This window comes from Carassius auratus, chromosome 5 (assembly GCF_003368295.1).
Source record: "Carassius auratus strain Wakin chromosome 5, ASM336829v1, whole genome shotgun sequence".
In the NCBI taxonomy this organism is placed as follows: Eukaryota; Metazoa; Chordata; class Actinopteri; order Cypriniformes; family Cyprinidae; genus Carassius; species Carassius auratus.
In genome coordinates, this window is record NC_039247.1 from 15,945,800 (window position 1) to 16,078,013 (window position 132,214).

A 132,214-nucleotide genomic window follows, 5' to 3' on the forward strand; every position below is an offset into this window, starting at 1 on the left:
ATGTGGAAGCTGTGACACAGATCCAGAGGCTGAAATTTAACAAGAGCAGCATCAGCAAAGGCGGTATGCTATGTGGTATGTACTGAAACTGTATATATTTGCTTAGCGGTTTTGGAAAATGACTAAGTTCCATTTTATGTCGTCTTTTTTTTTTTTTAAGCTGTAAGTTACATGTGGAAAGTGCAGTTTGATGACAACATCTCATGTTGTTTACTTGATGTGCTTAAGCGCTGATAGCTAAGTTAACAACACAGAGATATTTGAAGCAGTTTTACTCACTGCATGTGGTTCCAACACACAATCGTGACCCTTTTCCGTTGGGACTGCATTATCCTTAAGAAATAAACGATGTGCAATCCGAAATGCAGGGAACAAACAAAAACACTTGCACAACTCCATGATGCTCTGTAAAAATAAACTCCATCCACTGGTCCCTTAATGCTGTTTCTCTTTTGGTAATCTGTGCAGGGTTGTCTTGCCCTGGCAACCAAAAACACACTCCTTTTGTGACATTTCGCGATGCTCTCGCTCTGATCAGTGAAGTCTTTTGTGCTCTCAGTGCTCTGCTATACGGGAGCGCGCGCTCTTCCGGCAGACGTGCCTTAGGACCCATATAAGGAAATTCCACTCCATCTAACATCACACAGACCCATACTCGAAAAAAACTTTCCGAAACTTGTGACAAACCGGAAGAGGTTTTTTTGGAACAAAAATACTCCTTCAAACGTACAACTTAATTTTTGAAACTTTGTCCATGTTTAGCATGGGAATCCAACTCTTTAACAGTGTAAAAAACTCAGTATGCATGAAATAGCATTCCACCCCCCCTTTAAAACAGTTTAAACATTTCAAATTATTTACTGTACCTTCAGAATTGTCATGTCTTGAACGTCTTCACAACCAAAGGCCTTTAAACTCAAGTGTACAAATTGTTCACATTCTCGGTCTGTTTCAATAATAAAAGCATTAAAGAAATATTTTGTTGCATTCATTTATCAGCACTTTTATTCAAGCTTTGTTAGTGGTATTTCACAAAAGATCTGTTAAGATTTCACGAGAGAAACAGTGCATTTTAAGGAATTAAAAAATGTTTGTTCTCGTCGTGGATTGGGTGTGTATTACACAATAAGAGTAGAACACTTAACACTATTTTCACAGCCACTTACAATTGTCAGGTTTAACATACATTCCAAAAGTTATAATATATTTACCAAAAGCCATGTCAGGTTGGGGTTTTTAAAAGAATGTTAGATTTCACAGAGCCGTCAAGGTTTCAAGCCGCGCGCTTCAGTTTGAATCTGAATAGCGCGTTCAGCGCGGGGGCGTGGTCACATTAGATATAATGAAGGGAGACTTGAAAGATTGGACATCACGTTGTTTTCATATGGATTACTTTATCACAGAATATCTGTTTTCGGCAGCACTTGTTTAGTTTTAAAGTAGACATGTCAAGCTTTCTATAGATATCTCTCTCATGTCTCTTTGTTGAGTATTCACGGAGTTACTCTTAATTTTAATGACGTGTTTGTAAATGAAGATCAGCGCCGACTTTTTCGGGGTTATCAGGGGAAAATGACTCATAACGCGTATCCGCATTAATCGAATCCAGAGGGTTTTAACATATAACTGTTACTGCTAGCGCGACATACTGATAAGATGCTCGGGAGAAAACAAACACATAACTTCATAATCATACTTCGCGTTGTGATTCAGAGATGCTTGTTGGTCTAAATAAAGTTGGTAATGAACCCTCTTTTATGGCCAAACGCTTTAAAAATCCCGCCTTGAACTCACCAAGATTAGAAAAGCAGTCATCAGTGAAATGCCATTGGTTCTTCTGATCTTCATTCTTTGGCAGTGAAAATAAAACAAACTTGCCTTTACAATTAAAAACACACTGTCTCCTCGACATGATGCTCTCACACCAACCAGAGAGTCTGTGTGGGGGGGGCAGGGCAGGTCAGAGTTCCGTTTCTCTCAAGACGGTAGGCGGAGATTATGATGCAAAGTGTTCCTAGTGACGTACATAGAGATGGGCAAAAGATTTGAAATCTATAACGACTCGTTTCAGCGATTCAGAGTCGACTCCTTACTTTAGAAGCCAATAACTTTATAAATCGTGTACTTTTTGGTTTAATTACTTTGCACATTGTTTACACTGATGGACAGCTACATCATACACTGTAATACAGGTCATTTTTGATTTTCCATCTGTGTGGCTCTTTAACAATGAACTTGTTTCTTACAAACACAACACCCATTCGTGAGCAAATTATGTAATGCAAAATTTCTCCAAATCTGTTCTGACAAAGCAACAAGCTCATTTACATTTTGAATAGCCTGATGTCGAGTACAGTGTTGGCAAATAATCATTTTTGTGTGAAGTATTCCCTCCTACTACAACAGCTGTAACGGCTGAGGCACTGAATAATGGATTCCACTTGAAAACATTTGAACACCAGATTACAGAAAAATGCATTCCATCGACGTTTGTTGAAAATAGATCTTTTTTGCTTTGTGTTAAGACTAGGACAATGCAGGGAAAAGCACGTTGGCATTTCATATTGAGATTTTCAACTGTAGTCTGTATGAATGTATACAGGTACATTTTCTTCTGTTTAAGGGCATTTGGTTCTGCCTCATAGTCTGTAGTCTTCTGTTCAAGAAGAATTTGAGGAATTTTTCCATGTGGTTTTCTGTTGCCAGATGTGAGGTCAAAGAATGACTTTGTATCAGCTGTCTTTGAAGTGCGTTTGAACTCATACTGTGTTTCAATAGGCATGTCATGCCTTTGAGCCGTTGGTTCATCATTTTGATGGTAATTTGAAGAGTGTCTGGCATGTTGAACATTTAGGAGGACTTTAAAGGGATAGTTCACCCAAAAAAATAAATGCACCTTTTTTGGTTCCACAGACAAAAGAAATGCATAGAGGTTTGGAATGACATGATCTTTAAAGCATTAAGCCTCAGAATTAAAATGTGTTCTGGAGGAGATGTATACAGTAGAAGGAATAAAAGAGAAACACATTTGTGTGTGAGACACCTGTTGTGATGAGCAGCAGAGGAAGTGAGTTGTGTTTGCTTTGGCTACATGGCCTGTGTTCACAGTGTCACTGCAGTCTGGGATCATTTGCACTCACCCTCTTGGAGATCTATGAGGAATTTCAGACCACAGCTATGACAGTCCACTGAATGAACACACATCCACACTGTTGGCTCTGTAGTTCAGAAGTTACATTACAAGAGCAAGATGCGCTGCTCTTAAAGGTCCCATGACATGGATTATTTCCTTTTCTTTAAATGCCTTTTAATGTTCCCTTAGGTGTACTTATATTGTTAGTATGATTTTTACATTTAAAATTTAGAAATAAAAAGCATTTTTAGATCCTGATATTAGCCCTCTGGCTTGAATGCTCTGTTTGAAGGGGCGTGTCTGCTGTGAGACTCCGAGTAAACCACAACTGTTGTGATTGGCTGACATCTTTGCATTCGAAATGCATACATGTGGAACCCCTCTCAAATATATATATATATATATATATATATATATATATATATATATATATATATATATTTTAATATTACAGCTGTCTAAATTAACGAATCGTGGAAGTGTTGATTATAAAATTATTTTTTCGACCTTTTCCCCATCACATGAAAGGCTGCAGTGATGAGCATCGAGTAGACAGAGTCTGTTTATCGCGTGAATGCAGTGATCTCGTCATTATTGCAACATGTTTTCTCTCACAAAATGCTTTCACCACAGCTAACAGCAAACACATGAATAGAGTAAGAGCTCCGTTGTGTAGCATAACAGCGTCATTCATTGTAACGGCAGTTTGGGCAAGTGTGCAGATATACTCGCGATGTGTAACAGCTCCGGAAAAAAGCGAGCGTTCTTTGACCGCTCTCTGTAGTTAAATCACAATTTAAATAACAGATTTGTTTCATGCTACTAAGAGAAACAACGTGAAGTTGATCGTTTAGTCACTGGCTTGATTCACTGATGCATAAACAGTATTAAACAATTTAGAAAGAAAGTCTGTGTGAACTTGAATGATTAGCTTCACATCAGAAATCACAGATCAGGCATTAATGAACACTGTTACTCACTGTTTGTGCCGGTGCTGTCGAATCCATATCATAAAAGTCTCTAACGCCTGTGCTGACATTGCGACTGAATTATATGTAAATATTTGGGCGGGCAAAGCAGAGAAAGGGGAGGTAACAATTCTCGTTGCAACGTCACAACGAGGAGATTCAAGATCAGCCCGTTTGAGCTTCCATTTTCTCAAAGGCAGAGAAAGATAGAAAAATCGCAATTTACACCGATTCAAATTTCTAGAAACTTGGGGACCATATACAGGTTAGGGGAACTCATATTAAACTTAAAAAACCTCAGAAAGTGAAATTTTCATGTCATAGGACCTTTAAGGTCGGCTTATGCAGAATGGAGACCTTACCATTTGTAAGCTATAAGAGCAGTGTAAAGGAGTAAACACGCAGAGACTATTTAATTTCATAAATGTTCTTTTTAATTAGTCAATATGTAACAATCTAAATAAGTTACACTTCTTCCGAGAGTTTACAAAGCCTTGTAAATATACTTATCAGGTAAAATTTGCTCTGACAAGGCAGATATACTGTTACAAAAAGAATTCTGTATATTTCACACAAGAAACAATGTTAAAATCAACACTAAGAAAAATGAAACCTCTACAAAAATATCAATAAATAACATCACATCTTATGTTGATACATTTACTTACATCAGTATACAATTGCCATCATACCAAGCCTGAATAAAACCCTAGAATTTTTTTGTTTGTTGTTTTTTTTTTTTTGGACGCACAAACCGTAGAGATGGTTTTAAATGTGACATCTCACATTTACATCTCATCATCATTACTGAATCATCACAAATGTTAAAAATATACTTTCTATGCTATTAAACTGATAGATTATTGATAACCACCTCCTGACAAAGACAAAGTTCAAAAATGTACATGTGCAATATAAATTGAACATAGCTTTTCAAAATCTTTTGCTGATAAGCAGACTGGCTTCTGTTGTGTATAAAATCATTTTGTGACTTATCTCAACAGCTATTACATAACTTCCTGACAACCTCCAATCTTCTTAAATCAAAGAAATTGCTTTCTTCTGCAGTTTACCTTCACAGATGCAACAAAGTGCAAGATGAGCGATGAAGAATCAGGCATGATTTGAGCAGAATCATCTTTTCTTTAAATCTCTATTAAGCATTCAAAAAGCATCAAGTTTAACAATAAAGAGCGGGCTGTACAAGAAGACGGACATCAAAAGGTAATGCTAGTGGAGGCCCATTTCCTGCTATTTAAACATAAGTTTAAAAATCTTTTTCAAGCATCATGACAAGAATGGACGCTTTTAAAAGTGGGTTTTATCAATTGAATCTTGAAGCCATAGCTGTGAACACCAGTCGGACAACATTTGGTCATGAGGCACCCAGCAGCGCGTTCAAAACTGTACATGGCAGTGTAAATCAAAAGAGCTGAAATTATTTTGGATTTTTATAATTAGTGGGACTAATTGATCAGAGTGTATAATAATAAATAAAAAAATGTCAGTGTTTCAGCATGCAGCCAAATTTGATACATCAAGGCTTGCCGATACGTTGTAGACAGAGAGGAACATTATTTTGCATTCACCAGTGCCACCTGACAAAGTCTACAAAGAAGAAAGAACAGATGTGTATCAGTGTGTTCTACTGGACACTCTCTCCAGGAAGATGAGGAAGCTAACATGAGTGAGAGTGTTGCATTTAAAGTAAGCACAGGTTCTGAGTATCACTCTTACTGTCCTCAATATCTCATAACCACTTCTCCCCATCGACCCAGCAGCTGTCCGGACTCAAGTCAGCTGACCATTTTCAACAAAACTGACAGGCTTCTACAGAGTTTTCCTCAAGATGAGTTTGGCAGGGGAAAAAATTCTGTAGCTAAATAAAAAAAGAGCCTTTTTCTTTACAGAGAGTCCAGAAGCCTTGCAAGCACTTCTCCAATAGTTCAACTTTCCTGAGTTTACGAATTGAAGAGAAAGAGACATTTACAAGGAAGAAAACACTACAGCATGTCTATAAATATTTCAGGGTTCCTGGGATGGTGTCTGATGAGCTCCCAGACCCATTTGAGATGCACCTTCCCCCAATTCGAACCCCTGTGACCTGTGACTGCAGACTACGCTGCTGAGAAGTTGGATCTGATAGAGTCTTCCCGCAACTGACGGTGCTTCCCGATGTCACACTCTTCCCGAGGGGTTCTCCGTTCAATGGTTATCCTGTAATTTTTCCTGAGGAGCGAGGAAGATCAATATCATGAATGTAGATGATATTGTACGAGCAGCAATAATAATAATCTATAATATCTCAACAAATACAAGGGCACTTTAGGCAGAGCTGACATTTAAATGCCAGACACTTCATATCATTATAATTAGTACAACACGTTAGGCTGTTTCATGAAAAAAAGAACTGTTTTCAGTGTATACCTAAAAAAGTAGAATGCCATAAGGAGAGCCGTTCCCAGAATTCCCCCTACTATTATCCCAGTCACTGCCGATACACCTAGTCCACCTGCTTAGGAAAGAAAAAGAGAGCATTTCTAAGGAAAGCAGAACATCTTTATAATTTAGAGGTTCACCTACTGCAAGTTTACCACTGGTTTTCAAACTGGGGTCTGTAAGAAGGTGCTGTTATTACTATTATAAATAATAATAATCTAAATTGTTACTTATCCAAAACAACATAAAAATAATTGTGTCCTTTGCCATCTGTTGTCTTTATTTTGACTCATGTGCATATCGTGCTGTTACAAATAAGTGTCAGTCTTAAAGCAGCAGAGGTAATTTACATGATGGGTCACTGTGTTTTGGGTGTTGGGGCTCTGGTGCTGTTCGCAAGGAGAACCATTCCCTCTTAAAGCCTGGCATGATCTGGAAACTTCCATTGGTGCCAAAGTAGCTCATGACAGTCTGAAGGCATAAAACACATTTATCATGGTGATTACTTAGCATTTCTTTATTTTGGCACAAATATTAACTAAATCCTACAACTAAATGTCTGAAATTCAGCTATTGTCCTGATCTGATTTGTGTGTGTGTGTGTGTGTGTGTGTGTAATAAAGCAGAGATGATTACATGCACACACCTCGTGCGTTCCTGCCTCTGGGTCTGTCATCCTAACGACAGAGAAATCCCCATTCCGGTCACCATTGGCATCTAGAGACACCTGGCCAGCAATGCCTGTATAACGAAATGTGAGGAATGAGAAATTAATTAGTTTGAAGAGTCAAACATTCCAAGGAAAACACCAGCAAGGGTCGGCAAATTCCAGGTGGGCAATGCAACAGGAAATCTCATCCGCCATCCTGCCGTTTTCATTGGCTTTGACTGCAGAAATGGTAACTTCATCTGTACATCTGTGTTCCTGAATTCTTGAGATTTGTAAAATATTATTTCATTTAACAGGAAAACATGACCCTGTTCCTGATTATTCTGGCTGAGCGAAACATTGTTATTTCACGTTTCGTTGGCCATTGAGACGGGATTGGACTGCAGACTTGTCTGAGCACTTATTTTGGAAGGGAACTTTAATGAATTACAGTGGCAAGAATACTGGCGAGCCCTCTGTTCACGACTATAATAATGGGAATTAAATGTGGCGAGTAATAATGGGAATCAAATGTGGCGAGTAATAATGGGAATCAAATGTGGCGAGTAATAATGGGAATCAAATGGGACTTGGTCAGTGTTAGGATTCCAGTGCTCTCTTTGCACAAAATATGTATTATTATTATCCTAATAATGTGTGGTGTATCATTTAAAGGCCCCATTAAATGCATTTTTTACAAATTATTTTATAATGTTTCCTGAGGTGCACTTAATTATATATAATAAAAATAATCATCATACAATAAGCACTTAATAAGAATAATCTTAAGTGTTTTTTTAAATCAAAGATTTCACGATTTAGATATAAATGGTCATATTTCGATCCTGAATTTAGCCCTCTGATTTAAACGCTCAGTTGAAAGGGGCGTGTCTGATGTGAGATTTCAATGTAAATGCCCACTGCTATAATTGGTTTACATCTTTGCATATATAATTAGTATTACATGTGGAACTCTCTTGAAAGCTTTTGCTGTGTTTTTAGGACAACAGCTGCCACTAGTTGTGAAAAGGGTTGATTATAGCATTATGTTCAGAAGTGCTCCCGTAGCATCAAAGGTTGCAGCGCTGCACTATAGCCAAACACAGCCATCTCTACGGAGCACCATACAATGATCTCCTTATTGCAACACATTTTCTGCAATCTAACACTTTTACTATAATTAACACAGTGAAAACACTATGCTCGTTGAGACTCGTTGAGCAGTATAAACTGTGTCATTGATTATATCAGAATTGGTTTACATGCTTTTAACAGGAACAGTGTGAAATTGATCATTTAGTCACTCGCTTGATTCACTTACGCATGAAAAGCAGTAAGGTAAATTTATACAATTTACATTTCTTTCTTTTCCTAGAAGTAGTAATGCTCTTGTGACTGATTAACAGACGTCCTTGATTACAAACAATGTTAAGGGGCATGTCGAGGAGAAATCATGATCATCTTGATTCTCCTGATTTAAAATCCTGGCATTTCAGAAGGGTAGAAAGAATAATTCATGTTTTAAACTGAGAAGTTAGAGTTGAGTTTTGAAACTTGCAGTAGGATTTTATTGTGAAGTAACCTCTACATATTTTCTTAAAAATAAAAATGATTCTCCCAATCAATTTTACTTGTTTCCCTAACCATTTCTATATTAACAAAAAAGAAAAAAAGAGCTTGGCAAGGTTTTTTATGTTTCTGAAAGAAGTCTCTGTGTAATATTATTCCAATGGAAAATAATGGTTTTCTATCTGAATACATTCTTAAATGTATATTGTTCTTGTGATGGCAAGCTACATTTTCAGCATCATTCCTCCAGTCTTCAGAAATCACTCTAATAAGCTGATTATTAATATTGAGAACAGTTCTGCTACTGTTTTTTTTGTTTTTGTTTTGTGGAAACTGTAATAAATTTTTTCAGGATTTGTTGATGAATAGAACATTCTTGAAAAATATAAATGTTACATGTTAAAAGCCTTTACTGTCACTTTTGATCAATTACTGTGTGCTTTAGACAGCTCTTGAATCATACTACAAACTGAGTTTGCATATTTCATGCAGATATCTCTCTCTTTTACACAGTGAACACATTCAGGGCCTTGTATTAATTTAATGCTTCACCCTTACCCAAGATGCAGACATGCAAAATCAGCGTGATTAACACAAGTGCAATGTTTGTTTTCTCATGCAATCATCCTATTCTGACACCGTCTGGCTGGTGCATCATGCAGACATGCTAATTAGTTTACTGACGAGATTGCTGCCACTGTTTACTTTCTCAGTCGCTGAACTTTAATCCAAAATTGAACCAGTCAACCCTCACATTTCTCTGAGTATATATTTGCATTTCAGAATTAAAGCTGCAGATTTATTTTTGCTATAAAATGCTAGTCCCGTCCAAGCACAGACCAGTGTCAATAGCACTTCCGCGACCTGATTTCAAAACATTAAGTAAAGGGAAAAGCAGAATTTGTGTGTGTCTGAATTACCTTCAAATGTTCTGTTCCACATGCTATGCGTTATTTCCAGTCCATCCTTTTTCGTCAGACCATTGCTCTTCACTTCATGCAAGGCAAATGCATATAGAATCAAAGCATCATGGAACCCCTCCATAAACATATTGACCTGCAATGTAAAAAAGAGGGGGTGGGGGTCAAAATAATGTGTCAGTAACACCTCTCTTCATCAGTGGAAAAAAAATAATATTACAATATATTATTAGAAAACTGTAAGTAAAGTTTACTGTGAGAGAATCCAGAAGCAGTTCATCTATTGATATACTTAAGCTAAACTGCAAATGAATGAACAACTGCATAAAGTGTTTTTTTAACATCAAGAGTGAATAAGGTGGAGAGGATCCATAAACAGCACTACACTGTTCAATGAAATGTTAAGTACTTAAAAAATAATACGGGCTACCCAGCTGCCATGAGTACTGAAAAGCACATACTAATAGATGGTCGTTATGCAAGGGATTAATGGTCCGTTCCTGCCGCAGAGCTGTATGCTGCATGTGCACAGCCCAAGGCAAACAATAGTAAAACCTGGGGCTTAGTCAGTCTGCGACCCAGGGGAGATTCGATAACCAGCTGCCAAGATTACTGTATATTTACATTCACCCTCAAATGCCTAATAAGAGTGAAACAACAGGAAAAGCTGATAAAGTCATATGACTGTTTATATGCATATTCCTTTTTGGACGCGTCAACAGAGGTGAAATCTCCAAGCATTCAGAGCATAACAAACCCTGTTGTGTTTTCAGAGCAGAGCCTGCGAATCAGCAACATCCAAACATTCCTCATGCAAAAAAAATATAATGTTTTCTCATGGTAAAACAAATCCTGCTGACATTTAAGATCAGTCACTATTAGTAACAGTTTGTGTAAAACTGATTCCATCTCAGTTCAAGAATGTGATAGGAAAGGGATTTAGAGGAGATTTTGATTACATTTCTATTATTTTAACTCAGTAACTTACTGTAAGGTTTTCTTAACTTCTTTTTAGTGCCTGTTTAGCCTGCCCACTTCAGTTTTTGTTAATTGAAAAATAACCTATACTTTGACCAAAATCAGTCTTATTTATGAAGCTTATTCCATGTCCATTTAGTAGGCTATAATTTATATTACTTTTCATTATTAGGGGTGGCACGGATCAACTTTTTCATGGTTCGGTTTGTTTCACGGTTTTATAGTCACGGTTTTCGGTACAGTACGGTATGTGCTATGTTTATGGAAAAACTATACTTTCTTTTCAAAAAAAGAAGAAGAAGAATATTCTATACAACTACAAACAACAGCACAAATAAATACAACAGAGTAAAGATACAAACAATAAACAGTGATATTCAGGTTTTTTCTTTTTTTAGGCATTATTTTATAGGTACAGAAATTGAATAAAGTAATCAAAATAAAACAGCATAATGGACTGTATAAATTAAAGATTATTCTTTATTAAAGTTATAAAAGCTCTTTAATCAAGAGCAGTGAGTGATTTCTTTGTTGTTGCTGTTCGATTAATATAAAGACTGTCACTTTAAGAGACTGCACTGATCCAGCAGGCCTACGTTCAGCCAGCTATGTCTGCTGTAGGATTCTTACCAAAACGGGCATTTTGACATACTTTTTGTGTGAATTTGTACATTTAAATGCAATATTAATATATAAATTATATCTCAAATGTTTTTAGTTTTTAATTCTTCCATAGTTTTTAATACCATTAAACAGCAGTGATTAAACCAAAACAAGCCCTGCATGATTAGAGTGAATGTAACTCACTGGACTGTTTCTACCAATAAGCCTGTTTCTGTTTATTTGAGCTGATTCATTTCAGGCTCTGGCATGAAAAGGTGCAACTGCATGTAAGTTTCCTCTCCCCGGTGAAGAATTAACCAGTGGAGACTTACTGTCACTACTAACTGTACAGCAATGACAGAAATCTTACGATGCCATCTACAGTATAGAGAAACACATATGAAATATGAAAAATAAAGTAATAAATGATCTACTTGGGCATAATCTTTTCTTTCTGACCAAACATTGCATTATTTACGATGAATTAAAAGATTAGACAGAGAAACGCGATAAAGGTTTACATGAGAGAATTTCATTGGTTGTTAACTTGTGTCTGAAAACAGCAACAACCTTCATTGTTGATCAAATGGAGAAGATTGAAGCAGAACGAACTGTCGGTCATAAGTCTGTGACTTCCTTTGTTTGTCTCAGTTTAGTCATTCGGCAACAGTGTGTTTAGATCCCGTGAGAAGGTTTTAGGGGCCCTTATTGATCAGCAAAGCGGTTGACTTCATATCTTGTTCTAGATAAGGGTTTTTAAGAAGGAAAGGAAAGAAGCAACCACGGGTGGCCTTAAATTCATATGCAGTCTACTGCATTTAGTTTGATCATGAATGTTCCTAGTTCCTTCACTGATGCTTCTTTTCAGGTTGAATAGTTTTTTTTATAACTTTAATAACCTCTGCTCAAGTACAGTATATATACACACCTTCATTAGTTGAAAGCTGACCCTGAATTGACTCGACTTAAGCTGTGATTAGATAATACACACCTGAGAAGACACCTGGTATTTTGGAAATGCTAAATCTGTGTGAATAGAATTTGTGGGGATTAATTGAACCTCAGTGGTTCTGTCATGCTGGAACTTGATAACCTGCAGTGACGCACAATGAAGGGCGAGCCGAAGAGGAAAATAAGTAACAGATCAACCTGAGGGCCAACAGATGACAACTATTAGTAAGTAAGATAAAATACATGTCAGTCTGACTCAATTCATACTTTGGTTCTTTTGAAGAGATTTGTCTTAGCTAGAAAAAGGAGTTAATGATTCTGAGGAATGTTGCCTGTTTTTAGGATCATTTCAAAACCTTTTCTTCCGAGAGCATTTTGAAATGGAAAATACAGAATAAACTTTGGAGAAATTGAATCAATCACATAAAACATGAAATACATTATACTGTAAAACATAAAACATGTTCATAATGACTGTGGTAATCCAACACACCCACCTACTGGTCATCAGTGCATAAAAATGCTTAACATTTTGAGTCGCTAAGGACCTATGATTGACAGCACCTTTGGATCTAAAACAGCAGTTTTTAAATACCCATATTTTACAAATCTTTTAAAGGTCTTACTTTGTAGCTGGATTTTCCTGTACAGTCGACCTTCTAGAATGCTAACAGTGGAAACTATCATTTCTCCAGCAGATTTATGTTCTGCATATGGGGGGCTCTTTGCAAATGAGTATGGCTGCATTTCCTGGCAGCTAGTATGAATCGCTAAAATGTGTGTGGATGCTCATAAGAACGCCACTCACTGGAAGCCAATTCCAAAAAATGTATCACCTTCCTTAATAAATAAAGTGAGCATTCTTCCTTCAGCTCATTAATTCAGCATGAACACCGCTGTCAGAAAAACACAGCGCAGGTTCAAGCGGGAGCTAGTTGTATTCGGCACACTGAAGTCCTGACATTCATATTTGGAATAAAAACAGTCTTTGTCTAAATACTTTTCTGTATATATGATGGTGCTCCCCTGCAAAGGTCCAGCTCAAGACTTTTGTGGCTCCTGCTGATACAGCAATCGAGTCAGTCAAAAGTGGCAGGGCCCCCACTGAGGTTGTTAACCTTGGCACTGCGATTCGTCCACAGTTGTTTGTTTCAGAAAGACAGTTCCCGCTGTCTTCCTTAGAAAAGCTTTGATAGTTTTTCAAAGGAAGCTGACATGATGGGAAAGAGCCAGACCAAAATATAGGGCCTGTATGGAATGCCAAGTCACCCCATTCATAAAGTGTGAACGCACCATATTCTGACTTTTAACTGGGTGAATAAATGAATCAGCTGCACTTTGAACCATGCAGGCCACAAAATATAAGGATCTGCAGGAGTGACTGATTTGCCTGAATAATGTTCACAAGAGATAATGAGGATGCAACATTTTCATGGTTGGATGTTTTTTGATTAATCTGGTTTGCATTTCTACCCAACACTTCAAATATCAAATGTATAATTTGTACACGCTACAAGTAAAAAAAAAAAATTATTTATCGAACGTGTGTGTGTGTGCTCTTGTTTTTCTGACATATCAGGACACAACTCTGTATAATGACATGGGTATGACACAGGTATTACAAGGAGAGGGTGACTTATGAGGACATGACCCATGTCCCCATTTTTCAAAACGCTTATAAACCATACAGAATGAGTTTTTTTGAGAAAGTAAAAATTCACAAAGTTTTCTGTGAGGTTTAGGGTAAGGTGTAGGGTTGGTGTAGGCCCATAGAATATACAGTTTGTACAGTATAAAAACCATTACGCCTATGGGATGTCCACATTTTTCCCAAAAACAAACATGTGTGTGTGTTTGTGTGTGTTTAACAAGGTGTTGGATAATTTAAATAAAAAATAGAACATGAAAATGTGCATAGAATAATTAAATATCCAATAACAACAGACATACAATAATAAAAAAAACTCTAATATCAGCTGATAACCAATATAGTACCAATATATCGTGCACCGCACCCCATAAATTCTCATTTATCAAAAGGATGAAGAAAATATTTGAAGGAATTTAGATCTGCAAAGACCTTGACCAACTATTTCTGAAATCCAATACAATTCGTAAATGCATTTGGCTTTTGAACATGCCATTATATTCAGAATTTGTGTTTCAAAGACTCACGTACAGCACTGCAGCCTTCGCAGACAGGGATGTCTGACTGCTGTAGTGACTTTTTTATTTCCATGGAGAAATCTTCAAACTTTGCCTTTGTGGACCTAAGCAACGTTACAGTGTTGAGAAAGCTGTAGGCAGCCTTGGCCTCATTGTCATATTTGTCTCCTCTCCTCCAGGATCCATCCCCTGTAAAATAATGTTGTATTTTCATTGTACGTCATGTTCACATGAGCCTTTCACAAGATTTGCCATAGAAAAGTACATCTCTAAACATAAGGACATTATACAAGCATGTTTGGCCTGTTTCTGCTGATAAAACCTCATTGACAATGGCTGAAATATCTACTCTGTTATGTTTGCTGCAACAGATAGATATATTTAGATATACACAAGAACATCACAGGAACATCCTGGACCTGCAACCCAGACAATATCCAGGCACTATTGTGTTGAATATCTCTTGAATGTAATCTCTATCAAGCAGAAGCGCTGGGCTTCTTTTGCAGTTCAGTGTAGATAGCTTCATTGTGTTAGAGGCTCATAGGACAATCTCGTATGACTATGGCTCATCCTGGGAACTGAGATAAGCTCTTTAATCAGTGTGCAACAACCATAAGTACAGTAGTGGAGCTTTACCGTAGGAAGAGGAGTTGAAAAGTTCAATGTTGAAGAAAATGTGGCTGTCGCTGGTTAATTTTCGTCGATGGGCTGCCAGCATTAGGTCTCTTACAGTGTCCGCCTTGGCACACATGATCACCACTGCAAAACGTGAAAGAACAGAATGTGATGTCATTCAAAACTACAAATTTAGGGTACCATCCCCACCAATGCCCACCTGGTTCATGTTTATAATGTTTAAACTGCATTTATGACTAGGGTTCCCTAGTGAAAATGCATTGATTTTGTGCTACTTATACTACAAATACATTAACATATGTAGGTACTCAATAAAAATACACTGCATTAGTGGTTTCGGTTTACTAAACTGGTATACTTAAAGTCTGCTAAACTGGAACAACTAACTTTGTGCTAACTTTGTGTGTACTTTAATTGTGCAGAAGTGGTGCTGAGGTCCAACTAAAGACATGCTTACGTACACTTTTAAATATCTTGCATATGATATTTTACAGCGATAATACAATACTTATTAATAGTGGTATTAAAACATATTTTAAGAATATTAAGAAAAGTGCATTTTTGTTCTTTTCATGAAAATGCCTGTACAGTGTGAGCAGTGATGTTTGATTCCTAAGTGAAAGACTCATAAGACATATTCTTTTTAATGAATCAAAATGTACAATTATTTAATCAGTTGGTGTACTTTCTCATTCTGACTCAATTACTGAAATTATTTTTGCCATTTACAACTCCATGTTTTTTAGTTTTTTGCTTTTAGTATGAAGATGTTGGCCTTAAGGATATCTATAAGCAAGTGTTCTCTAAAACACTGACAACAATTGCGCTTAAATGACTTAAAAGCATTCAAAACGTATAGACCATATGTCACTTCAACGGATCAATGATTTTAATGAAATCTTTCTAGGCAAGGCAAGGCAAGTTTATTTATATAGCACATTTCATACACAATGGTAATTCAAAGTGCTTTACATAAAAGAAAATAAAAGAATTTAAAAAAATCTCAACAATAAAGCAAGGAATTTTAAAAACTTGAAATTATTAAAAAATTATTTTAAAAAACTTGAAATGGTTAAAAAAAAATACATCTTAAAATTTAAAAGGTTTAAAAATTAATTTAAGAATATAAGAAATATAAGAATATAAAAGAATTATACATGTAGTGTGCAATCAGTTTGGACATTGCACAGTGCTCATTCAATAAATGCACAGTTAAACAAATGATTTTGAGTCTGCATTTAAAAGTGACTAATGTTTTAGCACATCTGATCTCTTCTGGAAGCTGGTTCCAACTGCGGCCGGCATAATAACTAAAAGCAGACTCCCCTTGTTTTGTGTGAACCCTGGCATTTCTAACTGACTCGATCCTAATGATCTGAGTGCTCTGTTAGGTTTATATCCAGTGAACATACCTAAGTATTTAGGTCCTAGGCCATTGAATGATTTATATACAAGTAAAGGTACTTTAAATCAATCCTAAATGTTACTTGAAGCCAGTGTAAGGACCTGAGGACTGGTGTGATATGCTCAGATTTTCTGGTTCTAGTCAGAATCCTGGCAGCAGCGTTCTGGATGAGCTGCAGCTGTCTAATGGTCTTTTTGTGAAGGCCATTAAGGAAACAATTACAATAGTCTAACCTGCTGGTGATGAAGGTTTCCTGTCTGGAAACAAAACAACTAATTCTTGTAATGTTTTTTAGATGATAGTATGCTGATTTAGTTACTGCTTTAAAAATGACTACTGAATCTAAAGTACATCTCCATAAAGATTCTAGATTGATTTTTAGTAGTTAGACCCCAAAGTATGCATTCACCTTGAGAACTTCATCTTTGTTTCCAAATGCAATGACTTTAGTTTTCTGCTTGTTTAACTGAAGAAAGTTCTGGCACATCCAACTGTTAATTTCATCAGTGCATTGGCAGAGGGAGTCAATGGGGCTGTAGTCATTTGGAGATAAGGATAGGTAAATCTGGATATCATCAGCATAGCTGTGATAGGCAATTTGGTTCTTTTTCATTATTTATTTGAAATTATTTATTTATTATTCATTTATTTAGCATACACAGGCTAAACAAGAGCAGTGCAAGAATCGAGCCTTGTGGGACTCCGCATGTCATGGACGTCCACTTAGACTTATGCTCTCCTATACTCACATAATAACCTCTCCCTTCTAAGTATAACCTGAACCAATTGATTACCATCCCATAAAGCCAGACCCGGTTTTCAAGTCTCTCTAGTAGTATGTTACGATTGACAGTGTCAAACACAGCAGCGCGATCTAGTAGTACCAGCATTGATATTTGAAATCATTTGTTATCTTAATGAATGCTATCTCTGTACTGTGATGCAGTCGGAAACCGGATTGAACATTTTCCAGGTATCCTTTTGAGTTTAAGTATTTGTTAAAGACTACCTTTTCAATAATCTTGCCTATAAAAGGAAGATTAGGAACATCATAAACTTCCTGTTTCGGTGGAAATTAGGTCAGCACACTGAATAACTTAAGTGGGACTTGTGAGACCTAAATCTATGATAATACTGTATGTACCGGAACTAATCGTTAATTTCCTTAGGATTCCCACTTCTATTTATGGCAAAACAAAGAACTGTGTTCTTGTAAGAGTTTCACAGACCACAAATCCAAAATGTAAATTAAGTTATTAGAGTCTTGATCCAGAGAATGTGCACAGTGCTGTTAATTAAAGATCAGTTATATGATCTTTATGCTAATGGGCAGTTTTACAAAAGCATGTGGCATTGATTCAATTATGTAAGCACGGGCTCGTAAGTACCATAGAATAACATCTTTTTGACCTGGCCTAACGGAAACACAGTCTGAGGTACAAAATATTTTCCCATGGAGCAAGGAGGTCAAAAATAAATAAACAAGCAAGCAAACAGAGATTTTTTTTTTTTTTTAGTTGCAAAGTGACCCATAAATAGGAAGATTCAGGAGATTGGAACTTTCCCCACAGCTCAGTCAGTGTAATGCCCTGCTTGAAATATCCTCAGCTGAGTGGGACAAACTTCACCTCAGTATTCCTGCACTATAGCACCCTTTAATTACAGTGCGCACAGCACACTACAGGCCCTGTGTTCACTCTGCAGTGATTCCATGGGGTACAGCTCCAGCCAGCAATATTTCAAAAATCTGGATTTTCCCACTGACACTAGTCACAAATGAGCTGAGGAATGCAAAGAGGCAACACATGGCACACTTACTGTTGGTTGTGCCGCATTTAATGCACCTGGGGGTCTATATACACTGATAAAAATGATTCTGTGGTGACGTATGGAAAAAACAAATGTAAATTATACATGAAATAATTTAGTTCAGGCAAGTTAATTCTGCATCATGCACTGGGGCATGAATAATTAAAACAAGAAATTGTTGTGTTTACACTGCTTTATGGTTGCTTTTGTTGTTAGGTTTAGTAACTTGCTGTTTGGTAACATCTGGGGTTCATTTTCAACTCAGAATGACCCATTCATATACTCTAGCCACTGATTGTTCATTTCATTTGGGTCTTAACTATATTGTGCAGACATACGTATTATATTAGAAAGTGTAAAGCTGTCTACTGCCTTGTTTACTTGGATGTTTTAAAGTCAGGGGTCTCCAAACTCGGTCCTGGAGGGTCAGTGTCCTACAGAGTTTAGCTCCAATTTGCCTTGGTCCGACTTTGACAGCACAGCAGAGAATGCTAAATAAGCAGAGCTATAATGACATACTTCTGCCTTAGTAAATTCACTCCCTGAGGACCACTCTGCAGGTTTCCAAGAAGTCAGTTTGGGGTTCTGTGCTCACATCACTCACTGTCAAAACACTGCAACACCGTATGCCATCCTCATTAAAGTGCCTTATCTTCTGACATTTAGCTTCAGTTGTAGATCATTACTTGGAATTTTATTTACATTTAGCCAGATCTCTGTCATTCTTATCTGCTTGTTAAGTGCCACACGTCACAGTTTCCAGGTCCAAACATATCAAAAGCAAACATCAAACTGTGCTATTACTCACTCACAGTGAGCTGTAGTACCACCCAAACATCATGACCCCAACCTCCTAACCTTGAAATCTCAGTGTCCAGGGCGCCGTGAGTCCAGAGACTGTAGTGTACACTGTGCATTTTTAAAAGCTTGTCTTTAATGTGTGATATGAATAAACAGCTGTCAATAGCTGTCGAGACAGAGTTCTCAGTTGAAACGAGTAGAGGCTTGGACATTCATCTGTTGTGAAGCCCTTAAGTTGATTCTGATTGGCTAAGACGCAGTTTTAGGTTTTACTTTTCACAATCTTTCAAGACACAGCAACTAAAACACAGTTTTAAAATCCGCGATCATGTGCAGGCTGGGCCATGTTATTAAAGTTATCTGGATTTTATTACTTTCACCCGTGCCAATCGACACGCTGCAGCCTCCTGCAACAGGTTGAAAGCCGCTTAACGCAGATTGACAACAACAAAAACAAGGGCATCGCAATGGCCAAATGAATCAAATCAGGCGTCACAGCTGCTGGAGAAAATCCCAATGACGTCCTCTAAAGATGCAGGCTGCAGGCAAAGAAAAACTATTTGGCAATCTCCGCTGACTTCTGATTATGAGAAACTGTGTGAGAGAGTAGATGATGAATGCTGTTATTATAAGCAGTAAACATAAATCAACTTGCTTACATGCTCGTTCTGCAGATAAATGACACCTTTAGTGTGGATTCGTTGAATAAAAATGTGCAGTTTAATCTTACACTAAAGAAGATGCTTGAAACAGATGTCAAAGTTTGCCTGAGTGTTTGGGTGGTGGCCTGAAAAATGCATCCCATCACCGAGATTCCACATTCAAATCTCTGCATGGCCTGCGATGGGCAGATCAAAGGAAGCATACATGTCATCATACGAGAAGCATTCCATACTTGTACCTTTACAGTTGCTGTGGGGGACTGCATGTCGATGACCTTTAGCTGCTGTGAACTGGTAGAAAATGGAAAGAATTATAAAAAAGCCTCGAGAGGAATAACCCTGGCATTGTTAAAGTCAAAACAGCCCCAAGACAGTATTAACCTTCTAACCTGCTTGAGTCATTCCATACTGACATCTCCAGAATTAGTGCAACATTCCTTTAATGTCCAGCATTCATGCAATATGCTTTAACTTGAGAAACCGAAGATGTCAATTTCAATGCACAGGACTGTCTTAGGAAAGTGACACAGGGGACTGCGCCTTCTGCAGGGCCCCTGTATTTAGGCATATCTGTATATTTTCTAAAATCGACAACATTCTTGCTAAGAATGTAAGAAATGCACTGTTTATGAAACAGGATCTGTAAGGAGGTGCACAGTCAGCCTTTCTGAAACGGCACAGATTTGGGGCAGGATATGATGTTCGAAAGCAGGCTAAAACAGCAGACAGTTCAGAGTTTTGACAGCAGGCATATCTTTTAGCACCACAATGTGTCCAACACCAATACTAGCAGTGCACTCCAGGCAGAGTGTATCCACTCTGGTTATTAAGAATCAGGCAGGCAGACAGTGTGCATGACTTTACCCGCCATGAGAAAAGCTGTTAAAAAGTGCTCGAGGATGTATAGAGGAGTGCTAAAGCCTACAATTGTTCCCCAAAATTCCAACAGCTCAGTGTTGACTGCCTGTCAAAATTCTGATCATTTTTTCCACAAGCTTTCATATGGAGTGCAACTGACCTCTTGTCTATCTTTACAGACCGGGAGCCCAAGGAGATCAGGAGATGTTTAAAACAGCCCTAGTTAGAAAAATATCTGCATTTGTAAATTTTCTATATCGTTCTTGTACATTGCCCCATCTTTGGCTGTTTAACATGTTGTGGATTAGGACTGCTGTTCGCTTTAATGCATTTTCATTTGATGTAAACACCACTTCCAGAAAAACTAAGCTCCGGTTTCAGTTTAAACTAAAAGTCTCTTAATAACACAAGGAAATGTGTTGACCAGGGGCAATACCTTTGCAAATCCACCCTCTTGACCTGTGAATACCTGAGGTGAGTCACAAGTCACTGCAGAGAACAAGCTGCTGGTGAAAGGCTGCCGCTGATTTTTTAGGAATGTTTTTCAAACGTAATATTTCCAAACAATTCAAACATGTCAGTTACGTACCCTGACGGTCACATCAACACCATAGCTGAAATGTGTTTAAACCATATTATACACATAATTTCTTTATAGAAATTCAATTACCAGGTATGAAAGGCTGCAAACAGCATATATATATATATATATATATATATATATATATATATATATATATATATATATATATATATATATATATATCACATACAGTGATTGATTTCGTTTTATGTCTAATTGAAAGCAATTTTGCTTAAATTGACGTAGGTGTTCTTAACAAATCTGATCCCAAGGCCCATGCCCACTCCCATGTCCCTAATACATTATTCATTTGCAAAAAGGTTGTCCTGTAAGCGTGTTATTCTGACTGTATCTGGAAACATGTAATCTCTTCTATTTAGTATTAGTGTGGATTACTACCACTTGGGCTCAAACCCAACAAGATGCCATCCATTCCACTTGTGCACTTTCTGGCAAGAAACTTCATTCTTTCTGCATCTATGGCAAGCTGTTTTATTTCCTTTTGTCTTTACTCACAAAACCTGAGTAGTTACTGTTTACTAGTGAAAGAAAAGAAACCAGAACTAGCACCCAATGAATAGTTACTAGTAAAACGGAAACAGGTACAGCAACAACTGGAATACATACTAATCTGAGATGAATGGCTGATAATAACAGAACCACCGATCCCCATGCAATTTAATGACAAAAACGTGCAATTTGTCACAGGAATCAGTAAAAACTACTAAAAGACTAATTAAGTAGCCTATCTATAGGCATGAACGTCAAATCTGAAACACTGATAGGCTGTTTAATGAAAAAGTACCAGAAACAAAGTAGAGATTCGTTTTATGGAATTACCTTTTAATACGGCTTGCCATAAAACATTTGGTAAATGACAGAGAAGTAAACGAGTAGTCTACCTTCGCTCCCATAGACGGACGTGATGATCCCGTCGGCGTCTACTCTCTCCTCGTTCGAGTTTAACACGGCGAAATCTGTGGCGATGTGGTGGTACTCTGACAGCACCGTGAAAACCCCCTCTATCGTAAAGTAGCAGTTTCTCTCGTCTTTATCATCGTCGTAAATCAGAGATGCAGTTCTCCAGCCGAAACGTCCGAACATCGCCTGAAACGTCTCAGCCATCTTCAGGTAAGTTGGAGCGATTCTTGTGAGGTGCGAGTAGTCGGTGGTTTTCGAGTTGAAGCCGGTGGCCAGAGCACCTGCTGAGATCACGGGGATGTTCCAGTGCGATGCCACTCTGACCACGGACGCGGCGCTGTACTCGCACACCGGACCGAGGACCAGGTCGGGACGCTCGTCTTTCTGCTTGTCCACGAGCGCGTACAGAGCGTCCATCCCGCACGCGGAGTTCTCATACTGTACATTGAATGTCAATCCTGCAAACGGCTCTGTTCTGCCGAGGGTTTGTATCGCGTACTCGATAGCCGGAGAAACTCTCTGGTAGGAGAACATGTATGTGTTGTTGTGAGGCAACATGACCATCACGTCGATGCTGTCAGTCAGTGCACTTGTCCTGCCAGGCATCACGAGCACTACCCAAATGGACAAACATAGTGACATGAAACATGACATCTTTAACACCAATAAAGGAAGTAGCTGATGTTTTTTTTCCCTTTTTTTTCTTGCAAAGCTTTTGAAAGTTTCCCCCCCCAAGTAGATTGTTGTATAAATGAAGACGTATCCTTAATTAAACTTAGTGTGGCATAATCCCACTCTTTCTGTTTATAAGTGAGCTGTGTGGTGTGTGTCTGTCCTGTGAGTCTCTCCAGGGCCCCTCTCTCTTCTCCTGTTTGGAGTCTTCTTTGGGTCTCTGTCTAACTCTCCGCTTGCCTGTGTAATTACTCTCGTTAGGATGTGTGAGGTGTGCGGCTCGGCTGGTCAATTTTTGGGAGCAATTTTCAAGCATCCTTTCATTATTATTCATGCGTCATCGCTGCGCAGCCCGCCCCCTCCTTAAAGCTACAGGGTCGCAATGAATTCATGAATCTCACTTTAGTCGAGATTAATGGTCAAGGTAGCATTAATATAAAAATCTAAAAAATAATATTTTATTATAAAGCACATTTAAAGACAACACATGTGGATCCAAAGTAAGCCATACATCAAATGTAACAAAGCCCTTAACCAAACAATAAAACGAATGAAAACTGGATTGATATGTTCCCTTTTTTTAGTCCCAGTCATTAATTTAGCAATAGCACAGGGGTGGCCAGCGTCAGTCCTGGAGAGCCACAGTTTTACAGAGCTACGCTCAAACCCTAATTAAACACACTAGAAATCTACAGGCAGGTGGGTTTTTATCAAGGTTGGAGCAAAACTCTGCGTGACTGCGGCTCTCCAGGACCGATGTTGGTCAGTCCGCTATAGCATTTTAGGCCGATGTACAGTAATCTAGTAATTATTCCCTTACAGTACAGTGACATGAATCAAAAACTGTAAGTAGGTGTGGGTTTTTTTACCCATAATTGTATTGAGAAATTACCCCTTTGTTAATTCAGTTTGTTTCACTTTCCTATGCTGATAGGAACTTTACAGTAATCAACTCTTTCAGAGATGTAGCATGTTAGAGCTGAAGCAGTAGCAAGCATTGTTGCACCAACAGGTTCACTGTCTTCTACATTATAAAAATAACGCCTGTACACACGAATGACTACAAGAACACAAGCAGGACGTCTCACTTATCATGTAAAATGTTCTTAAAACCAACTTCTGACTAGTGTCATCAACCAATAATCGTATGTCATGCAACATATCATGTCACATTTTTATTAGTGGACTGCATAGCCATCCATGAACTCAATAATTCAAGCACTATCATAGTGACATCTAGTGGTAGACATACAGCAACAGATCACAGATTTGCCAAATTTATTTTCAAGCTTTTTAAATGGATATAAAATTATAACTCTGGATAATAATGTAACATAGATTTCTTATAATTTAATAGCAAGACTCAAAGTAAAAGCACTTTTCATAAAAAAGATGCCATATCAGGACAGATTTAGCGGCAGATTAAAAACTCAGCCAAGCTCTCCAGACACAATATTTCTTATTCACGTCACTGCTAAATAGTGCGCTGAGTCTGTGGCTTCAGACAATGAGACTGTTCTGAATCCCTGCTCTTTTGATTGCCCACATAGGTATTACAAATTCAGACTGGATAAAAACAAAATCGATATAAAGATAACAGCACAAGATTCGTTCCATTTCCCTATGTTATACTTGTTTTGAATTTTTTCTCTCTTAAATGTATTACAGTGCTCACGTAATTGAAGCCATCTGTCAGTGGGCTTTGTTAATTAATCCTGATTATGCTAGATTAAGGTCTCTAGCTCGTAGTTGGCAAAATCATGGTTTTCAATAAAGAGATGTCACGAAACACGAAAGTGCAACCTTATCCCTTGGTTTCTCATTTTCTTTGCAATCTCATTTTAGACTAAAAAACTTGAATGAATTGATACATTATTAAAAAAAAAATTATCAGACACCAAGATACTGTACTAAAGGTTAATTGCCCTGTTATTAAATTAATTCAATATAAACATCACTTATTTGTACTCTCAACATCTGAGGAAATCTGCAAGAATTTGCCAGAATCACAAACACTCAGAAAGTACATAATGCCACGATCAAAGGGAGAAGAAGAACCCAGACGAAAACATTCATAACCACTAATCCATAACCAGATTGAAAACTATAGTCTCCTAAAGGAAAAGAATGCAAAAGTGGATCTGTCCATGAAGTTTTCAGGCTTACAAGAGAAACTGTTTTAGCTAGTGATTATTATAAACTAATTTTATCTCATTGTAACAAGGCAGAAACCTTTATATGTAAGTCTGTGTGTAAGGAACTTTGCATGCCTTTCTAATCACTTCTTAAGCAGCAGTTTATATTATAACTGTCAGGTCCCTGCTGACTTGTTGCTGAACTACTGTTGTGTTTTTGAAGACACCTACTGGCTGTTTCACACAAAGGCATCTAAGAAAACAGCAATACATCACAAAATGCTGCAAAGCAGTAGTAAACAGGAAGAAAAAAATAAAATAAAAAACCCATGCCAGTGTCAACAAAAGAGATAAATTAATCATCATTCATTTTAATTAGAATTAAGACTTCCATTTGAGCTAAAAAGACGCTCTATAGAAGATAATATAGTAGCTGTTTTCAGATCAGTTCAGTTCAGTTCAGTTATTCAGTGAACATGTTTGATATTGTCAAGCAAAGCAGAATCAATACATTTTACTGAAATGTAATTGTCTTTATGGCCCACAAACACATTTGAACTCATTGGATTTTTGTGTGTTAACCTGACTGTTAACGTGTTGAGCTCATATGATCAGTCTCACATTATCCCCCTGTAATTCCCCTTTAACGGAAACCTTTACTTATGGAATTTATTTGATCATGATTGACTCTCAGTATAAGTCGCACAGTATAAAATGACTGATCAGAGCAATGTTACTTATAGTGCACCTTTCCAGAGATTAATCATCAGACTGATTTAGTCTTGGAATTTCTTCTTCACTCACACTAATTAGTTCAATCTCAGGTTGAACTTTCAGTTTTTGCAGTATGCACATAGGTACTGAACATAATAAACTCAAAGAACACAAGTAAACCTTTACACGCATGCACCCTTAGAAAAGGTGTAATTCTTAACATACTAATTTTAATACAGCTTTGGATGCATTTCCTAACATACCAATCCAATAATGCTTTTCTTTGAAAGCATCACCTCCCAGCGTTAATGCTGATAAATACCTAGAAATTGTTTTTTAGATGCTACAGTGGTCATGAGTCACTAGGGAGAGAACAATTAGCCAAAATGCACTCAGATAGAGAGCAAGAGATGTAATTACAGTAGCTAGCCTTCCTTTTAACCCACAGACTTTTCAACACAACGACATTAGTACTGTCTTACGAGTGTGTTTCAGGCATTTAAACATACACACACACACACACACACACACACCATGCATTACAGTAGAGACACATGTTAGTTGTGTATGATACGTACATACATTATGATTATTGTCCTCTTGCATTATTGACAAACTATTTTCCTCATTTGAACAACATTTCAAAAACTTACATAAACAAAAGAATGAGTTAATGCGTTCATCAGTTATGTAGCCTGAATTAAAAAGATGAATTTTTGTACTTGCTTTGCATGAAAGAATAATTTGAACGCATTGGAAAAACGAAGATCCACAATTATTCTTATACACTGACCAAAGTTTTCAATGATCATTAACCCTGATCAATATTGATTTAATTATCCACTGTTTCATTTTCAACTGTTAACTTAAATATGCAGGTCTTGGTCAACATATTTACTCCCTCTGCTGTTTATGTCAATCACTTGTATTCTGGTGAGCTGAAAATAATCTAAAGGTCTTCAGTCTTTTACGCATGCATGCATTTGTAATTGATCACTCATGTTATAACACTACTGTGGTTTATTACTTCGTAACCTTTAAAGAATACATTTCATAACCTTTATTATGTGCCTGCTGCAATTGCCTAATTACACTCCGAGCTCACCTGCTCAAAGGGAATGCAGCCTATCAGTGTCCCGGGCCACAGATGATGCAGCAACAAACCAAAATACATTTGTATTGCACGTGATGCTATTTTTTCTCGCAATCACACCATTGTGCTTTATCTATTAAGCACCCAATTGTGTTATTGTTATTGAATTTACTTAGCTGTCATCTTAGAGCTGATGCCCGTATGTTTTCATTAGCTAAGTGTTTCTAAAAATGTGAGTGCTTCAAAAAAAAACAATGACAGGTTTTCAGTAAGTTATGACGAGTCATTTTTATTTTATTGAGTAATTTTATAGCTGAAACTGGATTATTAGCCATGTTGTGATAAAGAATATATATACGGCTTAATAATGTGGAAAACTATATATATCCTCTTTTAAAATATCTTGCATTAATTTCTCAAATATAATATAAGAATCACATGGAGCTCTCAATTGAGGCTTTCAATTGAAGCATACTTTACATGTATTTACCGAATATGAACAGCAGGTGGAGATGTTAAATAACACATTACTCACACCATTTATTTCATTTTATGAATTTTAATCCAGTGAGCTGTTGCCTCTCTTTGTTGGAAGAGATGTTTTGTTTACATAACCTTAGCATCAGTTACCTCAGTCTGACTTTTTTTTTATTTTTTTTTAACAATTGCATTAGATCTGTGGCATGTGTCTCAACATATCTTATAGCTTTAACTAAAAAGTCTCGTTGTTCCAAGATATGCAAATATCACAATTGGAGTATTGTGTAACGTTCATGAATTCAAACCTGTCATTAAGAGATTCCTCTGATCACAGTGTCAAACATATTAACCATCATTCTAGCCTTATCAGTGTCCGTGCAAGACCTTAGCCTTGCTTTAACTTGAATGGATTGTAACTGTGGAATGATTATCAATTTTGCTCAGTGGTTTGAGGGCATAAAGCAACACAGCATTCTTTTAAGGAGTTATTGAGGTCAAAAGATAATAGGTTATTTCATCATAATCAGAGAGCAGGGGTCATGGGAGGAATCGCCTGTTGTTTAGTGCTATATGGACTTATTCAGACATCATCCATCTATCTATCTATCCATCTATCTATCCATCTATCTATCTATCTATCTATCTATCTATCTATCTATCTATTATGGAATTCAATCATAAGTCTGTTTATTCAGTTCATAGAATTAAAAATATTGGATAATGGCATGATGAATGGCAAATATATGTTCTGCAGTCAGAAGGATGTATTTATCTGTACTATTTATGTCCCTCTACATGCTGGTGTAATGTAGTGAACGGACTTTTATTCTGCATGAGTGAACATTAGCTGCATATTATAGCCTACGTAGAAAAAAAAAATCACAACCTAAATTGCATATCTTAAAATTAAATCTGGAGTTTTTGTATTTTCAGTGACCTCATGTTTTAACGCATTGCTAAACAGAGCGTATGAGGATTCTGTTTCAGAGAATAAGATGCAAAAAATTTAATTAAAAATTAAAATAAAAGCCAATACACATGAACATTTTTACCAGCTGGTTATATCAAACTGTAAATGCTGTAATATATTTCAAATATATTTTCGCCTATATATCATATAAACGTGTTTTCAACATATGTAAAACCTTAAAACCAACTATATTTCGCTAATCTTGTATCTGCAACATAAATGTATGCGTACATTTGTTTTGAGGAACAACGCGTGAGTAAGATGAGGCTATAATTATAGCTTAGCCTACTTTATCATTTGCGTTTCACGCATGCAAAGCCCTCTTAAACTGCTGGATACATCTTTCCACATTTTCCACACCGTGAACTCTTAAAGGCGGAGCATTCGTTTGAAGTTAAAATGTGTAGAATGTTAAGCGTTCGATGAGTTTCAATTTGATGAAGTTTGAAGTGCTGTGTTTGAAGAGAAGCGCGCGCAGGAAGCTGATCTTATTCGCTGCTCAGCTGAATTTCTGTTGGCTTAGTGCAGACCCTGCCCTGATTGCCTTATATCCACGTCTATTGACGTGTAGAGAGCAGATGGAGGCAGGACTGATCTGATCTTTAGTCTTCAGAGGTCATTCTACAGTTACGGCCACTTGTTGCCAAATTGCTCAAAGAGCGCGAGCGCGTCGCGAAACCGTTTCCATAAAGAGCTATTTCTTTGCTTTCGCGACACACATCTAACGTTAGATGTTGAGACGGAAATACAAGCACTTCTTCTGACTTTGTTTGGGGAAAAAGGTCACTGTTGAGCAAATTCGTCGCATTTGACGGGAGAAGCATGGTTGACAACACAAGCATAGCAACTAAATCTGCACTGGTAAGCACGCGCTTATGCTCCTCAGGTAGAATATAGATATCGTTATTCTTAGCCTGTCACTGTATTTTAGATATTGAATTCAATGTTTACTGCACTTAGATGTTTGTACGCACGTTGTGTTACGATGAACACGTTGCCATTCGACTTAGCTATCAACACAGCATATACATTATAGGCTATCTTACATAATTTGAATAATTTTAGGTCGTTTTTCACATCAGAAATGTGACATTGCGTGCAATTACAGTGGAGACGGCCAGATAGTTTATTCTGTTAGTGGAATCATTTCCATAGGTACTTTTCATAAGTAGCTAGTTTTATCTTATGAACTCGGTAATAATATTTGAACATTTTAATATAAGAAAAATATACGAAAAAAAAATAAGTTAAAAAAAAGTTTACTTTTCCCGACTATTTTAATTAGCTCACTAAAGAGTAAAACCGAGTAAAAATAACACGTTAGCTACAAATTAAATGAATGGCAATGATATGAAAGGATTGAAAGGATTTTGCAGTGTGCATCAGTTTTGTCCTTTTCAAGATATAAATCGTTTTGTGAGTTAAGTAGGCTAAGGCTACATAATTGTTCACATAGGTTCCACATATAGGGTTACTTTTTTTGTTATATTTTTGGCATGTCCATTCTGCTAAACTATAAAATGTAAATGGAGTGTTCGTGAACACTCTGTCGGGTCTCTTCTTGTGCACCGCGAATTTGTAATTTTACCATGAGCTAATTAAATATCAATTATCAAAAATACTTTCAAAAGCAACATATTTTGTGATAGTTTTGTGTAGTTCTGATATGTGAAAGTATCCTACAATAATGTCATACATAATATTTTTATGCTTTATTGATCTGCCTGAATCGTAATGGGTAACGTGTAAAAAGCGTTATTACGGTTAACGTTACATCTTCTGACGACCTTTTATGTTCGTCACCGCCTTTTTTATTATAGCTAAATATAGGTGGTCTGACTAACTGTAATTATAACTTTTATAATTATTATAAATCCAACTGTTTGTATGAAAAATAATATTTACTTTACACCCAACTATTTCGTTTTTTTTTTCTGGAGAGGGGGGTTTAAGCCTTAATTAAGGGGGTCTGACTCCACGAAGTCACCCTTAATTCTGGTTCCAGCTCAAATTTGTAGTGACATTTGCCTTCTGTTGCCCACAGCAAGCCGCTTTCTCGTCGGCGAGCTCTCTTCCTCTGCTGGTGTGCTCCTCCGGGGCTCACAGTCACTCGAGCGGCGGCAGCGGGATGAAGCTGGAGGCGGTCATGGAGAACCTGCAGCGGCAGCAGGCGGCTCGACTCGCCCTGGAGGAGAAACTCCGCCAAGCCGACAAGGAGAAAGAAATCCGATCAATGGTGGAGTCGCAGATTCACCAGCAAGCTATCGCTTTCCGCCACTATCAAGCAGCGGTGAGGGGAGCGTTCGCTGCGGGAGCCCCGAACTCGAGTTTCGGCCAGACACACGAGCTCACAGCCGACTCCGACATCGATGATGATGAGGAGGACGACCCAGACCTGGACCGCGGCATGGGTGATGAAGACCGCGACTTGGAGGAAGATGACAGTATGAATGAGGCTGGAGGGGATGAAGACATGGAAGGACCCCTCGCTCATTACCCACCGCACCATGCTGTTTATCCCGGTGACGGTCAGTCTCCAAAAAGTACCCCGATACTTATGTCCAGAGTCCAGCCAACCTATTCAGCTCCCAGACAGACTGAATCACCGAGTGGTTTGGCACCGCAAGCACAATCACAGCACCACGAATGGACTTATGAGGAGCAGTTCAAACAGGTATGTTCATGAGTGATAGATTCTGGTAATGTTCTCCCTTAACCCTTGAATGTGCACTCGGGTGAACTCTCTGGTGATTACTAATGTGTAAAGTTTGAAAGCTTGAAGTGAGATTGGGTTCAATCCTGTGTGAAACTACCTGCATAAGCCTCAGTATCATTCAGGGCGACACAGCTGGTTGTCATAATAAAAAAACTGAGTTATTAAATGGAAACAACAGGCTTTTCGGCAGTGCTACAGTTTTAATGCTTAATCTTAATAAAAACCACACTTGCATCATGCATTGACATTATACATTAAGTACAACTATATCAAGATTGATCCTTGCTTCATTGTCTAGTTTCTTCATTAGCATATAGACATATACAGTCTGCAGACTAAGCACACAAAATTTTGCTGAAAGCATAAAAAGCAAATATGTTTTTTATTAAAGTCTTTGCTGTTGATGTGGAGAAGTGCAAAATCTTAGTCTGGTTTGATGGTTTTGGTTGTTTTATTTAAAACTATTTTGGTATGGGCACATTTGAGTTATTCAAGGCTGCTTGTACAGTACACCTGTACACTGGATATTCAGGGTTATGCACAAGAATGTTTTATAGTTATGCTGCAGCAGTTTTGCTCCACTATATCCTCAAAGGAAAATTTAGAGTGATACACTGAGAGTGAGGCTCTTAAGCAAACACAGATGCAAAATGAATCTGGATGGACTTGTCATTCCTTATTTATGATGGATTATTCAGAGACCTGGCCAAATGAGACTTGCACATTAGCGGCTGCATTAGCGTAAGCACTCGCTTAATGTAAGGGAACAATTCAGTTTGAATAAGGACAGCTGTTTTGACTCAGCGTTATGAAATGGAGAAAAACAATGCAAAAAAGAAGAAAGATCTCAAATAAGGTCAACCTTATTTTAATAATGTGGTGTTATATGTTGGATTTTAATTTCTAAAAGTTGTGTTTCGCTATTAGATTTATAAAGAACTTTAACAAGAAAAACTAATTAGTATGTCGTTTTTTGATAATAGAGGTATACAAATAATACCAACCAATTTGCTTAAGGACAGTGTTACACAACACAATTAGTGTGGTTTTGCAGAAGTCGAGGAATTGCATTTTGTAATCACTTTTGAGCTATTTGGACGAATCAAGTGAAATGCAGAAACAATATAAGGATGCCGATAGCATTTAGCAGACTGACTGGAGCCACTGTACTCCCTGTTTTCAACATTTAGAAAATGCTAGAAATGGTTTCTTAAAATAAGAAAGTTTTTTTAGAAGAATGTACAAATAGATTGGCATTAAAATTAATTGGGACCAATTCCTGGTTTCAGTATTTGAATACAGTATTAAATACAGACAATTACTTAGCTTGGAAATAATTTTATAAGTCAGCCCAAAGTGTTTTCATTATCTTTAATTTATGTTTCTGTACATTATTCCTTAGTTAAAAACTAAACCCAATAATCTAAATAACTTTCAATTAAAATGTTATAAATTCATTCCTCTTTTAGTCAAGCCTAAGCTAGATGTGGACTGATGTTAGAAATGAGTCATTCATCAAAGGATAACAGAATAGATAGGAGAGAGAGCCAGACAGCGAAAGGATTGGAAGAGACAAAGTTAAACCGGTTACCAAACGGCTGTTTATTGTCAAAGAAACAGTGAAGGGAGAGGAAAAAAAGCAAGTAGTTGCGTAGAATTTTGGCAGGAATGCAGGAAGCTAGACCTGGTAGCATTCCAACCTGGCTCCCTCCCAATAATGCTGGGATATCCCTCTCCGGGTGCTTATGGGTCGGCTCAAAGCCAAGCCATTACGAAATAGGAACAAACGGCATACTTCACTACAGTCTAGCCAGACAAACATGTTTAAATGTGTGTGTGTCCACAAAGAGAATCACATTCTGGACTAACATTGCTTCACATTTAAATATTTACTGGCCCTTTACTTTTGCATATGTAGTGTTTGTTAGATGTATGCACTGAAATACCAGAAGGATTTTGCATTGCATTGCACAAATGTTTTTATATACTTAAAATAGCAAACTTATTAAAGCATTATTTTTCTAACAAATTAAGCTATGTTTTAAAACATAAGGCCTGGTTCACACGGGACGATTTTAAAATTGTCGGCCGATTTTCCAAACCTGAGAGACCCCACACACGGCGATAAAAAATCACGGGTCTAACAGTTTTGGTCGTTCAGTGTGTGGTGTGCAGCAACACGGCAATATCAACACATCACACACAAACCGATTTGACTCCCGAGCATTCCCAGGTCAGACGGGAAATCTCGCAAAATCCCTCGAGATCAAACGTGACTTCAGAGTAAACAATCATGGCGGACGAAGAGGATGCAGTGGCCATAGTTTGTGCTTTGTTTTTAACGGAAAAAAAACATAAGAAAAACAAGAAAAGGCGATGGTCAAAGAGGTGGAGACAACGCGAGCATGGACTATACTTGCTACATCATGATATTTGTTGTTTTATCTCATAGAAATGTTGTTACGTACTACACAGATTAATAACCGTTGAAATAAAAGTTCATATATTCGTTTCCATGTACTCTGGTGGACTGCAGTTGTGGATGTAGTTATGCCCATCGACTTTATTTGTATTTGTTATATTTGTTAGATTATATACGCCGGCAGTTTTGATTTTGTTTCCCGGTACTTCCTCGCTGCCTCGTCACTTCGCTTTCTGATTGGCTACACGCCACAGTCCACAGGCTGCATGATTGTTTGTCCTCGTGGGACACTATATAAAGCCAACATGTTGGATATCCCCGATTTGAGATCGGAGCGGCCCCAACGTTCTTCCGAGCAGAGGAGAGTAGTCTTAACACACCACACACGGCAGGAATATTTGATCAGATTATTTTACGATAATCGGAGCATCCTAAGATTGTCGGAAGGGGTGAATCGGGGCTAAAATTGGCCTAATTATCCTGCCAGGTGAACCAGCCTTAAGTAATATTTGAGTTTATAATAGAAGTTTGGAATTAGTAAAATGTAAAAATATTTTTGAGTCTCTCATGCTCACCAAGGTTCCATTTATTTGATCAAAAATAAAATAAAATGTAAACAGCAATACTGTGAAATATTCTAACAAATTTAAAATAACAGTTCCATATTGGAGTATATTTTGAAATGTCATTTATTCCTGTGATGACAAAGCTGAATTTGTCACATGGTCCTTCAGAAATAATTTTAATATGCTGTTTTGGTGCCAAAGAAACATTTCTTATTATAATCAATGCTGTTGTGCTGCTTAAAATTTTTGTGCGAAATGTGATATAATTTTTAAAGATTTTTTGTAAATATTTTTGCACTTTTTTTAAATGGAAAATCTTTTATAAAAGTCTCTGCTTTCATTTTTGATCTATTAAATGCATCCTTGCTGAATCAAAGCATTCATTAAAAAAATTATTACTGACCCCAACTAGGGCTGTGCGATTAATCAAAATCGAATCGAAATCGCGATTTGAGACATTGCGATTTGCTAATCGCAAAAGCCTGCGATGTGGACGCGATATGACTCTGTAGAGAATATGCATGACTGTCAGTCTTGAGTGGCAGTCTTACTAACCAATAGAATAAGTGCACCTCCGTTCTCCCCAATCAGCACTGCTCTAACCAACTGTGTAAATGCCCACCATAAAGAAGAAAAAAAAGGAAAGCAGGAGAGAGACAGAGTGGGATTATGGCGTCTACAGGGTCAGTTCAATAGTTAGGCAAATTAAAACTGAAGAAAAAGTTATGTAACTTAAGCTTTGAAAAGACAGACCACGAACAAAAAAGATAATTTACAAGAGCTGCGTGAGTCACAATGCAACAAAAAGAGCATCTCTTATTGCATGTTCGCTATTCCCAATTCAGAAGACCGCACAAACAGCCTGAGTCTCTGAATGATTCTCATACTCTCTCCTCTCTTCCCCACACGATGTGAATCCCACGTCACGGACGAGCTGTTCACAGTTCACTCACACAGCCTGTTTCGCAATGCTCGGTTATATTCTCGCGCGGGCCTACACCGCAAATCTCCACGAGCGCGTCTGGCAGTATGGATGAGGCTTGACGCACGCGCGCAACCTGTGTCGACTCGTGCCTGTATCGCACAGCCCTGACCCCAACCTTTTGAATAATAGTGTATGTAATGTTAAACACATTCCAATTTAGAGTTAATATGCTAGATAAGCAGGCTTTATATCTCAACCTGTTTGAAGCACATATCAAATGTGTTCACTAAAATACAGAGTGTACTTTTTCCCTACAGCAAATATCATCTTTTGATTGCTCAGTAAGACCTCCACTTTGGTTTCAGGTCATATGTTTGATCCCCTCCTCTGTATCACTCTGTCATGTTTTGCAAACATAAAAAAACTCACAGAATGGCTTTTTTCCCATAACAAGTCTTTTACGGGACCATAGAGGGGGCTGGGCAGGGCTGAACGGGGTGGAGGAAACCCAGCCGTGGTGTTAGGTTTCACTACAGAAGCTTGTGGAAAGGGAGGGCTGTCTTTGCAACTCCAGTCCACTTTAGTAAAATTAGTCTGCTAATGTATTGTCTTTAGGCTTAGAGGGTATTAGCACTCTCTGAACTTTGAACTTTGTTTTGTTTGTTCTGAGTTAAGAGGAGACAGTTTGGATGTTGAATCTTTTACAAATAATCATTACAAAACCTGTGTAAATTCAGAATGATCTTTTTGGATTTTTAAAATGCAGTTCAAAAGAAATGAATGAGTTTCGAGGCAGCCAGTGATGACCTAATTCACTCGAAAACACTCACAATTAAGCAAAGCATCTCTTGGAGAAAATAGGAAATGAGGCAATTGTGAAATCAATGAAGTGAAGACAAAGTTCCCCCCCAGACAGGAAGGCAAAATAGTCTTTGTGGTTAAACAAACGTTCTCATCGGGCAGGGGTTTAAAGATATGCACCTCTTTGTTTTTGAAAAGGAAAAAAAATAAAAACTTGTGTAAGTGAGAGACAGAGGCTATTCGCAGCCAACACAGCCCTAACATGAGCCTCTGCAGTTAGTCTGTTGATATATGTAAATAGCTTGTCCTAAAGTCTTCTCAAGTAACACTCTTGAATTCAAGCCCATTTATACCTTCATGAAAAATGCTTGGAGCCCCTTCTTTGAAATCCACACACATACACACACAATAACTCCAAAGTCAACACAAAACATTCTTTGAGTTTACAGGCCTGCTCCACCCCTTCGGTATCCCCTTCTGTTTGATTACACTGCTTTGCTCACATGTTTTGGGGTCCTGCGAGCCATTAAGTTCCCCAGCATGCAGTCTCAAGCTAAAACACATGCATGGAGCCAGTTCTCCATATGGCACAGAGGTTGTGATTTTTACTAAGCATTAATGTTGTTAGCTTTCTGTGGTATGAGCTAACCCAGGCCTTCTGACAGCTGTGGCAGGTTCATTTTGGATGTGTGCTGCAAGTGGAAATATTTGATGGAATGCCAGTCTTCTCTGTTTTAGATCGTCTAAGACAGAGAAGCCTGCTTTAGCTTGGTGGTCTGTTGTAAATCCATGTTGAACATGTCATCAGCAGGTGATCTGAAAATCCTGCTCCGAACATTAACCATACTGAACATTCAGAACTGGTAACAGACCCAGAGCTAGAGCTACTGTACGTCTACATCTTACTCGCTGCCTGCAATAACAAAAACAGTCACACGTCTAAGTAAGAGCATTCCATTTTAATGCCATCGGTAAGCACAAACTCTGAATGTATGCAACTTTTTTACTGTAGTTTGAGCTAGAGGCTGATAAATGTGCTTAAATGTTTTTATTTAAATTTTTTTTATAATTTTTCCTATAATATTTTACACTTGTATTGGTTTAACTATCATATATTCGGAAGGAATGCACAATATATCAGTATCTTATCTCAGCAGTATATATCTCAGGCAGTTGTAGACCACTTGACACATTACCATTGCCATGTTATAGAATTCACTTACACTCCATCCTTAAAACCACTAAAAATGTAATAACACCTTTAAATAATAAATGTCTCAATAAATGTAGATTGTTTTTCCATACTGTACATTATAATGTTGTGATTCCTAAATTCACTTGTAGCATTTAAAATTATTCATAGCATGTTGATTTTTTTTTTGACTATATATATATATATATATATATATATACACACATGAAGCACATTTTTTTACAATAAGTTACCTAACAACATTGTACCATGTAGGGGGATTGATTAGTTTGGCTTGCCTCTTTAATGTATATGTCACATGTTAAAAGAAATGTACATTTTACTTGGGCTTTCAGTTGTAGCTTGGAAAAGTCAAAGGTTAATGAAAAAACACAGCAAATGCTAATATGACACCCCCCCCCCCAAACAATTTCCAGTCCGTTTATAAGTAACACATTTTTGGTTCAGAGTATACTCAGTTTTGCATGGTACATTACCCTGTAAATGGTCTCCATAGCTTTTCAACACTTTGCCCTTAATCTGAAGAAGGAGGTGTGATTTCAAGACCACATGGCATCATTTAGACACAATTCAGAGTGTGTGTGCCCTGCGTGATTTCCTGTATGCTGGAGTTAAGTGATCAAAAGGCAGCCTATATGAACAGTGGATTCTGCAGTGGATTAACTAGTTGAGATGTAAAATGTGTTTTTGTGTACTTTTTTATCAGTTCTAGAACAGGAACAAACTGATAAGCACACCTAGCTTTATTAAGAGAAACATTCAATCACTCTTGTCTGAAACATGGCAATATCGTTGCACATTTATTAGTAGTGCGTCATTGTAGACTGATTTCACAATACACTTGGCGATCATGGTTACCAGGCATAGTCTATGCAAACATTATATCCAGGATATAAACAAAATGTTCTGTTCACTTCAGCTAGATAGTCTATATACAGTACCTGAGCCAGTAAAAACATTCTCAGATTGTGCAGTGACTAACCTTTGACATGCTTGAATACGGTGCAGTAATTGTGCAGTTTTTTTTCTCATATTGAGTGCAGCAGTGTCATATATGATCACTAGTGTTGCATGTGATATATTGGTTTTAAGGTCATTTACCGCTCACTGTGCAAAATTCATCATATATTTATCTAGGAACTTGAAGTAAATTAGCTATTAATGGACATACAGAGCCGTTTTACCTTCAGTTCAAGAGTAATGGTCAGTGAAGGAATGTCTAATCTTTTGCAGTATGTTTAGGCCAAGCTAAATCTCACTTTTAGATCATATTGCACTGGCCTCACATTTTGGTTTTTGGTGCTACTTAAAGTGTTTTAATTTCTCTTTCTGTCAGTATCAGTAAGACACAGTGTGTTGCATGGCAGCAGCTGAGCTCACATGTCATCAGTCTTGGCCCATATGGCCTCATGCGTCAGCGTTCATTAAAGTGAAGAGTTGTAATGAAAGATAGGGAGGGATCAAGCATTGAATATTTTAGGCTGACGGTCAGAATCAGATACTCTCTTTACAAGATTAGCTTCTTCTGTACATCCAACCTTCCTAATGATCTCCCACTCAACAACACACAGATTCTCTGTGTTTACTAGGGGTGTGCCGGTTTCAGAATTGGTGATGACGGTTATGACGTGAGTCAAATGTGACGGTTCATAACATAACATGGGTTAGTGGATCTACCGTAGAGTCAATTGGTTGTTCTTGGAGATAGCGGGTTAACTCCGTGTCAGCGCGCGCTCTGATCGGTAAAGGGGCAGAGATTTCAGACCTCCATTTATTAAGGAGATCGGTCACAAAACTCATCATCCGAGCCAACGTTTTTTGAGCATATTTCAAAGCCGCACCCGCCCGCCATCCGCTGATTGTTTTGCGGTCTATGGCCATGCAATGCTTTGCTGATGCGAGTCGCAAAAAAAATGCCATTGTCTGTTCTAGAAAGGATGCAGCAAAGATATTTAATGCTAGAATATGAGGCATAGGCCTACGCTGAGTTTCATTTACGATGAGATGTGCTCTAGTTCACAGTGCAGTGCAAGTGAACGCGGCGCGCTGGTGCTTCCATGTCGGTTATCATTGTCTGCTATATTTGCTTTTTATTTATTAAAATACACGCAATTGGTTGATGAAACATTTATTAAAATTAAGACAAAATTTGTACAAAGCGAAATTCGTTTTTAAGAAAGGTTTTCTACAAAGCAAAACTTTATGAAGTGGTAAATATCATGTCTGACGATTTACAAAACTTCATTAAGTGGTAAAAACCATGTCTCCCGATATATTGCGCATCTTATGATCCTATCTAAAAAAATTTTGTAAAAAATATTTTAATGACACGGTTTTGGCGGTTATAGAGTTCTAATGACGGTGTTCAACTATAACCGCCGGTCTCACGGTTATATACGAACCGTCACACCCCTAGTGTTTACATGAGTTTATTACTGCCTGATTGGTTTGGACAAGTACAGCACACAATCATATCACAGTATGTTCTAACTATGTGATGCAACAAGTCGCCACATTTCACTGCGGGAGGAACGAGAGAGAAACGTGAAATACAAGCAGAAAGTCTTTAATCCAGGAATAATCCACAATGGGAACACAGATCATTCAACAAGTATGGATGAAGTAGACCCGCAAAGACAGGAACTTAAATACTATAGATAATTACTAAACACAGGTACATAGAATGACTAATTAACAGAGACAAGGAATACATGTTGAGGGAAAACACAACATAATGAGTCCAGGGGTGTGACACAAGTGTCTCGTGACATGCAATTTGTCTGACCACACTAAGCATGAATGTCTGTGTGATGTAATGCAATCGCATTATGAAGATGCATTTTAATGTAAGGGATGTGCACAACTGACTAGTTGGTGGTTTGTCTGAAAGACTAGTTGATGAATCGCTCTTAAGGGAACGCCGTATAATTAGGCTCTTTCTGAACTTGAGAAGCAGTTATAAACCGTTTGTTGTCAACAAAAGAAAAGCTTTATGGGCTCCCTGCTTTTTCTTCAAGAAAAAAAATAGATAGTTTTATCATTTGAAAATGAAGAAATATTGAAAAAATACTGAACAAATTTACACTAATTTATGTAAAAATGAAGCTACATAAATATTAGTACGTACTAGTATTTATTGTTCTACAGTGAATTATCACAATAGTAATATTCTTATTCTTATTATTATTTTATAGTCATATTATTATAGAGTATAATCTTAATTCTTTTGCCAAAATTGTGCCTCTATACAAATATTAGATTCCCAAACTGTGCAGCCCTAGCATAACATAAAAAAGATACATGGTTTGTGAGGACCAAAGCTACATGGAAATGTTTTCTTTTATTCTACTGAACTTTTTTGCTTTACACCTGATTAGCTGGGAATGTCATTAAAATGTACAGTTATAATTATTTACTGTGCTCTCTAAACTGAATAGCAATGTTCAGTCAAATCTATTTATTTTGCTATGTCTGTTTGACATATCTTTGTGTTAGTTTTGTCTCTTTGTGTAAAAGTGTAACATAAGTTGTTAACACCCTTTTCCTTAGCAGCTGAATCATTTATAAGATGGAGGGTAATCTCAGTCTGGTTCAGAGACACACGAGGCTAAAGATCACATGTAAAAGTAGTCAATAAGCTTGTTGCTTAATACCACAGATGATTTTTGGATAATGGACCCTTAACTGCAGGCTTTTTTGGGTTGAAATGGACATTTTAAGTGGATAGAAATGGAGAAGAATGTAAGAGGATAATGGGGGTGGAAGGAAAAAGAAAAGGCCTGTTGTCTGTGAATGCAAATATTCAAATGTTTATGTATAATCTAACTCACTTGCCTGTTAGTACAGTGTCTGCTACTAAAACAACTAACATCAGAATGATTTGTATTGTGACCTTTGTTTAAAACAAATGCTCCTTTTTTTCTTTTCCGGCTTCATTAGCATGAGTCAAATGTAGTTCTTTGTACATCTCAGCCCGTGATTTCAGTTGTGCCCTTGACATGTGTTCAGTCAGGCCAAGGCAGCGAGCCAGGGAGGAAGCTGAAAGATTCGAGTGCTGCTTTCGGTGGCGGTGGCTCTTCGTCTCTGATTCAGGAGGTCAGTAATCACCCCCACCCCCCATTCCTCATTTTTGCTGTCTTTCTGCTTTGTTCAAATTGCAATCACTACCCTTTTACTGGCCCCAGGCCTCCCTGTAACAACCCCTCCACCCAAACAGTAGTGACAGTCCAGAGAACTTAGGCCTGTCTATATATATATATATATATATATATATATATATATATATATATATATATATATATATATAATTATTTTTTTATTTTTTATTTTTTTGTCCATATAATGAAAGTCAGTATTATGCCGTGTGGATCTGAACTATTTTGGCTTTCACTGTAAGAAAAAAGATATTTAAAATATCTTAATAAATGAATTCATACGTTTTGAACAACAGAATGGTGAGTAAATAATGGAAACATTTTTATATTTGGGTGAACTACCACTTTAAATGTCATTTTATTTGCATGCTAGTGTAGTACTGTCAAAATGGCTCAATTCGGAGGTAGATGTACATAAAACACATGCATGAACGCAGACATTTTCTTTAAATGTGAAAACACGTAACATAACCTGATTTATATGAGTAAAGAATTCATTCAGCCGCTAAGGCATCAATCATCCACTTCTAACTCTAAGACAAAGTAATGTCTGTCCTAACTCAAAAGTTTGATACTGTCAAGGCCCAATTTAATCCAGTGCTGAATTCATGAATAAGTGCTGCTCATCTGACCAGCCAGTGCCCTATATAGTTCACCACACATATGCAGGAGAAGGCCTGCTTTGTTTATAATGGCCAGCAATGAATTCAAGGGTCAGTTAGAGCCTGAATTCCACAGGCATGTGACACAACATTCCCCACCTTCATGAAAGAAATCTCAATTACAGCAGACACTTTAATGCAGAAGACAGCTCTGTTTTAAAGCCGTTGATCATTTCATTCATTTAAGAAGGGCAATTTCAGTACTATTGCCATGGATGTCATTGACTTCCACACCTCCATGCTAAAAGTTTTGCAGTTAGTAAAAGAGACCTCTGCTTGCTGGTGCCACGGCAGTGGAGAAACAGCGAACAATTCATAGTTTAAACAGCATCAGACGCCTCTGGATCCCAGGGATTGTTTATTTTACAGGTTTTGCCCTTCACCCGATTCCTTTCCTGCTGTTGTAAAGATGATTTATCAGGTCTGAAGGGAACTATTAAATATTTGAAATGAAAACAAGCTTGTGTCGCGTTTTGCTCTGAGGGGTTTGTTTTTTCCGTCTGGTTCAGTTGGAACAGTTGTAAGGCTGTAACCTAAAATATTTCCACTCTAAAATAAAAAGCAACACAGTCATTAAAATGTGGTTAATGAAGAAATGTGAATAAACAGAGTGCCGTTTTTTTTTTTTTGAAATTCATCTTAAATATCTGTAGATTACTTTTGGTGTTTTATTTTTACTTTATTCCTCAAGCACATATCCTCAGAAGCAGGAAGGTTTGATTTCCTCCAGTTTGCCGGTCGTAGTGAATGCATTGTTTCACATGCTGTTCAAAAAAAACATTTGCAAGGTCATTTGTTATGTTTTCATAATAAATAAATCAGAACTTCTGATTTGTTATATTTTGATGAGGTTTGAGAATTACAATAAATTATATTTTTAGGTGTTTTTCAGATAAAGATAAGAACTATAAAGATAATGATTTTAGCATCCATACTAGCGAACAATATTGTCTGTTTATTCTAAGCGCACATGCGTCTGCCAATGCTGTCAATGTTTTATCATTCATCAGATGGAAAAAATAATTCTGAAAATGATTCCAACGATACGGTTTCTCTGTGCCTTTATCGTTATAGTTGTTGTGTGGACTCTGCTATTCTTTAATTTTGAGAACCATTCTTAGAACTATATCTTCATCATTATCTTTATAGTTATCATCCTTAATGTTCAGCAGGAAATCAAGGAACATAAATGGATTCTAATGAAATAATGATTTTTTTTCTACTTTTTCTGTGAATTATGGTAACAACAGACTGTGCTGAACCAATGAAATGCCAAATGTCAGCAGAGCAAAACCAAAATGGACTCTGACCTTCAGTGCACAATGAAGTAAAGAGTCTGCTTTTGTCCACGCCATTTGTGGACGATTTCAATATTGTGTAAGAGTTTTAAGAGTACCGGGAGTCTCTGATAGCATCTATTGAATGTTTGTATGCCTGCGTTTACCAATCACACTTCTTTATTTGTTTCGCTCTGAACTCTCCAAAATGGCGCTAGGGTGGAGGAGACAAATTGTTATTTAATCAAAATTACGGTTGAACCCCTGATGTCACCTGGATTATTTTACTGATCTCCATGCTATGTTTCTGGATCTTGACCGTGGTAGTACTCTTGCTGTCTATGGAAGAGCCAGAGAGCTCTCGGGAATATCTTAATTTGTGTTCCGAAGATGAACGGAGGTCTTACAGGTTTGGAACAACATGAGGGCGAGTAATTAATGATAGAAAATAATAAGTCACTGTCACTTTAAGATGGCTCCCAGAGAAACATGATCCTCTTCCATCAGCATTTGCCTCTGTGAAATCTAACATGGGGTTGCTGACTCTTCGTTTCTGTTTAGCATAAGCAGATTCTGATGACCTTTGACCTATTTGTAGACCTCACCCCCTCTCATCCCCATAAAACTAGGCTTGCTGAGCATAGATTCCTCACTTGGTCATTGATCATTAAAGAGATGAAAGGGTTAGTGAAACGATCAGTCGTGACACACTATACCATGAAGCGTTCAGTAGAAAAATACTCTCGTTCTTAAAACCTATACGGGACTGTGGCATTTGACGATGAAAATTTACTAAAGATATGATATTGAATATTGCAACATGCATTTCTTAGGATGGTGTGATGTCTGTCATTGGCATGTTGTGTGTGTGGATGTGTGTATGTGTATATACACCTTTCACCTCCCATCACTCACTGCTCAACTGTACCTCCATGTAGCTTCAGTGTGTGTTTCTAACTAGCTCATGTTTGTTCCACTTCTTTGTCGAATGCAGGTGAAATGTGCTGTCTCCTCAGAGCTGAACACGACTCATATTCCTTCTCTTAAATAATTCAGAGCTAGTGTCGTAAAGCTGTTACTTAAAGGCCTTTTCCGTCAGTGTCATTTTGTTGGCTTATATGTTGTGTTCCTGCTGTGTATCATCTGCTTAGATAAATGTTTTATGATCAACAGTACATTTGACAGGCCAATGCTGTTCTGCAGATCCTTTCCAGATGGTATTTAGAAGTGAGCATGACAAGGATTTTAAAGATACATTTATTCAAGATTATAACACGTAATTGCATTGCTTAAATTTCAGCTAACATGTAGTGTAAAAACTACTACTGTATATGTAAGAAATTAATACTTTTATATCCTGCAAGATGCATTACATTGTTCAAAAGTGACAGTATTTTTGTTACAAAAGATTTTTAAAACTTCTAAAAATATTAAGCAACACCGTTGTTTTCAAGATGGATAATAAAAGGAAATGTTTGGGCACCAAATCAGCATATTAGAATGATTTCTGAAGGATCATGGGACACTGAAAACTGGAGTAACGATGCTGAAAATTCTGCTTAAAATTATTATAAAATACTACTATAATTGCAGCCTTAGTGAGCATAAGAGCATACTGACACCAAACTTTCAAACTGTAGTGTACAGACAATCTAATAATTTATTTTTACAATGAATTCAAATTATATTACAAAAGCAATGGTGTAGAACAGACCAGCTACGATGGGTGTTAGCAATGTTTTCAAATAAGAGTTACGGTTAATTTCACTTCTTCTTTTTCCCTGAATAAGATATGCTAAAAAAGTTGTGATAATATTGGTTTTAACACAAAATATTTCAGTTTAGCCTGTGGCATCATGCTTCCACTTATATCAGCATATTTACAATAAGATAAATGGGGTGTTTAGACCTATTAGATGAACAACTTAGATAATATGTAACAGTTGTGATTTTAAACGTGTTAATGTAGCACTGTAAAAATAAAAACCAAGTATGTTTTTGATGTCTATACATCAGCTGAATTATCTTGGCTATCAGATCTCTAAATTGAATTGCATTAATTATGATTATTACTAGTGGTTCAGTGGATCACAGGTTCACATCTTATGGTTCAGATCATATTACAGTTTTTGATGGTTTTTCGGATCAGCAAGAAGAAAAAAATCATAGAACAATGTTACATATAAGTTTGGTAGTATAAAGATACAGAAATGCAATGATTAAGTGTAAAATTAAACTGCATAGTGTTCACCGTATAAGTAAAAAAATTATTTGTCTTTGTCAAAAACGTGTTTTGTGGTTTGATGAGCATAATGACAGCAGGAGTTATTAGCTTGTTCCACTTTAAGACCAGATGCACGGATCCAATATAGCCTAATGGTACACATCCGATTTCTTTCTCAGCTGTTCTCGCTCACGTAAGACATAACAGACTGCATTTGCCACAATGATTGTCGATATCCATATTTTAACAATTTTATTTGTATATGTGTCTGTTCAAAGGCAAGGACTGAACGAGACAGGAAAGATAATTCAGTTCAGTGTTTGTGCGCAGTTAGACATGTGCTGGTATTCGGTAATGCGATATATCAGGGTAATGAATATGCACAATATTGTTATCGTGGGCACTCCTAAATACCGTGAATAATTATTCATTACAAATTATTCTAAATTTGGGATCCATTTTAAGAATACTTTTCCCATCAACTGGTCAAAATGCACAACACCATTGTATGCTACTTGAAAGTCCAGTGTGCGCTCTGATGTAAACAAGCACACATGAGAAGCACATGTGGGAACGTGTGAGAGACTCGCTGAATGAAAGCACATTCACTCTCTGACAGCAGATGGCGCTAAAATGCAGAAAAAGAAGCCATTACCCTGGAAGCCCCATAAATAAAGCAGCTGCACTACTTTCTAAAACATTTTTAAATAGATAAAAATTTAAAGTTGCAGCTGTGTTATTTAATTAGCTAACATGAACTAAGACCATTTTTTAACAAATATTAATAACTTAATAACAAATGTAGCTATTGAAAATATATGTTATTGCATTAATTAAGGTTAACTTAATTAAGTCTTATTGTAAAGTGATACCTTTTGGTCTTTATAGTTCTTTTGCACTTTAATCTTTGTAAAACATTTAACTTTATCTATTTTTCTGTATTACTTTATTGTATTTAAATATTCAGTTATTTTTATTATAAGAAAAAAGTTATTAAACCTGTTATACTGTATTATGGCGAATTTTTTTAAACTAAATTTCAATATCGTGATAATACCATATACGTTGACAAAAGCATTAGCAATTAATCGCAACATGAAAATGTAATACCGGCATACCTACGCGTTGTCAAATACGCCTCTTTGCGTGTGCTAGCTTCATGATAGAAAACAACGCACGAGCAACGGATCAAGTTCCAATTTGCCTTTTCTTTTTCTAGAATGGTTTAAAATCGCTTGCGTGTGTAAACACATACAATTGATAAACTTTCACTCTATTATGCTTAAATTGTGCAATTAATCTGTGGATCACATGTGTGCCAAACCGTGGGGCTTGGTCCGTACAAATCACACATCAACTATGATCTGTTGAACCACTAATTATTAGTTTTAATTCTTTCTTTCTTTTTTTCCTTTTTTTTCCTAAATAAGAGTTTTGTTATGTTCAGCAAGTAATACTTGAGTTATGTTTGAAGGTATAATTTGTGGTGATATCTTCACCATCTGCTTTTGCAATGCTAGATTGACCCCCTTCTCTGGCAGGAAATGGCATCCCCCACTGATGATGTGGCACTTTGAGTCATAAATTTAATAGCCAGACCCCATCCCAACCCCCTCCCTCTAATCCCCACCCCTGCTCCTCCATCCCTTCATAGTCCACTTCCTCTCTCTTTCTCTCTCAGGGCTGACCTTATTTTTGTAATTATTTATCCATCTTATTTGTATGGCAAGAATTTGTTACAAAAGAGCCCAGTGGATGTGTTGGTTTAAGCCCCACCCCCTCAGCCGTATGCTGTGATGTAATACACCCTTTGTGATCATGACAGGTGAAGAGAATTGATGAGATAAAGCCAGTGATTTCCTGCCATTTAAAGACTGACTCCATGTGTCTGTTGATTTATGGTGTGCTTTGTGATCATCTGTTATATAAATTAGGCTATTATAATGAAGTTATACTATTGAAAAAGCAGGTTAAGTACAGATTTGGAAACTAGATAGCAATTAGATGAGTTGCGTGCCTTTCTAATAGAGTGATAGAATGATGGAATATACCCTCATACAAAAGAAGGTTTTTTGAAAAACATCTCAGTGTTTTTGATCCATACAATGAAAGCCAATGGGGTCCACTGATGTTTAGACTCCAACATTCTTCAAAATATCTTCTTTTGTGTTCCATAGAAGGAAAAAACCATACATGTTTGGAACGACATGGGGATGAGACATGTTGTAAATGATGACAAATTTTTCATATTTGGGGGATCTCTTGGCACACACAAAGAATCAGAATGACTTTTATATGTCATGTTTAATGCAGATCTAATGTCAGCGCAGTATGTTCTCAAGAAAATGCTCAGGAGATTTGCCTTGATACACAGCCCAGCATGTATGCTTTAAATAAAAATGACTGGTTAACAAATTAGACAGTCATGTGTCTCGTCATCTTTTACTCTATTAGCACAGTGTTAAGCATTATTTTGTGAATTGCAGAGCTTACAATGAACATGCACACACTGCCACCAGGCACACATTTCGCCCACTTATAAGGTCTGCTAAACCAAACAAAACATGAGCGAAGGATATACACTCTAGCCTAAAATGAGTCTATCAGAGCTGACAATACAAACAATAAGTATTGTGTGAACAGAAATGTAACTCCAAAACCTTTTAACCAAACAAACAGGTTATTAGATGGTAGATAGCTTGTATTGTAGGACATACTTAGTTTTGCTACATCTATGTGTAGTATCTACATTTAATGCTATTACTGCTTATGTCAGTAAAGTCCAGAACCTATAATGTGGGTCATGGTTTCTGTTTGATTGGTTGTTTGGTATTTGGATAATGTAATGTAGTCTGCTGTAGCATTTGGTTAATAAAGACGGCTCTGTGTGGTATGGTAGCCATCTTGAGCCTGGCTGTCAAAGACCATAAAAGGTTAGCACACACAGGAGCTGCACTGTTGATATGACAGAGCCCCTTGCCTTCAGTGCACACAAGCTGTGGGAAACACCAGCCCCTCCTGACAAACTCATACATACACAAAACATACACACTTTCTCCCTCTACTGTGCACGCACACACATACACACCAAAACTTGAAATGCAGAGCAGTCCAGATGAGCTCATCCATCACGGATCTATTCAGGGCTCCAGCTCCCTCTTTGTTTGCTAGTGTTGGCTGCAACCCAACTTTACTGAAAGTGATATGAACTTACTGCTGGTGGTCTTGGGCAGTAAATTCTACCTATGCAGGGATCCTACTGCTCACTGGTACTTGTAAACTGCCACCAATATCACTGTCTAAGTACTGGCTATTGACATAATTCAGTTTCCCAAAAAACAAGGGCAAATAAAAAAAGATGACCCTGTAACCAAAATCAACAGAACTGGCTGATAGCATGTGTCACACACAGATTAAATCTGCTTCCCCTGCATTGCTTTATCAAGCCAGACAGAGTAGACTATAGTATAGTGAAAATGATTCACTGTTCTTGTTGTTTCCAGTACGGTTTTATTATGCTTGAGAACTTGAGCAAGGACATTGAAATGGTTCAGAGTGACTGTAAAAAAAAAAAAAAAAATTATATATATATATATATATATAAATATATATGTATATATATATATAAATTATATCTCGAAATTGTCAATTTTTTTACGATATTCGATATATATCTCGATATGTTTGCATTTGCATTTAGATTATAAAAAACATGATAAGCTGGCGGACGATCTCAGCTTCAGCGCGGATAGTGAGGAACTTCCTGATCTCTGCTTCATTACAGTTTGCACATATTTTTTCATTGCCAGTGTTGATCTGCCTTTAAAACACCAGGTAAAAGAGTCGCACGATAATGTGTGTCATCGCTGCGACACGGCATTTGTTCTGGCTTTTGTTCACACAGAGCTCGTTCCGGGACTGAACCCGGCAATGGTACTACATCCACAACCCGGGATTGATCCCAGAATCAATCCGGCAATCTCCTTAAACAGTATAGAAATGTATTTTCTTTTGAGAGGGAGGCACCATGCAGGGTTGTCTTGATCTTTTGAACATGTATCCATGAGTCTGGATTTCTTGGTTTTACTGTTTGGTCATGTTGCTCTGCATTATTTATTTGTACTGAGGGAACAGTTTCCAAGTGCCTTACATTGGTTACCTATGATTTATTCACACAGCTTTATATTGGTTTAGAGGCAGATATGTGCATTTCCATCTGCTGGGTCTGACTTATACTACTGTTTTGATTAACTGTTCACGGACCCAGGAGTATTAAAGCCATATGCCGCTCAGGAGAAGAAAATCTAATGACTAATCCACTCTTGAGTGCTGAATTGAGAAATCAGTTCCTGCTAATAACCTACAGATCTCAGTGTTGTTGTTTCAATAATGGATTTTAAAGACCACAATTTCTTGTAAAGAATTATATTTTTAGAGCATTAAAATATAAAGTATTCAGTAGCATTAGAACAAATGGGGTTTTAACATCTCACTGTATGTCTCAAATTGAGACAATATTTCCTCAGCAACTCCTGAATAACAAATAGTCAGGCTGCCAGAGATCTTCAATGATGTTCTTGCAATGTACCGACTTGCTTTATGTTCACAACACACATCAAGCCCTAGGTTTATAGCCTGGTAATACCAAACTCTGCTACTTTGCTTTGCTTCGTAGACAGAGTCTGGAAGGGCATAATTGACAAGTGTTTACTTTCTCATTGGTGTACCCGTAAGCCAATCACAACGTTTGGTTATGTGTTATGCGCCGGCTCAGCCGCCTCGAACTTCCACTGTAAACACAGGTATGCTGCGAAAACAAAACCAAAAAGGGCAATCTGATTTGATCCTCTGATCCTCAATGAGAGCAACCAAGGTGGACACAATCACAAACTTTGGTTTCTCGCTGACGATCGGTAACAGTTGATAAATGAAACTTTTCCCAAAACCTGTCGGGAGTAGGGCCACAACATCACAATGTCACGCTGTCTGGTCTATGTTTCCCTGAGTCTCCACTAGTGGTCTCACTTCCCCATATGCACCTTACCGTAGGCACTACAATTCCCACAAAGCCTTTTCCCTTCATCACAGTAATTGCACTCCTGTTAATTGCACTCAGGTGTCTTCACTTGATAGTCATTACCCTGCCTATATTAAACAGGTCTTTTTCTGTTTGTTTTCATGGAGTCCTTTCTTTCTGTCACCCAGTTCCCTCGTCTTCCGAGTTTCTTCATCTTCAGAGTTTCCTGTTCCAGTTCCTATTCCTGTTCCTATCCCTGTTTGTTTGTTTGTTTGGATGGATTTTTGGTTTTGACCCCTGCATTTGGATTACCCATTAAAACCCACACTGCGTTTGGATCTCTCGTCTCCTGTGTTTCCCTGGGTTCCCGTACGTAACACACCTCCATTCAAAATGTGAAAAAAACATTCTTCTTCTTCGGGTTTTAGTTGGCAAATGCTGGGAATAGTCTCCACAACAAAGCAAATAGCATCCTGTGTCTCCATATCCACGGCCGTTTTCGATTTCACTTACCTAAACTACAATTTAAATTCGGCGCTTACGCTTAGCTTCTACATCACTGCTCTCAGCCTGCCCTTTGTTCATTGATTGGATGGCTGGTTTGGAGCTGGAGGAAATCTGGGAGATGGTTTGCTATCTCAGACTGAGTACAGAAGCGAACTCAAATTGAGCAGAAGTACGAAGTCTGACATAGTCTGGCTACTAGGTTACAGTAAACAGTCAAATTTTGTTTGGGTTCAACAGTAGGGAAATGTGACATAATTATGTCAACCAGTGAACATTTACAGTTTTATGCAAAGTTTGGCAATGCCTCTGAGCTGCATAATGATTAGATTTCTTTATATGTAAAGTTTGAAGTGATATACCATGCAGTTTCTTGAGAAAACTGCATAATGTGATGTTTTCCAGACATATATTCTTAGTTTGGCAGCATTGGCACCCTTTCAATTGTGTTGATTTTAATAACTGTGCCTTTGCTGATTTAATTACTGCACAATATTGATTTGTTTGGCTCTGTGAACCTTAACACTGCAAAACCAAGTGCAGCCAATCATGGAAAATGATATTTAAGGTAGCTAATTGCTAGTTGTGCTTCTTTTTGATTCTCTACTGGAAAGTAGCAACATGCAAACCTTAAAAGAACCAAAAAGTAGGATAATTCGTCCATACAAATTAGGAAGGTTCCACACAGTATCACCATATTCTTTAGAACAATGTTCAAAAACTATACTATAACTGTTCAGTGGCTGTAAGAAGTGTCTACAGGCTTTTACTTCAACAAAGGTGGCTCTTCTAAATATTGATGTCATTATTCCACTGCGGTGCCCAAACTTTTGCACCTGTCCATTTTTATAATGATAAACATTGCATTGTTTCTGTTGATTCAATAAATGTTACTTTGAAATGTTATTGTTACTTTATCCACAAGTTAAAAATTCTATCCAAATTAAGTTGCTGCTTAAGAAGACTAGCAGATTATACACTAAAATTATGATAATTATCTGGGGTGTCTAAACTTATAAAAGTGTACATATGTGCTCTTCTTGTACATCTTCATATCGATCTGTTTTTAAGTAGTGTCCAACCGAGTGGTGAGATAACTGTAATTCCGTGCCCCTTGCTTTTTCAGGCTGTTACCTCAGTCAGTCCTCTTCAATAGTATCGTGTTTGCTCAGCTTCTCCAAAAGCAGCTGCAGCTGCCATCGTACGAAGAAGCCATCCATCATAATGGGAGAAATAAAGCAGGCTCGTGTGCCGAGAGTCTCTGTCATCCCCCCTCCTGCGCTTCAATCCCCCTTTTTTTTCAAGGTCTGCGTCACACAACACTTTCTCTGACCTCTTCACATACTGTTTGTTCACACGCGTGGCCTGCTGACTTTTCTGGCAGCGTTTACTTGGCCTGGCTCCAGCTGGCTGATGGTGCTGCAGCAGTACACAGACAATCTCTTACAGATGTCTGAAGACTTGGAGTAAGGTTCCTGCTTTAGAAACAAGGTAAGCAAGAATGTAGGAAACAAACAAAGCAGTGTGAGCAAATTGCACTGCTTCGTTGGAGTTGCCAAATCAATCAAGTTGGATATATATATTGAACTTTATCCACATACATACACTATACTCATGGTATAGGTTACAGGTTAACCTATACCATATATATATATATATATATATATATATATATATATATATATATATCACCTGCTTGATTGTTTGTATCATAACAAAGTAAAATTTCGAATTTAGAAATAAAAGGCATTTTTATGTCCTTATTTTAGCCCTCTGGCTTGAATGCTCTGTTGGAAGGCACGTGTTTGCTGTGAGACTCAAAGTAAATGCCAGCTGTTGTGATTGGCTGACATCTTTGCATTTGAAATGCGTATTACATGTGGAACCCCTCTCAAATAGTTTTACTACGTTTTTTTTTACTATTACAACTGTTGAGATTAACGAATCGTGGAAGTTTTGATTTTAGCATATTTTTTTAGATCTTTCCTCATCACATGAATCACTGCAGTGATGAGCATTGAGTAGACAGAGTCTGTTTATCGCGTGAATGCAGTGATCTCGTCATTGCAACACATTTTCTCTCACAAAATGCTTTCACCACAACTAACAGCCAACGCAATATCGAAATGAATACATTAAGAGCTTCGTTGTGCAGCATAACAGCATCATTCATTATAACGCCAGTTTGGGCAAGTGTGCAGATATACTGTGTGTACACGCGATGTGTGATTGACAGCTACGAACAATATAAATGGAGCATTCTTTGATCGCTCTCTGTAGTTAAATCACAACTTAAATAACAGTTTTGTTTCATGCTACTAAGAGAAACAACGTGAAGTTGATCGTATAGTCACTGGCTTATTCATCGATGCATAAAAAGTATTATACGATTTTGAAAAAAATTCTGTATGAGCTTGAGCTACACATCAGAAATCACTGATCAGAGATCAGGCATTGATAAACACTGTTACTCACTGTTTGTGGCGGTGCTGTCGAATCCATATTATAAAAGTTTGTAACTCCTTTGCTGACATTGCGACTGAATTAAATGTAAACAATAAGCTGAATAAATTTTCTCAAAATTCTCGGGGCGGGCAAAACAAAGAAAGGGGAGGTAACATTTCCCCTTATGATGACATAAGGGGAAGATTCCAGATCGGGACCTTTAATACAGTATATAAACAATAATAAGCTGCTTTGAAACCAATGTATATTGTGAAAAGCACTATACAAATAAACTTGACTTGAATTGAAATTTGACTTTTAGTGTAAACCACTGAAAAGTCAGAGCAGGGTACAAGTTTGCAGATTTGTTTTGTTTTATGCATAACACTAGTTTGTTTAGAAAAATTATGCTGCAAAGTTACACTAACATTCAGACGTTTGATGTCAGTTTTTTATTATAATTTTTTTTAATATTTTAAAACAGAAAACAGTTTAAATTTAAAATGTTCTATTTTTATCACATAAATGTTTAAAAGTCTTCCCCTCTACATGTTAACCGTTTTGACTAGATTAATGAGTCGCTGACTTCAATTTGAATTAATTATGAAATAAAAATGATAATAATACAAATTTGGCAAACTGTTCTTTAATTTAACATCGTAGTGTGCCTGTCTATCTGGTCCTCTCATTCACTTTCTTTTCTTCTCACCTTATTTATTTTTCTGCCTGCGCTTACCACCTCCTTTTATCTTTTTTTTTTTTTAGTTAGACTTTATTTCTTTCTCCTGCCTTCTCTGTTCTTGTACCCGCGTAGCTGCTTAGCATGAGAGGGAAGGGTCTGCCTGACAGATTGTAGTGCCGGACAGGGTCAGAGGGGTTAAATTGAACAAATCTGCCCATTGATGTCCTGTCTTCTCCACCCTCCACTAATATCATTATTCCTGTGTGTCAGGGGGCGAGCGGACATGTCGCTAAGGCTGACAGCACAGAGGCGAGAGCAGCCACTTACCACATTAGACCTCCCACCATGGCAGGCTCCTTTTGTTGAAGGACCTGTCAGCAGAGGCAGAAAAAGAAAAACATTGAGTCCTCAGTGTTCATCTGAGTAAATACATGCAGAGACACACAGGGGAGGAGGGTTATGGATTGCTGGTCTTTGTCTTTGCTAGAAGCAAGTGAAGAGAGGTGCTATGAAGTCGTGGCTTGGGAATGAATGTCATCATTTCAAAGTTCAGTTTTTCATTGAATGCAGTGGAAATGCTTGGACTTTCCCTTTTTTTTACTGTTTTGGTCTAGTATAGTATTCAGTGTAGTCGCAGCATGCAAACAAATCAAAGGTTATGTATCCAAATAGATACTAACAAAGCAGCTTTGCAAAACCGTGAATACATTTATTTTATTTATTTTTTTTACATAAAAACAAAAGTGCAACTTATCACTGATAAAAATCAACACAATTTTAGGGAAAATGTTTCAGAAATTAAATTTTATATTCTTCATAACCTGAGTATTTGCTCATCAACATTAATAAATGATTTATATAATTTCTGCTAATTATGTATTACATCGATGGAATTTGACTGATAAACTTAAGTTAGGCCAGAACTGACAAGTCAAGGTTTATTTTTCTTTTCTTTTTTTTTGGATTTGCTTTTGGTGTTTTGTGATTTGTTTGCATGCCTATCAGTTTGCATTCCTGCTTCAGAGATTTGTTTGTCTGCTTTTGGATTTGGGTGAGTTTTCTGATATGTTTGCATGCGTACTAGTACAAACCAGATTGCAAGTCCTGTACATTTTCTTAATTACGACGATTTACACACAAATTTAAAGGCCCCAAAAGTAAAGGTCTTAAAGTCACCCCTGAGGCCTTTAAATGGGTTATTGTGGCTTTAAAATCTAATGCCACGTTTCCACCGAAATTACCCGGAACAATTGTACCAGGAACTTTTTTCCCCCAGACCTGTTTGCTTTCTGCGTTTCCACCGCTGTCTAAAGTACCGAGAAGATTAGGCAAATAGTCTGATGACATAGGTCTGCGCGTGTTTCTCAGTACAAAGATGCTGTTTTTGGACGTGTATGCTCGGTAGTGCGGAGTTTGCACATTCGACTCGGGAGTGTGATGTCCGCGACGACGCAAGTACGGTAATTCTGCAAACAGCAGCGTACTTGATAACCTTGGTCAGCTCGCTTTGACTACTGCAATTTTCCTCACTGTATACTTACAATAAAACGAACAAGGATATGAAATACCAATGGCTCCTTTTGTTTTTCATTAATAATAGCAGCAGAAATGTACTTAGTTCAGGGAAATGTGTATATATACAGCCATTACAATAAAACGAAATATTATATCAATTGCCTCTTTTTATTTTGATTTTAACATTTATATAAATTGAATAAAGACCAAAGATTACCTGTTAGATAAACCCAAACTGAATTATATTTTATGTTTAACCACTAAAGAGACATCAACTCCAGCGACACATATCAGAAGGTCTAGCCGAGGTGAGAGTGCTCTTGGCGGATACATTAGCTCTGTGCTCCCGCGGATCGCCTGGAGCTGACCGTCTCCGAAATCAGCGAAACACATTTTTAAATACACCCTGTCTTTATAAATAAAGCGCAGATTTTTGTTTTAAATAACTTCATTCTCGACTGAAATATTTGTAAAATTACATTTCATGCCACAATAACAGTAATATTTTGAAAATGATCCAAATAAATGGTGGTTGAGATCACAATGCTGCGTGAACTCAACCAATCAGGATGTTTAGCGCCCAAGTCCCGCCCCCAAAAGTTCCGTAACTTTGAAAAAGTACTACCTCGCCAGCAGGGACTTTCTGAGGGGCATTTTTTTACCCGGAACTTTATTTAGTTCCTGGTTCCTGCAGTGGAAACACACCGAGTACCAGGCCAAAGTCGCTAGTTCCTGGGTAAACTTCCTGCGGTGGAAACACTGCTTAATTCTACACAGGACTTACTCCATGTTCAGTTTTTAGCAACCTATTGAATCAATTAAAATATTTCCATCTTTCATTTTAATACAGCAAATATTGTTTTCTAGCAAACAGTAGTTTGTGAATTGTGCTATATCTTTGCACTTCTGAAGAACTGGTCTGCACAGTTTGGTTGGCGGTAACAGAAGTTGAGGGCCGGAGACACCATCTAAATCACAGGACAGCACAGAATAAAAGTTGACTTCTTTAGCCATTATATGCCAGAAGTTTCAGTGTCAGGCCCTCAATGGGATCCAGTTAAATGACCGTTCAATTTGTTGTTCTACCCTTGCCATACTCAAGCCTGCATTGCTCTGCCAACTTTTGTGTTACAAATGAGCCGGTAACTCACCTTTTGCCATGGTGGAGCATCAAAGACCAAGACCTAATTATCTGCTCTCCATCTCCAGGGCTTTGAATTCTCTTTTGGGTGAGGGGAGGCCCCCCATTCCATTCCTGTCTTTTATTGTGTTCTAATAAGGAGCAGTGAGAGCGTGTTCAAACAAGCAAACTGAAGAGCCAGACAGGGAGGAAGACCTGAGTGTTTCTAGGATTCAAGTGGAACCTTTCAGGTTTCTGAATATTATTTAAAACTTCTGAAACTTTATACAATGTGACAGGTAACTTTCATTCACTATTCATCTACATAAATATAGTATATTGAGGATAGTTCTAGAAGATCCAGATGTAGTTTGTTCATTTAAGGTCTGAGTGCCTGACATTTTGCAGCCAATGTCACAAGTCTTCATTAAAGAAGGGAATTATTCTGAGCTTTACCAAAAAACCAACCGTAAACATCAAAGCTTTGAAATGATTTTTTTGGTAGCCAGCAGTCTGATAGGATTCCTCGTTTCTCCTCACCAACACACACAAACATCCCCCGCTTGCACCTCTAGACTAGACACCTCTATTATCACTGCTAAGTTAAATATTCACTGAGAAGCAATCAAGCATGTGGAGTATGTTTATGGTTGTAGCAGGCAGCATTTGACTCTCCTGGATGTGGGTGTTGTTCTTGGAGAAGTGGGGAAAACTGACCAAATCCGCTGTCTGGATTGTTGCTCTGGGCTTTTATAGCAGTGCAGTTAGCCACAGTCTCATCCTGTAGCCTCACTTTACATGCTCCATTTGAAGTTGTTCCTATTCATGGTCATCAGGCCATTAGATTTCATTTAAATTTAGATTTCATTAGTAAAATATTTCCAGATCAGCTGGAAGATGTATATGAGAAGAAAAGTCTGTGGTACTTTCCTGAACTTGAGTGTTAATTTGGGTATTTCGTTGTCTCCTCTGCTCTGTCTGGCTAACTGCCACCCTAAACTTGTGTATTATGTACACACATAGCTCAGTTTGCCTCAAGAAGGCCATATTATGTGTATTGTGGTAACAGAATTGCTCTCATTATTACAGAGGCATGCACAGTGTGTTGGTTGTGGTACATCATTCTAGTATCTTTTTGTGGGCTAACATGGCTGACGTGGTGCTAGACTGAAGTAAATTAGTGTTGCTCACATTCCAGTGCTGACAGAAATATATTGACTGGTTTCCATCCTCTGCACAGCCACACAAGACATTATCTAGGCTGCTGATAAGGAATTGGTATGTCCAGCTTTTCCTGTGTAGACATGAATGGTAAATAGTTTAAGAGCACAGAGCTTTCATCATACACCACAAAGTTAAAACACTCTCGCTCATAGTAATGAATACAATCCTTTTTTGTCTGATTTGGCATTATACTAAAGAATAGAAATACATTTTCTTGTTTGTTTTTCTTTGCACAATAAATCTTAAGTAAACCAACTTGAATGACATCTTTTTTGGAATAATGTAAACATCATTTTGTGAGTAGGGCCCTTTGAAATTAATATTATAATTATTATTTTATTTTTATTTTTTTCACTTTTTTTCACTTCATATTTAATATTTTGTGGTTTAATATTCACAGACATTAGTTCATATTGTGATTTGATTAAGTCTACAGCCCTACTTTTGATTTATTCACACAGATTTTGCCCAGAACTGTTACCTTTTTCTTTATATACAGTAAATACAATTTTTATGACTGGATTCATCAAGTTTTTCTGTTTTCCACACTGTGCAAACACAACACTTTGTGAAGAACTTTAGTCAAGTTTAGAAAGGTTGTCATGATATGTCTGTGTGTGTGTATATAGGTTTTTTTTTTTTTCAGCTTTTATTTTTTACAGTGCATCAGACACTGAACAAATGTGAACAGATTTGACAGAATGTTGCTATAGACCTATATTAATGTGATGTGTCTCCATTAGAGCAGGCCAAAACCTGACTATTTGTACGAGTCAAATGTGGGAAAAGGGTGTAATACAGTTCTAACTTCACAGATGACTGCATTTATATAGAAGTGCAAAAACACAATCAATAAAAAAAATCTAGTTCAGTCAAATTTTTGCGTTTTTAGTCAGCCTTGGTCATCTACAGTGATCACATTATTATTAAGCAATTTATTTTTCTATTTAATTAAAAAAATATCACTAGATGTTAATTGGTTTTTAGTTTTTTAGTGACGGTGATATTCAGCAATACATTCGGACCCGGTTTGTCCTGAAATACTAGCAGCTAGGCTATTCATTTATTTGCATTGATTTGTAGTCATTGTCATTTCAGTTTGTTTTGTCCGTTGAAATCTCCTGTCACACAAAATGAAAATTAATATGTATGTGAAGGTCATGCAGAGTTCCCTTTTGATAAAATTGTTACACGACAGGCTAAGAACAAAGCCCTGTCTCTTATCAGGTAATGATGTAAGGCTTGCCAGAGACTAACATGACAAGGGATTGTGATAGTGAGGAGTGTTTCATAATGATGTGATTCTGTATACAGACGTTATGAAACTCAAACATCTGTCTCACAAATGCACAAAACACCATGGCGCTTTACTGTCCTTGCTGCTCTCCTACAGTTCAGTTTTAGAGGAACTAAAGTGTAGGCTATTAGTTGAACCAACAAGCGGTATCAAATTTTAATGTTGCCATAATTGCAGAAGATTTAACCCTTTTGGATTGTTCAAATTCACTACCCTTTCGAGTTGTTCGTGGATGGAAACATCCACTCAAATAAACTGCTGTAAAAATGTGCTGTAAAAAAGCCAGGCCTATCTAAAGGGTAAATGGTCCCACCTAGTGATCAACTGTAAAAAATAACAAATGTTACCTCTTCCCAACAGGGAAAATCACCAACAATCAAGAATCTCACACACACACAAACACTATAATTTGCTGTTATACTCCATATAACTCCATATACAAGCCAGAAACTAAGCCTTTTTTTGCACAGGCCTATCTAAAGGGTTAATGGTCCCACCTAGTGATCAACTGTAAAAATATTTTTTTTTACCTTTTCCCAAAAGGGAAAACCACAAACAATCAAGAATGCATGATTATATGGTGTCATGGCTTTGCAATCAAAAAATGTTGTTATAATGGAAGTCAATGGGGCAAAAACAGCCACCAACAACTAATTAGGGAGAAAAAAATGTAATCTAATGCTGCACAAAAACTAACAATGCATCAAAGCCAATGTTGCTACTAATCTTTGACATGCCCAAGACTGTGATAAAAGGTAAAAAAAATATCCAGTCCACAGTCACTTTTTATATTGAAAATATGTAATTTTGTGTGTTTTTTTCCCAAATCAGTGACATCATTTATGAACTTGGTAATTAAAAAGTTAAAGTCTTGGAATTTTTTTAAACATTTGGTAGTTTTGATCAGGACTGTGGTTGATTCATAGAGTTATGCAAAAAAAATTGGAAAAAAAAAATGTATCTGGTACATTTTTACAGCAGTTTAATTTAGTGGATGTTTTCATCCACGAACAACTCGAAAGGGTAGTGAATTTGCCCAAAGTGTACCGTTGAGTTTTTGAAAAAATTCAAAGCATTTTCCCAAAATATGGGTCAAAATAAGATTTGTCACCAAAAATCAATCCATTAGCTCAAACACAGAGAAAGTTGTGGCCAAAATAAGACTCAACTTTACCCCCTAGTGGACGAAAACGTCCCCAACAACGCACAAGGGTTAATCACGTTATACGGTATTATCATGATATTGAAAAAGTTTCAAAAAAGTGTTGTCGTATTTTAACAGGTTTGATGACTTAAAATAACATAAAGAAATGGCCATTTAAATACAATAAAGGAATACACAAAAATGTATAAAGTAAACAAATGTTTCAAACAGATTAAAGTGCAAAAGAATTCTGAAGAACAGTAGGTAACACTTTACAATAATGTCTGATTAGTTAACCTTAGTCAATGCATTAACATTAACGATGAGCAATAGCTGCATTTGTCACAGAAGTTATTATTCTTTGTAAAAACAAAAAATAAATACTGATTTTTGCTCAGGTACATTAAATAATACAGTTACAACTTTTGATTTCAGTAACTTTTAAGTAACTTTTGATTTATGTGTTGAAATAAACTAAGATTATTAATGCTTTAGAAGATTTTTTTGTATTGGCAGTTCATGTTAACTAATAAACCAATGTTAAATAATGGAGCCTTGCTGTAAAGTGTGACCGAATAATAAAGAATCCACATTTTCAGACAATATCAAGGACATGTTGAAGTCCAGATTAAAATGCAAAAAAGTTTGAAAGTAAAAAGTCGTATTTAAAATAGCCAAGTATTTAAAGTCACCATGAAATCAAAATAGAAAAATCATATTTTTTGTGTTTATTATAAATAATTGATCCGTGCAATTTATTGTAATTTTTTTATTTTATTTATGTGCACTTGTAAATTTTAATCAAAAACTTCATCCTCCCCTCCCCTCAAAACAACTCATCTTCTCATCTGGTCACAATCTATGGCACAAGGGCGGAGCTAGTGACGTGAGGGGTAAACACTGGGACAAACAACAGGGGGAAGAACTGAAGCTGATGCTTCACTTTATAGAAATCAATGCATTCACCATTGCTGACGCAAGCCATGGGGAAGTACACTACCCTTACAAATTTAAAGGGTATTAGTATATTACCACAACATTACTCTTAGGACATCGCAAACAATTTTTTTTTATGAATATGACTTGGAATCTGTTGGAGGACTCTCTCTTTTTCTGTTGCGTGCTAGGTATTTTTTGTGTCATTGTCTTCGTCTTCCTCAATAATTTTTTTTTTCATGATAGGGTGACGTGTGATTCTAGTGGAGAGAAATCCCCTCACAACTGCAAACTGGCATTCAGATATGCCTCCATTTTGTTAGCAACACCCCAACATCAAACAATCCAATCAGTTCTCAAAGGACGAAATCAAGCCCGCCCTCTCATTGTAGATGCCGTTTCAGTCAGATAGATGTCACGGTAGAGAAAAAAAGACAATCACTACTTCAGTTTCATGCCGACTTGAAGTATTTAGTAATGTGATGAACACCACTGCCAATACAAAAGTCTGAATGGCTGTTTAAATTGTTTAAATGGGTTTCAGAAAGTAGCACAGCTGCTTTGTTTACAGGGTTTACGGGGTTACTGCTGCATTTCTGCTGTTCCATCAGTGCCATCTGCTGTCAGAGACAGTGAATGTGCATTTTCATTCAGTAACAATATCGTGCATGTTCATTATCGTGATATATGGTAATACAGATGACAAATTTTTTTCTTGTATGAAATTGCTGTCCTTATTATAAATCATTGATATCTCATTGCTTCTGAAGCAAGCAAATTTGTTATGGTGTTTAACAATGAAATTAGAAAAAGTGACCTTATATTTGTTATTCAAAGGCCTGACTCATAAAGCAGGAAGAATTAATTGATGTGTTAGGCCACGAGTATCAAATGAAAGACATTCTGCTAGTCTCTGCATACATTTACATTCATTCAATGCACAATATGATGAAAGTCGCCTCATTTATGCTCAGCCAGGTTAATATTTGAGTATAAATTATGGGTGTTGTTAGGTAAAGCAGAGGTCACTGTGTACTTCAGATAAAAACATACAGTTTTTTTTTTTTTAGATTTAATGGTCTGTATAAAGCACATGAATTAATATTTTATCACAGCACATTAAACAACCCTCTTAATTTAGGAGTTAAAACATTAGACATTTTAAAATGGAGCCTGCTAAAGCAATGGTCCCTCTCACACAGAATGGCCTGTTGACTTTTGTACCAGACTGGAGGCAATAAATTAAATGTGTAATAGAGCTGCACGATGTGTCATTTAAGCATCGATATCGCGATGTACGAATCCACGATAGTCACATCGCAGGATGTGCGATGTAGGCTGTCGTAGTTGATCCGTTATTCATTAACTGTACGGGCCAGTTGCTTAACCATCATAGAGTAAAAACAGGGCAGAGAGAATATTAATCAATTGACACGATGGTGTCTATGTTTAAATCATTTAAAATGAGAATGGAATTGTGGTCACCCTATTTTTGTTTGTAAGAAAAAATTTGATTAGATTTCATATCGCAATATATATAGCAGAAAAATAAAATAACACAATGTCATTTTTTCCCAATATCGTGCAGCCCTAATGTGTAATGTAAATGTTTAAACTAAAGGGCTGTATTATCTGTTTCTGTAAATTCATTTAAAAAATTGTGTGATTGCATTTTAACTTAAACTTTGTTGTGCTCATTTAGTCTGAAAACATTTGGAAAATGATTAAAAAAACATAGTAATATTCCAACCTGTGTTGCATAAAACCCGGCAGAGCAAAGCTGCATGTGAACCTAAAAAAAGTTAATTGGACAGGCTGAATAAATGCTTTAGCTGTGCTGACATGTTGCTGGCCTCAAAAACATATATATGTAAAGCAAGCAGAAAGCTTTGATGTCACTAATCATGCCTAGAGTCTCTATGTTTAAGCAGCTGCTAATAATCTTTGATGGCCTGGGCTCTCATTAGTAAAAACTTAATTACATCATTAGTGGAGCAGAACATATTTGCTCTGAGAACATGTTTTAATAAGGAATGTTCAATTATAGAGTGATTTAGTGGTTTATAAGTTGGTGACTGTTATTTTTAACACTATAACACGATAAGGAATTGTGATTATAGATTCAGAATGTATAGTGGTTGAATGCACAATTTGAATATGCATTATTTCAGTTATTCTATTCGACAAGGGCAGCATTTCCAAAGTCCTTTTAAGACAAGTCATGTCACTTGGCGGCCATCTTTCAAATGCCTCTCGGGCATGAAAGTGCAGCTCCTATCACTTTGAATGGAGAAACATTACATTCTCCAAAAGTTGTTACTTTTGCTCAAATAGCGTTATAAAAAGCTTATTACTCGGGCTAGATCAGCCAGTGCGCATGCACAGTCCTGGGAGTATCAGAGCGCTGACTGTTTCTATAGTTACCAGGACTTAGCTGCAGTGACTTTACCGATTAGCGATTGGCTCTTTCATTCAAAAGGCGGGACTTCCTGCAATTGAGTGTCCAAATTGAGCGTTGCATTTTTCCCCATTCAAACTATATGACTGGCATGTCTTTGTTATTCTATAGTTTTTGGCGTTTCTTATCCAGGGCCATGCAGGCCATTGAACATTGTCTTCATTGGGGCGTTCTCCATGAGTATTTATATTATATAAAGGCGCCCAGGTGAAGTGTTTCAGAGGCAAAACCTCATACATCTGCTCTGTTGGTTTTATCATATAGACATACATGCCCATAGCCAGCTATGAGGTCACCGAGGTCCGGACCTCTGTAAATTTTTAATGTTCAAAAATTTTATTTGTTCTCTAAATGACTATTCTGCTGTTTAAAGCTCTTCATATGAGTGTCTGCATGTATAATTAAGTTTAGACTGTTTACATGAATGTTTAGCACCCATGGTATGAAAATATTGCTGCGCGACTCTGGCAGAGTGAATGAGGATTGAGAGAATTGTGAGTGAGGGTGCGGGTGCAGCCTCTGCTGTGTTGCCAGATCCAGTTATTATATTCATTAATCAATAATTGATTGACCTTATCGATTGGTTAACGATTAACTGATAAGGGGCTATTTTCCTGAGAATTTAAATTTCTTACAGTATCAATAGTGACTAACATAAAAAGCTAAATATTGCTTATATGGGCTACTGAATAAAAATGCATGTTATATTAATCAATTGATGTTTTATTGTAACAGTTGGGATACGGTAGAAATAATGGCATTTCTGTAGTTTAACAAAATAAATTAAGCCCAGAAAATTAAAATACATAAAAAATAATTGTGCACTGGCTCACCTGTTGCATGTGAAACATTAAGCAACATAAAATACATTTTTAATAAAAATCTATATGGGTAGGCTTAGCCTACAATATTAAGCCTACATATACAGTAATAATCTATCTGGTAAACTTGTATGAAAAACTTAAAACATTAGCAGCAGCACTTATAATCCCCCTTGGTCTGAGAAAGGTAACAGTAAGATTACTAGACCTGGAAACTTCAAACACAATTGAAATAATCCCTGAGGAAGGTGACAGTAATATTAGAGGGCATCCCTCATTTACACTGTCAGTGAAATGTGACCAAATTCAGATTTTTTGCTTACATGTGACACAGATCGGATGTGTTCTATGACAGTGTAAACAGGAAGAAAACATTCGGATATATTGAGATCGGTTTCAGGCCTCATTAATATGTGGAAATAAATCGGATATGTGCCAATGTGACTGTCATGTAAACAGGCAGATCTGATTCTCCGAGGCATTAGGCGACGTCTCCATGGTTTAATGACGAGAGAAACCCTAATGCGCTTCTGCAAAGGGACGCATGACCCGACGAAACGTGTCGTCATAGGAGAGGAATGTGAACAAACGTTGACACAACATATTGTTGTACAGTACACAACAAAATTTCGGACCCACTGCTCCTCGTTAAAGCCCATATTTAAAGCCAGTATGCTCCCACCAGTCCTGAGATCTCTCTCACATACAATAACTGAAGCATATGCGCAATGGTGGCACTTTTCGTCCTCCTTCGCCTCAAAATCATGGTGATGTTTGGCTAACTTCGCATATAGGCTATCACAAATCTAGCATCAAGCATATTTCGCGTTCGCCCATCTGTGCAGGATAATTTAACCCTTTAAGCATGCGCAATGTTTCAGATAGTATGGCAAGTGTAAACACATGAATCGTATATGGGTCACAGCTGAAAGAACATGTAAACGGACGCTCAAATAAAAAAAGCACATAAAGGCAACAAATCAGAATTGGGCATCAAGACCTCCAGTGTAAACAAGGCCCAGTCAACTGAATATTTAAGTCACATACTCGCCTTCCCATCACTGCAGAGATTGTAGGTTGTGAGGACGACAGACTTCCTAACCCTGCAACACGGCTGCATACAAGTTATGAAGGTGGTATATCGTAGAGCTGTTGTACTTAATCGTAATACCGCAGAGTTTACATTGGACGTCTTTATAATCATTCATTAATTTGAAATGCTCCCACACCCGTTTTGACTGCCTCATGTTTGGTTTCTTTTTTGCCGCCTCAGGTTTGTGTCGGGTCTCTCGCCGCCCGCGAGAATCTCGTGTCACATTAGCCGACAATTAATTGGCTATGACGTGTTACATGGCTCTTTGTGAGGGATGGGTGGCTTTTAGGCTCCTGCGTGGTACAAACTGTCAATTTGTTAGCCTCTTTGCACATTATTTCAACATTTTCCTTTTTGTTAGAACTGTAGAATTGTGTGTTAAATATTATAGACATATGTAGTGAAGTACAAAAGTCATTTATTTTTAAAAATAAAATAAATTATAATAAATGACATGAAAGTATGTTAAGGTGGGTTTCAAAATCCATAAATAATTAATAAGAATTAATGTTTTAATGAAACTGTTCACTAAAATGATGCTGCTGATATAGAGAAAATATAGAATGCATAGATAATAAATAATTTCTAATAAAATAATATATATAAATATTTTCATTTATTTCACATTTAAACTCCACTGATTAACTTTGTTGTTGTACACTGTGCATAGGGCACAATATGTTACTAGCTTAAGGACAGAGAAGAACTTTCGTTTTGTGTTTATGAAGAAAACCTGTCATGCATCATGTTATCATTCATGTGTTAAGAGCAATCAAAAATTGTCTATCTGTTAACAACTACTGAAAGAAAAATGCCTAATTGGTCATAATTGCAGCTCCCTTATCAACTAGACCATGTGATGTACCCATTGGTGCAATGACGCTTTCTTACCCACTTCTTCATTTTGAAACCCTTATTTATAATTGTCGTTATCATGGTTTCCCATGACTGTAATACTTGTCAACATAAATGTTGAAAAACATATCACAGTGGTTTCTCACTTTATCTCCTCAGTTTACTACATACTGTAATGAGACTGAGTAATCAAACAGGGTGACCACAGACTAAAGGGTTTATCTCGCTCCCATCTTTTTTAATATATTTACAACCAAAAGAAGTTATCTTTTTCCAAATTAATTGGCATTTTACCAGTCATTCTACAAAGATAAAGACTAATGTTGAATTTAGTCTTTATTTCTGTACAAGCACAGAAAAGCCTGAAAGTTGAATGAACTCTAATGTGAGGTCAAAAAACGTGTTTTAACATCCTCTGTGTTCTTGGAAAGCTATTAACACTAACTATGCATTTTCCGCACTTGTCCAGACATCACATGCTTTTCATTTAGCATTAACCTTTTTCTTTTGTCCCAACACATTCATTCAGGACAGGAATCATTTCGGGGGGAAACAGAGTTAGCTGAGGACATTAAGCATAGCCTGCATTCTTTACAGGCAGCTAGCGTGAAGCAGCATCACAATATCAGATGTTTAATTGTTGATTCTCGGACACTTATTAACATTTTAATTTGATCAGGGTGTTCTTTGTGCCTGCTCAGGTTAGTCATTCAGAGAAACTGACTTTAATTTAGCATTTCACTCCACACATCAATTTTCTCACGCACAGAAAAACCACGAAGCAAAGAGGACACGGAGACCAACAGACTAGACAGAGCAGGTTACTTATGAAACAAAACAATGGGTAAGTTATAGCTAGCTAATTATCAAATGCAGTTACGGTTAGCCATCGCTAACATTAGCACGTTTATCGAACAGCCTTCGATACATTTCTATGTTATAACTTCCCGAAAACAAATACACAAACATATAACTTACCATAAACTTACTTACCAATCCAAAAGAAATGTTGCAAGTTCGGAGTAGAACCTCATATCTTTCAGGTCCATCAGTTGTCTCCAGCGATTGAAAGCAGTGCCGATGTTTACTCTGGTTCAGCTCCTTTTCTTATCGGATTTGATTTGTGTTTCCGAGCGCGGTTGTTTCCCTGTAGCGGGTGACGCTCTCTTCCCTGAACTGAAATGAAGTAGTAGGCTGTACTTTCCACACGATTGACATCAGGTTCAAGTACACGCCCACAAGCCGTGCGAGTTATTCGTGTATTGCAGGTTGGCTGGTGGTTATGTTGCCCGCATACCGCCTCCCATGGCCGAAACTGATATTACGACACCTGTCGGGCCGGGGTTGATATCTCTGCAGCACTATAACTTGACATTTTTTTTGATGACATCATCGCCCTTATTTCTTTTCATTCTTTTGATGCGTGTAGGTCATGTTTTGGATATTTTTACCTCAATTTTTGCATATGGCACCTTTTAATGTTTTGATACCTAAATTCACTTGTAGCAAAATATTCATTTTACTGTTCTGTTCTGTATAAAAAATGCCATTTATCAAGCCATGCAATTCAAATAATTATTGACTAATCTGTATTGTCCAGAATTGTAAAAATCAATGCATTGTTGTTCTGTGTATGTTACATTCATTCCCCGATATTAATCACTGCATGTCAAAGTAAAACCAAAATTCATGCATCAGGCTTGTGACAGTTGACAAAACCCATAACATACAGTGAAACTGAGATCTAGCTCTGGGAGGCTCAAGTGAATCAGACCTCTGACCCCTGTGCATCAGCAAAACTGAAATATGGAGCAGCTTCCATGCAGCCGGTAGCCGAAAGGCCTCATTGTTTGGGCCATTGAGTGCTCTTGCTGAGGTTGCATTTGCACTGTTCTGTGGATGTGGCCCCGTTCTGCCATTTTTGTTTTATGCAATGATTTAACATTTGTCTGCTTCATTAGTCTAACATTCAACATTTATAATTGACCTGAGCTAGCAAGAAGTCTCTTCTGGCACACAGCAAATCTGAATGTTTAACATGTTAGCATCACAAACTTAAAATGATGAATGTATAGGAAGTTTTTTTACTTGACCCCACAATAGAGTGTGAAGTTAAATAGGAAATGAATTGGGGTTTGGTCATAATGATCACACCTGTTTTTGCTGCTAGCGGAGCTCTGGGTATTAGCTCTGTTTTTAATGACAGTGCTGGACATTCTCGTTTTCATGTGGGGATAATTAGAGACATGGCCTTGGGGTTGGAGGGTAAACATCACACAATTACGACAGGATGGAGGAGGGGCTCCAGTCACTGGACGAAAGATATGATGAGGGACAGAAAATGCTTAATGATGGGATGGTGTGGGAAACTGCCACAGAGATTGAAGATCCTATGAGCTTATGACATTGCTAACTGACAAATTCCAAAATGAACCCCCCTGTATTTGTCCAGACACAATAGAGACTGTTACTCAGAACAGAACTGAATGTTCTTTCATGTTCCCTATAGCTTTACAATGTTCTTATCAGTTTCAGTCATCAGTCATCCTCTACATTGTTTTCGGATGGTGTCATTGGACACAGAGCTGGGCGTGACTTATTCGTGTCAGCCGATCACACTGCACCTCTTCCATCGATTGTCATGCAGTTGATCTAACATGTTTTGGTGGGAAGTGTTTGAAATGCTGGGCCAAGAAGACGCTATCCAAGAAGATTTTAGAGTGTCATTAAAGAAATGTTATTATAGCAGAATTGTTTCCTCCATGACATCTGACAGAGGTAGCTACACTGCTTTGTTATTTGAATGCTTTATATGAAAGTTCGTATGTTTGTTATGTATCTATTTATTTTTAATTATTCATTTATTTTTTGCCTATAAGAAGGCTGCAGTGCAAACCAAAAAGTTGGTAACAACTCAATAAGCAAAGCCTGTTGAGTCATACATCTAAATGTTTGTGGCAGACTTCATTTTTGGTGATTTTATTTGGGGTAAAATAAATAAGAAAATTAAGTGTGACTCTGAGTAAACCACGTTTAAGACACTGACTGAAACTATAACACACTATATTGGTTTGTGTGTGTGTGCATGTGTTTCTGTGTCTGTGTTTTTTTGTTCTAAATTTTTGAGCTTTGATCTAATTTTGTGAGCTCAGCGCTGCTTTGTGTACAGCCATTACCGGAAAAATCTCTCCCGCGCTTAAAGTGCCTCCTGCTGGCAGAAATTGAATTTGCATAATACATATACTGTATATGGGGGCGGGGGAGTGTCGCCACAAATAGAGTGTAAGGCTGTGGGAAACACTGTAGTTTCTTTAAATTAAAATGTATTAAATTGATATATCGGCCGATATTTGCAATTTGTCAAATATTGGCATTGGCCGATATGTTTTTCTCTTTGGCTGTTGTGTCGAGGCGGTACATTTATTTTGATGACATTGAGAATGGCATGTCTGAGCACACATTGCTCACACTCTCTCTAGTCATTGTTTGCGGTCGCTGTTTAACAGTTCTGTCTGATACGTATAAAAGTCTGTCTAAAAATCTGATAGAATTGTTAAAGGAATTCAGTGTTTCCCACAGCCTTACACTCTATTTGTGGCAGCACTCCCCCACCCCCATTTCTAAATATGCACATTATTTTTCTGCCAGCAGGAGGCGCTGTTAGAGAGGGACAGATAGAGGTGTCTTTGGTAACGGTAAACCGACTGTTTTCAGAAAATGTTCGATGTTTGCTTTGCTTTTAGCTCGCAAACGCTGGTTTATCAGGCATTACTTGCAAGATGAAATGCAAATGACATCGAACATTTTCTGAAAACAGTCGGTTTTTCTTCTGAAATACAGTGATATAAAAACACGTGCAGTGCTCATGTTCATTCAACAAAGTCAAAGCCTTTTGAAAAATCTACTTGTGGCGGTCAGTTTTGATATTGTGGCGGCCCGCCACAAATAAATCAATGTATGGGAAACCCTGGAGTTAAAATGTATAAAATGAAGTATTATAGGTAAAGGTAGACATTGTAGTACTTTCTCATTTATCGTACACATTTATATAATTGAAATAAAATAAAATAAAAACTTTGAATAAACATTTAATTTTATAAACCTTGCTTTCAACTCCAGTCGAATCCAGCTGTGAGATCTTGTGAAATGTGCATTTGTATCCTGCATGATCACGTGTACTGACAGTCGGTCCATGCGAACTGAATGTGGACAGAAGGAGACTTCTGCTTCACTGGAGCATTTAGCAAACTGGAGCAATCACTTTGCTTCACTCATCTACCCACTATCGGCCACCCTGCTTTCTAAGATATCGGCATCTGCTGTCAAAACAACAATATCGGTCAACCACTACTGTGAATGCAATGAAATATATATATACAGTTCTGCTCCCATATCTTCAATTTTGTGATTCTAAATGCATTTTAATAAACTTAATTCTGCAGTGAAAGAACACATGTTAGAGTAACCTACTAAACTGCCTATTGCTCTAGCTAACTTACATGGTAGTTCTCATGAGTCATGGATGTTAGCAAGACAAATGAACTATATTTTCCTTTTGTCTTAGCTGTTAATTCGAGGCACAGGTAGCTTAATCTTTTGTTCAACACCACTCACCTCCACACCAAGACAAACACAGTGGAAAGGGAGGGAGGACTACACTTCCACAGCTCTGTTATTTGCAGATCAATGTGTGCTACACTGCTGTACTGTAGAGACGTGGAGGGGAGAAAGGCATCAGAACTGTATATATAGATTTATATCACCCATCGAACACTAGATATCGGCATCGGCTGTCCACAAACCAGTATCGGTCAACCATTAGTATATATGCATTTAATAAACCTAAACAACAAAGTCAAAATAGCTGAATGAAAATGTATCTAGTAGTACAGACCAATATTTGAGCTTGATTATCTTCATCTTCACTTTGACTTCTGCAGATGCAGACAGCAGAAAGACTTATTACATTATCCTCATTACTGTTTATTGCATAAATCATGTATGACCCTGGGTTGCCGCAAACACAGATGAAGGCCAGAGATCTAGCTTCTTTTCCTCTTGTGTCATGTCTGCATTAGAGATCATGGAGCTTCCCGATTTCATGCACGCAAACACAAATCACTAGCTCTTTATTTCCCATGAAGTCCTTGAAGACCAGGAAGAGAGCAGATGACATTATTATCACTGCAGAGCCCTACCTCCTCCCTTCAGCTTCAGAGTAAAACAAAGCCCTTGTCTCTTACAAGCACCTTATTGTACAAGGCTGTGCTGAGTCTATTTTTTTCATAAATTAATGATTGGGGGTTGTGGTCAATATATCAATTGTACAGTCTTTATGTCAGCAGCCTCTCTTGTGTTGATGCTGTGTGGGTCATCGCTACAGCATAATGATGCTGCAATTAATGATTAGCATTTAAGAGCTAATCTATATGATATATTTTCTCACGAGTTTGCATCTGTAGGCTCATGGCCTTTTTTCTGTCTGTTTTATCTGCAACTTGTGGACAAGTACTATAATTTTTTTTTTTTTTTCCAGTTTTTTTGTAGGTTCAGTAAAGGTGTTTTCTGAAAATGCTCTGTGTTTCAGCCAAATGGTACATTTTTACCTAAAAAATAAACATTAAAGATTTAAAATATTTATTATTTTATCCCATTTATTATCTTTTACAATAATTGTTTTAACCTTGAATGTGGTGAAGGTTTTTTTTTTTTTTTTAGATTTTGTTTGAGAAGTTTAAATGATTTTCTTTACCTTTATTATAATGATTTTATTTTGGTATTTTTGTAATTTTCGCGCATGAGTCAATCACCTAATGTTTTTTTGCTGCAGGGTTATTTTCTTTGTTTAGGTTTTTTTTTTTTTTTGTGGTTCTCTTTGTCATTGTCCTTTTTCTAGTGTAGTCCTAACCTGTGATTTCTAATTCATCTTCAGACTTCCTGATGTGTATGAGCCATTTAATCTGAAAGCATGACTCCTATCAGCATTTCTTTTTCATCTCATAGGTGTATAGAAAATGTTTGGGAGTGAACGCCATCCATCAAATGCATACCCAACACATTTGTCACATGAATAGTGCTGTCACATAATGATGTTCTTTAGCCCATTTATGAGGACTCATTGAATAAATGAATTAACCCAGAGTTGGATTAAATGCCTATCAGCTTGCTTATCTATCATGATTAGATGTGCCATTTTTATAGGTAATGGAAGACAGGTGGATTGTTATGTTGTAAAACCTGGTTTCATAAGCGCTTATGATATGTTAATGTGGGGAGTAATTAATTCTGAGGGAGTGGCGAGAAATGACATGTGAAAGAGGTTTGTTTTGTTGCTAATTACAACAGGTGACATTAGACAGGATATCTCTCATAATAAAAGATTGATGGGGATAGTAATCTGATTCGGCCAAGTGATTTCATATATGACTGAATCTGAATTTTATAGGACCAGAGGGCACATGGCTTTGAAAACAGGGCTGAGTCATTATATAACAACTGAAGGGAACACTAGATAAAAGAAAAAAAATGAATGAGCTGGAGAGGTGTGTATTCTTCGCTAACCTTTATCCTTTCCAGACATAGCTCACACACCCCTTTCATACATGTGCATGCAAACGGAAAGCGCTTTTATATTCTTAAATTGTAAATTACTTAAAAAGAGAAAGTGAAAGAGTGTTCTTTATCAAAAAATATGTAATGTTTGGAGGTTTTTCTTATGTTGTTCACTTTAATTTCACCTAATTTAGAGCCTGCAATAATGCAGTTTGACCAGTGTGGCGCTGTAGCGCAAGACTGTAATTCAGCCCTCTTTGATGCAATTCAAGAGAAGAAGAGATACAGCACTGCTCGGGTTGCTACAAAAAACGCTGTTCAAAAGCTTGGAGTCAATATCATTTTATTTTTTTTATTGGGGTAGGGGGATTCTTGTAGATATTAATATTTCTATTTAGCAAGGATGCTTTAAATTGACAAAGAGATTTATAATGTTACAAATGATTTCTATTTCAGACAAACACTGATCTTCTGAACTTTCTATTCATCAAAGAAACCTAAAAAATTATATTCAGCTGTTTTCAACATAATAATAATAATAATAATAAATGTTTTTTTTGGAGCAGCAAATCAGTATATTAGAATGATTTATGATCATGTTACTGGAGTAAAGATGCTAAAAATCCAGCCTTGAAATCACAGGAATAAATTACATTTTAAAAATATTCAAAATTTTACTGTTTTTGCTGTACTTTGGATCACATACATGCAGGCTTGATGAGCAGAAGATACCTCTCTAAAAACAATGTTACTGTTTGACTAAAATGTTTGACTGGTAGTGTATATTTTAAATAAAATTGTTTATCCAAAAATAAAACATCTAATCACTTACCTTTTTGTTTCTTATCCATATTATATACTTATGAAATTAGATGTTAGGCAGAATGAGGTGTCCTTCAGTTAATTTTCATATAGTAATTAAATGGTAAATAAGAAGGGTTTCTCTGTCATCTCATTTTGTGTGTCAAATATATTTATTTGAATAAATTAACTGTATAATAAATGTAATTACATAATATTATTTCCCAAAGCTGAAGTGATTAGACTATCTTTTATTTATTTGTTATGTATAACAGTATTTTAACTAACTGCAAGACCTGAATAATCGACCAAATTCTATATTCTATTAATCAGTGAAATAATCAACGATTAGTCGATTAATCGATTAGCAAAATAATCGTTTGTTGCAGCCCTATAAGGATGTGGTGGGCACATTTTGGGATGTTGATGAAGACAAAGATGGATGAAGATGGAAGTAGTAAAAGTAGCTACTGGAAGTAGTAAAAGAGTAGTATAGTAATCTGTCCATGTGTTTATACAGTCAAGTTTTTAAAGTTTTTGTTCAGTGATAAATGATTAATTTTACTGAATAAATGTCCGGTATTTTAGAGCTCACTTTGGTAGCTCTGTGAGTCATATGTTAAGAAATGCTACCATAGATGGCTAACATAGACAAATCCCATGGCCTGAATTCATCTCATAGGTGAATTTCCACCACGATAGATAGAGATATACTTTTGTGTGAAAACATAATGTGTCATGGGAATTTCGGAATTTCTTAAAATATTAGGTTACATACTGATTATGTCACACTGTAAAAAAGAATTTGTTGAGTCAACTAAAAATATTTTGTTACCCCCGCTGCCTAAATTTTTTTTGTTATCTTGACAAAAAAAATCTTGTTGAAACAACTTCAAACTAGAGTGGAGTTAGTCCAGGTAACAAATTTCTTTAAGTTGACTTGACTATTATTTTCTAGTACAGTCAACTAAATCATGTTGTGTCAACAGGGATTTTTTTTTACTTCGATCAATAATCATAAACAAATGTTACTCCACTGCCTTAAATGTTTAAATAAAGATGACAAAACACTTTTTTTAATGTAATTTATTTAATGATAGAGACAACACTTTCATTCACATTTAAATTGAACAAGCAATTTGCTGTCAACACATCAACTGATAATTGATAAACAAAACAAAAAATGCAAAATACAAACACGTCTAAAAGATCTGAACCGACACTTGAAAGTGTGATGTATAATAAATAACATTGGCATGGGATTGAGAAACAAATAGTTGCATTTCAATTCATCAGATCAAAACCACAGGGATTGTTTTTAATTTCATAATGCAATATGAAAATAAGAAGGTTGAACTCTGCATATTAACCCTGCACAAGTTCACATGCACCCTAACCACCCTAACCACCATAATGCAAGTCATGGTCAAAATGAGAAACCAAGATATATGTAATATAATATCACAATTAGTTACAAAAAATGAGTGTACTGTACTTCTGTGTAATAAGATATAAATGGAATGAATGCACATGGAAGCACAAAGATCTAAAGTCAGATTCTAAATTTCACAGCACAACATGACCAGACAGAGGTGTTAACATCAGAAGGATCTTGAAAGTTTCCAAACTCGTCCCCCATCATAATGCTACATACTGAAAATGTGTACATACTGTTTAAGAAAATGAGAGGTGAAAAAACATTTGTTTACATGAAAACATGCATATTCCAAGTCATGACATGTAAACTTTAATGTACATTCTATATAGTGAAAAGCACAAAAGAACCTTACCTTATAAAAAAAAAAAAAACACTACTTTTTAAGAAAGAGTGCGGTGGAGCCGATGGACACATCATGAACACTGAAAAGTGAAAGTGACATGACATACATTTGTGCTCTTCATTTAACCCATCCAAAGTGCACACACACAGCAGTGAACACACACCGTGAACACACACCCAGAGCAGTGGGCAGCCATTTATGCTGCAGTACCCGGGGAGAAGTTGTGCCTTGCTCAAGGACTCCTTATTTGTGGTGTTGAGGGTGGAGAGAGCGCTGGACATTCACTCCCCCATACCTACAGTTCCTGCCGCGGTAGCGAGCACATGGCGGGAGCAGCTGATCTTCACAAGTTTTTGCAGAGCCTCAATGGTGTATTTAATGCGCTGGAGGTGGTGGATGTTCACTGCATACAGACCCATTAGGAGTCCATATGCCTTGGACACATGGGAGATGTCAGTGATGACAGGATTTCCAAATGAGACCAATGTTGGTTATTCCTTGGGAAGCACATCACATTGCTGTTCCTCAGTTACAATCAGAATGCCCTCTTCAATTTCTTTCTCAACATCCTTAATGTCACTGGATGGCTGGGAAAAGAAAAAAAATATTACATTACTTAATAAATTTATAAACGAACACACATATGTACATACACTATTAAAGTTGTGTGTTTTGTTAAAAGCACAGCTACCAATTAATGCAAAGTGTAATTCACCTTCAAGTGGAAGATATTTAGAAAAATGTAACCAAAAATGAAAGTCAAAATTAAATGGTGCTCCTCAACGGTTTCGTTTAGAAACATTCAAAATAACTTCCTGTATTAAACTGTTAAAAGCCTGTACTAAATTCTTTGTTCTGCTGAACACAAAGAGTTTAAAATCCCATGGGAAGATAAGTGTAAAATACACCCCCAGAACCAACTATACTAAAAATGGGGGGAAATTATTTTCTTCACTGGTATTCTACATGATTTCTGAATGACATAAAATGTGACAAACCAATACAACATTCAGGTTTTTTTTCTTAATCTGATTCTAAGTGTCTAATCTGTCACACCATTTATACAATGATCAGAAAATATATTGGTGTAAATAGGTATTCCTTTTAAATAATAGTCTGTTGCACTGCATGTTCAGAGTAAAGCATGACTCCTAAGGGCCGTTTCATAGTCAACGCGGGAAACGCGAGCAAGAAACGCGAGCGACGCACTCCTTTTCATAGTCTAAACAGTGAACGCAAGCGTCACGGTTGATGCGTGTATGCAATACACCGCTCACGCAACAGGGGGTAGTAGAGTCGGGTGATATTAGTAGAGTCGGGTCGCGTGATATTCAGATTACAATGGCAACTGAAGAGGAGTGTATTCTGTTGCTGATGAACTATCGTATAAATGTGGATGAATATGTATAAGTTCGTATAATTTTTCCTCTTCGCCCGCCATTGTATTCAATTCATTGTATACCTTCTTCTTTTGTAAACACAATATACTTGAATTAATGTACAATACTTGCAATGTCGCCCCCACCGACAACGCATAGTATTGCGTGAATCGGCACGTCGCGTATCAAAAACTAGGACCACACATTTGGCTACGCACCGACGCATAATGGCGGCCGAAGCATAACGATGCGTAGCCTCGGGGACACGTATGCCTACAGATGCGTTGACTATCAAATGGCCCTAAAGGGTTGGTTAACCCATGTATGTTTTATTCACCCTTATGGCATCGTAGGTGTGTATGACTTTCTTCTTTCAGACAAATCCAGTCGGATTATATAAAAAAATATTTATGGCAATAGGTGGGTGTTTTTTTCAACAGTCCAAAAGTAGTCAAATAATGTGCATCAATTCATAATAAAAAGTACCTCACATGGCTCTGAGAGGTGAATAATGTCCTCCTGTAGCGAATCCATGTGTTTTTGTAATAAAAAAAAATACATATTTAAAATGTTATTCAAAACATATTTAAACCCTTTTCTCTCACTTTCGTAAGAGCCATTCCGGGTGGATGAAAATAGGACATAGGGGTCATGCATGCACCGGTGATTAGTGACGAACACGGAAGAGCGGAGGAGACAACAATACGCCAATCACAAAGTAGAATCACAAAATTAGGCTTGCACGTATGATAGTCAGTGGAAGAGAAAAAAAAGTGTTTACAACTTTTTAAATATGGATATTTTTCTTACAAAAAGTGCATCGATTTGCGACAGGAAGCCTTTATTCACCCCCCAGAGCCACGTGAGACACGTTTTATTGATGGATGGGTGCATTTTATTTGACTATTTTTGGACTGCTGAGAAAAAAAACACACCTGTCTGCTGCCATTAAATAACTTGGAAGAGCCAGGACAATTTTAAATTCAACTCAGATCAGATTCGTCTGAAAGAAGAAAATCACATAGGGTGCCTTGAGAATGAGTAAAACATGGCCTAATTTAATTTTTTTGGTGAAACAATCCTTTAAGCAAAGTTGCTATTGGCCAATATGCTAGAACTGAACATTTTTCAGGATTCAAAACAGTATTCAGCAAAATAATATATGTCCATAAACAGGGTTTCTGGTGGTTTTATGAAGATAAATTCAACACTTTATAAAGACATTTTAAATACCAATTATAGAAAATTCACGGAATAAAACTGGGGAAAATAATGTCAAATTATGTTCTCTAAATTTTGAAGCTGTTTTCCAATGCAAATATCTACATTTTCGTAAAGGGTTCACCCAAAAAAGAAAAAGAAAGAAAATTGTCATTTACTAAACCTCAAGTTGTTTTAAACCTGAATTAGTTTATTTCTGTTAGTCCCAGTCCCAGATCGTCTAACACAGTACACAGATCGTCTAACAACGAGTTACAACCCCAGATCACCCAGATTTCTTCTTCTTCTTTTACCTGGATCACATCACTGCAGACTGATGGTGCTCAGTTTGGTCATCCACAAGCGTAATCCCAGCAGTCATGTCCTTGATGAATTCCTGTGCAGAGCCTGTGTGCTTTAATAAAAACAAAGGGATGCATTAAACAGGGCCTTACAATTGTAAAGCATATAGACTCCAATAAATGTGCATTTATAAATAAATAAATTTACTTACAACTTCGTCCAAGCTCTACAATGTAAATGCCATTTCCATTATGTCTGCATATCTTTTTGATGGATAACTGCAAAAGGACTCGCTGTGGTCCATTCACAGGATTATTGAATTCTGCGCTGAATCTTCAGTCATTCAAAAATATAATAAACATGAAAAATACAAAAACATGTTAAAACACTGTAAAATAATAAACATACATATAAATAAATCTTTACAGAGAAAGACAAATGTATTGACAAGTTTGTATTAAATGCCAAAGACAAACTATACCATCCAGACAATGCTTTTAAATGACACAACACATAATTATAACACAATAAAAGGAAATTTAACACATTTGTGTCGATCGTTATTGTATCTCTTTTATACAAGATATATGATATTATTACTTTATTCTAAAATATATAGATTTAAACGTACGCAATTTACTTATGACCGTATATTCACCATAGACTATATAAAAACAGATATTCACGCAGTATTACACTGGGTTCTAGGTTCTAGTGAGGCACTTGAATGACTAACGTTACTTCAGAAAACTGAAAGAAGAGTTTGTAACGCTACCTTCAGAACTTCATCTGAACCGTAGACTGTAAAAAAATCATCAGAACTAAGCTTATGTCAGCGATATCAAATGTAACGTTAAGATACGCGCTCCAGAAGAACTCTGAGGGAGGTGCTCATCTATGGTGCTCATTTGTTTCCCTTATAACATGCAGAAAAGACACAGTTCGAGTAGGAATCTTCTTTTTTCTCCTAATGTCTCATCGATGTATATTCTGACGAATGTCTTACGCTGTCAGGTTAAGAGCAGTTCCTTTTTTTTAAATTCCCGCCGTTCTTAATCCATACAGTGATCCGCGTTGAGCTCTCGCGCTCTGTTTGCACGGCCTCTAACGCAGCCCTGGGCTCAAATAATATATACAAACTGTATTTTTATCGTGCTCCACATAAGTTTAGCTCCGCTGTCCCGCATGGGAGAATATCTGTTTTAATATTTATAAGGAGAATACTGTGGAACCGCCTGTATTTTGAGGCTTCAGAGTGCCGCGAAACGAACATTTACATACAGTAACTTACATACAGAATATACGACTCTTTAAACAATACTTACTCTTCTGAGACAACAAATGTAACTTTACACATTAAGCCAATAAATACGAATATTTTACTTACCAAAGTTGTATTCTAGTCAAATGTCCAAACTTTGAGGAGAAACTGACTAGAATGGCTGACGACCTTCTTCTCTCTTCAACAGCATTCAGGAGAATGATGAGATCTCGCGATAAGTGATGTTGTGAACGTGATATTGCTATTGAATTGAGTCAACAATTTTTTTTAAGTTATGAGGACAAATGACCTAGTTCAGTCAACTTTCAAACTAGTTGAGACACTGAAAACTTAAAATTTTTAGTTGAATGAACAAATTCAGTAACTGCAAGTTGTGTCAACATAAAAAAATTCATTGAAACAACTAAACTGCTAAATAATTTTTTACAGTGCATGAGCCATAACTTAGATAAGATGCCTCTAATATGATCAACTTGGGCAAATCCAGTGATTAGTTCTTCCTCAGAAGCATTTATTTTATCAGTTCAGTACCTTGTAAATGTGTCTTGGTTTCCAAGAGGACTGATAAAACAGATGTGTGCATAAAGCCAGTCAATCAGATTAGAGCTTGCCATATCATGCAAGCTTTCCAGTGTTGTGTGTATAATCAGACATTCGAAAACGGTCTGTCTGCGGCAGTGACTCGTATACATTCCATTCTCAACAACATATCGAAACATACACCTCTTTATTTTACATATTTAGAACACCAGACGGAGAGATAAATCACAAGAGGCCTGTGATATTTCAAAACCATATTTTATTGCTTTACATAGTTAATGAGTTAAGAATGCAGTGTACAGTTCTTTATATAGTACATACTGGATTCATATTTTATTCTGTGTAATAATGCTTTATCAGTTGTTCCTCGCTCATCACTATAGAGTTTATGGGCCTATTGCTTTTAAGAGTTTTAAGAAAAAGCAATCACCCCTGTCTGATGCTGTATGTTTAAGATGAAAAATCCAGTTTGTAGTGGCCATCAGTTCAGGCCTTTAAATTCTCTATACATCCTCTCAAAGTCAGGTTAGAAATTAAAGTCACTCACTGTAATCTGGGACCGTATACAGCCACGAGAAAAGGCAAACCTATGATGGATGGATTAATGCTTTTAAAATATTGAGGGAAAACACCCACGCAGAAACCATCCTGGTCGGATGATGTGTAATTCATAGGGCTCTGCTTAAGTGACTACGAAGATTTGCTGTGTTTTTCTCTTGTAATTAAAGAGCGAAATGTGAGTGCTGAGCAATTGTCAGACTAATCCCTTAATTGCACTATGGGGGTTTGCCATTAAAGTGACTTAAATTCTGTCAAACAACCCACATTCCCTTTTATCTTTCTTTTAACCCTCTAAGAATGAGACCAAACTGTAGTACTAGCACAGTGAATTTCATTCATGTCAAACTTTAAATTCTCAGAAGCAGATCTGACGAAGTAGCATATGCAAAGACTGAAAAAGGTTTTATTCTGTTGCCTTTTTACATCCGATAATCTCTGTGGAACTTGAGGTCAGGCAGAGCAACTTTAGACATCTTTTGCAATCTCATGGACAAAGCGTTAGTCCTCAGATCACACAGTAAAACACAAGAATGGTTGATGGACCATCCCCACATTCTCCCCTGTGGCACTAAACCATCCTGATGAAAGCAGAAGCAGCGGTTGATTTCTAAACCAGGATTGCGTGAAATGACAACTTATACTGACCAATCCAAACATGTGAATGAGAATGTGAATGGGTAATTTGAATATATATAAAAAAATTTAAAATAAATTGTGATATGATATTTTTTCCATATCGTCCACCCCTACTTTAATGTATTTGAATTGTGCACCAAACACTAAGAATATACAAGTATCTGATCGGGACATGGTATCGGCAGATACTTAGTATTCAATGATTCGAGTCAGAACGGGGGAACAAAAAACTTGATCTGGACGTCCCTATTTCTCACACCTCCCGCATGGGAGTTAAAGGGGCACCCTACATTGGTCCTGTAAAATAACAATTAGCTTTGTCAGTACATGCTCAAACTCACTGCCACTTAATCCAGTCCTTCTGCTCAAGTACCCGGACAAATCCCATTAGGAGGAACTCCATCAAGGAAAGACAAAGATCAGCTCTTCATATTAGCTTACACATCTCATTATGTCAGCTGAACTCGCTGCACACTGTTGCGAGGATGAGTGTGTGTGTGTGTGTGTGTGTGTGTAATGGTATGGAAGAAACACTGGCAGGCAGCCAGTTTGGACCAGTGCCAGTGTGACCAGTCATGTTGTTCTCTGATTAACTCCTGCTCCCTTGCGCTGGTGCTTCACACACACTTAGACTCACATTCAAATATACTCAAGCACATTAAGCCCAACAGTTTCCCAGGAGGTCTGGGACATGGTGCATGTGCACACACATACACACACACACACACACACACACATACATACACACACACACACATTACCAGTGCCATACACAATGAGGAAGCTTCTTGTGATCGATTCTGTTGTCATGGGATTTTTTTCCCTAGTATTGATGCTTCTTAATTAGTGGTTTATTGGCACAGATGGTGATTGTTACCCTCAAAATGATTTATTCCACTAACTTTTTGTTTTTAATCTTACAGTGTTCAGTAATGCCAGTCATAAAAAAATATATTTTGCACACTAATTTTCTGTTGTTCTAATCTTAGTTTAACTTTACATAAGAGATCATGTATGTCAGGGTCACAAAATATACCCTCACAGGGCAAATAAACCATCCCGAGGTGAATATTTTGCAATAATGTCTATCTAAGTGTATAAATAAAATAAAATAAAAATTATAATAAATATTTTTTTAAAGTAACTTACATTAGCTTTGACAGTTTATGTACAGATGCGCGCTATATGAACTGTATATACAGCTGTATGAAAAAAATATACAGTTAAGCGTATTGGTCCTCAACCAAGGGGCCAAAAGATATACATTTTTCTAGTTATTTTATCTAAAATAGAAATTTTTATATTCAACTGTAATAATCTACTTGTGGACAGTGGGGGACTTGGAGTCAAAAATGTTCAGAGCAACTGGATTAGCGGCCCATGATACAACAAATAATTGACAGCAGAATGCCAGAATGAGCTGTTTAATAAGTGACTTTTTCAGATTGTAATGAAAACATGCCCACTAATATTTACACCTAAAGTTATTTTACATTGCCTTATTTCTAAATTGCATTTTTGCCTTACTTCTGTGCTGTTAGCCAGAATTTTGAATGAGCAGATCCACGAGTATAACACCGGGTGTGTATTGTTTGCAAAGTCGCAGAGGTTACGAGGTGTAGAACTAAAAGCATTTCCAAACTCTAGGTCAACAGTCAGTCCCTCTGCTGAGCCCCCAGGCTTTGATATGACATGTAGCAGCTCCAGACTACCTGAAGCTTCACTTTAACTGGGTTCAAAGTCATAGCCCAGCTCTCCCTTCAGTGCTTTTGACCAAACGAGTGGTGTGTGTTATCAGTCAAAAAGAATGTCACCTTGTCACCGGCTCAAATACCTCATATGAGGATTGTGAAACAAATCTTGGACATTGTTTGTATAAACAAAATAAAAGTGTATGCTTTTTTTCTACTCCCAGGTCTGAGAGTCAATTTTCTTGATTTGTTGGTCTGGTTTTTTTCTGAAAGAGCTGCTAATAATGTCTTGATGGAAGTGAAACATTGTGTGATCATTTATTGCATTGTGAAGAGCTCCCTCTATTGAAATCCTGGCGAGATACATATTTCAGCATGCACACTTAAAATACAGTGATGCATTGAGATCTAGATTAAAAGCATACAGACATTTTCAGTGAGCTCTGAAAAACAAATGTGCAAGTTTGATAAAAGTTTTGCACACAAAATCGAAGTACGTGGATGTCATAAGTAATTCATAAACTACTACATAAATATACATACTTTTGCAACATATACTTGTTGAACCTGTAGTTGCTGAAGGATGAGACTGGGTGTGATCACATAGTGTTACAGCAGCCTTGGGGGTTTGACTCTATAAGTCATCCGAAACCTCGAGGAATCATTGAGACGCTTCATGATGATCACACACGTGTGCTCAGCAACTGAGTAGATCAGTAATGACAGACCAGACTGGCTCATGAATGACATAGATATGTGACTTGTGTGCACATAGTGAGCTTTTAATCAATAAACGGTCCATTTGATTGAGACATTTAAAAGATTTTGTTACATATATTATTATTAGTTTAGAAAAACAGCTTAAATTGAAATAATCGTGAATTATTATCAGTGTAGTTTAAAAGTCTGAGACCACTAGAATGCTTATGTTTCGCATTTTTCTGATGTATTACACAGTTGGTATTTCACCTTATAGCAACACAATAAATGTCATATGTAAAATGTATTATTTGGAGCTTATCAGTGTAGTCACAGACTTTTGGACACGACTGTATGTGATTCCTGCAGTAATAATGCTGGGAATAGACCTAATATGAGCATAATGGACCACTCAGAGTAGAGCTCTAATGTATTTTCCTTCTGTTAATATTTAATGCAATGTTGTAGACGTCATTACACTTTTGACTTAATTACCCCTTTACTGATCACCCTAGTTTAGTGATGACCTCTGCAACTGACAGTGTCACAATTACATCACTTCTTAATGAATCTTAATGAATCGCTAATTTACTGTTTTAGCTCCTGGCAAAGTGGGCAAAGTGTTGGATAGATAAAAGTAAGCAGTGTATGTAAAAAATAAATAAATAAATAAAATAAGAATACTATTTTAAAATGTTTCTTTAAATTGTTAAAAAAAAAAAAATTAATGTTTAGAAATATTTAACACAATTTAATTTGATATAATAGAAGTCCTGATTTATCCCAGAATGTTCTGTTGTCTGACTTGTGCAACGTCTGTATTTAAATCTGCATACATTAAGAGAAGCAGGATTCTCATGTTACACATTCTGTTCTTTGTTCTTAAGGGTTTACATTCTGTCGCTCAACAACTTGATCATACTGAATGTCATAGCTTGTGCATCGATATCTGCACAAACACATTAAACCCACACATATGTACAACCACTTAGCAAGGGTAGATTAGTTTAAATTAACTTTGTTTCAAATTACACCTTTGTCATATAAAGTATGAAGCATATACAGATTTTGTCAGATATCATCTATGCAGGTGACTTGACAGGCTTTGCTGCATTTTAGAGCTTCATTCCCAATTAGAGATTTTTCAAACACAACATGTTGTATTTGTGCTGTAAGCCTTGGAAATGTCACATATGGTTAAAAGCCTGTTGTGTATTATTCACACTTTAAACCCACTGTACCTTTTTCCGAGACATTGATTGCATTGGTCCTTTAATATTGGTGACAGCTAATACACTCCTAAATGATCAGTTATTATCTCTCGGGCCCTGTTCCATGTGCCCCGCTGTTTCCAAAGGTCATCCCTCTGTCTTCCTGTATCGATCTGCTCGCCTGTTAACATAGCCTAGGACTTATTGAAAGTGAAGGTTGAGGAGCATATTTCCATCAGGTTGCAGTCTTTTTCTTCACGAGACGGCTTTTAAAAGGCTCTTTTGAGCATGTCCATTCAGAGAGAGAATGGATGAGGATGAGGATGAGGATGAGAAAACATAATGGATATGCCAATAAAGGGAAAAGTGCCATTAAAATGCATGTGGTTTTCCACTGGTGAGAGTGTATCAGCATCCAGCCTTTTAATATATTTAACCATGTGCTGTATATGCTTGACATTTCATAACTTCATAACTCTAATGGCTTAAAGCAAAATCCTCAAAATACTAACAAAGCATCTTTTCATTTCACAGCTGTACGAACTGGACGATGATGAGAAAAGGAAGGAGTTTCTTGATGATCTCTTCAGTTTCATGCAAAAAAGAGGTGAGTCTTGTTACATGCAGCTGTTCAGATCACAAATGTCAGAAGAACACACCCTTTCACACCCACATTGCCAGGACTGGGTATCGTTCAAAAATTTTCAATACCAATACATAGACTTCGATTCCAGTTCCTAAACGATACTTTATTCAATACAAATTCTATTAAATCAATTTTAACAAGATTACATTATCTCAAAAAAACATTGTTTTTTCAGACTCGAATACTCATCTCTTGAGCCACTGCACAAAAGGAACAAAATGTAACCAACACAATAAATCAGTGCAAATAGTTTTAATAAAGTTCAGATAGTTTTCTGAAACGTAGTGTAAAAGCTAGTATGGACAAAGATTTTTTTCATTTTAAAATGCCATTTAAAACAAAAAACACACCAGTGTAAAGATAGCCTTACATCTATGGGGGTTGGGATGCTTTCACACTACAGTGCAGCCTCATGTGTGAACAGGGTTGCCAGGTCCAAGAAAATTTCTAGCCCAAAGCTTACTCAAAACCCACTTAAAATGAATGAAAACTAGCTAAATTTTTGCCCTGTCCAATCACAGCTGACAACCACATTATTCCATTAATACCCTTTAAAATAAACATTTTGATTTTATTTATTCTGTTTTAAATCTTAGCAAGACTTGTTTATATGTAACATGTGAATATTAAATTATTTAGTATGCACTTTTTCTTTTATTATATATATATCTTATTTTTTTTATTTTTTTTTTTACCCTTTCTTTCATTTACATTTTCTGCACTTTTCATGATAAAATGTAAAATTAGGGCTTGGTGATATGGACAGAAATATTACACCAATATTTCTTTCCATATCATATCAATATTTATCACAATATTCATTTACCATTATTATGGAAGGAAATGCTTTGAGAATGCATGGAAATGTAACTTGTTTCTTTTTTCATAAATTCTTTTAAGCCAACTTTTAATTTAGGGCCCCATAAAATTCACCAAATTTTTCCCTAAATTCTGTGTTTTCCATTTGATTTATTTTGTGTTCTATAGAGAGCAGGTTCTCTGTATGCTTTCGAATCATTCTTGCTGTACTCTGAAGTCAGTGCCGCTTCAAGTCAAACACATCTAGTGTATGGTGTTAATATCTAGCGCATGAGCAAAGAGAGATTTGCGAGTGCACAGGACACAGTTTGAGTGTGCACACGTACACTTTGAGTGAAAGGAGAGACACGTTTTAAGTGAGCGCACTCTCTCTGGGCGAGTGCAGTGTATATCTGAGAGCACACATCTGGTTTTGTGCGAGAGCAAAGGAATTCCTTCTGTGAGAGGAGAGATTCGTGCGAGCACATTACATTAAAGGGTTAGTTCACCCAAAAATTACCCCCCCCCCCCCCCCCAAGTCATCCATGACTTTCTTATTTCAGATGAATCCAGTCAGAGTTCTATTTAAAAATGTCTGTGATCTTTCAAGGTGTTTAGCTGTTTAAAGCTAGATTCAATTGATTATTACGTTTTAAATATGGTTATTTTTCTTACAAAAATGCTTCGATTGGCTACAGGAGGACTTTGTTTACCCCCCGGAGCTGTGTGAGACACTTTTTATTAAGGACGGGTGCTTTTTATTTCACTTCTTTGGACTGATGCACTGCAACACTCGCTGAGTGACATTAAACAGCTTGAAAGATCAAAGATAATTTTTATTATTACTCTGACTGGATTTGTCTGATAGAGGAAAGTCACTTGGGTGAGTAAGTTATGGGCTAATTTAAATTTTTGGGTAAACTAACCCTTTAATGAGCTTTCAAACTACAATAATGCACTCTTCATATTTGTCATTTAAATAAACCCATACTAGTGCTGCGGGTTTATTGGTTCACTGACATTGACAAGATTAACTCCTTAGGTATCGTAGTTTGGTACCGAATGACAAGTGGTATCAAGGAAATTTGGTCGGTGCCTGAAAAGTATCGCTCTTGATACCAAGCCCTACACACTGCAAACCATATGTTGCTTTAAGATGATAATATTCAGATATAGGTAATTATAGGTCTTTCTAGCACAATTTGGGACATATTCCAGTTAATATTGTATTTACTTATCTTCATAGAAAATTGAATAAGAAAATATGCTTTATTTTTTCCTTTCTTTTTTTTATATTGAGGTTCTTCTTTCATAGGAACAGTTAAAATAAGTAGGTTTGATTTAATAGTGTGGGACCTGTGTTTGAAAACAAAGCAGCATAAATGTTTAACCACCCATATGCAGTCTGGCCAACAATAAACATGCTGGGTTTATTATTTTGGTAAAGGCTGAGAATGTCTAGATCAGGGGTGCCCAACCCTGCTCCTAGCGATCAACTGTCCTGCAAAGTTTAGCTCCAGTCCTAATCAAACACACCTGAAGCAAATAATTAAGGTCTTCAGGCTCACTTAAAAATTAGAGGCAGGTGTGTTTGATTAGGGTTGGAGCCAAATTTTGCAGGACAGTCGATCGCCAGGAGCAGGGTTGGGCATCCCTGGTCTAGATACTATTGTGATAGGATTTTTCAGGTTTCCTGCTTGAACCGTCCATTTCTCTGAAGCGTTGCTGCCACTGTGGCATGTTTTTGCCCCTGATGCTATATGAAACAATGGCTTCTGCTGTAGTGTTGGGTGATATGGTAATTTTTCAAATCGTCATATCATCAGCCAGTGAGATCAACGATACACAATATTATCGTGCATTGGTGCAAGAGAGAGTCTCTTTGTTCTTGTCATAGCATAACTATTTGGTGTTTTAAACTGCTCAGGGGCACGAGATACAGCCTATGGAATCACCAACAATCGAAAAAATATACTTTCAGACATACTAATAAACTGTGACAAATTTGCCGCATCTGCGCATGGAAGTTTTCAGTCTAAATGTTCTACAAAATCAGTCAATGGTGAAAAACAGTTTAACACTAATAGTGGACATGAACAAACATGTAAAATATAAAGTATTCAAAACAGGTTAGTTCATATATTTGGAGTAAAGTTCAATTGAGCTGATGCATTAGTCATACAGCGCTTATATAATTTAAGGCTTTTTATAACCCTTTTTAAGACCTGAACAATTAAAATGAACAACGTAAGGCCCGGGATAAGGCAGTGTCTATTATAACATATTAACCGTACAATGACATGAAAATACAGGTTTTCAAAAAAAATTATAAACATCACATTTTAGCCTTTAAACCAGTCAAACATATATCTTACTGAAATCTGTGACTATTCCATATTTCCATGTTTGCTGCATAAAAACATTTGTTGATTTTTGGATTGGTCTGAGCTAAAACAGCAGACAGGCTTATTGAAAATGTGAATTCATTCTCTGCCATTAGCTGAGGCTTTTGAAATGACAGAAACAAAGTGCATTATATTTTTTCTAAGAAAGAAGAACTGGTCTTAATAAACCGGTTCTTAAAAATAACAGATATGTCTTTTTAACAGTTGTGACTGTGGCTTCCTTAAACATTACACTAAAAGTACTTGGCAGTATCTCATCAAAATATATGTTAATGTAGTGTGTGTTGCTGACCTTTCAGTCTTTTAGCAGTACAATATATATTATTACTAAATAGCTCACAACATTTTGACAGCTGACTATTCAGAGCTCATTTCATGCTTTTGTCAGTACGTACTATAGATCAGTGCTGTAATGTAGTTACATTTTTGAAAATGTACAGTATTAGATTACTTTGATTTCATTTAATAAATTTGTATATCATGATATTAATGGTGTTATTATATGATTAAATTCAAAATTGTATGAATTATTATATAATTGTAAAATGAATGTGAATTAATAATAAATAAATAAAATAACATAAAATAGCATCCCTAAAATAACCATAAAATAGTAATGCAAGAATAAGGTCATAAGGTTAAGAATTAAGTATTTATTCAAATATTTGTATATTATTACAAGTGATAATATTTAGAAAATAAGGTCAAGATTACTATTTGCACATAATGTGATTAATTAAATAATAATCTTAATTCGACATAATTTGTGCTAGATTATACAGAGTATATTATGAATGGAATGGAAAACTTATGAAACTTTACATACCAGTGACACATTTTTTGTGATAGATCATGTGTGGCCATTTTTGACTAGTCAAACCATCTTTGCAACAGATTTTCATGTTTTAAGCAGAACTCCACCTTGGTGGTTTGGTTTAGTGTTTGATGCAGTTACAGGTCACAGGATATCTGATTTATTTTCCCTGAGAGGCAACAGATGAAAGAGAGGGCTGAGTTGTCATTTAGTTCTTTGTCATCTGTGTTGACAGGAATGCAGGGCAAGTTTTAATCACAGTTCATGCTGTTGTTATAGCGCCAAGGGCTAATCCATCCAAGACAGCCAGCGAGGTGATGTCTGGTGATGCCATGACATAAAAATGCCTGAATGCAGTGAAGTGAAGCTCTTCCCGTCAGCTCAGGCATGAGATCCAATATAATTAAATCCCCGCTGCCTCTGTTCTTATGCTTGATGTCTAAATCTGTATTGACTTTATCGCTCTGGATATCAGCACACCCAGTGCAATCATCAGGAGTTCACTTACATTTATACAGTTTTGGTTTGAAGATGTTTAAAAGGTATTTTATACACACATATATTTAGTAGGGATGCACGATCATAATTTTTCATGGCCGATACTGATTTTTTACAAGCAAAAAAGGAAAGTGTGCATAAACAAGATGTTTTTTTGGTATTTAATAGGCCAAACTGGCTTTTGGCTATTGAAAACAATAACCATAACCATCTGAAATTAATGGCAGTAACTGCACAGTAAGTAGACTACATTCAATACAAACATAGATATTACAGACATCAGCATTTAGCCTTTGTTTTTGAATTGGGTTGAAACTACATAGAACTGGCCTTAAATGAAAACATTAACTGTAGCCATGTGAAATTAAAGGCAACAACTGCATAGTTCTACAATCCAAACAACACAATCAACACGCATTCAATAAGAGGTTTCTTACTCAGCATTCAGTATTTGTTTTAGTTTTAAATTTGGTTTAAAATAATAAAAAAAAGCTTTACCAGTGAGAATAAAAAAGTATGCTATATAAATAATTAAAATCAAATAATGTTGGTGCGAATAAAACAAAGATGCAAAGTGTTTCATTCGTCCAATTAAAAAAAATAGGGTAATGATTCACATCTATATTTTTTTACTTGAGCCAATTAAAAATAAATAACTATTTGCTCAAGTTAAAAAAAATAGATGTGAATCATTACCTTAAAAATTTTTCATTGGTTGAATGAAACACTTTGTTTCAGTATGCTACAGCAGGTGAATTTTAAATCAAATTAAGTCTATGTACTTTTAAGGTACAATAAAAATAATCATCCTATACAGAACTGATGTTTACTTCTGGCTTTTCAAACGTGTTTGCAAGTTATACTTTACAAAAAATTAAAAAAGCATTTCAGTTTTGTCACAGTATAGTCGGTTTTGTTTCTCATTCAACGCGCGAGAAGTTGAGCTGAACATCGCTTCACTGTCTCCGCTTGTGTAGGGACAGGTACAGTGTGCTCGCGAAAGGCTTTTATTTATGCGTCAGTACACCAACGGCTGTTTGCTTCCTGCTATCTGTGCCTCAGACATGTACCTCTGCACTTCCAGTGCTGAATGGATGCCCATGTCCTACACACAGATTTCGAAAAACTTCCACACAAATTACGTGATAGTGAATGATTACAATGTGGTCTGTGCACACGAGCGCACTTCTGGAAAAATCGGCCGAAAAAAAGACCAAAAACCGATTTATGGCCGGTCTACCGGTGCATCCCTAATATTTAGCTGTCAGTAATGAACATGAAATGAAGAACCCTGTTGTTGTTTAAGAATAAAGGCATTTTACATTATGTCTGTTATAGATTTTCCTGCCATACATGAGTCTTTCGGCACATTATCCAGGTTACCTGCCGTACTTGTTTAACTGTTGTGTTGTCAGTCATGTCTCCATGGTGTTAAATGACCAAGTGGCATTTATAGCTGTGTTATCATAGTGTGTAACTGACAGCATGAATAGAATGGGAACTCCCATTTAACTTCCAGCATATTAGGTTTGTTCATTAAATATGGTGGTTCTTGAGTGACAGTTGGAACTGTTCATCACTAGGAACAAAACTACAAGACTGTGAGGATTCACATTACCTTCCAGCAATACATGCTCAGTTAGGACGCTTAACAGATTTAGTGGGGAAACAATTGTCGTTTAGAAATTGCAAGTAAATTTCACAAATAGTTGCAAAGAAGAAACAAGTACCACATTGAAAGACTGAAATAGTAAAACATACTCCAGTAATCTTTATTTACAAAAAAAATCATTTGTTTTGACTTTTTTCTTCCACTATGTAGATGCTAATAGACAGAAGCAGTTCTGGGGGTCGCTGTATCTGGGGTTTGTTTGTCATTTCTTAAGTATAGGGAAAAATTGTGCCTCTGAAAGATTTTGCCTGTCGACATTTTGTTAGTGACTGGGGTAATATTCAGATTCCACGTACTTGTAACACTTGGTTACTGTAGGTCCATTTTCCTTCACCTAGCAATATCAGGCATCTGTGTGCTTCAACAGTGACAGGAGATAATATGATAATCCAGAGTCTAGATTTTTTTCATGCTAGAGTGAAACTATTTGCTCCTGTGAGATCTTGAAACGTGTTGCCCCCAAAGAAATAAGGGTGTTCATAGAAGCACACCGTTAGTGGTTTTTCTTGTTTGAAACTTGGTAAGAATTATTTAACAAATAGCATGCTGCATATTATAAATGAGATTTCTAGACATATTTGAATTGAATAAGATTAATGCCATGTTGCAATATGAGATGGAAGCACAAACAGCTGATATCATGTTACAGCTCTTATTAAAAGCTGCATTTACTGAGAGTGTTTTCAACTTTATTATTGCAGCTATTTGACAGATATTTGATATCTTGCAAATACTATCTGTACTACTGCACTGCTTTATCAGACAGGTTTTGTTGTGTTTAAGATTTTTAGAAGGAGTAATTGTAAATTATTTTAGGGTGTTTTTCACAAATAAGGGTTGGTGTTAAAGAGGGTTGGTTACATGTTGGTATAAATGTCTTCGTAAAAATAATAAATATGAATAAAATAAATAGGCTATTTATAATAAAAAATGAGCACATGGGAAAATAAATTAATAGTTTTTCCAGATATTAATATGTAGATGTTCTGAAATACATTCTGAATAATGATTATGAATTAGAATAATATAAATATCTGGGGGTGACGGTTTTATGATTATGCTTTAATAAAAATGTTTTGTCAAATAATGTGTGGTAACATTTAAATGTACTGTTTTTATTATTTATTGTAATAATTGTAATTGTGTAAATTTTTCATTTTGTTTTGTATCACTAAGTGTTTTCTCAACTTGTGTTCAGCGCACATTTTACTCTTTCCGTCACTGCGCGGTTTGACACTCTGCTCAATATTCTGCTCTATGACTGAACGTTCAGCCAAGTGCATCCAGAATTTTCGGTTTCAGTTTCTGCCCAGAATTTTTATTTTGGTGCATCCCTAGATATAAGGTAATTTTCTGTCAAATGCCCCAATTGCTGAAAGGTCTGAACAACTTTTTTGTACAAGTTCAACTTGCACTGTAATATCGCAATATATCGCGACATATTTAAAATCTTAATAATATTGTATCGTGACACAAGTATCGTGATAATATCATATCGTGAGGCCTCTGGTGATTCCCAACCCTACAGTGACCCGACATCCGCCCTCTGTCTATTTAGCATCTACACAGTAAAAAATTATCTTTCAAAACTGTAAATAAAGATCACTGGAGTAATTTCTACAAGAAAATACTGTTTCAGTATTTCAATGTGCTTTGTAACTATTTGTGAAATTTACTTGAAATTTCTAAATGACAATTGTTTCATCACCAAATTTGTTAAGTGTCCTAACTGAGCATGTATTGCTGGAAGGTTATTATATACTGTAATAATTGTACATTTTTCATTTTATTTTTGTCACTAAAGACTTTCTCAACTTGAGAAAATTAGCAATGTTCTGCTAGATCTGTATGGTGCACAAAAATAAGTGATAGTTGATTTCGAATAGACATAATGTAAAATGTTCACCTCCCAGAATGACGTTCCACATCAGTTCAGTCACAGGATCAAATGACATCTTGACGATAGTAAGAAAATTCTAACTTTGGCTGAAATCTTTTCAGCTTCACTATGTGTCCGGAACACATTAAAAAGCTATACACGAAAGGTTCTCCCCCGCTGTGAGGGAATTTGTGCCAGGACTGTTGTCCCCTGTAGGCCTGGCCTGAGACCAGAGGTCACTGGCCTTCCCAGTGTCCCCTGATCCTTGCCATCATCAATCATAACCTGTCAAATGTGAAACGTTTGTTGCAAGCCCCTCTGTATACTGAGATGGCTGTATCTTTTTTCACATCGAAATGGCTGTCTCTATTTTACAGCTCAACACAAACAGGCCTGTGTTTAACTCCACTCATGAAGAATGTAGATGATATTCCCTGCTCCCCCAGAGAGAAATATTTATGACCAGCTGTTTGAGACCTGTAAATGAAAAGTGTACTGCAAATTATACCTCTGTCAAAGCGGAGATATCATGTGATTCCAAGAAAGTTTTAAAAACATGAACAGTTGTTTCATGGTGGTTCGGTGAAAAGTTTCTTTGTTTGACTCTGGCTATACTATCTATGGTGGTCTCATTATATGAAGAGAAATGCGATTTAAACAACTGATGTAAATCACCTAATTGTATCCTTTTCTTTTGAGATGCCTTGATGATGAAGAATAAATATGCCCATCCTGGAAGAGACTTTGGAATGATGGGCTCATTTACGACCACTAATCTTTAGGCAATAGGAACAATGCAAGTGTTATTGCCTATTGTTAACTGATAAATTCCCACTTTGAATCATGATTCCCACAGGAAGGCAACAGTAAATTGATCACATCTTAGGGCAGCATCAGCACTTTCTTTTGAATAAATCAATAATAGACACTTTTATAATTACCTGAAATACTAATGAAGAGAATGAAAGACCATGAGCAACCTTGATGAATGAGTCTTTTAGTTTCTGATATATTTTCAGTTCTAATTTCCCTGTTTTCCATAGGACAGAATTCAGACTGATAGCACTCCCAAAGCACACCCCTGAAGGGTGTTGAAATCCCATTCTGCTAAGATTTTTTTAATTTTAATTTTTGTAATTTTTTATTTTGATTATGCTAATTTACAATAATTGGCTGATCCACAAAGTACCTCCTTTTAATTGTTTTTTGTTGTTGTTGTTTTGTTTAGCTTTTTTAAAACATGCACTATATGTATGTCTTTAATTATTGTGCTGCATTGGTTATTTAAAATTATTTTATTTTTTTATTTTACTTTTTTATTTTATTAATTTTTTTGAGTGGAAGGAAAAAAGTGTGGAAGAAAAAGATGCACAACCAACCGAGAGAACCGCAGCCTTATGAGGATTGTCAAGAAAAATCGATTCAAAAACTTGAGTGAACTTCACAAGTAATAGACTGAGGCTGGGGTCAAGGCACACAGACGTGTCAAGGAATTTGTCATATTCCTCTTGTTAAGCCACTCCTGAACCACAGACCACTTCAGAGGTGTCTTCCCTGGGCTATGGAGAAGAAGAACTGGACTGTTGCCCTGTGGTCCAAAGTCTTCTTTTCAGATGAGAGCAAGTTTTGTATTTCATTTGGAAACCAAGGTCCTAGAGTCTGGAGGAAGGGGGGAGAAGCTCATTGCCCAAGTTAATTCAGTCTTTGATGATTTGGAGTGCAATGTCATCTGGTGCTGTTGGTCCATTGTGTTTTTTGAAAACCAAAGTCACTGCAGCCATTTACCAAGAAATTTTGGAGCACTTCATGCTTCCTTCTGCTGACCAGCTTTTTGAAGATGCTGATTTCATTTTCCAGCAGGATTTGGCACCTGCCCACACTGCCAAAAGCACCAAAAGCTGGTAAAATGACCATGGTTTGACTGGCCAGAAAACCCTGAAGAGAATCTATGAGGTATTGTCAAGAGGAAAATGAGAAACAAGAGACCAAACAATGCAGCTGAAGGCTACTGTCAAAGAAACCTGGGCTTCCACACCACCTCAGCAGTGCCACAAACTGATCACCTCCATGCCACGCTGAATTGAGGCAGTAATTAAAGCAAAAGGAGCCCCTACCAAGTATTGCGTACGTCTACAGTAAATGAACATACTTTCCAGAAGGCAAATAATTCACAAAAAAAAAAAATGTTTTTATTGGTCTAATGAAGTATTCTTATTTGTTGAGATTTTGTTAAATGTGAGCCAAAATCATCACAATTAAAAGAACTAAAGACTTAAACTACTTCAGTCTTTGTGCACTGAATTTATTTAATACACAAGTTTCACAATTTGAGTTGAACTACTGAAATAAATGTACTTTTCTACAACATTCTTATTTACTGAGATGCACCTGTATATATGCATCCATACTGTATTTATTAGAGATATGCTCCATAGTATCCTATTGTCAGCATGTGAGATCACAGATACATGATGTTATCATGCTAATTTATTTAATTATTTACTTAGTTTCACAGCCAGAGAGTGAACCAACTACAGGGTAAGGCTAAAAGCAGCCTAATGTTAGTGTAATCTATACACATTATATGTGTATTTGATACACCGGCAGCCATATCACCCTGGAGCCCAAGACTGGTTGCCCACTGAAGCTAAGCAGGGCTGAGCCTGGTCAGTACCTGGATGGGAGACCTCCTGAGAAAACTAGGTTGTTGCTGGAAGAGGTGCTAGTGAGGCCAGCAGGGGGTGCTCACCCTGTGGTCTGTGTGGGTCCTAGCGCCCCGGTGTAGTGATGGGGACACTATACTGTCAACAAGCACCGTCCTTCGGATGAGAAGTTAAACCGAGGTTCTGACTCTCTGTGGTCATTAAAAATCCCAGGATGTTTTTTGAAAAGAGAAGTGTGACCTTGCTAAATTTTCCCATTGGCCTCTGACCATCATGGCCTTCTAACAATCCCCATATCTGCTGATTGGCTTCATCACTCCGTCTCCTCTCCACCAGTAAGCTGGTGTGTGGTGGGCGTTCTGGCGCCCTATGGCTGCCGTCGCATCATCCAGGTGGATGCTGCACACTGGTGGTGGATGAGGAGATACTCCCCTGACAAAGCGCTTTGAGTGCCTAGAAAAGCGCTATATAAATGTAAGGAATTATTATTATATATATTTTTGGTTAAATAGCCTATGGATGTCATAAAATATTTTTAATATGACTGAATTTGTATTTAACATGATCGTTTAATAGAAACATTTGAAGTTGGTAATTATAATGCTTACATATCCTCAGTTATTCAGAGAGCTCTTACAGAAAATGAGCCAAGAACATTCAAATCATCAAAGAACATCATCACTGACTGAGTTAATGCACTTAAAAAAAACATCATTCCCATTATAAATCAGTGAAGCCGTCTACACTATGAAGAGTACATCTCTTATACTGTAATCATATGAACATCTGCACTCTGTTGTTTATGATGTGGGAATTTGCGAGAGAGCAGAATTCAGTCAGCGAGCGCACGCACTGAACAACAAAACTCTGGTGTTTCAGCGATGATTCATCTGAACGTCTCTGATTGGCCTTTGCATTCATAAACTCTTACTAAATGAATTGTATGTGTTTGATTATAATGCACAACACTGTAAAAACACAGGAAAAGAAATATTCTCAACCCAAGCAGAGATTGATTTTTTATTAATTTTTTTGTCAAATGGAAAGCATGTAGGCAAACCTGTTGCTAGTGTTCCTGACAATCACATTATAGAGGACTTACTCATGCTTGTTGGTCAGTTCGATTTGCCTGTTTTATACACATGGATAAAGTTTTTTCCTAGCGTTGTGTTTACAAATTGGCCCTTCATTTCATGCTTCGGAAAACCATGCAATCGCAGGCACAATGTCCTTCCATTATCTGGCTGAAGTGAATGATTAAAACGGAGACTGCTGATGAAGGCAGCCACATAGATGATTGGCCCCAACACCAGCTTATTCCCTTCAGCACATTTTCAATTAAACCTTTTTAGCCAGTGAGCAATTAACAGCAGGCAGCTATATGAGCTTGGCGAAACGTGTTTCTCTGCGCTCCACAATCACTCGTTGTCATGATGATGCATGACCAGATCAAATTGTTTGGGATGACAAAAGCTCGTACTGGCCTTTATTCACTGCATCTTATTCAGGGAACTAGAGGAGAAGAATACATCAGCTCAGAGATCGAGTGCTCGTAAATCTTATTTAAAAGACTCTTATCCAGGTTCGGATTCAGTCCAAAGGTGCCTTTCATAGAGTCAGGTTTTATTTATTGCTCCAGCCTCATTTCGCTTTGCCTTTTGTGGATGGGAATAAATAAGTATTTGTGCATTATTGTGTTTCAACTTTGTACATTATAAGGTATGTTAAGTAAGGAGTATGTTAGGAGGGAAGGTTTTACAAGTGATGTCCGGAGGGAATATTTGCCCAGTATTTGCTTTTAATCACCCTAAAAGTTAGATAACAGGAATAAGAAAACATTAAACTTAAAAGTTTATTGTATTTAATTGACAAAATTATATGGGAAAAGGCAAATCACTTTTATTATGCAAAAAAAAAATGCATTGAAAACAAAAAGCTCACAGGAAATAAGCATAGATTGTTTTTGATTACGGGAGACATTTTCTCACAATTGCAAATCTCATTCAGGACTTTATAAGTTGTTTTGAAGCATTCACACAATGAGGTAATTTTCGATCTACTGTAAAAATGCTAGCTAGTCTTCTTTGACTGGCCTATTAGTCTTCATAGTACCTGTTTCACAGTTTATGCAATAAATCTACTGACATTCACTTTAAGCAAATAAGCAATATCCAAAGTCTGTTGAACATATTTAGCCATTTTGATAATATCCTACTTGGTTACAGAGGACAGCTCCTTCCTATTTGTCATTTTCACTAAAACCCACAAAATGGCCATAATACCTGCAGACTGCAGCCAATGAAAATGCTTCTTTACCGCTGCACTTCCTGCTCCTCACAGAACAGATCGTGAAAGCAGACTGTGGTTTTCTTTCAAGCTCAGATCCTCTCATTATAACAAACGTGCAGACACGGGTCAAATATTGCCTCACTTGTAGTTAAATAAACTATAAACTATTATTATTATACTAAATAAATTATTAAATATAATCTACAAATCATGCAATATTGTACCACTAAATAATACGTGTTTTTATAGAGGGCTTAGCTAATCAGGCCAATTAGAGATAATAATAAAACACAAGGGGTCATTTATGATGCTTACATTATAACTTGCAAATGCACACATGGTGTATCTTTGAGGGTGTTTTCACACTAGCACTTTTGGTGCGCACCCAGGTTCGATTGATTGAGAGTTCGGTTCATTTGGATGATGTGAACGCTGTCTTCTGAACTCGGGTGCGCACCCACAAACCGTACCCAAGTCCTCTTAAAAGCTGGTCTGGGGTACGGTTCATGTGAACTCTGGTACGGTTCGCTGCTGATGTTAACGCAATCGTACCAACTCGCAGAAGTGAACTGCTATTAATGACATATTATTTGATGAAAATGTGTTTGTGTGTGTGTTTCACTCACTTTCCTGATGCACTGCAAAAAGAGAGCTGTATATCTCACTTCTGTTTGCCTTCAGTGTTCTTTAGAGCATTTGCAGTACATTCATAAGACAGACTCAAGTGCCATTATGTACTGAAGCTTTGTAAACAAAATGAACAGTTCAAAAACATAAATACATTAAAGTGCAGAGAGTAAAGTTATTACATTACTAAGCACCCAGGTAAACAGCTGCCGGCTTGATGATGCAAGCGAACCACGGTTCGGTTCCAGGGGGAGGGGGGAGCAATTGAACTCGGGTTCGGACCAGGCAACCAAACCAAGTGTGAAAAGGACCCTAATATGCAGGGTACCTGTCTTGATATTCAAGAATGTTAAGAGAAAATATGAAATAATTTTAAGGTTATTTTAGATATATGTTCTATAATTAAATAAATCATAAATGTCATGTATGTTTTGTGTTATGTTTTTTGTACAGCAAAACTATTTGAACAGCGTTGGGTTATTACTTGATTTCCATTGTAAAGTATGATTAGAATCAAATTTCAGGTTTTTCAAATGAAGACCCTTGATAGTTACTTTTATTTCAGTGATTGTGTGGTCAGTTTGAGGAGAAGTTAGAAACATCAATCGATTGCTTTAGATGTTTGTGCTACTTTAGATTTAATGCAAGCATTGTCTCAAAGAGAAGGAAGAGAAATCTTTGGTTTTAATAGTGTCTCTTAGTTTCCATGCCAGAGAGGCAAAATGAAGTTGTAATTACAAGTCTTTCTTAATTGATGTGTTTTTACCGTGATAGACCATAGCTCTGCTCTCCTTGCTCTTTTCAGACTGTGGCTCTGCTTGCTGTTGTTTGCTCTATATTTCTCCACGTATTGATTGCTATTATGGCAAATCCAATGGGCACAATAGAACTCTATCAGCAAAATACAGGTTAATTATCTTGAGGTCAGGCGGTCTCAGATGCACACAAAGGGCTTATCCTCTTCGCACATTACAACCTAACATTAAATCGTGAGCACAAATTATCACCAAGGTTTTTTTCCATTCAACAAATGAACTGGCAGTGAGAAGGAGAGCAGTGTTTAAGCATCGACATCCGAGAGTTTATATGTTTGGTGACTTTTGTTCTCTTTTAAAAAATAGCCATTTGCTCTTTAAAGTCAAAATGATTCTTTCCAACTACTGTTAGGGATTTAAGGTGCATATTAGATCATGATAAATGATTTTCACTGAGTATACAGTGAGATTTCTCTCTTACGTAAATCCAATCGCTCTCCAAATAAGAAGCCACAGGTCTTTCTTTTCACTAGAGGCAAAACAGACAGTGCGGACCTTTGACTGAATGAAAAAGTGATATTTTTGCTAAGTGGAGTGGGAAGCTGTCGGACGTTTTACTTATGCTTGACTGATTGGCCTTATTATAGAGGCCCGTCAATGAGCTTGAGTTAATGGCATTGATTGTGGATATTGTGCTTTTTCCTCGTCTCCTGCAGGGACTCCAGTGAATCGGATTCCTATCATGGCCAAGCAGGTGTTGGATCTCTACACTCTCTACAAGCTTGTCACTGAAAAAGGCGGCTTAGTGGAAGTCATCAATAAGAAAATATGGCGCGAGATTACCAAAGGCCTGAACCTCCCTACCTCCATCACCAGTGCGGCGTTCACCCTCCGAACACAGTGAGTGACATAACTTCAGACGGGAACAACCTGTTGATAACTGCCAGTTGATTCTCGTCTATCTTGTCCTGTCCAATTATTTGATTTAAAAAAAAAGAGAGTGAAGAGGGAAGTGTATTTGACTGTTTGGTAGAAGTAAGAACAAGCTTTTAAAAAGATACTTTTGTACAGCAAAACTGAGATTCATCAAGCAAACAATAATATCAAAATTATGGCTTTTATGGTGAAAGAACCTAAAAAAGGACAGTAGGACACACTGTAATGGCCAAAGACATTTTGCATATTAATCAAGGCTCCGAACAAAAGAATGCATCCTGTGTGAACAACTGCTAAGACACATTGACAATCTTGATTGTGAAATGGATTGCTGTGGACAATATATTGATTTCTAAAGCTGCTTTTTGATTAATGATTTACTCATCTAAAACTCATCTAAGGTTTTTTTCTTCAACAAAGTGTTAATATACTATTGTTCAAAATTTAGGCTCACAGAGGCTGTATTAATTTGAACAAAAATACAGTTAAATTATTACAATTTAAAATAACTATTTTATATTTTAATGTTTTGAAATGTAATTTCTTTCTGTGATGGCAAAGCTGCCAGCGGCCATTATACAAGTCTTGAGTGTCACATGATCCTTCAGAAATAATTTTTTTCATGTTGAAAATCAAATTAATTCTGAAATCTTTTCAGAATTTTTGTACTTAATTTATCTATATAAATTTATTTTACATAGTCAAACTATAATCTTTTTATAACAATGTAAAGTCTTCACTGTCACTTTTAAAGGGGTCATATGGTGCTTTTTTAAGTAAGTGTGTTTTTGGTGTAACAGTATATGTTGACATGCTTTAATGTTCAAAAAACACATTATTTTTCAAATACTGTACATTATTGTAGGTTCTCTATGCCCCACCTCTTTCAAATGTGTGGTTTTCTACAAAGTCCCTCCTTCCGACAAGCACAGTCTGCTCTGATTGGCCAGCTGACCCAGTGCATTGTGATTGGCCGAACACCACAAGCACTCATACAAAATGTAACGCCGCTTTCCATCTTTCAAAGTAAATATCAAGACAGCTAATAATGTCCTTAGTTTTACCATCAGTTCAAGCCCGAAAGGGGAACAGAGTCGCATGACAGACAGTGATGATGCTCGTATGCATTTGCAGTACACAAGCCAGGGTTTCTGACAGGCTGTACACTCTGCTGTGATGAGACCCTGTTCCCCTTAAACACACACACTACGTGGCACAAAACTCAGCATTTGAAAAGTGAATACTTAAAATACTTAAACTAATAACAAAACATACTTACAGTAGCTGATTCAGAAGCGCCAGATTGTCATTGCAAAGTTGGAATTGACCCTCTTTTTATTTTTAGAAATAGCCTTTGTGCACAGACAGCCTTGTACTCTCCAAAGTTCACAAAACTGTCATCCGTAAATTTTACATTTGACTCAAATATTTCATGAAAACAAAATGTTGTTGTATGTGTTTCAGAAATATGGTGCTGTTTCTGTTGCTACTTTCTGTGTAAATTTTTGACGTACTTGGGGAACACATGAACTTGTTTGTGCAAGTCCAATCTCAGCACTGTCATTTAACACAATTACACAACTCTATAAGACATGCAGGTCTCCTGTAGCCCTGTAGTCATAAGTTATCCCCTTTATGAACTTTTGCCATCTGGCCGGCACTATAGAGCCACAAATACAAGGACAGCCAGGCACAAGAACCGTTTCTTCCCCAGACAATCTACCTTATGAACAGTTCAGTGTAAGGCAAAGGGTTTTTGGTGTCAGCTGTCAGTCTGAACTACACCAGTGGTTACGACACCTGTGTGAACTATACGCATAACAATCACTTCTCTGAGATCTCCTGATCAAAAATAATTTTAAAAATGTCTTAGAAACATGAAGTTTGTTCTGAGTAAATATTCTTATCTTTTATTTGAAGATGCCATTTGGTTTGATATTTGGGTGTAGCTTGACATCCTGTCCTTTCTTGTCTACAGGTATATGAAGTACCTCTATCCATATGAATGTGAAAAGCGTGGACTGAGCTCTCCCGGGGAGCTTCAGGCAGCTATCGACAGCAACCGTCGGGAAGGGCGGAGACAGAGTTATGGGTCCACCCTCTTCAGCTACTCCCCTGTGGGAACCCCCACACTGCTAGCTTCCCCAAAACTCCAGATGCCCCACATCAGCATGTCCATTCCTAATGGTGGGCACATGTCTCAGACCTCTGTTATCAAGAAAGGTTTGTGTTTGTATTTCCCTTTATCATAACTACTTAAAAAAATCTATGATAAAATACTTAAATATTAAGATACATTTTAATATGCTTTACACAGCTGAACATACATTTATTCATTAAGTAGACGCATTTATCGACTTACAAATGAGGACAGTGGAAGCAATCAAAAACAACAAAAAGAGCAATGATATACAAGTGCTATAACAAGTCTCAGTTAGCTTAACACAGTACACGTCGCAAGGGCTTTTAAATAATATAATAAATAAAAAGAAAACAGATAGAATAGAAAAGAATTGAGCAAGCTAATGTTAGAGTTCACATATATATATATATATATATATATATATATATATATATATATATATATATATATATATATATATATATATATATATATATATTAGGGGTGTAACGATACGCGTATTCGTATTGAACCGTTCGGTACGAGGCTTTCGGTTCGGTACGCGGTACGCATTATGTACCGAACGGTTCGTTGGACTAATTAATTATATTTGGAAAATAAAGAAAAAATTGTGAAATATAATGATATGCGTTCAACAAGGTAGCCCAATAACCCAAACGACGTAACAGGCAACGCCCCTGACACCCCCGAACAAGAAAAAAAAAACACCAGCTTATATGCTTATGTTAGGCTACTCAGGTCAGGCGTTCGCTCACTCAGTACGCGCTGAAGGCTCGTTGCAAAATGGCCAATGCGTTTAACAGACCACAAATAGAAGATCCTCCAATAACCAACAGGTCTGGTGTTTGGGTGCACTTTACCAATCGATCGGGGCATCCAAACAAGCACGGTAATCAAAATGGACTAGTACTGTACTGTGTCGGAATTTCCTGAGCAGTACGATTCAATTAACAGGCCTGCACGTTATAGAAGAACTGTTATAAATAGAACGTATGCACGGGCAGTTTTGAAAACTCCACCTACTTTGCTCTTGGCATAGTGCAGCGCAAATCGCGTTGTATCTGAAGGGCAACGCTGAGCCCAGGATCCAGCGCCGCGCGTATCGCGTCCTGTGTGAAAGACCCTTTAGTCATTTTGCAACGAGCCTTCAGCGTGTGCTGAGTGAGCGAGCGCCTATAGTGGAAAACGCATGTTTTAAGAACATTCTTAATGTAATTTAGCCCCGTTACTATATTCCTTCACGAGCCCATTTCAGCCAGACCGTAATTCCTGCTTTGTTCCAAAAAACATAAGCCCTATAGAGAACCAATTGAGTAAAAACACACTCAATATAAAGAGTTATAGAGTTCCATATGAAAAGTTACATCTTTGTATTTGTTCATAACTACTACAACAATATAACATTTTCAATTTTTTTTAATAAGGAGCTGTTTTTGTTTTATACAGTATGCTGCTAAGAAAACACCATAGAAGATGGGTAAAGAATAGATCATTGTTCAATGTAAAAAAAAACAAAAAACATACTTTGTTGCCAATTTGTTCTTTTTGCTGTATCTAAAACGTACCGAACCATACCGAACCGAACCGTGACATCAGTGAATCGTACCGAACCGAACCGTGAATTTTGTGAACCGTTACACCCCTAATATATATATATATATATATACATATATATATATATATATATATATACACACACACACACACACACACACACACACAAATAATTGCATAATAAATGAAAATAAATTATAATACAAAAAGATTAGAAAGGTAGTTAGATTTTTTTAAAAGAATACAACATTTTATTTAATTTAAAATTAATTAGTAATGAATTAGTTTATTAATTAGAACATACAACATTTTACCTTCCTTGCACTAGAATTCTTTACTGTATCGATAAAATAATATTTACTACAATGAGAAATAGATCAAATATTACAAATAAAAAAAATTATTATGTAGAATACAACAAGAAAAAAACTGCATTCTATTGATGGTTAATTTTTGAAAAGAAAGAGAAGGAAAAGTGGTATTCCTTTTTAGGAAATTTTATGTTAGTGCAGACCATGTTGATCCTCCAAAGAAGTTATCTCTCTTAGAAAATAAGACTGCCACATCTTACTCTGAATGGTCTGAATGGTCATCAGAGCAGACAGGAAACAGCTTGCAGGACTTCCTCTTGCCCACCCTGCCAGATTCCGCATCAAAGCAGCAGGAGCAATGACACAAAGACACATGGGCTGCTTCATGATTCAGTCATGTGCCCATATGGAAAAAGACAAGTCACGCAAGAATCAAAGAGCCTTACGAATCTGACAGTATTTATAGTGTTTACAGAGCAGCTTTAAATAGATGTCATGACCTATGTTTCATACTCACTTCCCTGTGAGATGTTGCAGCATATTTCTAAACCTAAAATTACAGAACAAAATGCTGCATTCAGATTATTGAATAGCTTCCTTTTCATTTGCAAAACCATAAAATGTTGATTTGAAGTGAATCAGGCCCACAGTATTAAAATGAATGTCAGATAACTAAAATAAAATATAAAAAATAATAAAATGCACTAATTGTTCAAAATGTTGAAGTGAGTGATATTATTTTTTTTTTTAAGAAATAAATGTTTTTATTCTGGAAGGATGCCTTAAATTGAATTTCTGATCATTAAAAATTATTACTCATCATTTATAATAATTATTATTATTTCAGCATTAGAATGGTTGCTGAAGGATCATGTGGCACTGACTGAAGACTGGAGTAAGGACTGCTGAAATTCAGTTTTCTCAACTGTTAGGCTTCACTGTTTGTAAGTGTTCAGTGTGGCAAAGTTAAGCATCTTAAAAATACGAGGTTATTTCAAGGAAAAGCCTATAAACTATGAGTAAATTGTCCATTACTTAAAATAGTTGGAAATAATTTTAAGTTGGCAGTTTTTCCAAGATTTTAGACCCAGAGTTATGCAAAAAGAGACATAGAGAATTATCCGAGACAAGCTTTCCAAAGCCATGAAAAGAATGAAAGGAAAGAGAAAAGATATAAGGTGACAAGTAACAAATAGGCCTACATGTTTCTCAAATAAATGTTACACTATACTGCTGCTGCTGCTGCTGCTGTTGTTGTTCTTTCAATAAACGAATATAAAGGGTACAATAAATGAAATGCCAACATATGTACAATAATAAACCTTTGTTTTTTATCGAAAGTAAAGCGTGACACCACATAAAATATAAAACGGTGTAACAATTTAACCAATTTAATAAAATAAATGAACACTAATAAAATTATGTTGTATTGCAAACGTGATACTTGACTCTGAACTGCTGCTAATCATTATTCCTGTGTCTATAATATTCTGACCACTGGGGCCTGTCTCACTCTTAGATTGCCTACACTTCTTCATTTCATTGTTGTTTTGTTTAGGGGATACGCACAAGCATCGCAACATGTTTATATGAATCTACTCCTTGAGCCAGCAGTGCGGGGGTGTGGGAAAGAACTACATTTGAAGTGTATCAGGGCCTTTAATGATGCTTTCTTGCTCCACAGAGGACTCCATGCTGTCCAGCTGCCTGACTAACAGGATGGGCATCCCTGTGTCTTTGGCCAGCCACCACAGTGCAGCTCAGGCGGCTGCGGCTCAGGCTGTGCAGGCGGCCGCATTGGAGCAGCTCCGGGAGAAGCTGGAGTCTGGAGAGCCACCGGAGAAGAAAGTGATGCTGATGGCAGAGGAGCAGCAGAGGATAATGCAACATGCGTTACAGCAGAATCTCTTCGCAATGGCAACCCAGCTACCCATGAACATCAAACTGAACAACAGAGGTGGGTTCAGTGTGTGCTTTCACAAAAATATCTTTACTGTAATTTACTCTTGTTTCTGTTTGTTTGTTTGTTTATTTTTTACTTTTAAAGGCTCAAACGTAAAGAGATAGTTCACCCAATGAAAACTCACTAACTTACCCTCAAGTTGTTCCAAACGGGTTTGAATTTCTTTCTTCATTTAAACATAACATATCTTTTTTAAGAATGTGGGTGATCACACAGTTTCTGGTCCCCATTGACTTCCATAGTATATTTTTTCCATAACAGCAACTTGAAAGATGAATAAAATGGCAGCCATGTTTAGACGTGTGTGTCAGTGTAATATAAACGGCAGTAAAGTAAAGTGTTTCTCTAGAATGACCTATAAAGATGACAGAGGGCATTGTGGATCAGATCATGTAGATTCAGGTAAAGAAGTTTATTACAAATAGCCAACAGCTCGGAAACCCGTAAGTTTGATTGCAATACAAAACATCAGCCTTCACATTTTTCCCTCTATCAAACTATAGGAATTTATGATAAACATTTTATTAATGAAACAATTTTTTTTCCCAGTATATTATGTTAAGTGTCATCTGTGAGAGAATAATTCTCAAAACAATACTGAAAGAATTTATGAAAACATTTGATTTCTGCATATGAGTTATTTATACTTGTTTATGAATGGTAATATCCTTGTTATTTTATAAAACTGTAACCAGTTGTGTTTTGTGATTTGTTGTCTTCTGCATGACTGTTACTCTCATGCCACTCTTAAAACAAGAGGCTCTTTATATGGTGGGACAATGTAGCATAATTCTATAATGCTGAGCAGGACTTTCTCACAGAAACACTCTGCATTTAAAGATTATATTAAATGTTATTTTGTGTTAACCTGATAGCCACAGTAATGAAGAGTTCTGTTGAATTCATTGTGTGTAATGTTAACAGTTTATTTGTAGTGAAGAAATGTTTTATGATACAGGCTCCCCGTGCCTGTCTAGAGAAGTGAAAGCCCCACACACACGCACACACACACACACACACACACACAACTCTTTTAATAAACCCCTCCTTATCCTGTCACTCATGAGTTATCACTGATAGTTGGTGGCACGCTTCTCTTGCTTCTTGTGTTCCTTTTATAAATGCTCATATTGAGTTTTTCTCTGGCTCCTCTCTTGACAGATGATAGACAAGAGACTGCATTGAACCTGTCTACCAACGGCATTAGCAGCATCAACATGTCAATAGAAATAAATGGGGTTGTCTACACAGGTAAATAGAGCGCCGTTTGCTGATGTAATTGCAGGCAGGAAATTCAATAAGTTATAGCAGCACCCCCTCGCTTAGTCCTCCACACAATTTGATGTCTTTGCTATAAAATCCATCGTAATGAAGTGGCAAGTCCAATAGTGTTAAAAAAGTTAAATATCTTAAAATTGGGCCTGGGAGCCAGGAGGTCGATGGAGCTTATTGTCTTTCGTGCCCACCTCCTTACCTAGATACAGTGCTTGTGCCTGATGTGCGAGAGACAGTAATTACTAGAAGATGGCTCATAAGCTTGCTGGGAACATTTCAGGAGATCACGTTGAAGTGGCTTTAGATTTATCATCTTTACTGAAGGTTTGTTCCCTGTAAAGTTGTAGAGCCCTAGAACATACTACTTTGAATGTTTTTACTAGGGAGGATGATTTAATGTTTTAATTATCATAATTAATTATATAAGAAATGGTCAAATAAAACTAGGAATTTAATTGCTTTGTTCATACTCTTTGTTTTGTATTTTATGTTAAAAACCTAAAATATAATATATAAACTAAAATGTGTTGAAAAATTCTAGATATATGTGATTCATATGTTTTACGAGAATTTCACACAATTCATTTAAATAAAATGTATAATTAACTCTCTTCATATCCTTTTAAAATCTTAGCGTATCTTTAGTCAGCATCTTCACATTTTTCATGTGGATTTGAACAAAATTCAGATACTTTATCAATATACAGACATCAGGTGTTTCGGGAACTGCATCTCCGGCATTGTGTGAATGAAAAAAAAGTCAAGGGGGTGTTGATCACATGCCAAACTTGTTTGTTTGTTTTTACTATTATTATTGCATGAAATTATCTAAAATCATCATATTTATTACATAAGCATATTTTTAATCACACTTAAACGTTTTTAATAAATATATACAAACTGAACCGCTGGTGTTGGGTGGTTTGGGTGTTCGTATGCATTGAAACTAACTTTAAATATGTGTCTGCTGACTCCAGGGGTCCTGTTTGGCCGTAAGCCAACCATAGGTTTCATGGCAGGCAGCCAGCGAGTCCATCACAGACACAGCTCACAGAGAAAGAGCAGCATCCCAGGCCTCAGCACCCAGACACAGCCGTCCTCCTCTTCCTCCTCACACGGTCCTGCCACCTCCCCCTGAGCTTCTCCCTGACCCCCCACACTTCACTCAGCCCCCCCCGACAGGGTCATTCTGGACCGGTGTTTTCTGTCTCCTTCAATGTACAATGTACACTTTTTACTGTTTTTCTAACCCTCCCCCTGCAATCAGGACAGGAGCATCCGTCATCAAAAAAACTTCCAGAAAAAAAAGGCTGAGCACCTACAGCTGACAGCCGCACATTTGAACTGTGGTACATTTACATATGCAGCAAGTTGCAGTTTGTCATTTTGTTCTTATGAGGATGAATTCTTCAATGTGGAGCGACTAAACCAAACTGCGTGACAATGAACGATGACCATGAACACAAGGAGCGGGGTGACGCTCGAGAGGACGGGATATTCCTCAGACAGAGGGAATGTTGCATCAAAGCAAGATTCTTCACTTTCCTTCACAGATCCTGACATTGTGGCATCTTTATCTTTACCTGTTGCATTCTTGAATCAAACCGCACGAGCTATTATCAGCTATTACCAAAGAGAACGAGAGCAAACATTTTAATGGTTTATTTGATAATGTTATGAGTTTTCTCACCACCATCACACAGCTGATGCCACTGCACATTTTCACAAAGTTGAAATTAATATCTTGATTTTAAGCAAAGCACGTCCCATTTAACTTGGGCATCAAATAGTCAGGGAGAAAAAGTTCTTTACTAAATTACTGCTTAAATATATGTTTGTAAAGAAAAGCTATCATTATATCCATCGAAGCAGTCATCTACACAATCTTTAAAGGACTGGGAGAATCATAATTCTTGACATATGTGCAAGATTGGTCATGTGTAGCTTGATACTGAGGAAAGCTGACAGGATTATGTCTGCTATACTCTCTTCTCGTGGCTGGTTTTGGCCTGCAGCCGTGGCGAAATGTATTCCATTGATTAGGGAGTTATTTGGGGAACACTTGTCGACAATGTTTAATGATTTTCCACCACCTCCGCTCGTGTTTTATTGCAGGGAGATTTAAGTGTTTAGTAGAGAGAGGGTCACACTGGTTAATACAGCTTTCACAAGTCAAGGGTCAAATGATATTGTGACGTGTGACTGTGAGCTGGACGTTGATAACAAAAAAAAATAATTTCAACCATAAAAGAGAGGCTCTTGAGAAGAAGAGTATGTGTCGTGAACAGGCTGAATTCATGAGGTGAGATCTCTGTCGTGAACAGAATACAATTGTCATCATGTTTTCAACAATGCACTTGCATCTGAGAGTTCGCCTCTCGTCCTTTATTCTCCTTTTTAGGGCCCGAGCACCGAGGTGCGAGGACCCTCTTGTATCTGCTTTGTTTTTTATTAGGGCCCGAGCACCGATGGTGTGAGGACCCTCTTGGAATTGCTCCGTTTATTATTATTATTATTATTATTATACTTCTCCAAAATGAATCGCATTTTTGAGGGCCTAAACATACTCAAAAAGTCATGAAACTTTGCACACACCTCAGAACTGGCGAAAATTTACATCTGATATGGGTTTCAGAAGTGGGTGTGGCAAAATGGCTCGACAGCGCCACCTATACACGTTCAACGGTGTGCGCCTCGAGCTATGTTTCACGTACATGTATGAAAATCGGTACACATGTGTAACTCTCCAGTACCTACAAAAAAGTCTCTTAGAGCAAAATTCTAAACCCAACAGGAAGTCGGTTATTTTTAATATTATGAGCAAATTTTGTGTCATTTTTGCCATTTCCATGCGTTGTATTTTAACGAACTCCTCCTAGAGACTTATTCAGATCAACACCAAGTTTGGTATGCCTAATCTAAAGGCCTTTGCGATGTTAAATTGCGAAGCTTTTGAGTTTTCGTTAATGGTCGTGTCCGTGGCGGCCTGGCGAATTTCGATGATTCGCCATGAAACAGGAAGTTGCTATAACTCAGACATACAATGACCAATCTGCCCCAAACTTCACATGTTTGATGAGTCTCCTGACCTGAACAGATTGACATGCCCATATTCAGTTATAGTCATAGCGCCACCTATTGGCAACAGGAAGTGACATATTTTACACTGCGATGAACTACTCCTAGAAATTTTATGACATCAATGTATTTTTTGTGGTCAGTCTAATCTAAAGGCCTGTGCGATGTTAAGTTTTGAAGATCTTGAGTTTTCGTTAAAAGGCGTGTCCATGGCGCCGTCACGAAGTTCGATGTCTCGCCATGGGAATAAAAGATGTTATAACTCAGGCATAAAATGTCCGATCTTCCCCAAACTTCACATGTGTGATAAGAGTCCTGGCCTGAACACATCTGAAGGCCAAAATTCCATCAGGTGTGGCAAAATGGCTCGATAGCACCACCTATACATTTTCAACAGAGTGCGCCTCGAGCTATGTTTCACGTACATGTACAAAAATCGGTAAACACATGTAACACACCAATACCTACAAAAAAGTCTCTTGGTACGAAATCCGAATCCCAACAGGAAGTCGGTTATTTAGAATTTTCTCTGCAAAATTGGCGTTGTTTTTGCCATTTTCAGGGGTTGTACTTTAACGAACTCCTCCTAGAGATTTATTCAGATCAACACCAAACCTGGTCAGTGTAATCTTAAGCCCTTTGCGATGTTAAATTGCGAAGATCTTTATATTTCGTTAAAGGGCGTGTCCATGGCGGCCTGACAAATTTCGATGTTTCGCCATGAAAAAGGAAGTTGCTGTAACTCAGTCATACAATGTCCAATCTGCCCCAAACTTCACATGTTAGATAAAACTTCTGCCCTCAACAGATCTACATGCCCACATTCAGTTATAGTCCTAGCGCCACCTATTGGCAACAGGAAGTGACATGTTTTATGCTGCGACAAACTACTCCTATAATTTTTTTGAGATTAACATATATTTTGTGGTCAGTCTAATCTAAAGGCCTGTGCAATGTTAACTTTTGGAGATCTTGAGTTTTTGTTAAAGGGCGTTTCCATGGCGCCATGACAAAATTTGATGTCTTGCCACAGCAAGAGAAGTTGTTGTAACTCAAGCATAAAATGTTCAATCTTCCCCAAACTTCACATGTTTGATAAGAGTCCTGGCCTGAACACATCTGAAGGCCATTATTCCATTATGATAGCGCCACCTGCTGGCAACGGTAAGATTGGCACATATATGGGATATACTTTGATATATTCCACTTATATTTAGGACATTAAATGCATATTTCTCAACGTTCACCTTTTTACTAAAGCCACACGATGGCGGTGAGCCCGGGTGCGAGGTCCGGGTCCGTTCATCGCTGCTTGCAGCTTTAATTATTATTATTATTCTTCTTCTCTAAGATGAATCGCATTTTTGAGGGCCTAAACATGCTCGAAAAGTCATGAAACTTTGCACACACCTCAGAACTGGCGAAAATTTACGTCTGATATGGGTTTCAGAAGTGGGTGTGGCAAAATGGCTCAACAGCGCCACCTATACACATTCAACGGTGTGCGCCTCGAGCTACGTTTCTTGTACATGTATGAAAATCGGTATACACATGTAACTCTCCAATACCTACAAAAAAGTCTCTTGGAGCAAAATCCGAAACGCAACAGGAAGTCGGTTATTTCTAATATTATGAGCAAATTTTGTGTCATTTTTGTCATTTCCATGCGTTGTATTTTAACGAACTCCTCCTAGAGATTAATTCAGATCAACACCAAATTTGGTATGCCTAATCTAAAGGCCTTTGCGATGTTAAATTGCGAAGCTTTTGAGTTTTCGTTAAAGGGCCTGTGTGTGGCGGCCTGGCGAATTTCGATGATTCGCCATGAAACAGGAAGTTGCTATAACTCAGACATACAATGTCCAATCTGCCCCAAACTTCACATGTTTGATGAGACTCCTGTCCTGAACAGTTTGACATGACCATATTCAGTTATAGTCATAGCGCCACCTATTGGCAACTGGAAGTGACATATTTTACGCTGCGACAAACTACTCCTAGAAATTTTTGACATCAATGTCTTTTTTGTCGTCAGTCTAATCTAAAGGCCTGTACGATGTTAAATTGAGAAGATCTTGAGTTTTCGTTAAAGGGCGTGTCCATGGCGCCATGTCAAAATTCGATGTCTCGCCATGGGAGTAGAAGTTGCTGTAACTCAGTCATAAAATATCAGATCTTGCCCAAACTTCAAATGTTTGATAAGAGTACTGACCTGAACACATCTGGAGGCTAATATTCCATTGGGTGTGGCAAAATGGCTCGATAGCGCCACCTATACATTTTCAATGGAGTGCGCCTCGAGCTACATGTCATATACATGTACGAAAATCGGTAAACATATGTAACACACCAATAGCTACAAAAAAGTCTCTTGGTACGAAATCCGAATCCCAACAGGAAGTCGGTTATTTTTAATTTTCCCTGCAAAATTGGTGTTGTTTTTGTCATTTTCAGGGGTTGTATTTTAACGAACTCCTCCTAGAGATTTATTCAGATCAACACCAAACTTGGTCAGTGTAATCTAAAGCCCTTTGCCATTTTAAATTGCGAAGGAATTGAGGTTTCGTTAAAGGGCGTGTCCATGGCGGCCTGACAAATTTCGATGATTCGCCGTGAAAAATGATGGTGCTATAACTCACACATACAATGTCCAATCCGCCCCAAACTTCACATTTTTGTTAAGACTCTTCACCTGAACAGATCTACATGCCAATATTCAGTTATAGTCATAGCGCCACCTATTGGCAACTGGAAGTGACATATTTTACACTGTGACAAACTACTCCTAGAAATTTTATGACATCAATGTCTTTTTTGTGGTCAGTCTAATCTAAAGACCTGTGTGATGTTTAGTTGTGAAGATCTTGAATTTTTGTTAAAAGGCATGTCCATGTCGCCATGACGAAGTTCGATGTCTCGCCATGGGAATAAAAGATGTTATAACTCAGGCATAAAATGTCCGATCTTGCCCAAACTTCACATGTGTGATAAGGGTCCTGGCTTGAACACATCTGAAGGCCAATATTCCATTATAACGATAGCGCCACCTGCTGGCAACAGGAAGATTGGCACACATATGGAATAAACTTTGATATATTGCACTTATATTTATGAGTTTAAATGCATATTTCTCAACGTTCACCTTTTTACTGAAGCCACACGATGGCGGTGAGCCCGGGTGCGAGGGCCCGTTCATCGCTGCTTGCAGCTTTAATTATTATTATTCTTCTTCTTCTTCTTCTTCTTCTTCTCCCGAATGAATCGCATTTTTGAGGGCTTTAACATGCTCAAAAAGTCATGAAACTTTGCACACTCATCAAACCTGGTGAAAATTTTCGTCTGATATAGGATTCAGAAGAGGGTGTGGCAAAATGGCTCGACAGCGCCACCTATACCAAGAAAATCAACAGCCTTCCAGCTATGTTTCACGTACATGCACGAAAATTGGCACACATATGTAACACACCAATACCTACAAAAAAGACTCTTGGAGCGAAATTCTAAACCCAACAGGAAGTCGGTTATTTTTAATATTATGAGCATATTTTGTGTAATTTTGGTCATTTCCATGTGTTGTATTTTAACGAACTCCTCCTAGAGAGTTCTTCAAATCAACACCAAATTTGGTATGCCTAATCTAAAGGCCTTTGCGATGTTAAATTGCGAAGATCCTGACTTTTCGTTGAAGGGCGTGTCCGTGGCGGCCTGGCGAATTTCGATGATTCGCCATGAAAAATGAAGTTGCTATAACTCACACATACAATGACCAATCTGCCCCAAACTTCACATGTTTGATGAGACTCCGAACCTGAACAGATTGACATGCCCATATTCAGTTATAGTCATAGCGCCACCTATTGGCAACAGGAAGTGACATATTTTACGCTGCGACGAACTACTCCTAGAAATTTTATGACATCAATGTCTTTTTTGTGGTCAGTCTAATCTAAAGGCCTGTGCGATGTTCAGTTGTGAAGATCTTGAGTTTTCGTTAAAAGGCTTGTTCATGGCGCCGCGACGAAGTTCGATGTCTCGCCATGCGAATAAAAGATGTTATAACTCAGGCATAAGATGTCCGATCTTCCCCAAACTTCACATGTGTGATAAGAGTCCTGGCCTGAACAGATCTTCAGGCCAATATTCCACCGGGTGTGGCAGAATGGCTCTATAGCGCCACCTATACACTTTCAACGGAGTGCGCCTCGAGCTATGTTTCACGTACATGTACAAAAATTGGTACACACATGTAACACTCCAATACCTACAAAAAAGTCTGTTGGTACGAAATCCGGATCCCAACAGGAAGTCGGTTATTTTGAATTTTCCCTTCAAAATTGCTGTTGTTTTTGCCATTTTCAGGGGTTGTACTTTAACGAACTCCTCCTAGAGATTTATTCAGATCAACACCAAACTTGGTCAGTGTAATCTAAAGCCCTTTGCGATAATAAATTGCGAAGGACTTGAGGTTTCGTTAAAGGGCGGGTCCATGGCGGCCTGACAAATTTCGATGTTTCGCCATGAAAAAGGAAGTTGCTGTAACTCAGACATACAATGTCCAATCTGCCCCAATCTTCACATGTTGGATAAGACTCTTGACCTGAACAGATCTACATGCCAATATTCAGTTATAGTCATAGCGCCACCTATTGGCAACAGGAAGTTACATATTTTACACTGCGACAAACTACTCCTAGAAATTTTATGACATCAATGTCTTTTTTGTGGTCAGTCTAATCTAAAGACCTGTGTGATGTTTAGTTGTGAAGATCTTGAGTTTTTGTTAAAAGGTGTGTCTATGGCGCCGTGATGAAGTTCGATGTCTCTCCATGGGAATAAAAGATGTTATTACTCAGGCATAAAATGTCCGATCTTGCCCAAACTTCACTTGTGTGATAAGGGTCCTGGCCTGAACAGATCTGAAGGCCAATATTCCATCGAGTGTGGCAAAATGGCTCAATAGCGCCACCTATACACTTTCAACGGAGTGCGTATACACTTTAAACGGAGTGCGCCTTGAGCTATTTTTCACGTACATGTACAAAAATCGGTACACACATGTAACACACCAATATCTACGAAAAAGTCTCTTGGTACGAAGTCCGAATCCCAACAGGAAGTCAGTTATTTCGAATTTTCTCTGCAAAATTAGTGTTGTTTTGGCCATTTTCAGGGGTTGTACTTTAACGAACTCCTCCTAGATATTTATTCAGATCAACACCAAATTTGGTCAGTGTAATCTAAAGCCTTTTGCGATCTTAAATTGCGAAGATCTTGAGGTTTCGTTAAAGGGCGTGTCCATGGCGGCCTGACAAATTTCATTGTTTCGCCATGTAATAGGATGTTGTTGTAACTCAGGCATAAAATGTCCAATCCTCCCCAAACCTCACATGTTCGATAAAAGTCCTGCCCTGAACACATCTGAAGGCCAATATTCCATTATAATGATAGCGCCACCTGCTGGCAACAGGAAGATTGGCACATATATGGAATAAACATTGATATATTCTACTTATATTTATGAGTTTAAAAGCATATTTCTCACCGTTCACCTATTAACTAAAGCCACTCGCTGCCGGTGAGCCCGGGTGCGAGGGCCCGTTCATCGCTGCTTGCAGCTTTAATTTTATTTTATTTCTTTGCTCACACTCTTGTCTTATTTCTTTTTCTTCTCTTTTCTGTTGGTAAGGAAATGGGAGGATATTATTATTATGTCACTTTTTTAGAATTCAGTAGACGATTTCCAGTTGTATTTATTATTCCTTTTATTCTCTTCCTTTCATGTTGAAACTTGGGCTGTTTCAGTGCTTTCAGCAACATCGCTCATTTGTTTTTTATCATTATTATTACAGGCCAATACCTCACAAATCCTGCAAACCTGTAAACAGATAATAGATTATGAAAACAACATATACCTCATTTATTTCATTTCTATTCTTTTTATTGTGAAGCCACTTGAAAAAGTTTTTTCAACCAATCACTGGATTTTTTTTCTATTGTGTATTGTTTTACCAAAGAAGGGAATATATAATGAACACACATCTACCTCATTTGTTATAGACTGTGCCAACAACATGATCACAGCAGCAGTTTTTACTCATAGTCTTTCTGCTCCAGCGGGACTTGTGCTGCAGAGCCAGAGGCTGGACCACACAGGGCTCGACACCGCGTCGCTTTCGTTGCTCGTTTTGCCATTGTTTTATTAAGTTTTTTAGGCATGGTGGGGAAATAAAATACCAGAAGGATACTATTGTATGAATACAACTGTTCAAATTGATTTAATATTGATCTGATCCAGGTTCTTCATTAAAGTATCAGTAGATGATTGAATCAGATCCAAAATATATCTTAAGTTACGCTGCAAACTTTGGCGTTTGGTTAATGAAGTCTTTTTTTCTGTTCACAACATACTGTGGCTTTAAGAAAATAAATGAACTACTCTAATTCTAAATTAAGTGAAACAAATCCATTGCTTTATACTCTCTTTAATGGGATTTGAATGTGGAGACATGCTCAGAAGAGGACTTATTTTTAAAAATACCAAAGGTGTGACATTATTGTTGAGTTTATAATTTCAACCCGATGCTGTCGTTCTTAACTTTTAATCTCAAGCAGCAGAAAAAATGTTTTCATTTGATGCTGCTGTGGCAAAACTTGATTTTAAGCACTTGGAGCAAAAGGTAATCCAAAAAAAAAAAAGGCCAAGCTGTGTATTCAAGTAAGAATGTAATAACCGTTTCCAGAGTTTTAGCACAACTAATGATTAATGAAACAAGTAAACCTGTCCATCATTTTGTTGTTATATAGAAGCAAGAATTAATGGAAATATATAGTCTATGTTTATGTGGAATTACAGAAGACACAATCAATGCACAACTGTCTGATTCCTGTTGTTCAGTGTAATTTCCCTCTTGATCAGCGTATAAAGAGACTTTTCTCTTCTCTTCTCCTCAAGTCACTAGACTGCAGAGATATCTAGAGCAAATCCTGGACCAACTCTGGAGAAGCAAAAAACATGAATCAGAGTGATTGCATAACCAGAGTTTTTACGAAATCACATTCACAGGCTTACCGATGACAATGTAGTAACATTTGTCCATAAAAAGACTATCATTTTAATAATGGTTAAGAAGAAAAAAAAAAAGATTGACTCGTGCTTAAAGAATAACATGTTGTTTACCTTGTTTAGCTATGTCTGCGATGCTATGCTGGTAGATTTTAGATCCTAGTATACGCTGTGTATGAAGCTTATTTTCCTTTTATTCACTTTGGATAAATCCAGTGCATTATGGGAAAGCTGGATTGTGGTGCTCAGGGGTTAAAAAAGAAAAAAAAACTGGTGAAAGGTTTGACTTGTAGCATATTTAGAAATAAAAGTACTGTTTTCCACTTTAATGTCCAGTTGAGTTTTCTTTTGGTTTTAAATGTTTGTTAAACTGCTGTAATAAAAGAAAAAAAGTTTAATACTGATGTAATATGTGATATTTGGTTATGAAAAGTTTTGGAGAGAAAGAAATGGTTAAACATAAAGTACAGGAGGAACCACTGGCTGCAGCATAAACTATTTTATATCTACACGTACATTAACAAATATTTGGGGTCAGGTTTTTTTTTTTTCAGAAAAAATCTCTAATACTCACCAAGGCTGTATTTATTTAACCAAAAATAATTTTGTAATAAAATAATATTTTGAAATATTATTACAATTTAAATAAATGTTTACTATTTTAATATAGATTTCTGCAAAAAGTAATTTATTGCTGTGATGGCAAAGCTGAATTTTCAGCAGTCATTTCTTCAGTCTCCAGTTTAACATGATCTTTCAGAAATCATTTTAATATGCTGATTTGCTGCTCAAGAAACATTTCTGATTATTATCAATGCTAAAAGCAGTAGCATTACTAAATATTTTTGTGGAAACTGTGATACTTTTATTTAAAAAAAAAACAGCATTTTTCGCCTTACTGTTGCTCAATTGAGTATAGTACATCTGTGCTATGCAAATGTTTTAATGTTGATATGTTTTTCAGTAGTTTGTGTATTTTCTGGGAATCAAACCCATGACCTCGGTGTTGCTAGTTACAGTTACAAGCTACATTAATCAAGTCTCTAGACAGGTGATGACAAATTCTCTCTGAATCTGTTTGTATACAGCAAGCAACTGATTTTACAGAAATAAACAAAATAAATGCTTTAATCCAGAGTTGAGCCAAAAAAAAAAATTAAAGAAGATTGGAATCCCAATGACGGGTCACTTAAAGGGAAACTCCACCTCAAAATTTACATTTTGTCATTAACCACTTACCCCCATGTCGTTTCAAACCCGTAAAAGCTTCGTTTTTGTCTTCTGAACACAATTTAAGTTATTTTGGATGAAAACTGGGAGGCTTGTGACTGTCCCATAAACTGCCAAGTAAATGACACTGTCAAGGTCCAGAATGAAGTATGAAAGTATGAAAGACATCGTCAGAATAGTCCATCTGCCATCAGTGGTTCAACTGTAACATTAAGGGTTGACAATACTGTTTGTATGTGAAGAAAACTAAAATGATGACTGAAATAATGACTTTATTTAAAAGAGAACAGCACATCTGACGCGGCTGACTCAGAAGAGTGTGCACTGCCTGTGTTCAACTCATATTCTCCTAAATGGCTCTACAGTAATGTGGAGAGACAGAGGAGATGACTTGTTGAATTAAGTCATTATTTTAGTTTTCTTCAATACAAAAATTATTTTCGTCACTTCATAACGTTACGGTTGAACCACTGATGGCAGATGGACTATTCTGACGACGTCTTTCTTTTTTTTTTGGACCTTAACACTGTAATTTACTTGGGACAGTCACAAGCCTCCCGGTTTTCATCCAAAATATCTTAAATTGTCTTCCGAAGATGAACAAATCTTTTACGGGTTCGGAACGTCATGTGGGTAAGTGATCCCTTTAAGAGCTGATGAGCCCGTGTTGACTGACAAAGGATCGTGTTAAAAAGCTGTCCACTTAAAAGGCAAATTAAGTGACAAGTGTTCAATAAATGGCAAGATGTGTACAACAACAACAAGACAGCCATCAGTTTCATTATGTTCATATTAAAACATAATGAGATTGTGTGGAAAGAGCAGATGGTCCGGAATTTAAACACAGCGTAGTAGAGCGAATATAAGCAACACAATTTAACAGTAACCACAAAGACAAAATGGAAAAGGACAGAGAAAGATAAAGTTGACTCGACTGGACAAAGGTCAAAGTGCCGCACTGCAAACGCAGGCAATTAAACTAATGATGCCAGGGATGTGTGCAGCATTAAGCAGCTAAAACGGAGTAAAGATCACTTCATTAAGACCCAAGAAGCTGACGTAATTAGGAGTAGGCCAAGATTAGTGTCTTTCAATGGTTTTGCCTGGGATTTGCGGTAAATAGAGTTATCATTGAGGCTCAAGGAGTGTTACATTACACTTCAGAATAAACAAAAACAAATTAGCAGCATTGTCCAATAATGGGTTATCTTGTCAGAGCCTGACAGAAATCCATGGCCTATAACACAGTGTTAATTTTATGCATCACTGACAAGCACCTTCACAATCAATGGAGGTACTATAAAGTCAGGGAGACCATCAATTCAAGTTCAGGACAGGTAGACGAGGAGTTTTGTGTGTATTGGAGGCCAGTGTGCATCGGAACCAAAAGTATTGTTTGTTGAAATCCTGTTTTCAACTTTAAAAACTTTTTTGTGACTTTTCTGATTCCACAACAAAGATGAATTAAATATATTTATCATTTAATTTGCCACATGCTTTATTTAATTAAATAATTTATTGGAATATACTGGAAAATATAATGGAATATCACAATATATATATTTCACTCATAACTGAGTACATTGCATTACATACATGTTTATAAACACGAGCCGCGTCTAAAAGGCAAAGGGGGAGGTGTTGCTTCAATTTATAATAACGTTTTCAGGATTTCTCAGAGGGCAGGCTTCAAGTATAACTCGTTTGAAGTAATGGTGCTTCATATAACATTATCCAGAGAAACCAATGTTAATGATAAATCCCCTGTTATGTTTGTACTGGCTACTGTATACAGGCCACCAGGGCACCATACAGACTTTATTAAAGAGTTTGGTGATTTTACATCCGAGTTAGTTCTGGCTGCAGATAAAGTCTTAATAGTTGGTGATTTTAATATCCATGTCGATAATGAAAAAGATGTATTGGGATCAGCATTTATAGACATTCTGAACTCTATTGGTGTTAGACAACACGTTTCAGGACCTACTCATTGTCGAAATCATACTCTAGATTTAATACTGTCACATGGAATTGATGTTGATAGTGTTGAAATTATTCAGCCAAGTGATGATATCTCAGATCATTATTTAGTTCTGTGTAAACTTCATATAGCCAAAATTGTAAATTCTACTTCTTGTTACAAGTATCGAAGAACCATCACTTCTACCACAAAAGACAGCTTTTTAAGTTATCTTCCTGATGTATCCGAATTCCTTAGCATATCCAAAACCTCAGAACAACTTGATGATGTAACAGAAACTATGGACTCTCTCTTTTCTAGCACTTTAAATACAGTTGCTCCTTTACGGTTAAGAAAGGTTAAGGAAAACAGTTTGACACCATGGTATAATGAGCATACTCGCACCCTAAAGAGAGCAGCCCGAAAAATGGAGCGCAGCTGGAGGAAAACAAAACTAGAGGTATTTCGTATTGCTTGGCGGGAAAGTAGCATATCCTACCGAAAAGCATTAAAAACTGCTAGATCTGATTACTTCTCTTCTCTTTTAGAAGAAAACAAACATAACCCCAGGTATTTATTCAATACAGTGGCTAAATTAACGAAAAATAAAGCCTCAACAAGTGTTGACATTTCCCAACACCACAGCAGTAATGACTTTATGAACTACTTTACTTCTAAAATTGATACTATTAGAGATAAAATTGCAACCATTCAGCCGTCAGCTACAGTTTCGCATCAGACAGTGCACTATAGACCCCCTGAGGAACAGTTCCACTCATTCTCTACTATAGGAGAGGAAGAATTGTATAAACTTGTTAAATCATCTAAACTTACAACATGTATGTTAGACCCTATACCATCTAAGCTCTTAAAAGAGGTGCTTCCAGAAGTCATAGGTCCTCTTCTGACTATTATTAATTCCTCATTGTTATTAGGACATGTCCCCAAAACCTTCAAACTGGCTGTTATTAAGCCTCTCATAAAAAAGCCACAACTTGACCCCAGAGAACTAGTTAATTATAGACCAATCTCAATACATGAAGATGTATCATATCGATCACAAGTGCAGTATGGAGTACCTCAAGGCTCAGTTCTAGGGCCGCTACTCTTCACGCTTTATATGTTACCCTTGGGAGATATCATCAGGAAATATGGTGTTAGCTTTCACTGTTATGCTGATGATACGCAGCTCTATATTTCCTCGCAGCCCGGTGAAACACACCAATTTGAAAAACTAATGGAATGCATAGTCGATATAAAAAATTGGATGACGAGTAATTTCTTACTGCTAAATTCAGAAAAAACAGAGGTGTTAATCATAGGGCCTAAAAACTCTACTTGTAATAACCTAGAACACTGTCTAAGACTTGATGGTTGCTCTGTCAATTCTTCGTCATCAGTTAGGAACCTAGGTGTGCTACTTGATCGCAATCTTTCCTTAGAAAGCCACGTTTCTAGCATTTGTAAAACTGCATTTTTCCATCTCAAAAATATATCTAAATTACGGCCTATGCTCTCAATGTCAAATGCAGAAATGTTAATCCATGCATTTATGACTTCAAGGTTAGACTACTGTAATGCTTTATTGGGTGGTTGTTCTGCACGCTTGGTAAACAAACTACAGCTAGTCCAAAATGCAGCAGCAAGAGTTCTTACTAGAACCAGGAAGTATGACCATATTAGCCCGGTCCTGTCCACACTGCACTGGCTCCCTATCAAACATCGTATAGATTTTAAAATATTGCTTATTACTTATAAAGCCCTGAATGGTTTAGCACCTCAGTATTTGAATGAGCTCCTTTTACATTATACTCCTCTACGTCCGCTACGTTCTCAAAACTCAGGCAATTTGATAATACCTAGAATATCAAAATCAACTGCGGGCGGCAGATCCTTTTCCTATTTTGCGCCTAAACTCTGGAATAACCTACCTAACATTGTTCGGGAGGCAGACACACTCTTGCAGTTTAAATCTAGATTAAAGACCCATCTCTTTAACCTGGCATACACATAACATACTAATATGCTTTTAATATCCAAATCCGTTAAAGGATTTTTAGGCTGCATTAATTAGGTAAACTGGAACCGGAACACTTCACATAACACCGTACTTTCTACATCATTAGAAGAATGGCATCTACGCTAATATTTGTCTGTTTCTCTCTTGTTCCGAGGTCACCGTGGCCACCAGATCCAGTCTGTGTCCAGATCAGAGGGTCACTGCAGTCACCCGGATCCAGTACGTATCCAGACCAGATGGTGGATCAGCACCTAGAAAGGACCTCTACTGCCCTGAAAGACAGCGGAGAACAGGACAACTAGAGCCCCAGATACAGATCCCCTGTAAAGACCTTGTCTCAGAGGAGCACCAGGACAAGACCACAGGAAACAGATGATTCTTCTGCACAATCTGACTTTGCTGCAGTCTGGAATTGAACTACTGGTTTCGTCTGGTCAGAGGAGAACTGGCCCCCCAACTGAGCCTGGTTTCTCCCAAGGTTTTTTTCTCCATTCTGTCACCGATGGAGTTTCGGTTCCTTGCCGCTGTCGCCTCTGGCTTGCTTAGTTGGGGTCACTTCATCTACAGCGATATCGTTGACTTGATTGTAGAGCTGAAACAACGAATCGATTTAATCGATTAAAATCGATTATTAAAATAGTTGTCAACTAATTTAGTAATCGATTCGTCGCTAAATAAATTTTATTTGCCATAAGCGGCTCATTTCGTGCATATTTCAAATCTGCGGTGACCAAAGTGTGGCAGTAATGAGCCACCGGAGGTTTTACTCAGCCAGTACAGCAGGTGAAGTAGCGAATAGCCAATAGCTGGCCTCGTTTTATGTCACGTGCTTCCCGAACAGCGTCTCTGCAGCATTCAGCGGGAAGTGGGAGTACTTTACTTTGAGCCTTCAAAATGAAGAGTAACCTGTAAACTCTGCACTACTGAACTGTTTAAGGGGCCGTTCACATATCGTATCTTTTGCGTGCTCAAGTTCGTTATTTCCTATTTAGGCGCGCAGTATGCACTCTCTTAATGGAAGCGACGCGGTCGCGACACGCACGCGGTGCGATGCGCCCGTTTTTCCAGGCATGTCCACACCTCATCCATTTATCCTTTGCTGAAATTTCCGGGTCTTCATGGAGAGGGCACGTCATGGAGAGAGCACGTCATAGTTGCTTAGCAAAGGCAGACGCCTGGTTGCTTAGCAAAGGCAGGGGCGCTTCTGCCCGAGCGCTTTGAAAAAGGAGGAGAAAGCGGCGCGACTAGCGTTTTCCACGCGTTTTTAGGTGCGATATGTGAACGGCCCCTCAGAATTTTATTTGTGCAGATTCTCCAGTACAAGGTTGTTTGCAAATGTTTAGTCGTAAAAGCTGATAACATTGCTTTTTAACAGTTAACATTTAAAGCTTTACAAACATGTTTATGTGATCAGTTTGTCGTTTACCAGTTCATAATTCAGACTTGCAGCCTAATTATGACTGAATGAGAGAGGTAAATGTTTGAGTATATTTAAAATGCACTTCTTTTCTAAGTATTCACTGCTCTTTTTCACACAGCAGGTTTTTTGTGTGTGTCCCAATTTTTTTTTTCTGGACAACCTTCTGATGGATTTTACTTTAAATTGTGAGTTCCATTCAGGTTTCATGCCATTGGCACTTTTTTTTGAAGGATTGTTTACAATTTCACAGCATAAGCTATAAAGCTTTTTCCCAGTAAATAATAAAATACAATGCACTGCAATTTTATTTTGTTTTATCCTTATACTTCGTGAAAATATGTTCTCAAAGATTCCTTAAGCTTTGTTTGGGATGTTAAACTACTTTAGGAGCTCTAAGGACTGCCATGGTGAAAACAATATTTGAAATCTCCTTGTGAATTTTGCTAGAGTATGGGTCAGTGTTTTGATTGCAGAAGAGTTCGACAAAGGATTACTAACATAATAAAACAACTCCAGGTATATTTTTGATGAGGATATGACAATGCAAAATGGTTAAAATCTCTTAAAAATCTATGCTGAATGATAAAGACCCTTTATTAATAATTTAATTGGGGAAAAAATGGAAAAAACTAAAATATAAGTACATAAACCGATTAATCGTAAAAATAATCGACAGATTAATCGATTATCAAAATAATCGTTAGTTGCAGCCCTACTTGATTGCAAATTAAAACAGACACTATTTCAACTGAACAGAGATGACATCAATGAATTCAATGATGAACTGCCTTTAACTATCATTTTGCATTATTGAGACACTGTTTTCCAAATGAATGTTGTTCAGTGCTTTGGCGCAATGTATTTTGTTTAAAGCACTATATAAATAAAGGTGATTGATTGACATGTTCCCAAATGTGAGTATATATATATATATATATATATATATATATATATATATATATATATATATATATATATATATATATATTCATACATGCAAATACTTTTCAATAAATGTAAAATACAATATATTATTCTGTATATTTTCAATATACATTATAAATAATCAAATCTTTTGATTGTTAATATATAAAGAAATAGATTTTCTTTGCATAAGGGTCTGATCTTCAGTATTACTGACAGATTCCCTGTCTGGGATCACATGAGAACATCTAATCCGACTGCATATCACTTGTACTCTAATTTAATTTTAGTGCCTGAACTTCTGCTACAGCAAGAGAACAACCCCAGTTAATATGTTTAATTATAGATATGATGATTCATCATTCATGGACAGAGCAGTGAAATCAAGATGTTTATTAGTAGGTGTACTGGATCATGATATGCATCAAGTCTTCCTTATTAATAATAATAAAAAATAAAAATAAAAAAACTCAGCCACCTGATTCAAATGAAGCCACGTCATTACATTTTGGGTTTTACATTTACATTTAGCTGACGCTTTTATCCAAAGCGACTTACAATTGCTATATATGTCAGAGGTCACACACCTCTGGAGCAACTAGGGGTTAAGTGTCTTGCGCAGGGACACATTGGTGTCTCACAGTGGATTCAAAACCGGGTCTCTCACACCAAAGGCATGTGTCTTATCCACTGCGCCAACAACACCCCATTGTTGTTTTCTCTGGTTTTACACTATGATTAACTGCTGGATACTGATAAGAGAAACAACAACAAAGATGCTGTTTTGATCCTCTACTGTCCTGGCGACCATTGATTGAGCGATGAACTTTGACCTCAGGAGCAGGATTCCACTCTAGAATCACCTGATGGCTGTCAGAGATGATTAACTGAGCTGATCTAAGAGCACAGGCTTTGTGCTGTCAATACCAATTAGCAACCACTGCATATTCCAGTGATGGCATCATGTTCTGAATACTGATTAATTAGCTTACAAATGTATGATTTCAGAGAAGAAATATTTTATCCAAATCTTTTTTTCTTTGAGCAAAGTCAAGAACATTTTTTAGTTTTTTACACTGTTAAAGAGTTGGATTCCCATGCTATACAATACATATACCACATAGAGACGTCCTGCTGTAGTCGTTGCTGATGCTGCTCTTGTTAAATTTCAGCCTCTGGATCTGATTCTGGATCATAAATAAACGGCTGAATCTGACTGTTAGCCATGGTTTGTTTTGGATGATGTTTTTTTTCCTCACGGTAATGTCACAGCTTCCAGACTTTCAACGCAAAAGCCTACTAGCGCTCGTGATTCTTTAGCTCCGCCCACACGTCACGCCTCCAGCCGCTTGTGTTTTTCCGGGAAAAATCGGTACAGACTATCTTTCTCTTATGAATATAATAAAACTAAAGACTTTTTGGAGTTATGAAGGATGCAGTACTACTCTATAGGTACTCAAGATTAACAGGATATTGAGTGAAAATGAGCATTTCACCCCCCCTTTAATAACTTTTATTTCACTGATCCTGGATCAAATGGCTTTTATCCAGGATTGCCTAAAATGAAGTTAGCAATTAAATGTATTAGGCTACTCAAAGGCTTATTGTCATTTCAAAAGCAACCTGAGAAGAATGAGCCACACCCTTAAAAATAAATGTGCTTAAAAGATTCTTCACAGCGTTGACACAAAAGAACCATTTTTGGTTCCACAAAGAACCATTTAGTCAAAGGATCTTTAAAGAACCATCTCTTTCTTACCTTTTTATAATCTGAAGAACAGAAAGGTTCTTTAGATGTTAAAGGTTCTTTATGGAGCCATTTAGACAAAAAGGTTCTTCTATGGCATCGTGAAGCACCTTTATTTTTTAGAGTGCATTATGTACAACATATTAAATACTTCTGCCTTCTTATACATTTTTAAATGCATAAGAATATACATTTAAAAAAAATATATATTCCAAATCTGTTTATATAATACATTTCCAGTTCCATTTCAGATTTGGTTTTTGTATGTGAACAACAAACATAAGATTTGCAATTACACTTGTTCTTTCTTTTTATGTGAAATTAAGTTTTTCTTCATCTGAAAGACCTTTTCAACTAGGAAGAACACTGATGGGACGTCTATCTATTTGTTGGCTGACATGCTGAGGATGAAAGAATGAAAGTTGGTGGGGGAAGGGTCCTGCATTCCTCTTATTAAGTAGGGGTTCATCAGGCATTACTGCATTGTGATGGGATTATTATCATTATTGAAAGTTACAAATGATATTATGCTGTTTACTGATAATGGGAATGCTGTTTTTTGGTCCTTCTAGATCTCAGTTCAGCATTTGATATGGTTGATCATAAAATTTTAATTTCTAGTTATGGAAAGTTATGGAGGATTTCAAGGTCTTGTTTTAAAATGGTTTTGGTCTAATTTAACCAATAGGAAGTCTTCTGTATGTATTGGTAAAACATACTTCTTCAGTAGTACACCCCTCCTGTGGTGTTCCACAGGGATTGATCCTTGCTCCTACACTTTTCTCTTTATATATGCTACCACTGAGATCCCTGTTTTCTAAACGTGGAGTATCGTTTCATTTATATATTGACGACACCCAGTTGCATCTCCCACTTAAACATAAAGATTAATGTTCTATTAAGGTTTTGCTAGCATGCCTAGGGGATCTGAAATCATGGCTTTCATAAACATTTTGTCAAAAAGTTGTATTGATTGGACCAAGTGACTTTTATGTTGGTGGTGATCTGGATCTAGGCTTTTTAAGTTCTCATGTTATTCCGTGCGTGAAAATCCTTGGTGTTTTAATTGACTCAGGACTTCGGTTTGATAAACAGATTAATTCTGTCATCAAATCATGCTTTTTCCATTTACACCACCTTGCAAAAGTTAAAACGGTATCACCTCTTTTTATGTTTAAATCAAAGCTTTAATCTTATTTTAAACAAATTAATTTAATTGTGTGTATTGTGCTTTCGTGTTTGAATTTTTTTTTTGTATTTATTGTTTCTAATGTAAAGCACTTTGGTCAACCTTTTGGTTGTTTTTATATGTGCTTGATAAATAAATAACCTAACCTAACCATTATTTTCCTCAGGCAGCCATCTAGGTCATGGTCCATGACCAGCCTTATAAAATGGAGCTTGTGATGGTCAGGGAGGTACTTAAAAAGCCATCAAAAATATTCAGTATGGAAGCAAATGGTTGTTTTGCCACAAAACCACTGGTTGCCATAGAGATTAAAGCTATGGAGACTGGATATGTAGTCAATACACAAATTATGTATTGATTACCATAGTTCCACTGATGATGGTCTATGGTGGATTTTACTGACCAAACATCAACTCAACCAAATGCTTTCTGACAGCTGTATTCATCCTTATCAGATAAAATGATGGCATATATGGCAATTTTAAAGTTTATTAATTTTGTAATTTCAAATTCAAGTTTTTTATATGAATATGTACATACATGCCTAAAGAAATTGTGCTTTGTGGCAGCATTTATATTTTCAGCTTTTGTTGGCATGTTTTGCATCGAGTCTATTTATTAGAGCACTACCTCAGCTCAGTAATACAACAACAGACTTTTCATGGCTTTGAGAAAGTCAGTGGCTGTTTAGAGAAGACCAAACATTATCCTGAGACAAAGAGGAAAAGGCTGTTGTCAGTGTGGATATGTGTATGCATTATTCTGCTTTCCATTATGCATCATCAGGATTGACACGCATCACATCAGGAGCCAATGACTATCACGTTGTTTCCAGGTGCGAAACTAACAAAGATAAATCACTGAATAGGCTAACAGGCAACGTCTTTTTTTTTTTTTCGTCTACTTGTTGTGAGACTAAGTGTTCCAATCCTGCTAAGCCGGTGCTGCACCTGCCTTTGTGAAGATAATATGAAACATTTAGAATGCAAATTCACCAAAACACACAAAGCAGAGCCAAAGCTATGCAGCACAAAGATGAATGTGCTGCCACCAACATGCCGACATCCCAACAAACACAACTGGCCCATCCTAGCCTTTTGCTTATTTTTCTGTTTTGCCTTACAAATGGAGTCCTGTGCAACATTACTGCCCCATTACTGCACTACAAAGAGACATTTTAATGGTGGGTTTTATTATCAGTCCGTTTGGGTTTCTAGCAGCTGGTGTCAATACAATGCATAATATCACTTAGTATTTAATCAAATGGTTTATATGAACCATTATAAAATTTAATATGACTTCCGCTCATGGCCCGGAACATCTGTTCATCAAATCCCTGTGCAGCTCTGATATCGGATCATTATTTTTACTGCATTGCATTTTGTCAAGGAAAATATCTTCCAGCTCAATAAGTATCATCCTGATGCAGGGGCATTGCTCGGTTTGGAAGAGATGAGGAACTTAGCCCCTGAGAAAAGAGAAAAACTATGTAATAATAGCCAGAGGTGTAAACTTTTGATACATGTTTCGTAGAAAAACAAAATAAATTCAATTGACCCTGATCTTCAAATTTTGACCTCCTGGATCTTAATGCAAAGCATTTTCTTCTGGAGCATCAATGAGCATTTGAACCTTCCTGTTATAGTTGCGTATGAGTCCCTCAGTTGTCCCCAGTGTGAAAAATGGATCTCAAAATCATACAGCCACTGTTGGAAAGGGTCCAAATATGCAAAAAATCTGAGAATTTGAGGGACCTGAAGGTCTTTTCTGAAGAACAGAAGGCAGTTGAACTGTTCAGGACAAACAAGGGACTCCTAATCAACTATCACAAAAAAAAAAACAGCTGTGGATCATCCAGGTAACAACACAGTATTAAAAATCAAGCATACGTAAACTTTTGAACGGTCATTTTCATAAATTCAACTATTTTCTCTTGTGGAATATGTAAATGTATTTTATGTGAAATATCATATTCAGGTCAGTACTAAAAAATGCATTTTGTATAATCCCTCTTATTTTGGTCAAATAATTAACATTTTGCAGATATGTAACTGTAAGATATGTAAATTTTTGACCACAGCTGTATGACGAGTGCTTCAAAGCTGCATTTAATGCAATGAACATGTAAGGCAGGGCTGTACGTTAACTTTTTTGCATAGCACTGCTGATGCTACAGAGGCTGAAAGATTTGTAGACACAATCGTAGCTCAAGAATAAAATGTTACCATCAAAAAAAAAAAAAAAAAAATATATATATATATATATATATATATATATATATATATATTGCAGTTCATCATTTAGACGGAACATTAACGTTCTAATATAATTAGGATACAATGGAATAAGAGCCCACCTTAAGAAAAAAATGTGCTATTCACTGCACCTAAAATATATAATTATAGAAAAATATATGTATATATATATACGTTGTATTGAACATTAATGGAGCAACATATTTTGTGTGAAAATAAATCATTCAAGTTGTTTATTTTGTTTAAAAATCTTATAAATATATGAGGTGGCAAGAGGGGCATTTTACCTCACACACAGGGTAAAAGGATCACCAGCGTATGGTAAAAATAGTTTTTTATTTATTTATTTATTTTATATATATATATATATATATATATATATATATATATATAATGTCTAGGTTCATTCATGTTAAAAACAATAAGGAAACTTTAGAAAAATTTGCACTATTTTCTGCTTATTTCGAAATAAGTAATCATACACGTGCATCTTGAAAAGGGAATGTTTTGGAAAGTGCTACGCCACGTTTTTGTGCCATCTGGTGGTTTAGATGAAAATAATATCAAAGGGTGCCTTTTACCCTGGGGTGCCTTAAGCCCTGTGTACCCTACTACGTATATAAAAACATTAAGCAAAATAATAAATATTGTAATAACACTGTTTCACTATAATATAGAAAACAGAGTAATTAAAAATATAAATATAATAATTATTATATCATTCTATTTTACAGAAAACTTCTCAGGTAAGGCATGTAACCATGGTTCCTCAAAGGAATGAGAAGCTGTGTCAGAGAATGCTTTGGGGATGCCTCCAGTGTGACCGGCTCTAAATCACGTGTGTAATCAGTCCAATAGATGGGCGAGACACCATCCTGCATCGAGACACCTGCCATGAAGGCCTTGGAGGCCGCCATTATCTCTTTGTAGAGTGAACCTTAACCCCTGGAGCCGAGGAGAGATCAGAGGACTCATAAACGATAGAGATGGCATCTACTATCCACTGAGGGTCTGTTTTGTAGCTGGAAGACCTATCTTAGGTTGGACCATAACACACCAGCAGCCGGTCCTCCCTTTTCCACAGGGCAGTTCTGTGGACCTTAGCATCCAGTGCTCGCACTGGACACATACATTTAAGTTTCTACTGGTCTGGCTCCATGAAGGGAGGAAGACTTAAGGCCTGGAGTATGCAAGGCCGTGGTGTATAGGAGGGGACCTTAGGGATATACCCCACTCGAGGGTACAGAAACGCTTTGGCCAAACCGGCCACAAAGT

General features: G+C 37.0%; 2 protein-coding genes across 4 annotated transcripts; one reads left to right on the forward strand and one right to left on the reverse strand.

The window, feature by feature from the left end:
- Positions 1–4,512: 4,512 nt before the first annotated feature.
- npr3 (natriuretic peptide receptor 3) lies at positions 4,513–23,005 on the reverse strand. 2 transcript variants are annotated; one of them, XM_026250334.1, is made up of 8 exons: positions 22,036–23,005; positions 15,016–15,138; positions 14,390–14,565; positions 9,679–9,814; positions 7,187–7,281; positions 6,891–7,011; positions 6,529–6,613; positions 4,513–6,330 (listed from the first exon to the last, which is right to left on the reverse strand). In XM_026250334.1, exons 1-8 carry the CDS (start codon positions 22,706–22,708, stop codon positions 6,219–6,221), a joined length of 1,521 nt encoding a protein of 506 aa, XP_026106119.1. In that variant the 5' UTR covers positions 22,709–23,005; the 3' UTR covers positions 4,513–6,218. The 2 variants fall into 2 exon arrangements, with proteins under 2 accessions (XP_026106119.1, XP_026106112.1); XM_026250327.1 differs by having other exon boundaries at positions 6,529–6,616.
- A 5,511-nt stretch (positions 23,006–28,516) lies between these two features.
- Positions 28,517–109,352, forward strand: LOC113078062 (AT-rich interactive domain-containing protein 3A-like). 2 transcript variants are annotated; one of them, XM_026250347.1, is made up of 9 exons: positions 28,523–28,979; positions 30,163–30,792; positions 40,770–40,856; positions 85,360–85,432; positions 100,588–100,771; positions 102,786–103,030; positions 106,500–106,772; positions 107,940–108,029; positions 109,031–109,352. In XM_026250347.1, exons 1-9 carry the CDS (start codon positions 28,941–28,943, stop codon positions 109,189–109,191), a joined length of 1,782 nt encoding a protein of 593 aa, XP_026106132.1. In that variant the 5' UTR covers positions 28,523–28,940; the 3' UTR covers positions 109,192–109,352. The 2 variants fall into 2 exon arrangements, with proteins under 2 accessions (XP_026106143.1, XP_026106132.1); XM_026250358.1 differs by lacking the exon at positions 40,770–40,856 and having other exon boundaries at positions 28,517–28,979.
- The last annotated feature ends 22,862 nt before the right edge of the window (positions 109,353–132,214 follow it).

What these genes read in the sequence shown, in the direction of transcription:
- npr3 (XM_026250327.1), bottom strand. Translation starts at nt 22,708, where the DNA reads ATGTCATGTTTCATGTCACTATGTTTGTCCATTTGGGTAGTGCTCGTG. An exon ending in GTGGAACAGAACATTTGAAG is followed by an intron (nt 7,282 to 9,678) that starts GTAATTCAGACA and finishes TTCGTTATACAG; the next exon opens with GCATTGCTGGCCAGGTGTCT. An exon ending in ATGGCATTCTACTTTTTTAG is followed by an intron (nt 6,331 to 6,528) that starts GTATACACTGAA and finishes CTCGCTCCTCAG; the next exon opens with GAAAAATTACAGGATAACCA.
- LOC113078062 (XM_026250347.1), top strand. Translation starts at nt 28,941, where the DNA reads ATGGTTGACAACACAAGCATAGCAACTAAATCTGCACTG. An exon ending in CTTCGTCTCTGATTCAGGAG is followed by an intron (nt 40,857 to 85,359) that starts GTCAGTAATCAC and finishes TTCATTTCACAG; the next exon opens with CTGTACGAACTGGACGATGA. An exon ending in GCGTTCACCCTCCGAACACA is followed by an intron (nt 100,772 to 102,785) that starts GTGAGTGACATA and finishes TCTTGTCTACAG; the next exon opens with GTATATGAAGTACCTCTATC.